The sequence below is a fragment of the Lepidothrix coronata genome, unplaced genomic scaffold (assembly GCF_001604755.1).
Source record: "Lepidothrix coronata isolate B3197 unplaced genomic scaffold, Lepidothrix_coronata-1.0 Scaffold273, whole genome shotgun sequence".
In the NCBI taxonomy this organism is placed as follows: domain Eukaryota; kingdom Metazoa; phylum Chordata; class Aves; order Passeriformes; family Pipridae; genus Lepidothrix; species Lepidothrix coronata.
Genome location: NW_016690453.1, coordinates 158,653 through 302,831, shown reverse-complemented (window position 1 = coordinate 302,831; position 144,179 = coordinate 158,653). Strand labels below are relative to the sequence as shown.

The 144,179-nt window shown below is 37.3% G+C and overlaps 1 protein-coding gene and 1 long non-coding RNA gene across 2 annotated transcripts; one reads left to right on the top strand and one right to left on the bottom strand.

Annotated features, from left to right (window-relative positions):
• Nucleotides 1-37,362: 37,362 nt before the first annotated feature.
• LOC108507913 lies at nt 37,363-50,418 on the bottom strand. Its single transcript, XR_001878291.1, has 3 exons — nt 50,316-50,418; nt 38,605-38,744; nt 37,363-37,547 (listed from the first exon to the last, which is right to left on the bottom strand). It is a non-coding gene; the product is annotated as an uncharacterized LOC108507913 (long non-coding RNA).
• Nucleotides 50,419-50,582: 164 nt separating this feature from the next.
• AHR (aryl hydrocarbon receptor) lies at nt 50,583-110,105 on the top strand. The gene is given in 12 exon segments (XM_017836275.1): nt 50,583-50,678; nt 58,265-58,452; nt 87,358-87,473; nt 90,877-90,966; nt 92,757-92,880; nt 97,104-97,234; nt 98,064-98,266; nt 100,015-100,124; nt 101,615-101,756; nt 102,556-103,822; nt 107,052-107,132; nt 107,134-110,105. Coding segments are annotated over 12 exon segments (2,607 nt in total). The 5' UTR covers nt 50,583-50,622; the 3' UTR covers nt 107,233-110,105.
• The last annotated feature ends 34,074 nt before the right edge of the window (nt 110,106-144,179 follow it).

Here is a 144,179-nt window from a genome sequence, read left to right as displayed (position 1 = left end):
CAACCCTTTTAAAATATTAAAACTGGAAATATTTAAGATGTTCATAACTGGAATACAGTGCCTTATTTTTTAAAAAATCAATTGCCTTAATATTGTGTGAGTTTTTTCCCAGGGGGCATTCCAGCACACCTTATGTTCTCTTTCAGAAATCAACCAAACAGAAGAGTTTGTCAATGAAATGTGCAAGCTGGTTCCCACTCAGATTTATTGAAGTGTAACTAGAGATAGGCAAGCTGGGTGACTTCCAACCTTCCATTTACTGGTAATATTCTACACGCACTTCAAGAATTCTTCAGCTAAGACAGGCTGTAGAGAGAGATCCATCATATACCTGTGCCACAAGATGCTCAACATATTCTACAAGAAGTTAGTACTAATAGCATTGAACAAATAGAAGCCTACACTAAACTAGGATGACAGTTTCCATGGTTATAAGATCTTCAGTATGAAAAAGTACTACGAGTTCCTGATATAAAGATTATTCAGCGTGAAATGGAAATTCCTTCCTTCCTTCCTTTGGTGCTTTCTGTAATTTTAACCTGCCCCTCCTTTGGCTTGTTCACTGGGATTCGCCTGTGCTATGAATCTTCTGATGATTTTAGTCCACAGTCCTGCTCAACATTTTCTGACAAATGACTGCAGCTGTTAACCTGTGTGTTTCTTGCAAGGGAGGATGAGAACTGTGCACACTAGCAGCACTGCTACCTGCATGGCTACAATAACATAGTATTTTTATAAATCAAACTACGAATGTCCCTTGGGAATACAGGGACATCCAGCTTCAGGGAATACATAAGTAAATGTTCACCTGCTGAGGTTACAATGGTAGAATTTTGTGGGTCTTTTACAGTTAGTCTGCTTGGATGTTGGCAAAACAATTCTCAGGTCAGTGGACCACTGTTTCAATGATTCTTCTTGTTCCCAGAGTATTAGTTATATCCTGAAGTTGTGATATTTTGGTGGTCTGTACAAGTTCCTTTAACATCCCTATCATGATCCCCAGTACCCAATGCTTCATGTTGTGACATGTCATGTTTTCAGTTTCTTTGAGTAAGATTCTTCCCTGTTTATAATCCTCTTTCTCCTGAGCCAATAACAAATATGGTAGAAAGAACTTATCAGCTGATAATGGATTCCCTACCGTGACTTTCTTTAGAAAACTGCTCAAGGTTCTGGCTGTCATGTATCACTCTGTAGTGGTCCTGGTTAGCTATACCCTGGTTTTGAACATTCTTTTTCCCTAACTGACTTATTTTTAGAAAATTTGTTTGAGCAAGACATAGCCCAAGTTAACTGTGCACAAGATGTCTGGAATGATGTACATGGAAAATGAAGATTAAATGCACAGTATAGTAATATAAAGCTTTTGAAGCATAGACAAGTAGGAGTGGGAGTAGCAGAATTGGAACTTTTAGGTACAGAGAAGTACTGGAAGGAGAGGAGGAGATAAGAACACTGTTACACTACATCAACACCACAGAGTTGTCAGCCTAACTCACAGAAATTCCTACACTTCAGAAATCATCTTATCTGCTCTACCCAGTTCTGTATACTTGTACAACTGTGGGAACTAGTGACTGACAGACGTGGTCACTGAATGCCAGAATAAACAAAAGCCCAGATATAACCCAATTCTCACATATCCTTTCTGTTGAGAGACCAGCCTTCAAGTTTTCATTTCTAACAGGGGGATACGTTAGTGTCAGATTGGACACAGGTTGCAGGAGGAGACAATATTCTTGAACGTTATATCTGGGGTCAATAATCAGCAATTACTCTATTCACAACTGATTACAAAAAAAGAAGAGCAATTAACTTTATAAAAAGACATATAAAATAGCATCAGAAATGTCTTGTTCTGCATGTTTTGCATTTGTAAATCTCTCTAAGACTGTAAAGCATTTGTTGTATTTGTCTAAAATGTTGCTAATTTCACTGCCAAGAGGCCAGAACATAATCTGTGTAAAAGTAGTTGGTGGTCTCTTTAATTTCAAACTTATTACACCCTCCTTCTGGTATTTTTTCCCATACACCTTTCTCTTCTAGTTCCTCAGAGTGTTATTTTCAGCAGCCAGAATCTTAACTATATCAGTCGGATTTAAATTGCTTGGGATAATGTACATCCTGAGAGTTGGAGGGACTTTTAAGACTCTTTCAGGCTTACCTAGAAACTTGGCACTGAGTTTTAAGGTCAGGTCCTCAGCAAAGACCTCATGAAATACATCTACTTCTTCATCTTAATTCAATGACAGACTCTTAGACTCCGTGGAAATTGTTAGCTTTTAAAGACCAGTCTGCCTTTAATTATGCCAATAAACTCTGTAGGTCTATCTGTCTATTAGGGAAAACATTGCTGGCATTGTTTTTAATACAGTGTCTTTAATTTACTTAAAGGATAGGAAAATAGAGTTAAAATCATTGTCCTCCAAGCAGTACTTGGAGGAGAATGAAAAATAAGTGCCGGGTTTGCCAGTGGCTAAGAATGGACTTTCAGCAGCCTGACACAATTTTTTACTTCTTTTTCTGCCAAAATAATGCAACAAAAAGTAGATACATAAGTGAAACACATGTTAAAAGCAACAGGACACGGGCCACATCCTGTAATTCCTACTAGTACTTAACAAGTTCATAAAACTGGGAGATGTGATCATGGAGCACTTGGATAGGAGCTCGCTGCAACGTACAGGAAGACACAGGCAGGATTTGGGGCTTCAAACTGGAGAAAAACAAGCACAAAGGGCCCACCATGAGCAAATGCATAACATAGGTCTCCAAAGAAAACAGAAAGAGGTTTGTGTCATGTCTGTTGTCACTGTGTAGTAGTTGAGGAGCCCCTGATGGCTGGACACATACTGAGTTTGAGGGAGCCTTGTTCCCCTGCCTGTACCCTAAGGGAAGATGGGGACCGTGTCCTCAGCTGCCCATCTCACTTTCCTACTGAGGGACTTTCAGGGCTGCCTTGGGGCAGACCCAGGCTGTGTTTGTGCATGTGTGGCATGGATGGGTGACCAAAGCGAGAGGAAGGGGAGGGACGGGCAGGCACTTCCCAGGAGTCCACCATCCTATTAATGAGTAGACTCCACCTCTTTCAGCATGGAGCAAGCTTTCTGCCGCCCAGCCTGCCCAGGAACCTGCCTTGCCCAGGCTTCATCCTAGAGAAATGAGCATTTGTCACTGAAGTTCATAAGGAACTGTGATCAGATGACTTACACCTACTTACAGGGCAAGAGGTAGGGTGCCCTGAGCACAATCTTTTACTCCTTGGCATTTTCATGATTTTTTTTTTTTCTGTTCAAAACTTGGTTTGTCATTAATTCAGTAATTAATTCTCAAGAGTTTATACTTTTAGTGGGGATAGAGTATGCAAATGATGTGTTGTACTAACAACACATCTTTTCTTTAATAAAAGATACAGTTACTAAAGAGAACATCTTGAAAATTGAGCCTCCTGGAAGCTTATTCTGTTTGACACTAGTAAAATACAAAAGTCCCAGTTAAAATAAAATGACAGTTGTTTATATAAGTAGATCCTAGTTACTTTAATTATTGTTTTTGGCAGGATCCTAGAAGTTTAATCTTTCTTAAATCCCACAGTAATGTCTGCTGGCTAAAGGATTTAGTTACCATGAAAAAAATATTCAGCCACTACCTAACCTAAATACAGCTATACGCTAGGGCAATATTACCCAAGATACTTTCACTTGGATGAAATGGGAAGATTGTTCTCATATACTAATTCAGTTAGAAGACTGAGGAACATGAGATACATCTAAATCTAATTTCTTTAGCATAGTAATTTTAAAAGACTTTGGGTCTTTGAAGTTAAAAGATCTTATTTATATTTCCTGATGTTGGTCAGTCACTTCAGAGCAATTTGCTCAGTCACCGTTTCTTTTGTGAAGCCAGTTTTATAAGAACAAAAAAGAATGCATTCATAATACTGATACAGGAGTGAAATAGGTCTGTCAGGTGGGAAGGAACTATCCCAGGGTGCATCAAAGAAGATTTCACTACAATTGCAGTTCCACGCCTTCAATTCGTTCTTGAAAACATCACAGAAAGCATCAGAAAGCTGCAGTGGGCTGTGATTTCTGGGGTTGCTGCCCAATGGGTGCAGTTTCCTGATGGAGAGGGTAAAGTCATTCTTTAACTAGTGCTATTCAAGCCGACTCCAACACCCGTAGTCAAAACCAGCACCAATCATGGCTAGGCTTCGCGAACGAAGATTTAGGAAGGCTCTATCCACGTTTGTTACAGTACCAATGGTCAAAGGAAAACTCCTGCTCACTTCAGTGAGATTTCTTTAAAGTTTTGACCTATTACTTTGAGAATTTATTTTCACTACAGAGGTAGCTGAAATAAGTTTTCTGTACAAGGGATGGCTTAAAGCTGTCATTTGATGTCATTTTTCTTACAGCCCTTCAGCACTATCAGGCCTTAACAATCTTTCCTATTCTCCTGGTCTTGTGATTCAATACAGACCCACTAATTTAAGAAAACTAGTGCCATGGCACTTGTGTTAGCTGGTGATAAAATTCTATTTTGTTTTTTTATAGCAACTCAAGGTGGAATAAATCTCTAATTCTAGTTCTCATAACCCAAATAAAATATTTCTTTGAGACTTTAATAAAGATTACACATGTATTTCACTTCTATATATTATTTCTATTAGAGCAATGTTTGTGTTTTGCAAAGATGATTGAAATATAAAGAGCAACTTAAGGCAGAGTTTCACCTGTTGTTAAAAAGCAATGAAATTTTACATTGGACTTAAAAACATTATATCAAAATAAATTATGAGATAAAAAAATATAAGTATTTCTGGAAAGATAGAAATCTGCCTAATGGAAAATTTCACTTCTGGCAAGTCCTTATTTTTTCAGCCGAAGGTTTCAGTTAAAAAGAATCAGCCAGATCCAGTGGTCACACTAACAGAGTATCCAATCATTCAACAGTGACTGTATGTGGCCAAGTCACATTCACAGGACAATTCTGTTATCAGTCAAAGGAGCTGGTCTGTATGCAGCTATGTTACACTGAGATCATGTATCACCAACAAACAAGCATTTAATTAGTTTAACATAAAGAAGGGGTGACATCAAGAGAAAACAAATGCCTGCAACATGTGACCCTCTGTGAACAGTAGTTTAATCCCAAAATGACTTAAACTACTGCCTTGCTATTACACTGCTGAGAATCTTTATTCTTGGAAGAGTTGTTTTTCAGATAAGGTGTAATATTCATGCACTCAGCACTAGTGATAACTGAAGATTCCTTGATAAGACATCTTTTAATAAAAAAAGTTGAAAAATAAAGAAAAGCATTATTTGAAAGCACAGCAGTGTCTATCTATAGCTGTCTTCTAGAATGAGTAGGTGTAGCACACAGACAAAAGTATACATTGTTATGTATACAATACAAGGTACATTTTACAAAAGCAGTGATTTCAGATACATTCAGGAAAATATAACTCTTGGATCAAAACGTTAAGTGGTTTATAGCTTCTGATTAGGGTTTCTTTGCATTTTTCTGTAATCTAGCATTGAGTAAAGCAGCCCATAAATATCTCCTTGTTCTAGTACATGTTTCCTTGAATTATTTTAGTGAGATCTGGCATAAGAGAGTAAAGAACTACAAAGAAAATACGTTCCACTCACAGTTCTATAACAAGAGCCCGTGTGCTCCAATGGCATTAAAGATAGTGTTGACAGTCTTTTTGGTAACATAAGGCAAAAGGATAAATGGTAGGGAGGTTAAATGAATTAATAAAACAGACTAAGCTATTTCTTTCACATTAAAAATGCTTTTTGGGCTATTGGATATAGATGTCCTGACAGCTGCAGATGTAGTCACAGCAGTATTACAAAAATAGAAATTTTTTTTCCAAAGTTCAAGACCTGAGCACTGCCTAAAAAAGAAGACATGCCTTCAAGCATTGAACTTCTGATATTTTTCTGACTTTAATGCATACCAACACTTGGAGTTCAAAGCATGGATTTAATAACCCAAGGAAAAAAAAAACACATTAATTTCAACTGTGATTACATAAGAACACACTACACAACAAAACTTTCACCTGGAAAACCCTGAAAATACCTGGCTGTTGTTTTGCTTTTCTTCTCCTTTTGGGGTGAAACTAGAGCAGGGAAAGAAAAGGGTGTTATTCAATTGTCTGAAAAATTTCTAAGTTAGCAAACATTTCTGATATATGTAAAAGCAGAGATCTGTAGTGGGTAGCAACATGAATGCCTTCAGCAACAATATTATTTAGTTCCAGGCTGCGAAAGATGGCTCTCCACCCAGCAATCCAGACAAGCTGTTTCATTTGGGCCCCAGCGGAAGTCAGAGGTGTTTTCTGACTGAGTGGCAGTCTGGAATATTGTAGGAAAGTTTTAAGGCCACCCTATGTTTCAGTGAATGCCAATTTTGCTACGATTGCACTTGTAGAGCTGCTTCCATCCAGCCTCAGTGCAGGTTGCTGGATTTGTTTTGTCTTTGCTTTCACCAGATCAGTTTTCAAGCAGACTGAATCCATGATCTAGTTCCCGCAAAAACCACATGAAGACTACAGCTGGCATGGAGAAGAGCTTCAGTCTTCCTCTCTTCAGGAGTGGTGCAGATTGTTGTTAAAGTGACAAGGCTACAGGAGGAGAATCTAAAAGTAACTGTTCCTGAAAATGAAGATTTGAGGATGCCAAGGGACCAAAGATAGACCACTTTTTCAAGAAAAAAAAGGTCAGATGAAGAACTGCTGTGTCTCACTGCAGCCACCAGGTATTTCTATCAAACAGAAAAGTTACCAAAATTTTCAGATGCTTTATCCACCTTGCCCACCAAAAAATTTAGGCATAGAGAAGTGTATTAAAATATAATTGATGGCACCTTAATGTTAATCATGCGTTTAAAATCTCTTAAACCTATGATCATTTTACAGAACTGAAACAAATGTCACATCATAGAGTTGTATATATAAATTGTCGTTAACTCAGAAAATTTTCCTTGGTCAGTCTGAAAGAAATATACTCTTTCATGTTTTTAAATTGGGCTTACAAAACTTGATGCTTTGAAAGTGGAAAAAACCCTAAGGCATTCTTTGTAGCAGTAACTGAAGGAAAGTTTCACAACAGGAATGTGTTGTTCAGCCTCCCTTCTGGGCATGACAATATTATTGAGAGAATTTGGAAGAGTGTGGTCTGTTCTCCCAAAAGTACTAGACCCAATGTTATCCTTTTTTTTTTCCATGGGTGCAAATACCTTCCTTCAGAAGAAATCAATGAGAAAAGTTTACAAGTAAACTGATGTCAAATGGAGTCCTTATCTAATGTAAGAAATGTTCTCAGGTCCTGGATCACAGTCAAATTCTCGTCTTACTGAAGTAAAAAAAAAAAATACTGTGAGCTAGTTAAAAATTTCTAGTGAGCTAGTTAAAATTTAAAATTGTGTTAAAAAACAGTTACCATCTAAAATATGCTTGACATTTGACACAAGAGGAGCTTAAAGGAAAGTGTAACATGAAGCTGGTAGAGCTTGGCTTCCAGCTCGACCACTGACCCTGCTGGCCACATTCACAGTTATAGTTAGGTTCCTTTTTCCTTATTTGGCAATATAACGGTTCTTTGAAGTCTATATTTCCTTCTTACGTTTCTCTCCAAATCACTAAAGACATGGGGCTCCCTTCTAACCTGGTCTCCACACCAAGCCATTGCTGATGTGTCACACACTCTCCTCTGGTTGTCAGCATCCACCCAGCTGAGGCCACAGGGTCCTGGACATGGCAGCAAAAGCTGGCTGAGAGCCACTGGCTCTCCATTCTTGCCACAGGTTCTTTAATCTACTCTGGGGATGGGCAAATCACCTGCTTTGCTTCAGTTTCCCGACAGGTTAAAAGAGAGTGTGCAGTAGACCATGGAAAGACAAGTCGGGGGAAGTGAGGTGTTCTGCGTCTGCATCCAGCTTCAGGCATTAGCCCTTACCCAGGCAGCTACGTACTGCAGTGAAAAAGTCAGTTAAAAAATATTTTCTGTCCCCAGATATAGACTATATTCCCTGAAAACTATAATGTGATCATCTTCTAATTCCTTCTCATGCTGCAGAGTATAACAACAAATGTTAGTTTTACAGGGAAATTTTCTTTCTTATCTATATACTCTTGCTTATTTTCTTAGTATCTGTTTTCCTATCACTTTGTTATTCATGATTATTACACCTTTTGTCTCAAGTGTATTTAAACACCAAAAAAGGTAGGAGATATTTATTTTCTCAGGTGGTAAACACTTACTGCAGAAGCAGTCTTGAAACATTTTTTTGAAATCTCTTCTTACTTATTTCTGTGTATATATAGATGCATATAAAGATATGTATATGATTACAACCTACTTTTATTCACACAATTTTGGGAAGAGAGAAACAAACACCTCTGTCTTCACTTGGCCCTCATATTTGTATTTTCATATATCTAACAGTTGCAAATATGTACAGCTTCTTATTAACATGCAAATAGATTTTATAAATACCTGTATAGTTCTGTATACTTAGTTTTCATATTACAAAAAATATTGTATAATATGATATTAAAAAGAAAACTTACATAAAATGGAATTATACTCCATTTCCATAGTTCTTGTACCACAGAATTATTCTTTCCATAGGTCCTAGGCTTTGATAGTCACCTAAGGATGTTTTAACTTTTAATTCTTGGGGAATTAGACAAACTATAAACAGAAAGTTCAAAAAATATTTTTCCAGTTCTTTTCTATTTGTTTCTGACAAGTTAAACCAAAACAGTGTAACCTTAATGAATTCCTAGAACATATTACTCATGGTTATTTTGAATCATAACAGGGTGTTTGCTTTACAATAGATTCTTGTTAAGTTCCTATCTTATTACGTCCCTGACGTTAAAGGAACACTACATAATTAGCTGGAAGAATAAGATCTAAATCTTTCTTTAGAGTTAAGAATGTCAGTGCTTTTTTGGATGAAACCCACCATGTTTAACACTGAAATGGGTTTACCAAGACTTCTGCCAAAACACATCTTAATATAAAACAAAAATTTTTGGTTTGGCAAAGAGAAATTAAAAAACTGTTAAGAAGCAGATGAATTTCTACTGAAAGTACACCACAAAGCATAGATTAACCTGGGGAGTAGGCTTTCCTCTTTTGCTAGAAGATGCAGGTTTTAATTGGAAAATATTTCTAACATTTAATGCTAATATTTATTTTTAATATTTAAATAGGAAATATTTTAATTAGAAAACTCTTCTTGTTGTCTTGAAGCAAAGATTTTGTCTTAGGTCACTCAGAATTAAAAAAGTATTGCCTTTCAGTGTAAAATTTCTAAGCCATAAGTTTGGAATGAGTGCCCTTCCTAGTAGGAAGTAGAGCTTTCTCCACCTTCCATACTATTCTTGGATTCATTCTGTGTTGATGCCAAAAGAGACAAATTTTCTGTGTGTGACGAGGAAATGTTCCCAATACATATCTATCCAGCAATTTGTAACACCCAGGCCTCAGTGAGAAAAGGATCACTGAAAGGCAAACTTCCAAAGAAACTTTGCAATACTGTGATAAGATAAATACTATGATACATAAAACACTGCTATTTAATTTTAAAAAATTGTATATTTTATTTTTTAATATTATTGTTTTATTCTTCATTAAGAAACTGCTTTTCTTCAACCTTTCATTTTCTTCTACAGTGATAGACAGAGAGCTGTCTGAGGAAGGCAAAGGAGATCACCAAGTGATTCCACAGGTATAAAGTATATGTGGGACTTTGTAAAGAATTTGGAAATATTTTCAGATAAACTGATTTAAAGTCAGAAAATATAGGACAAGTATAAAATATCTTTAGCATACCAGGACATAAAATCTTCAGCAAGTTGCTTTCTTTGGAGGTCAGTTCAAGCCTAAAAAATTTCAGTTAAATGTACTGGATGCCGCTTCAAATCCTTACCCTCAGTGCAGACATATCTGGTGACAAGAATGCCAGTCTCACTGGCAATGAATAGGGTAAGGAAAGTTTGCAGTTCATTGAAACTGTTGAAAAAGATTGATTTAATCTATTTTGAATGTAAACCACATTAAAAATACAAAAAAACCCAAACAAAAGACTAAACAAAACCCCCCAAACAAATAAACAAAGCAAAAAGCCCCTCAAACCAAAACAAACCAAGAACATTTTTACAAAACAGCAAACCACTTTCAAGTATCTCCAGTTTTAGCTTATTTCTTGTTGAGATGGTTTCAGAAGTCAAGAAAATATTTCGGTAAAAAACCATCAACCTCCTTTCACAATGCAGGATTCAGAGCGTGCTATAGTTCAAATGACATAGAACCAAATAAAAGTTTTGCAGAAGACAGTGGAAGCTGTATATCTTGTCTTTCTTTCCTGATGTGATTTCTGGCTGTCCATTGCTAGCTCTAAGCTAAGAACTTAATGATGACATAAAGAAAACCTATTTTACACAGTCATTTTTTACAAGAAATTAGAATTTAGCAGTCATAAATAGAAACAAAACAATATTGTGGCTTGACATTCTTTTGATTGTAACGATGATGTGGTAGGAAGTGGGTGACAGGTTCCCTTGGCAACAAGTAGAGGATAATGAGACACTCTGAATCACCAATGAATCATTAACAGAGTTCTGCTTCTGATTTTTGGCTTTCATTTCCAGATTCTAAAATTACAACCGTTTTAAGGTGACATATAAAGGTGAACACTTCACAGCATTCACAAGTGTGTGGTAAGGGTTAGACTGCTATTAGAATTCCTGACACCATGAAGAGAGCTTTAACAACCAGCATTTATTGTTTCTTTTGGTAAATGTCAGTTAGAGCTAAAGGGTGTCTGGATTCTTTATGGAACATCAGAGAGGATGAGGGTAGAAGCATGAACTCTTCATGGCTAGCAGCAGAACCACTAAGTTCAACAGAGTTCAGGGAGGTCTGTATTTCTCTAACAAAGTTTACAAGAACTCATGTTCTTTAATCACACACTGTACTACACATTGTACTGGAAAATGAACTACAGTAGATTTTACTATGAATAAATATACACATTTTGATAGCTAATAACAATAAAGTGGTAACCTATGCTAATTTGAGAAACTTGGAGCTCCCTCAAACTTAAGACATGATGCCACAAGTGAAAATAAGAAATAATAGGCTGTTAAAGGGAACAATAAGATTATCTACTTAGAGTATGTGTGTGTATGTGTGAGTGCATATACATGTACATGCATGGGTTCATTGTCACCAGTAGTAATGCTGAAATTATTTTAAACAGAAGTTACAAAAAGTATACCAGAGATCAGATTGTCCGTTCTGAATTGATTTTATTGCATAAATGAAAATATATACTATAAAGATACACATAGAGTTTATTCTGCATTGATTCTGAATTCCTGTGGGAGTTCAGTCTGTAGGATGTGGACCAACTGAAAGTCTAGGCTCTGGTGCCTTATCACACCAGATGGAACCGGATAGACACCGGATCTACCCTGTCAGAAACTTTACCCTGCACTTGTTTTGTCCATTCAGTACTGTGTGACAAACTGTCTTCATTGAGCAGGCAGCACCAGAAAGAGCCTGAGAAAGTTTCAGAACAGCAAGGGAAGAAATTTATCCTCCAGGTTTGCCATCTGAACATTTCTGGTTATGAATATTTACAGCAATGTTTGGATATTTATTGGCCATCTTATTGGCTGTAGTTTTGTTTTCTGTTACTAAGTGATAGCATTGAATTAACAATAATCTAATAATATAATCTACCTCTGTCTTTGTGATGGTCGAGTTAAAATAAGCAAATGATGCTCAAGAAAAAAGCATTTGGATTACCTAGGACTATGACAAAGTGGCAGTGTAATGGCTATGATGAAAATGAAGTGTGCCTTTACAGACTTACAGCATTATATGCTCTGTATTAACGCTTGCATTTCTACCAAGAAAAATTTCTTCAGAACTGAAGCACTGTGCTGCATGTTGGTCTGATTTATTTTTTTTTCATCAACTAAACTCTAATAAATGCTTTGTGAAATGTTTATCTCAGTTAAAAGAAAATTAACAAATTTGAAACTGACTGTCATCCCAGGACAGAATAAAGAGTAGGTTTAAATCAATGTGTCAGGTAGTATTATCTTTGGAACACCACCACCACTACTTTTTTTGATTTTTGAGTTTTCTGGTGCATGTTTTAAATTATAGAAGCACATTCAACTGTGAAAGATCTTGTTGGGCCATTTTCTAAGTTGAATTAAATCATAAAAGTTTGCTTCCAGCGAAAGCTTTCAAAGCAAGGACACAATGTTCTTAACTATTACTCTCTTTCTGTCTCATGAAATTGTACATACATCCTGCTAACTTGGAAAACAATGTTTTAGGGAAAATGAAAGGATTTTGATGTCTTTACTGGAGCTAAGTAGCTTCTTCTTCTATACCTGTTACATTGAATAGTGTCAATAAATCTCTCTGCAGAGGTGAAAATTGAAATACAAATCTTCCATAAATTTTTCCCAGCCATAAATATGTACTTGAATGTTGAGGCTGTAGAGTCAAAAGCACAATGTAATCCACATCATGAAAGTTCGTGGTGTTGTCAGTAGCAACTAGAAATTCTTATCATGACAATTAGTGGCCCAATTAGACCAAGGCTGACTCTGACTTGGTACAAGGGTCTTGTCCACTTTGATTTTTGTAGTATCAGACTTCAGAATAAAGCCTCCTTTACCACGTGGAAAACTGAAGCCCATAATTATTGGTAAAGGGTCAGACATCTCTGTGCTTGACGGAAGTGCAGTTGTGTTGACTCAAAGGTTGAGCAAGAAAGGCTGACTATGGTTAGCTGATGATAACTAACACTGATGCCTCATATATATCACTAGTTACTCAGCACAGCTTTATGTACGTTGTAGGTTATTCAGAGATTACTTCAATGCAGCTTCACCAGGTGGTTTTTATGGACTGCTGAGCTTAGTTCTACCAAGTGCAGGTAATTCCTCCATGTGCTACAGTTACCTAATAAACCTTCACAGAGCAGAATCCTGGTAAAAAAATTAATGCTTGTGTATGTTACAGCCTCTGTTTTTCTTTCTATCAGTAGCAGTATCCCAGATGATCCAAAGTATTTAAAGTCTAAAAACTGTTTCACATTGACTGAGTCATATTAGAAGATAGATTTAGGCTTGTCAAGAGAAAACTAGGTTAGTTGTCTCATGAAGAGATTGATTTTTCTAACATTTTTTCCTTATACCCTCAGTAGAAGAGCCAGATATCTATCTAAAATTAACAGGAGAAGATTTTATAAATTGCCTGTGCAACCAAAGAGGTAGAAAACACCTATGGTAAATGGTCTGTGTTTTACTCTCCTGGTCTCCAAATACGTGTACATCTTTCTATTGACTCTACAGGAAATGAAGGACCTGTGTTAGTGGAGCACCCTCCACTACAGGTAAGTTCACCGCAGGTAAATAAAACTATAACAAAGAAGGACTAAAATGAGACTCTGAGTTAGGAGACTGATTCCCCATAAAGATATTTACTGAAACTGCACACAGTTTGTGGGGGTGATTGGCACCATCTATCTTACCGTGTTAATAGGCCATCTGAACAAAGCTGGGGAGCCCATGGTTGCCCCAATCCATACCAAGGTAAAGTTTAACTGATTCTGCATCAGTCGTGAGAAAAATTCTGTAGTTTTGATGAACAAACCCAAACATGCATATTCAACATCTACATGTTTTCAAATATAATAAGTGCTTATACTGACATTTAAATTTCATGAGTACAAAGTTTCTGCTTTCACAGGCTGATCTGACCCCTCTCTAAACCAGACATAGTCTGTCCTTTGTGATGTTGTGCAATAATTTTTCTCAATTTTTTGGCTTCTACTTCCTTAGTTAAGGAGCAAAATAAACAGTATACCTTGGGAGTTTAGGAAGTTATTAAGAAGAGAAACTTATTCAGGGAAGGAACTTGTTTTTTCTCATAGATGCCAAACTCAGACAGAAGACATTTCTTTTTTGTCTCCCCCTGCCCCCCCGAACTACAACATACACTGTTACTATTTGATTCATATTCCTTTACAGGAATCATTACTGAGCACTGTCTTTTTGTTAATCTTGAAATAAAGTCCTGTGTGTCAATACACAGTCTTTTTCAGACAGATGCTTTTCTTTTACAGTTGCAACCTCTACAGTTCCACCTGGCCAGCTCCACCTCAGTAGTTCATCAGGTGTCACAGGTGGAGATCATTTGCTATGACTTCAAGTTATTATTCTTTCTCTTGGCAAATGAGAGAGAGCAGATAAGCTATTATTGACCCTGAGGGGAAATTGTTTTCTCTTGTACTAGCAATGAGTCAACAACATGTTATGATGGATGTGATCATCTCATTGCATGAATTTTCAGGTAACTGTATACAGTGTGAGCTTGTTTTCTGTGCATTGCCATTTTCTTATTGAGATATTGCATTCAGAGAGTCTTTCTGGGTTGAAACATACTGTGACCTATACTTTGGAGACAGAGAAACTTATCCATGGAAGAGTTTTTTTCTTCTTTCTACTTTCCTCTCAGATTGACATGCAAACTTTTAAACTAAGATCCTTCATCTGAAACCATGGGGTTATATACTTCACAGAGTGATCCTTATATGTGCATTTTGAAGCTGTTTTTATTTGTCCATTTATGATCACATGAGAGTCAGACACACAGTGTAATTACACCAGCATGTCAAAGTAATGCAGAGCAAAGAGAGAAAAGCAGCAGAGGCAATGCAGGTATTTGTAGGAGAGCCATTAGCCTGTGATATGCATAAAGCAAAGGAACTTGGTGAAATTCTGTCAATGTTATATTGAACTTGCAAGCATTTACTCTCATCTTTTAAATGCTTGATGATAGATATTGGGGGCAAAGGCTGTTCCAGATCACTCGTGTAATAAAACAAAGCAGGAGTCATCTGCCTTATCTTCTTTTTTTTTTAATTTCACTGAAGAATGAATGAAGAAAATATGTTTAGCCAACACTTTTTGAGGTATGCTTATGTTTTGAAAAGTTGTGATGTCTGACACAACTATATTTCACATACCTGCCATGGGATTTATAGCTAATAAGCATTAGTTTTCTGCAGTAAATATAGCCCTTGAACAACACTTACCATAACACACCACTGAGCCTTTGGATAACTGTAGGGCATACTGGCAGCAGTGGGACGTTAGGGTGAAAGAAGAGGGGCTGGAGAAGGAGATTTGGCTGGAAGGAGAGCTGTGGTAGCACATGGAGGGGATCCCCCAAGAAGTCACCTGTTGATTATACTGTGCAGATGTTATGTTGTCTGGAATACAAAAATTAAAAGAAATGACAGAAGAAAAAAAAAAAGAAGGAGGAGTGGCATTTCCTTCAGTGATGTGAACCAGAATAAGCAGAGTTACTTGGGCCATACTTTAATCTGTGAACAGGTCTAATGTGAACAGAATTACCTGTATTGGTTGTCTCTGGAGTGAAAGAGCACAAAGGCAAAAAAAGTCGGGCAGCAGCAGCTGGTCCCGGCCAATGCCTGCACTCAGCTGTCAGTGGGAACATCCTGGGCTTCGCCAGGAGCTTCACTGAAAGTCTCCAATTGGTTTGCATAGTGAAATGGTAAACTTTATTTTTGCTACTTTTCTCTTTACCTGTCTGTTGAGTTATACCTCAGGTTCCCTTCTGAGATATGAAAGAAAACAGAGGAATTGGAAAGATCTTTCTTGTCTGAGGGTTTTGGGGATTTGTTGGGGTGAATGATTAAGTTAAAACAATGTCACCTGTTATAGAGAGACTGCCATTGCTGACAATTTAGAAATATCTGGAAATAACTCTTTTTTTTTTTTTTAATTTCCCCTCGAGGCACTGTGTGCTTGTGTCCCCTGGATACATTTGTAAAGTTTGTTGTCTTTTGATATCAGTTCCCATTCTTTATATTTCCCCCTTGGGGAAGAAAACTTCTCTTCAAATGAAGAGTCAGTCTTAAACCAACAGAAACAAAAAGCAGGTGGACTACCTATTTTAAATAAAAGGCATTATTCTTGAAAGTAATTTGGGTTGTCTGTTTCTGTTGCTCATGTCAGGACCCATTTAATTCACTTGCAGGAATAAACTGACTTCAGTTATTTTCACACTTTGGGCTGAAATTCTATCAAAATACAAAAGTGCAGATGTGCCTACTGCAACTTGCACCTCAAACTTTGTAATAAGGTCAACAAATCACTGTGTGGATGTGTTCACCTTTCAAAAAGTAAATTTTTATCTCTTTAAGAATAAATGTTCCAAATTTGCTTCCTAAATTAGGAAGAACATAATTACAAAATAGCTAATGAAAACAAAATACACTCATAAAGTTTCCTCTTAAGGATGAGGATTGGATACTTTTATTCTGGAAGATTACAAATACTTGGTTGTAATTTCTTGATTCTTATTCCCAAGCAAAATAAAAAAAAAAAATTCTATTTTTTTGCCTTCAGTGGAAACATTCTCCTTTAATGTAAAATACAGACTATTACTTTCTCATTGCAATACTCAAAATATATTACCTGATCAATGACAGATAATAATTGTGCCACTGAGAAACACATTTTTGGGATGTTTTCTTTAGTTGAGTGTGTATAGAACTTCCTCTGTGCATGGATCTCTTGCTTCTCATAATTCTGGAGACTCTAAAGACAAATTACTTGCCTTTCATCTCTCTGTTAGAAGGGGAAAAAAGGATTACTAGAGGAAAAAAAGGCTTAGTAAGAGTTTTTGTGTAATAGAGTTGGAATGCGAGACAAAGATAGATAACTATTTTGGGAAGAAAGACTTTTTAAAAAGCAGAAATGAAAAGGAAGATGAGAAGATAACTTATGACTTCTTTTACATTTACCTTTAAACTTTCTACCTTACTTTATAAAAGTCTTTATGTTTTATTAATAAAAAGTACCATTTATTAAATGTGCATTTATTAAATGTACTAATGTTACTATTAATCTTCTAGTAGATGAACAAGTCTCAGGAAAGAATTGTAATTTTCCTGGAGAAGAAGAAAGGGAACATATTAATCTGTTTTTCTTTCTTTTGAAGTAAATTAGAGAAGTGTGAAATTATGGCATAGGATCTGGTTCCTCTTCTTCAATACAAGAAGGACTAGCCTCGTATCAGAAGTGATTAGATGAGGAATTTCACAATAAAGTAGAGCAGAATCTGCCTGAATGATACCCAAAAGAAGATCTGGGAACTTTAATTTTACTTCATTCATTTCAGGGACTGCTAGACCTTGAATATAACATTCCTAGATTAAAAGTTTTGGAATTTTCAGATCTTCTCCCCCTGCCCCCCCCCCCCCCCCCATTTTCAGCATTTCAGAAGAGTGGCTGTACTGGAGAGAACTGCTTTATCAAAGTCTTGCAGGAAAATCTGAGCAGTTTGATGCGAAGTTAAGTCTGATGGGAGTTGATGCTTCCATAGGAAGTGGGTAGCACCAGACTCTTCAAACTGGAGAGAATTAAACCTGAGGTCTTCATTGGCTCTGTCCTCACAACCAGGCTAAGTAGCAGCCTTAGTGAGGTGCTGCTCTGGTAGTTGAAACTGATTCATCTGTGCTGCTGAGAACTGAGGTGTTATGGGGTGAAAAGGAGAGCCTAGTCTAGGGGTTGAGTACCCTGTCATCGTGGGTTGACCATGGCTCGATGCCAGTTGTCCACCAAACTGCTCTATCACTCCCCTTCTCATTTGGACAGGCCAGGGAGAAAACAAGATGGAAAAAATCTTGTGGGTCAAGACAAAGGCAATTTAATAAAGCAAAAGCGAAGGTCATGCATGCAAAAGCAAAGGAAACCAAAATATTTTATTCTCTATTTCCCATCAGAAGTTGATGTCTTGCCACTTCCTGGGAAGCAGTGCTTCAGTACACATAATAGTTGTATCAGATGAAAAATATCGTAAATAACAAATCACCCATATTAGAAAGAGTGGTGATGCTGTGTGAGAACTGTTCAGCAGTAGCCAAAACACCGGTGTGTTATCAATACCCTCCTAGCTACCAATAGAAAACACAGCACTGTTAGAGCTGCTATGGGGAAAATTAACTGCTTCTCAGACAAACCGAATATGCCCACTAAAGGGCACAACTAAAATCCCATGTATGCAATTATGTTAGATCATCACTGACTAAAATCAAACCCATTCCTAGAAGCAGGAGCTACTACCCCAACCTTTTGCTGAAGCTACATCTGAAAGAAGCATATGAATTAAAACGATTTCCATTCACTATTGGATTCTCACTTGTGTTATTGGAAATCTTAAAGAAATGCTGCAAACATCTGTAAATACGTATTTAAACATGAAGGAATAGAAAAGCAGTAATTTTCTTACCAGTGTCACATGCTAAACCGTTAAGTCTTCAACGGTTAAAAGATGAGACAGTCTAATTGCTCTGTGCTTTATACTTGCCTTACCTGCTCCAAGCCTTTTTGAGAAAACACTTGCCAGAAAGCTGTGATTTGTTTGTCTCAGAACTATATTGCTAGTTACTTGTATCATTTGGTGATGTTGTCAGATTTCAGCACTTACTTATGTGACTCATCTTTACTAAAAGAAATTACCAATTCCCCTCCAAATCTACTTAAAAATCACTTGCCTGGATGATTAAGAAATGCAGTTCCACACTACCACAGGAGGAGTTTAATGCTTTCTTTGCCTCTGTCTTCAACAGAGATGACGGACCAAGGGGTCTCAGTGCCCTGAGCTGGAGGACCATGACTGCAAGAATGATCAGCTCCAAGCTGACCCTGAAATTGTGCAGGATCTGCTGCTCCAGCTGGATCCCTGCAAATCTATGGGTCCTGATGGGATTCATCCTAGAATCCTCAAAGAGCTGCGTGATGTCATCACAAAACCTCTCTCGATGTCTTTTGAGAGGTCTTGGGAATCCAGAGAGGTCCCAGCTGACTGGAAGCTGCTGAATATTGCCCCGATTTTCAAGAGGGGCAAGAAGCGGGACCTCAGAAACTTCAGGCCTGTCAGTCTCACTTCAGTGCCTGATAAAGTTATGGAGAAGATTATTCTGGGAAGTATTGAAAAACACTTGAAAGACAATGCTGTCATTGGTCACAGCCAACACCGCTTCATGAGAGAAAAGCCCTGCTTATCAAACCTGATCTTCTTTTATGACAAGGTAACCTATGTAGTTGATCAGAGGAAGCCAGTTGATGTAATCTTTTTGGATTTCAATAAAGCTTTTGATCCTGTCTCTCACAGGATCCTTCTGGACAAAATATCCAGCCTGCAGCTGGATAAACACATTATGTGGTGGGTGAGCAACTGGCTCACAGGTTGAGCACAGAGAGTAACAGTGAATAAGGTAGCATCAGGCTGGGGACCTGTCACTAGTGGGGTTCCACAGGGCTCCATTTTGGGCCCTGTGCTCTTCAACATCTTTCTAAATGACTTGGACACAGGACTAGAAGGGATACTAAGCAAGTTTGCAGGTGACACAAAACTGGGAGGACCTGTTGGCTCCTCCAGAGGCAGGGAGGCCCTGCAGAGAGGCTTCATCAAATTAGAGGACTGGGCAATCACCAACCAGATGAAGTGCCAGATTCTGCACCTGGGATGTGCCATCCCTGGAAATATGTACAGACTGGGGAATGAGATTCTGGAAAGCAGTGCCATGGAAAGGGAGCTGGTCGATGGCAAGTTGAACGTGAGTCAGCAGTGCCCTGGCAGTGAGGAGGGCCAAACGTGTCCTGGGGTCATCACACAAAGCATCACCAGCTGGGTGAGGGAGGGGATTGTCCTGCTCTGCTCTGCTCTGGTGTAGCCTCACCTTGAATATTGTGTACAGTTTTGGGCAGTGCAATATAAGAAAGATATTAAGCTTTTAGAGAGCATCCAAAGGAGGGCAGTGAAGATGGTGAAGGGTCTTGAGGGGAAGCTGTATGAGGAATGGCTGAGGTCACTTGGTTTGTTCAGCCTGGAGAAGAAGAGACTAAGGGGAGACCTCATTGCAGTTAGAACTTCCTCATGAGGGGAAGAGGAGAGGCAGACGCTGATCTGTGGTGACCAGTGACAGGACCAAAGGGAATGGTCTGAAGTTGTGCCAGAGGCAGTTTAAAAAAAGGTTCTTCACCCAGAGGGTGGTTGGGCACTGGAACAGGCTCCCCAGGGAAGTGGTCACAGCATCAAGCCTGTCAGAGTTCAAGAAGCTTTTGGATGATACTCTCAGGCACACGGTGTGAGTCTTGAGAATGATCTTGTGTAGGGTTAAGGGTTGGACTTGATCCTTATGGGTCCCTTCCAACTCCGCACATTCTGTGATTCTATTCTGTGATTCACAAATTCTCTTTCTTCAAATACCATGTCCTGAAGTTCCTTTAATGCTGTTCCCAGAAAGTGACTCATGATTCTTTATTAATTATGAAATATGTTAACTTAATGACTGCACTAAAAATGTGTTTTTCTCTTCTCACCATAGCTTGAAGGAAATATCATTGCCAAGGCATTATCTCCAACACTGATCTCGTACTAGTAGCGTACATGTAACTTTTTCATGATTGATTCTTTAAAGCCTAGCCAATTTTTTTTACCATGTTAGTGTAGACCTGATTTCATTTCTATAGACTACATGTTTAATTGCATGAATAATTGTAGACATATAAGGTTAAACATTAATTTCATTAAAAATGAGGACAAAAGTTCTCCGACTGTAGGGTGGCCAGTATTTTGTTCTGTTCATGCATAAATTTATTGCTGATATAGCACATTACCTTTTTCTTATTATTGTTTTTTGCACTGCAATAATCTGAATTATAGTATGTTGAAAGTAACCCATTTTTGTAATTTTGATGGATAGGTTATCCCAGTGTCAGGAAGTAAATGGAAATATTCCAGTGTTAGCTTCAGATACATTCTCCTGGTATCATCAAGAGCATGTTTGGAGAAAAACCTTTTGTTTTTACAGAGATGGTAAGTGGAGCAGTTCATATTCTTAGTTATGTTGTGCCCTCTGGCAAGCCTGCCAGGAGAGTGCTGTGCTTGTTTTGTGAAGAGAAACCTCCTCCACATTCCAGCTTGAGCATATCTATTGTTTTCAGACATAAACAGATGTCTTCCTTACCTAAGGGAAGCTCTTAGAAATATGGAAGTAAAACAGAAGAAACTGTTGTGAAACCACAACAGTATTTGACCTGTCTGCGTCCATTAATAATCTCAACTTTAGCTGAAGGCACAGGTCTGTTGCATTCAGTTTTATTTATTTGCTTCATTTCTGCCCTGCAGTATGGAAGAACAATAAAGAGTATTAGTATTAAATTATTTTTTTTAATTTCAGTTAGGACTTTTTTGAATACATATATGCTTATTACGTCATTTGTATTCTTTAAATGCAGGATAATTCAGAATTGCTCAACAAGATCTGGGAAAAGGGGAGTAAACATATTTCTCTTCCTTATGACAAAATGTCCTTTATTTCACAGGTCAAAATATCAAAAGTTTTCATGAGATTAAACTGTAAAACCAGAATAGAGCTTTTTCTAATATTTCTGATAGAGTGGATGAATTTTATTTGCGTGCATCTTGGCTGACTGCTAATAAAATGCATATATTTTAGATTCTTTTACACATTTTCTTTCTGTGACATGTTGATCTGTCTTTTCTAGCCTTAGATAAATGTCTGTAGGACATTCAGATGTGTTAGAGTTTAACTTCTGAGAGAGGTAAAATGATAGCCCCCAAGTACGACAGGTTTGCAACTCCTTCATGAAGACAAGGGACACCAAACTTACATAGGTACCTCACGTAGCTTCTTCTCCCCTGAGTGCTTCATCTCTCTTTTCTCTCATCACCCATCTGTGCTACAGTTACAACACAGCCTTTATGATGAAATTAAAACTACGCTAGTATTGAGTAACTACTACTAGTATTGAGAAAAAATTCTGTGTATTCAAGGACTGCAGGATAAACATATCAGCGAAGGGGAAGAAAGGGAAGTGATGAACACAATACAAGTACAAAGGAGGTGGAGAACTTTTGGAGTGAGGTACAGTTCCCTCAGCAGAGCACTGTACTGGAGCCAGCTCTAAACCTGCTGGGAAAGCTACACATCATAGGACAGCAATGGCCAATCCAGCATCTCTCCAGCAAACCATACTGAATGTGCAGAGGCAAACACAGCTGACCTGGGTTAGAGACCTCCCTGCAAGGTTATATTCATTTGCAGAACTAGCAGCTTGGATATAACAAACCTCATATAAAAGCAAAGATGCCCAGAAACTAAGATTTTTTAATTATCATTTTTTAGTCCACAGACACCAGATGGTCAGGATAGAAGCTGGTTGTGCCCCTGAGTCCTGGAGTGATGAAACTTTAGGGCTACAAGAAGAAAACAAAGAGAATCTAAAACATGGTATGGCAAAAGAGTGATGGAAGGATTCAAGAAAAGGAAATCAACTTTATATTTAATTCTTGTAAAATTTAAGTGCAAATAGCATCTCACATCCACAAAGCTCAGTGAGACATAGTTTAAAATATGAGAATAAATATAAACTATAAATACCTAGAGACAGAAGAATTTAATTGCTCTCATTCATAAGTAAGCTGTAGTCTTTAATTTGTTCATAAAGCATACAAGATTTCCAGTAGAAATTCTTAAGAATTACAGTTATCATAATAGACTGCTATCTTTGATTTTGTTATTTCTGAATGTGCATCATATTCAGATCGTGGTTTCCACACTGCTGCAGTGTGATTCATATCTTGTGGTTAAAAAGACTGACTTTTTGTTTCCAAAATTTCTGCTTTGAGAAAACATCTGCTGAAATATAGATAGGTTGTGGTCTGTGGATGAAATATATATTCTTTATAAACTCTTCTAGTAAGAACAGACTCATCACAAGACAAGTGACAACACTATTCACACAGCTGACTCGAGCTGGCACATTACCCACTAATTGCATGATCAAATATTTTTCTATTTAGAAAGAAAAGTTTTATGTGATATTTACATGTATATGATTTGCATAATTTCCAGGGTTTAGATGCCTACATTTCTCTTATTGCAGGGCAGACTATTTCTATAATTTAAAATTTTGTAATCTAAATTATTATTCCATAAAATAAAATAATTTCTACTGCACAGACTAAAGCCTCCCTACAATACCAAGAAACTCTTGTTCAACCAAGCTTTAAGAGCAGAGAGATTTTCTTATTCAGTTGCAGTTTATGAGGCTGTAATGGGAACTGTCTACCATGTTACAACAGAAGTACTCATTGACAGGAGCTCCCTATTGGTGGTGGCATCTCTCAAGATTTCCAGACCAGAACTTTTGCATCCCTACGCTTCTCCGCCCCGTTTCACAACTGAGGACGGCTCCCAGAAGGAGTAGAAAACCTTCAACCTTTCTGTTACGTGTTCCATGGCGGCTAACACATAGCCTCCTTACCTTCCTCAATACTCAATACTTGATGGCTAAGGCAATTCTGTTGGATAAGAAATGAGACCTCTTTCTCACCAAATTAGAGGTGCACCTTTTATTTCCTATCTCAAAGCAGCCCAGGCCTGCACTGTTTGCAGATCACCTAGAAGTGCGCCCATGTTACCCAGAGAGATACAGAAACAGCACTTCCTTGCTCTGTACATACAGAAAAATAAATTATTTCCTTTGCAAACAGAATTATTACTCTATTCAACACTATCTTTCTGGAGAAATAGTATTATTGTTCACACTACAGAGTGTGTATACAGATGGGCTTCCTGGAATCCCTCTGTGGCAAAGACAGTGTTGTCATTGTGTATTGTAATATGGAAGGAAACTGGAATTCCACAAAATTTTGCTGTAAAAAATTTCATAGAATCAAAGCATCATTTGGTTTGGAAAAGATCTTTAAGATCATTGAGTCCACCTGTTAACCCCACACTGACAAATCCACTACTAAGCCATGTCGGCCATGTCCCTAATAAAAGCTAATATTTTATGCGAGACAGGAAACTTGTGAGGTTTTTGAAGTTCAGGCTGCCTTAACTGGATCACTGTATTGAAATCATGAATACACTGTCGTCTAGCATTTTTTAGCAGTTAGATGAGGAAGAATTTTAAAAAGACAAAACTTGTGGCTTTCTTTTGTGTGTCACAGTATTTGATATTATCAACTGTTCTAAACGCTTCTATTATTTTCTCAGTTAAGGGCTTTGTCAGAATTTGGTTAAATCAGAAATAACTCCAGAATGTTTTTATTGTCTACTTCAGTACTAGTTTTGAGCTGCCAGAAAAAATTTGTCTAACAATTGCTATCATATAGGAAACAGGTTATATTTTACTTCTGTTTTCAGTGTATAAGGAGTACAGTACAGCCCTGACAGACCTACAGATAAAATGACCCCTTCTGTGTCTTTTTAGCTGTCATGCCAGCTGTAAAAGGTGGATGAACAGGGAAGAATGAGCTCTGTGTTCATCCACAAGAAAAGTGCAAGCACCATGTAGAGGCATGTACCACTCTCATCTGTGTTAACACCTGTTATATAGACAAAGATGAGCCTCCATCTTTCATTGTGGTCAAGACGTACTGCTGGAGTACACTAGCCCTGATAGAAATCCTGATTGCAATGGTGCTGAAGAGGGTTTTCACTCTAGCAAAGAGAAAAACAGAGAGTCATTACAAAATGCCAGTGTGACCACTTCTTACCCCCAGGTTTCTTTTGGCTGAGAAAGGTTGGACCTGATGATCCTTGAAGTCACCCTCCAACCTGGTATTCTATGATTCTACATACACATACAGTCCTTGGGGACATACATTGTTCCTCTAAATTATTGGTACTTTATTTTAATGGCACAGATATAAATAGATTGCCTGGCTATCACATGGGAGGGTATAAAGAATAATGAGTTTCTTTAAGATTATAATTTGTTCCAATGAAATCTGAGGGTTGTGACTTTGATGATAACTGCATTAGGGACTTTAACTGCATTAGGGAAAGCACCAGGTATGCAAACTGGTAATGAGGAGAGGAAAAGATTTGCTTCTCTGAAGTGGTTATAGTCTAAGAAAATCTGTCTGAGTTTTCTGGTATTATATACCTTTATTGGCTGTAGCTACTTAGGATGTTAAATAGCTACTAAGCTATGTAGTTTACTTATTTAATCGGAAGACATATACCGTTAAAGAAATGTGCTTCTTGCATAGTGAAAGTGAAAAGAAAAATGGGAAAAGCTAAACATTTTTTCAAGGACCTTTATCTTCCTGCGTAAAAAACCACAGCTAGCAGGTGCTTAACCATTTCCTAACCATCTCACCTCTAAGGGTAAAAATACCTCTCTACAGCCTTGAGCAGACAATAGTAAGATAAGCTGCCTACAGGAGATTGTGGTAGTCCCAGTCAGTAACAGTCAGTACTGTATAAATCCAGCTTTCTTCTGTGCCTTTTCCAAGTTTAAACAATACAAAAGCAAATCCATGTGAAATCCATCCTCATATTTAGGTGGCCCCCTTCAAATTCTTCATGTGATCTAGTCTGAGTGAATTCTCAGACAAAAGTAACTAGTGTGGTATCTCCTAGCACAGTTATAAATTTCCCTAACTATTCCTCAGTCACTAAGGCCAGCATTTCATTTGCTTTGTTAGGTATCCCAAGCAACTCCACCTCAGTTATCAAGAGCAGAGGGATAATGCTAAAATATTTGCAAAAGACTTCACTCTAGATAAATACATTCTCATCCAGTCAATGTACATACATGATTTCATACTCAGCCCTCTCTTTTTCCTGTTTCTTCATCCTCACACATTTAACAGAAATTTCACAGATCCTCTTCACAATCCCCCCCACCCTGAAAACCTCAGGTGCAGATGCTCTCCATGCTCCATATACCGTACAAAATATAATTGAAAATAAATTTTCCCCAGTATCATGTTAATGTTTTGCAACACAGGAAAAAATTACACTTCTTTTGCAAGAAAAGAGAAAAAAATAGGGTAGCTGAAAATAGCCCTTTACTCATATTTAAGTAAGTTTTAAAATCAACGTTACATATATATAGTACGCTCACTTGTCCATAGAAGAGCTCAACTTAATTTCTTAATTATTAAAATTAAACTGAAAACTGTTTGGAGAATATGAGAAATTAAATATGTGCTCATATATCCTGGCTGGTTCTTTAAAACACGTGAATATATATTCCCACTGCTAATAGTTAATGTAACAGATGTTTTACCTCCCCCTAGACTGATTTTTTCCTTTGGTTGCTTTCTACTACCAAAAGGTAGAGATATGTGTTATGTTTGACAAGCAGCATGATATTCAAAGATGGATGCATTCACCTGTGATCCTAAGAAAAATTATTTCATCATTGGTTACAGTTTTCCTCAGTGGTGTTGTGCCATCATTTTCTCTCATTATTTTTCTTAGGATTTCTTTCTTTTCTTACAGTTTGAAATGGAGCACTTTTGTACAGTTTGTAGGCGTATCATATATGTTTTCTTGATATTAGCCAGCACTAAAAGAATGCTTTTGATTTGAGATGCTTGAAGAAAGCAGTCATGGAGTAAAGTGGGTGTTCCCCTGTTCTCTGACATTTTAATAAGCTGAGCTAAACTTTACAATCATATATTCCTCTTACCTCAATGGGATTGCTCTTGCATGGAAGTGACCAGATGCTCTTAAGAGGGAGCCTCCCTTGGATAGGGAACTGCTGGTCTGATCAGCACAACAATGTATGCTGTCTCTATATGCAACTGTGACCTCATTCAAAGTCCTTTATGGAACTTATGTCATTGGTGACATTTTGAGAAGTCATGTTTCCTTGTTTGCCTGTCATTTTTATAAAAACCTGTCCTGGTTTCAGCCGGGATAGAGTTAATTTTCTTCCTAGTAACTGGTACTGCTGTGCTGTGCTTTTTCATTCAGTATGAGAATAACATTGATAACACACTATTTATTATTGACTTAGTTGTTGCTAAGTAGCGCTTACCCTCAGTCAAGAACTTTCAGTGTCTCATGCTCAGCCAGGGAGTAGGTGCACAAGAAGCTGGGGGGGAGCATAGCTAGGGGAGCTGTCCCAAACTGGCCAAAGGGTTCCATACCATAGAACATCAGTCCCAGTATATAAAAAGGGAAGAACTGGCTGAGAGGGGCTGATTGCTGCTCAGGAATGAGCTGGGCGTCAGTCAGCAGATGCTGTGCATCACTTATCTTCCTTGGGTTTTATTTCTCTCTCTTTTATTGTTGTCTGCCTTTCCATGACTATTATTATTATTGTTGTTGTTGTTGTTGTATTATATTCTATTTTATTTCAATTATTGAACTATTCTTATCTCAACCCACAGGTTTTGCCTTTCCATCCCCTCCCACCATGCGTGGTGAGCAAGTGACTGCATCATACCCCTTAAACCATGACAACACGACATCTAACAGTCCAGTTATTCAATTTAAAAATATTTTCTTTTTTTGTTTTTCTTTTGGTAGATATGGGACAATGGGAAAATTACTCATTAGTAGCTCTGTGTAGGTGTGTAAGCCTATAGATTAAAAATGCCAGAGGAGTACAGAAAAATAAAGTGGGAGTAGAAATTGCACTGAAGATTTTGTCAGCTTCAGAAGCAATGGATGTAGTTTCAGATCTATATTTCACTATTTAGTTGTATCAGTGAGAACTTGGTATTAGAACAAACACATGAATTCTCAGTCACATTTGAATTTCTGTCATTTTATCTGATTAACTAGTAATGTCTTGTCTATCAAGTGGTTTAATATCTCTGTGGTATAAACATCAAGAAATGGCAAACGTTTTCACTTCTGAGCTGGCATGTCTGAGTATTTAACTCTGCTAAAAATCCCAAGAGGAAGCTGTAAAGCATTACTAGGCTGCTTTGGTCTGAAATATACCCAGACAAATGCTCACTGTGCAGTGGCAGGGGGTGTACTAAAGGGAAATGGGGGGGGGGGGCGTGTTTCAGCCACCATTTTAGAGACTTTGTAGATCCTACCAAAATGCAAAATTGAAATGTCAACACCAAAAAAGAGTGCTTTGCTGCAGTACAGCAGACCCCAGTGTCAACATGGTGTCACTGAACACAAATCTGCCTTAAAACACTAATGTTTTCTGCTCACTATACATCCACTCAAGTATAATTTTTAAAGTAACAATAATGACCATCTTTCCACCCAAACATGTTTTTTTTAAAGATGGGAACTTTAGAGACAAATGCTGCTCTCTCTTGCCAAGTCTGGCAAAACTGGGAGTAATTGGAGCTATTCCTGATCCTTGGCTCCATCAAGAGGTCAAGGAAGAATACCCTTGGTACTGAGGTAGGCTTCTGGCATACGGAGTGAGGTCTGACCTTCCCCTCAGGAAACAGATGATGCCCCCAGCAGGAACACCCTGGGACGAGGGCAGGTAAACCCGGTTCTTGCGCTATGAAGGACTATGGTTGCAGAAAACCTCTCATAAACATCACATAAGAGTAGCTTCTTCTCTCTTTGAGGTGTAAACGGCTTCTTACCTTTCACTGGGGACTACAGTGCCTTTTAGCACAAACTAAACCTGACAACTTGAAAGTAGCAAAACCGCTCTGCGCTCTGAATCTTTTGACCTGGCTTTTTACACTGCAATGTCCCAAGGCAAAATTCTTTATTTCTTTGCCACTAGTAAATGTTTGCATTTCAGAGGTGTCTTGGAGGCCTTTCAACCTGTGCAGAAGCTGTGGATTTGGAGAACGCCTGAAGAAGACTGTCTCCCCACACCATTATTCTGTTTTGGCTTTTATATTTCTTGTATATGCGAAGCCACCCTCTTGTAATCTGACAAAACAGAAATTACACCTTCTCTTCTTTTCAGACAGGTGGACTTCTGAGACAAACGTTAGCACCTATCCAGTACAAACATGCAGGGGACTGTTCATGTGCTAATGCTCAGAGCCCACTGATGAGTGCAGCAAACATTTTCATGAGAAGCTGTCCAGATAAAGAAAACAAGCGATCATTTGGTTAAAAGACTAACATTAAAATCAGAGACTGAGCTGAAGAAAAGCCTAGAAGGAGAGAGGGTAGAGAACTTCCTCCTGCTAAAGGCCAAAGGATCCTTGCAGACTTGTTTGGTACGTCATAGGTACATGTGCATCACCTCTTACAGCGTGGCAGGGGAAGAAACCCCAAACAGATGTGGCCACAGGACTTAAAAAAGGGGATTGTGGACCCAGTCTCATGCCTGAGGTCAAGGGTTCTCTAACAGAGATTTAGGAGCTCACAATTATAAGCAGGTCAGGTTCTGTAAATTTTCAGTGCTTGCAGTTAGGGAAAATATAAGGTCATGTTTTCAATTTACTATTCGCTCCTGGCATTGCTGATGATACTTAAGTAATGGTTCTTAGAATAATTTAGTAATCAGGCTCAGATTTGTCTCAAGATTTCTTTTGTATTTGTATACATTTAGAGTCACCCACGACTAGGGTTTGTTAATTATAGTTTTTGAATCTGTTCTACCCAGAATTACAGAGATCCTTTTATTTAAAATAACAGTAGGAACATAATAAACAAAGAGAGGAAAATAATCAAACGTAATTGCCTTTAAGCTGATCCACATAATGCTATATTGAATACCCCAGCAAAGTAAAAAACATTTAGAAATGATTGATTACTTTATGGCAGTGAAAACCAAATGCTTCAGCTTCTTATTGGAAAGAGTAATCAAATTGCATCATGTTGCTGCCTTAATCCCATTAGGGCTTAAAGAACATTAGTTTATTCACAGCCTTCTTTCATCTAACACTAGACAGAGCCCTGTATTAAATCATTATTCAGAGTTGCTTTAATATGGTACTTCCCAGTTCCATGTTTCTCACTCACACTGGAAATGGCTCATTTTAAGAACTGACAGATTAACATTAATATTTCTAAAAAATTAAAAAGAACATTTTTTTAACTTGTCATGTAGTTAATTATGTATTAATAATCTCAGTTGTTTTCATTACTAAGAGAGACTTGGGTTTAGCTTATCTGCAGGCTAATATTTTAGAAAATGATATTTAGCTCTGTTCAGTCATATTCCTAGTTATGTCTCTTTTGTGGTTCACCCTTTTCCCAGGAGCCTCATATTTTAGCTTTTCCATATTGACATCAACATAGAATCTTCCTCAGTTCCTAGAAGACTTCTTTTAAGCTACTTGTTTCCAGTTAGTTTCAAATCTTTTCCTACAATATCTTTTCCTACAGAGGAACTATTCACCAGATGCATGAAGTACTCTTAAATTGTCTCCTTTCCTCAAAATTACTAATTTCTAAGTTTTTGACTTCATAGATGCTGATTGTGCTGTTTCCTCAAAGCAGTTATTGCTGGAAACAGTAAGGTTTCAGTGACTACTGTCACAAAACTTCCAAAAAATTTTCCTAAATAACATTCTTTCAGTATTTTCCCTCAGATATTAATTAAATGTATATGATAATGTAGATATATTCCATGGGAATTAATTTCTTTGGCTACCCTGTCAAGCCCCTTGGCATTTTATCTCAGAAGATGAAAAATGCATAAAACTGCATCACCGCTGCAAATATTTTTCCATAGCTGAGGTGTCTTGCAGCTGACATCTTGAGGGCTGTCCTAAGCATTATGAGTTGTAGAATTGAAATACATGAAGATAGAACTGCTTAGTGTAAAATGCTACACACTCTTCAGTCTAGAGGACAAACTCTACAGTGTTTGATACCAGTAGCTGCATTTGTATATACCTATTACAACACTGCCTTCAATTACATGATCATGTGCCATCTTATTCCATTGCATTCTATGTTTATTCTGATGTCTCAGGAATTAAATAAAAAAGAAGTTGTTCCCCAAACGACTGTAAATCCTAGAATTTTTACTATTTTCTTTACAGTAAGCTAAGATTTATTATATTTTTGTATGTAATAATGGTAGACATGGCAGAAGTGTGTTTGGTAGTTTACAAAACTACGTTCAAGTAGCATATTAATACTGCTTATCCATTTTCTAGGATTCATTTTTCTCCCTTATTCTTCTTTGGGCCTATCAAAAGCCTCTTTTTTCTAGCTACTTCATATCCTACAACAGATGTTTTGCTGATCCTTTTCTCAGAAAAGGAAGAGAACATAAAAGCAACTACTCCCCAGGAGCACATTCTGATCCCTTTAAGGGCTTACTTTAAGCCTCCGGTCTGAAGGATTTTGTGGGAAAGCACCTGAGGAGTGAATACTTCTGATTTGCAGGAAGCTTTCTCTTGAGAACTGATGATTACAGCAAGATGCTGGGGAGCCGGTCATCCCTCCCATTGTTCCAGTCACAGGAACAACACAGAAGGACAGAATAAATGCCAGAATATTATATTTGACAGTATTCATGTAGTAAAAAACCCACACAGAAGCCCCAGAGGTGATTTACATACACACATGTGTTGGGTGAATCATTGAATAATCCCTAAAATAAGGATCAAGGTAGAAGTTGTCAAAATTACCACTGTTCATTTTCCTTTCTGCATTTCAATTCATTTTACAGGAGATACTCTTCATGTATTAAATGTATTTAGAGTTATTATAGATATCTTATTTTTTTTTATCTGATACTATGCATTAACATGGAGTTGCATCATCTAATCTATAACCTTTCTGTTTCTAAATACTATGATCAAATAAAGTTCCTTTAGTTTATATGCTGACTATTCTGCTTTAGAGTCTAGTTTCCTCAGTGCTGATGGGACAGTTACAGCTGTTCAGTCTTCTCACTGGCAACTATATTCACTTTGAACATGGACAAGGAGAAGAGAATTTATCCTCTTCGTATTGTTTCTTATCAAAATACAGAATGTTCTTGGGTGGTGGCTAAGGAAATAATGTTTTGGGTTTTACATATTCTCAGGAATGACAGACAAGTTAAATGACATGCTAATTGAGACATTGCATCTGCTGGAGAAACTCCTGACTGTCTTCTGAAATCCATCCCCATTTAGGAGTGTAAGTCCAAATGTGGGTGTTGGGTTTTTTAATTTTTTTTTTTTTCTGAAAGGTAAATATGTATATGATCAGTATTGCTGAATGGAGGTGCTGTCTTCATCCACAGCTTTAGAAATATCTCCTGCAAAACAAAAATGTTAATAATTTAGATTCTAAAACCTAAGATAAGGATAATTAAATTCAGATTGGCCTCAGCCATTTTGTATACCAGCTTTTTTGGTGTGAGTGTTTAGGTTTGGGCCAGTAGACATATTGATGTTTTCACACTTGGATTTGAATGTGTGCAAATCCTGAGAGTGTTTGAATGGCAGGTTTGGATCTCAATCTTCAGTCTTTTCCCATATTTCTAAGTAGCATTTTTAATCATGCTGCACCAAAAAAATAAATAAATAAATAAAGAGGCCTTCTTGAACCACTGAAGCTATAGTACAAATCTTTTCAAAGTTTGGAGAAAACTATGACTATAATTTAAAATTGTATTGTTAACTTTATTTTGTACAAACCAGTCACAGATATTTGTTAAATTTCTTGTGAAACTAGTGGCCTGGAACATCTTTGTTATTCTTGTTACCATTTTTATTATATTAAAGGGAAAAGGGAAGTAAACCTGAACTGAGTGGACTTGTCAGCACTATCACTGTGTTGCTGTGTAGATTCTGTGTGAAAAAGACAAAGAAATTTTGAGAAAAAAGAAGTCTGATGAAGTTCAGGAAACACTTTACCTCACTATTCTTCCTCTTTTTATTTTTTTTTCCAAATCTTTGTTTGGTTTCCCTTGCTCTGGTAAAAATAATAGAATGAGCAAATGTATCAAGTTGAATGAAGGAAGGGCCATTTATAGTCGTGCTTTTTTTTTTTTAAATTTTCTACTCTTCCTTGTTAAGTACAGCAGTTAAGAGGACTGTCTTAAAACAGTTAGCAGCATCTGTTGGACACTACAATCTCTATATATGAAATACAGAAGTATTATGATGGCTGATAAAGTGAGGTAGGCAAAATTTTCCCTTTGAAGAAGAGGTAATTCCTCAGTATGGTGCAAACCTTTGCTTCTTTTGCCTTAATCCTCAAGAGAGCTGACACTCTTATGCAGGACGTTAGCCTTACACCCTTACACTGGCCTTACGACTATATTTTGGTTCCTGCCTTCATTCAGTATCTTCCCAAGTGTATAATGCAAAAGAGGGATTAATTTCTCTGCTACTCTGTCTGGAACAACCTTTAAGCTCAATATTTCCTCTGTACATTAGATTTAGTGTCCAGTTGTTACAACAGCAACAGAGGAGAGACAACTGGTGGCTTGTTTGGAGATGGGAAGTGGTTGAAATTGGTCGCACCACCTAGTCAACTCAAAAGGTCTCCATGGGTTTCTTCTTTTGTGAACTGTGAGAATCCAGAAGTTTTCCCCAAAATCAGAGACAGTTTGAGTCACATGTATTTTTCAAATGTCAGTTCAGCAAGTTGCATAACCTTGAAAACCATACAAATGGGTTTCACTTTTCTGCAGAATAATTCACACACACACAAACCCCTACATAATTACATCATGACACAAAATCCTGAAATGTTCAGGTCTGTTTACAACTTTGGTATTTTCTATTGTATAGGACCAAGTAAGCAGTTTTTCTGGTGGTGTTTTTTTTTGTTTGTTTGTTTGGTTGGTTGGTTGGTTTGGTTTGGGGTTTTATTGGGGGGTTTTTTTGGTGGGGTTTTTTTTTGTTTTGTTGTTTTTTGGGGGGATTTTGGTTTTGTTTGTTTGGGTTTTTTTGGTTTGTTGGTTTTCTTAAATTAAAAAAGGCAAATAGCAAATACCACAGAAGGTGAACTGTGTACCTTTATTACTAATAATACAAATAACTGTGTCTATCTAGCACAAATAGCAAATTTTTTTATTGATATTTTAAATAGGTCTGCCAGAACTGATCCTTTATAGTAGGAGAGGAGGTGGGACTCTCAATTTAAGGAAATTTAAGAAAAACTTTTACGAAAAGAAATTCAGATACAAAAGATATTGTAACTGTATCTTAATAATAGTAGCTATACTCCAAAAGAAACTGCTAACTTAATCATATGATATCAATGCAAATATTAATTCTTATAGTTAAACAAGATTTTAAAAATATATGTAAAATATCTTTCTATATTTTAAATAAAAGGTTGGTTGCTTTTTCATAGGAGATTTGTCAGTATACTCAGTAGTCACATTGGGTTTAAAAAAAGGTAAACAGACCTCCTGATACTTTGTCTTTTTTTATATCGCATACCAGCTACAGACATAGCCTTCAGCATTACGATAAAAAGTGTCTATGAGCTGTCTTCCTTCTCCCATCTCGCTCCCAGAAAGCATTATTACTCAGAAATTTTCACAGCTGGTAAGAGAGTAAGGAAATGTTTGAGTGCAATTATTTTCAAGTTGTTGATAACTTTAATTAAAATATTTCTGAAACTGCATCTGAGTGTTTAGTGTGCGTAGAGTGCAACACTCCATACTGTGCTATCTTGTGGCATCTTACAAAATAAAAAGAAATGCATCCATGATTTGTAAATACATTTTTAGTGGCTGGAAAGTTGTCTTGCACAAATAATTTTGTGTTGTCCCATGTACTGACACCTCTGAAATCTTGCTTGAAGTAGTTTATAGCTTTGTCTAAACTGGGGTAGTTGCGCACGATGGTTTATACAATGACGAATTACTCTTCGCATTTACAGGACTCTGTACAGTTGTTGGGTTTAGCACTGCTATATAAAGCATTAAGCTTATTACGCCCAAAAGAATTAAATTATGCTGAGGCAATTTGATTAGTTGTGTCCAAAGGAAGACACAATGGTAATGAGCTAAAAGCTTGAAGCGAACATAGTTAACAGCAGTACATCATAATTAAAGAAAAATATTCATGTAAGCATTTTCGTTTAATCTGTTTTCCCTTTTATTCAGTTCATTCACCATTCCTGTAAAAATGCTTTTTGACTTCCAGATGATTCAAAGTATTAAAGTTGATTGAGCTTTTTAATTTTAGTTCAATGTTTATACACACTACACGCAACCTTGTGTTCACAATCTGTATCAGAAATTCTGGATTCGTTGGATTTCTTTCAAAATGTTAAATGATAGGCATCTTAATTTAAATTTTTCTTGAAACATCCAGGTCTGTTTATGAATTGTGATACAAAAAAGACAAGAGCACCTACTCATTTCAGTATGGCAAAATTAGACCAGTCATACATGGAATCTGGTTGATATTTCATTAGCATTATTTTTACTTGAAGCAAATGGAAAACCTAGGTGCCTCATAGTGGTCTGCTAAATGCTGGAGAAGAGAGAAGACTACTGTAGTAGTAAGGCAACATTCTGGGAAAATCAACAGATTCCTGCAGAAGCAGGTCATTCAGCACCTTGCCTTCAGAAGCAGGTAGTGTGATTCAGTGATGGCAAGTGCTATCTCATGGGCAGCCTTCATAGCACAGCTATTTTCAGCAATATATAATTTGATAAGCATTTTCAACTCAGCATAATTTAGCATATTTATTCCTTCATAAGTTTTAATTCCGCTTAAGAGGAATGATCCTATCAACATAAAGAGGTCATAAGGATTGCTGCATGATCAGATTAACCTCTCTTCGACTTCATTGCCTCAAAGCTTTAGATCAGTTCTCCTTGATTTTGGAAACAATTTGTGTGCTGTTTCCAGGCTAGTCTTTCCAATTTATTGACATGATACTATGTTTATTTAATACTATCTATTGCTTTATTTTTATTAATATTTATAGGCACATTCCCACCGTGTAGCCTGATTCTATGAGGATAATATTACCTAAACACTGTATTCTAGGATTTTTCTCTCTCCTCATTTTTGTAACTTTTTTGTAACTATTTAGTTGTGCCATATATAAACATGAAATTACACTGATATTAATAATGATCTCTTTCCTTCTTCACAAACTGAGGTGAACAAGCACCTGTTAATAGCTGCTGCTTGCAACACCAGAGCCATTGGAACTTCACCTTAAGACTAAGGCTATATGGATTTGTGAGTCTTAGCTCACTCCTAGTGAAGTTGTTAAATGATTGCTAGAGTGCTTGATAGGATAGATGTGAATTTTCTATTGCCCTCTGAAGTTGCTTAAAACAACGCTAAACCCCCCTCTTTCTTGCTACCTCTGTTGATCTTGAAACACTTGACTCCTGGAGGTTCTATGGGGAGAACTGAGAGAGATGGTTGACTTTGTTTCCCTCCAGGATGAAAATATGGAATGAAAGAAAATAAGCTTGACTTAGGGTTCTGCCTAGTCAGGGTTTATCAGTACTTTCATGGTTCAGAAACTTTTATGGTTTAATAGTTATTTAAATTAGTGTTTTGTTAACTGTATGTTTGCTTGCAACATAACCACATAAGAGCAATGATTCCTTTAAAACACTTCTCTGAAAAGTCTTCTTCTGCTTTTTATTGTTTTCCACACAGTAACAGCAGCTCTTCAGAAGATTTGGTGACTGGGCCTCAATAAATTGCTCCTGGGTTTTGGTTTTGGTACTGCTATTACCTATATCATCTGTTAATTGTGTTATTTTATTTGTAATATGATACGTTAAGGAATGTAAGGTATTCCATAATTGTCAGATTTCAGGAAGGATATTCAATTTAATTCTGTTTTTTCAAGACTCAACTTCTCATGATAATTCAAATCTATGTATTAATTATTATGCAGAATATAACCTGATGCCTATTTATTTACTCTTGATAGCTTGTGGAATAAGTAACACATGGGAAATGTGTCTGAGATTCCATTAGAAATCTGAGCCTGAATTGTGCTGGAGTCATTGTGCATGGTACTGTATACACTCATGGCAAAAAGCAAATTTGTATCCATTTTGAGTAGAGCTGGATCCAAGCAGTTTAGTTATTGTATGTATGAGATCATATATTTCAGAGAATATATGTCAGCACTAATCCTGACTTTCTTTTCAGCTGACATTGAAAAAAGAATTTCAGTGCTTTTTAAAGTGTTTACTCCAAAGGTTCAAAACCTTGACCCATGCCCGAATGGAGAAATTTTCTTCTGTGAAAGAAGCTTGGAGATATGGAAATGTTCATTTTTCTAGCAAGTCTGAAACATTGCCACTTCAATTCAACCCAAATAAATAATTCTTCTGATTCTCTCCCATCTTTCTTTCTCATGTCTAGAAAAAAAGAAAGAGTCTATATTTCGGAATAAGCCTAAACTTACACACTACATCTGTAATTTTACATCATGTTTATAAATTAGAATTATTTATATCTTCTAATTTCAACCTCTGTGTTTGTTTCCTTACACAGTAAGTGTCACAGTGGGTAAAACTTCATGTAAGCATTTTCATAAGAACAATTACATTAAAAAGTACTTGTTTTCATTCCATGTAATATCAATTTCCATTTATTTAATTTAGACATATCAAACATTTTCTTGGAGAATATAGTTTAATTTCTGTAAGAAAGCAGTTAAATGGGATATTTCTACTTCTGGATTTTTTACTTGTTTTTCTCTTGTTGCTTGTTTTCCCAATGCTTTTAAAATAACCAAAGTTGTTTGTGATTTCATGAATGTGTCTGTGCAATATACAGCTGCAAAAGAAACAAAAGAGATTCTGATGAAGGGTGAGGGAGGTACTTTCAATGACTAATGTGTTTGGCTTTGTCTTTTTCACTGTCTGCTAAACAGCAAGGCATTAGATAAGAGAAAGCAATAAAGGAAGAGTTTAAAAAGCGAGATAGAAAGGTACAATAATGATGCTGGCACAAACTTCCTCTATCTCTTCAAAACTATCGAGAAAAGTGTTTGAACATTGGGTAGGTTGGGATAAGGGTGTTTGGCAGGAATACAACCTAGGTAAATCAGTAATCCTTGGAACAGGGAAATTACAAATATCAAAAATCCTTCAAATAGGTGGAAGTTTCAAAAGAAAGATGTTATCAAAAATATGCCATTGACATCTGTTCAAAAAAACCAGGCTGATTTTTTGTTTGCTTTCTTTTAAGTGGTGGGATTTGCTCACAAAGAGGATTTATTCATTTATTGCTTTTCCTAAAGGCTTTTTTATCTTGCAAAAAGTAATATAAATTACTTTGTTTTCTAAAGCCCTCTGTCAGCAGAAACACGCTGTGACAAGTTCCCTCAAGAAAAGTCCTGTAGGGTCAAATCCCAGCTGAAATTCCTTAGTGAGCCATGCTGAATATTTGCTACCTCACTGCTGGTCGGAGTGACTGGATTGCAGAATACTGACTTGAAAGGTAGAAAAGCCTGAGGATCTGTACATCTGGCAGTACAGGTGTCTGCTCATCAAACCAAAGAGCACCACTGGATGTTTTTTCCTATTCAAGGGAATCCTATTACTCCTTAGAAAAGTATGATCACTTCTTAGAAAAAGTATGATGAAATTGCAAAAGTAGTCATCATTGGTTATCTTCTGTTGATTTTATATTCAGTAATATCTCTTCCTGGATCACAGTTAGACTACCAAGCTCAAGTAGTTTGTAATTGATTCTGCAATTCCGGTACCTTGATGCACAGCACACACTGACTAACTGACTAACCTTCCTATTGATGTTTCTTCCAGTGTAAACTGGAGAATAGGAAATAAGGGAAGAGGAAGAGAGAAAACTATATAAAATTGCAGCTCACCTTATCCCAGCCAGCACCTGCATCCAGGCTCAGGGTCTAACAGCACCTGCAGTTTGGATGAACCACTAATTTTAACAGAAGCAGCATGATGCTCAGCGTTGAGTAGGACAGCCACTTCTTCTCTTGAACTGGAGTGATTCCTGGGAATGAGATAGGCTGAATATTAAGTAACACACACCGTAAACATAATTTTCTAGAAAATAATATGCTTTTTCTTCCCATGTCACCATTGCAACAGTTTCAGTTACAAAGAAGACAAGGAATAGTGTCGCTAGCTTGCTGTCCTGATTATTTTCTTGAGCACCAAGCTTGAAAAGGACTGATTTGTTTCCATCTGTGTGCCTCTGTACATCTGTTAAGCTAAATAGATTGAAGGGATTGGGAAATATTATCAGACTAAACACTGTGATTTCTGTGCTTTTTATAGATGGAAATGACCTAGCTACTCAAAAATAATGTTTTATTTCATAAAGAAGACACAGGTGAGTTATAATATGGAGTACTGTTCAAAGCTTATTCTGTAAGTTATGTTACTTTTATTAAGTATTTCAGAAAACATATATTACCTCTGCTGTTTGGATATATTCAAATACATTATCAGTGTGAAAGAAGCTCAAATAAATGAATATAATATATCAAATATTACCAATACTGGATGTTCTTATGCCATGTGAATACCACTCCATTAAAAGCTGACTGTTAATACTAGTAATTCAACAGCAAAAAAGATGTTATTTCTTTTCTCTCCCCCATAACACATCTTGGCTTAAACCAGAATCATTTATTCATTTGTGGAAAATTCGACTGTAGGTTTGCATATAACTTGATGTAAGAAATTATTGGTTTTCTGACTGTATGTAAGGCACATACAAATCATTGAATAAGAGTTTGATGCATATATATATTTATATATATATATATATATAATGCAGCTTTCACTGCTTATGGGCTGCAGCTGTAATAAACTTGGAAGGATCCTAGTAGGTGGTTCTAGCCACCACAAGCCTAAACTATCTACAGCATCATCATCACATTTAACCTCATTCATCATGCCTGTGTGAAATTCCATTGTGGTAGCAACTATTTAGCTGCTTATGGATAGAATGTACATAGATGTTGAAGGAGCAAACTCTCAGTGTCAATAACCATAACATGAATAGAATGGTACAAACATGTCTGAAATTCTTGTTATTCTTATTATTTTCGTCTTATAAAAGCAGCTCAGGTGACCCACAGCCATTATTTTAAGACAACCATATTTCCAACCAACAGGAACTGTACTATTTTAGGCCTAAAATCCTAAACTGGCAATTTTCTTTATTCTGCTCTGCCTACAATAGAAAAATTTGAGATGAAGGGCAAAAAAACCCACTGAGCTGTGTTTCTTCCATCTGTATAGCTACAAAGGGAAGGAAAACAAGGGGAAAACACACATAAGGTAATTACCAGGTTCTGCCCTGATGAAGATAACTGCCTCATTGTGTCCATTATAAATGTAGTTCAAACTTTGGCCTTAAACAATGGAGACCACAAAATACATATTTGCTACATATTGAGAATGTTATGGGAATGACATAAATATTTTGTACAAGGGTAGCAATACTTCTTGAACAAACTTTATCTAGCCATAACATTCTGGCACATGGACTGCTGAAACAATTGTTGCTGGGGAGAGGTTCTGAGAGGAAGACTAATACCCCAAAGTAAATTTGTTTTCAGGTCTCCTTTTAGAAAGGCTTTCTCTTTTCAGTTTACTGCAGAAGGACTGCATGGTGGGGGAGCTGGAGGTTTTCCTGTGTATGCCCTTCCCTGAGGGCTTCACTGTGGAAGAATTATTGTAAATTCACAAGATGCTCTGTGGAGCCAAAAGACAAAAGTAGGCTCTATGGTAACAAGATGAAGATTCTTCCTATATTGTTCCCTTTCTTTGTCCATTTTTTGGACTGGCTAATTCTAGAACGTGAGTGTAAGAGGCAACATCTATATAGGAAATTAAGATGTTGGCAATGACCCAGATACCGCAGACATACATATGCTGTTAAATTCGTAGAATTCCTTGTTTGGTTCTTTGCCACTTTAACTACCAGCATGAAAATCTCTAGAAAGTTCTTTTTAATGTTACAATATATTGATCACTAAATCCTGTGGTGACTTTCCTAAATGAATTATTACAAGATAATAGCTTCCATGGCTCTATAAGCTACTAGTGGAACTCTTTGGTTTTCTCTTTTGTTTCTTTTTATTTAATGTCTTCTTTTTGGTCACAAATTTCTCCTTAGCCATTGCCAGTTTTTCTTCAATAACCACCTCTTTTCAATAATCACCTCTTTTAGCTCTAGGCCTATTACTATTTCTGTATTTCCTCATCCATTGTGCTTATTCTCTTTCCTTTTCATCAGTTTTATCTTCCCGTTCAATTCTGGTTGCATTTCTAGGAATGTACTGTATGAATTCCACTTTTAGAAAGTAAGACTAACACATTTCTGGGACTTGGATAAATTGTCACAAGACCTTTTTTATTGTTAAACATCTTAAGATTGTATAGAGATGCTTAATTACTTCTATCAGATAAAGAATTAATAATTGCACCAAAAAATCTTGGTATTGTCTTATTATTTAACATGCACAAGACTATGCCAGATATTCTGATCTGATGGACATAGGGAACTAGATGAATAATAGACTCCATTCACTTCCTATTATTATACTATTTATATTTTTGTAGGGATAGTAGGAATGTTTACTAGGAAATAAAACAAAAAAGAAAATTTGACAGAGTTGCTGCATTTCATTCAATAAGTTAACTTCAATAACTGAAGTTATCTTCAACTGCAACTCCTGATTTTTTTAGGCTTGAGGTAGCAACAAGACCAGGAATTACTCTTCCATCTCTGGAAAGCATATCACACCGGTCTTGGGACATTTTGCAGACCACAGGCCACCCTCAGCCAAGCCTGAAGGTCAGCCGAAAGGTTCAGATAGTCCAACATGCAGCTGTTTGTCTTTCTTAACATAGATCACCTCATCCAATTTCTGTTCTTACTGTTTGGTTTCTTTTCAAATCCCACTCTACTTCAAAATATTGTAATGTGTTCCTTGAAAGGACTAGCAATCACTTTTGAAGGATCATCTATCGCACTGCCCATTACTAGAGAAACCTCATCCTTAACTTTGTAAGCTGAAAGAGCCCAGATTCAAATTTACCAAGTGTGGACTCAGGGAATTCTTATAAGAGGAATCCTGGATGAAAAATTCATGTTTGCTGGAGTTTTGCTGCCTATAGGATATCTCTTTTAGTAAGTCTTCCTTATGAAAGAAGCTGTGAACTGGCTCTAGATATATGCCCTCAGAAATAACAAGCAATATTTTATAACTCTGAAATGAGCAACTTTTTTATCTCTGGCAGATAGTCTAGATAACAGCTCCATTGACTATTCAAGGAAAATGATAAACTTCTAAAGCTTGATGATTCAATCTATTGTAGCTGCAGGGACACAGTAAGGATATTTGTGCAAAACACTGAAGAACAGTTCTGAACACTAATGTGCTGAGATTACTAGAATTGCTAAGACCACTGACATAAACAACTGGCAAAGTGGAGGTTTCAAAGCTGGTTTTTCTACTGTTTTTTATAAGATTAAAGACATACCTTAAAAATAAGCACTTCTAAAAATTAAATCTTCTATTGCAAAGAGTGTCCATGATATTTTTATCCACGCCAGTATTTTATTTGTCAGGGACATTAAAATGTTATATATATAATATAGAATACAAATTGTAAAGGAGGCAACATTCTTTAGAAGAAACAGAAGAACAGCTTTTTTTCACTGCACAGATAGTTTTCTAATTCAGTATCTTCATTATTCAGTATCTTTATTATTGTAAATAGAAAAATATTTAAAGGATATTCTGCACTGCAAAAGAACACTCTAGACATTGGTCTGTGGTTCTTCTGTATGTCTATAGCACAAAAACATTTAAGAGACAGCTTCTGCATAGCTGAGATTGTTAAAATCTTACTTTTCAGACAACACCCAAAGCTCTGGGAAGCTGATGCTACGTAGCTAGTTGTGAAAAGTAACACGCCAGTTACTATAATTAAGGAGCAAAATATTTATATTGTATGCAGGGCACCTTGATTAGAAGGTTTTTAGAAGAATCACTACAGGCAAGTGTTAAATACTACAAGTTAGTTCTGTGAGCCAGACAGAATTCAGACAACCAGAGATAATGAGACTATAAAGATGATATGTAGCTAGCAACAGTTGTGGCTTGCTTAGGGATACATGTAAACACAGTCTGGTTAGAACACTTAACAGCATAAATGTGGAAAAAATAGAAAGGATAAAGCAAACAATACATCAAATGGTTTGTGGGCAGTTTTCAATACATGCATGTTCTCTTTTAATGCTGAGAAGAAATAACATGCCATGACTACTATCTACAGAATAAAAGCATTCAAGTTTTTCCCACAGAAAAGATATCCACTCCTGCTACTCTTTCTCCAGTGTTATTGTTTTCTCTATGTAATGTGGTAGCTGTCTGGGTTCATGCTGCCTTTAATTCTTCAGAAGCAGTTCCTTCCCTATTTTCCTGCCTTAACAGAGTCACTGTCTTCTCTCCTCTCTTCACTTCCTCAGGTGTCTCAGTCAGAGTTGAAATCAAAGAAAATTAATTGTTGGAATGATGGAAAGTCGTAGTCAGTCTGGATGGGAAAATGTTAGACATCTAAATGACAAAAGCTATAAAAATTACAATTGCTCAATGAGAAACAGTCTCTAGGAGTAAGCCCTGAAGAGGTTACCCAGGGAGGCTGCAGGTTCCTTGTGACAGAAGGCTCTAAATGATGGGTAGAGCAATTAGCCATCGGGGTAACACAGGTACAGCACACCGTGCTTTCGAGAAGTATGAACTCAAGGAATGACTGCATTTTGTACCATGTCAATGAAAGTAGTTTGAATGTAACTAACACAGTCCTCATTTTTATTTCCAAGCAGGCTGTTTCCTGAGTAGGTATTAAAATCACTATGTTTGGACCCTCTTGTTTGCTTGTTTTAGTCTATTATTAATTATACATTATGTTTGTGGAAATCTCTCTGTGTAGTCATACAGATCTTGCGTTGGTTTTAGCCTTGGCCTTTGACATTTAGATATCTGTGTATCTATTTGTATTTTTGTCATATTCTCCTCTTCGTATACCTACTGGATTTGATAAGAAGTCCCACTAAAATGACAATTACAATCACAATTAATACAATACCTGTAGCTTTTCTTAGTCATGGAAAGGCTTCATTAAAATTAAAATTCATTAAAACTAGCTTTATTTATTAAAATTGGCTCAGGTTTGTTGGTACAGAAATTAAACTTTGGCATGGTAACTGCATTGTCACTTCTAATTTAGATAATTTTTTTAACTCATTAGTCTTACTTTGTGTATACCCTTTCCTCTTAATGAGAGCAGAAAGAGAATTTGCAGCCTACTGAGTTAGCCATCATAATTGTAAGCTTGTTTCAGGGCCTCTCAAACCACAGGTTTTGTTAAAATTATAAGCCAATTTAGCAACAAAGCCCTGTTAATAAATATAGTTCAGTAGTGGTTTTAAATCAGAAGTAAAATGATCAGCTCTTTATGTATTTGTTATGCATATAACAGAACAGAAGGTCTCAGTGCAGCAAGATCGTATCTTGGTGCAGCTGGATCATATGCTGCCCACATTTGCTGATTGTCATGGTGATTTATTGTTATTATCAAAACTTTCCTACTTCTGCATACTAGTAATTGTAGGCTATTTGTAACATTTATGGCCAAAAGTACTGGAAGTGTACTCTGAGGTTATATCTGTACTAGTAAATTGAAGAAGTGGAATTTTCAGGATGTTAAAACTCAGTTATTGGTAGTTTTAAAGGGTTAGAATCAACCTTTAGACACTTTGGGCATGTTTCCACATGGTTATCAGGGGCAGTTCAGGTGTTAGCACAGGCCATTGGCCATTTGCGGTTTGTGTGCAAACTTCTTAGCTTCATTTGGAATCTAAGAAAATATAACAGTCTGGATCTGATTCATTGTGTGCCAGTGAGCCTCAGTGGCAGGGAAGAATCTTGGGAACATAACCTATTTGTCAATCCTGGTGGTTTGAGTATAGAAAATATCATACAGGATATGCAGAAGCAGTATTTTTCTTTAAATAGTTTTGTAGTTGTAGACATAACTCTTTGCATATTCATGTAGCAAATATAAACTTACTCCATCAACAAGGAAGGAGAGGAGAATGAAGGAGTGGCAGTTGGTCATACAGGTATCTAACTGCTGCTGTCTTGCTTAAGAGGCTCTGCCAGGTCACCCTGACTTGCCCTTGGAAAGGGATGACTTGTCACTGATTGCTTTATGTCTCCCAGTACTTGATTGGGAGTAGATTACGTTGGATTAAAATAAAGAGCGGCTCTTTATTTTACAGGACAAAAAAGAAGCTCATTGGGAATTATAATGTAAGACTATTTTAGCTATACGATAAAGTTTACTTTTAATTCTTGGGGGAAAAAAGGGTTCCTGAATGTTTTAGGCAGGCAAGGTTCATTCAAGTTTCTTGCTATATCTGTATAGCTCTTCAGAACTTTTCAGTTTCAGATTAAAAAAGGGAGCTCTCTTGAACAGAGAGGCAATTTCTGTATAAACTTGTTCTCTTCTGCTTGTTTCTGCACATGAGAAAAAACCTGAGAATAGTAAGCAATGTACTGACTTTTATACGTACTCCATAATAATATTGTTCCTTTATTCCTATGCTTACAGGTAAAATATGCTTTTTGCTCTACATATCATAAGATCTGAGCAGAATCATGATCCTGCCTTACAGATAATGCTCACTAATTTCTCAAACTTTCCTCACATGAAAAAATCTTGAGCACAGCCTCTAAATGTGTTTTTTTGTCTCCTCAAGAATTTTTTCCTCGGCTCTGTTGGAACAATTAAGACTATAGATTTCATTGGATTAGTGCAAGTCAATGAATTTAAAATAATTAAAATACCATTATTAACAAAGACCTTTCAGCACTAACCATTATGTGAGGATTATAGTCTATTTGCCCAAATACTAATTATGCTTCATATTTTTCATCCTTTATATGGCTCTTCCACTTCTGGAAATGCTCCCCAAGCTAAATACTCAATAGAAACCGGGTGTGATTTTAAAGCACCTGCAAAGGTAGTGGGAGTGGGGAGCCAGGTGCAGGGATGGGAGAAAAGAAAAAGAATATACTGGTTCTGTCCTGTGTTGACAAAAATACAAACAGTGGGGTGGGGGAGGGGGAAGTTTCTTGTCAATCTGATTAAAACTGTACACAGTTCAATTAGTACCTTCAAATGAGGCTTCTGTACTATTAGCCCCATTGCTGAATTTCTTTTTTCTCTGTATAATTATTTCTTCTTAAGTCTTAAAAATTGGGGTAGAATTTCCCTCAATAATCCTTGTTTCTCTCAGTGATATGTTTATGTGACCTTCCCAGTCAACAAAGAATAAGTATGTAGGCAATTCACTGACTCTGATTCAACTTCCATAGAAGATTACTTCCCTGAAATGGAGCAGGAAGAGTAGCAGCTCATCTGAATTGCCATAGATATTCTCTCTTAACAGAACAAGGAAAATAACAGCTAAATCAACAGTAGTCCTGTATATCCCCAAAATCTGATATGCATAAATAACAGCTTTAAATCACAATCTTCTTTCCTTGTCTCCAGAAGCAGAAAAGGAAGCAGAAAAGAAGTCACAGATAACCAAATGAGATTTCTTCTGTGTTATTTGCACTGCAAACATCTAGAAGTCAGCACATAGAATTAAGTTGAGGGAAGTAAAATTTTGGACACAGACAGAAAGAGTAGGATAAAAGCTAGAAATGAGTCAGAGATGACCCTAAGATAACAAGCAGTGTTTATAATTCTTATAAATTCCTCCCAAATGACAAGATTTTTGTTGGTCTCATACTGACCCTGTGAAACTACAGCCCACTCAGGAATTTCTGTCCATTTAGTAAAAGTCCTCCCTCTTCCAAACAGTCCCTGCCTTGTGAAATGAGTGCAGAGCCAGGAAACAGATCTTAGGAGGGGACTTTTCAGGGCAGGAGAAGCAGAAATGGGACAGGACATGGAGTTGTGTGGAACAAAAGTGTATTGCTCATTTTGGAGTTAGGGCAGCAGGAGTGACTGCTGACAAGTAAGAGCTCTGGAAGCTTCAGAGGATAATAACCACAAAGGCTACTGGACCTCACACATGCTGGGGACAGGTAACACATTTTTCCTAAAAATCTCATCCTTGGATGGCATCATGATTCAGACTGGAAGGGAAAAAATACTGGATTTGAGCATGAGGAGAAAAGTGATTGCTATTGGTTTGACAGAATTTATTTTATGTTCTTTAGACATAGTAAAACACCTGAATAGTAGCCTAGAGAAACAATGAGAAGAGACGAGAGCTGTAAAATACACATGAAAGTGATCTGTCCACATGACATTGACCATAGTCATCCTTGGCAAGACCAAACATGTTGTTAAACCTGACAAAATATTAGTTCAGAAAAGAAAAAGTCCAACAAAAATCTTATACTGTAGCGAAGGTTCTAAGATTGCAGTTTGTGCTTGTTTTAGACTGAATATGAGGCAAGACGTCTACTGTACCCAAATTACCAAATAGAAAATACTGAGACAATGCATTAGGCAAAGAGACAGCAAGAACATCAGATGAGGACAGATTTGCAAAAGTTGTGGATAATGTGATACAGAAATTTTTAGGTAAATGTCTAAAAGGCCCCAGTGACACATAAAGACATTCTCTGTGCATTCTCTGGTTCTTTGTGCGCTGAACATCTGAAATCTCCTATTTGTTGTTAAAGGTGGCTGATCCATAGGAGTGGATTTCTAACAGCAGGCAGTGGATTGCAAATGCACAGAGGATGCAGTATCTGCCTAGCAGCATGAATTTACTTTACTCCCTATTTCCAAATCAGGGAGTTGAAGACTAACCACAGTACCTCACTGGCACCATGCAAGTCCCATGGCCCCAGAGGGGAACTGGCAGATGAAATCTATCATGGGAAGCTAAAGCCTACTGCCTTTTTCATGTAACCCCCAGTACATTTGGAGCTGGCAAATAAGACAGCATACATACAGGTGCTTTTCTGCTACCTAAGTAGCACAAAAGATCATGGAACAGTTGGGATCTTTAAGTCTAGTGAAGAATAAGAAGTCACTAGAGACTTTGTTCAATATCAAAGTGAGGAAATAAAAGACAGTGTGAAAGAAATTAAATTTAAAATTAGGAGAGGAGTCTTGAACAATGACTGTAAGCTTTCAACACAAAGATAATGTGGGTGAAGAGAAGAACGAAAGCAGAGCAGCATTTTATGTTGTATGGAGTGATCACAACACACTTGTGATGACAGAGAAAGAAACCAGTGAGCAGGGAGAGGCTAGGGCTGTAAAGAGCACTGAAAGCAACAGGGAAGTGTAGGCTGGAAGAAACTAAGTACTTGAATAGATGGATGTGTTTGGTGTGAAGAAAGTGTGTGAATTTCCAGTTTCAGCCCTAAAGTCAAAAGAAGAAAGGGACTGGAGAAAAGAAGGAAGTAAGACATGTACAGTATTGCCTGCCCGATTTTCTAGGATGCTGGTAGGATCTTGTGAAGAGAATCAAGAGCGAAGAGGAAAGGGACTGAGGAGAGATAGCAGCTAGCAAAGAGTTGGCATCCTCTGCAAAGATGTTTGGCTGGGAATGTGACTGCAAAGCATTGACCTCGTAAGGCATAAAGTCGTCTTACTATACTTTTTCAAAAGTTTTGTTTGCTGAAGACATATTTTTTCAAAATATAACTTGACGAAACCCTGGCACTTGACAAGCCTCACTAGCATCGTTAAGGCTTAGGTAGTTTTAATTTTATCTGCATATTGTGACTTCAGAGTACTTCGCCTCTGGGATAGCATCCCAGGAGACTAAAACCGAACAATTAAGCTGGTAACGAAGCGCGCGTTGAGCTGCCTAATGCCCGCTGCGAGCGCCCGCGGAAGCGCCCGGCAGGACGGGACGGCCTGTCCCGAAGAGACCCCCGAGATTCCCGGACGCCGCCCCAAGGAAAGCCGCTGTGCCTGAGGGCCAGCTTTGTACACCCCCACGTTTTTACCGTACGGTAATACCGGGGCCTCAGTTATCGCCTCCGTCAGCAGAGCGGAGGAGAAACGCTTGTCTAATCGAGGCTCCAGCAAACAGCGAGGGAAGGGGCAAGCCTCCTGCCGCTGGTGCGATGCTGACAGCCCGGCCAGACCCTGCGGACGGGCAGCCAGGCCAGCACCACGGACACTGCCCCAGCCTCCCGCCCGCTGGGCGCGGTGGCTGCAGGGGAGACCGGACCGAGGTCGGGGCCGGGGCCGAGCCCACAGCTGCGGTCGCGCTCCGGCGGCGGTGCAGGGCCGTCCCCGCGGGGCGCGGGTGCGTCGAAAGGGGAGGAAAAGGGGAGCTCCTCCCGGCTGTCGTCTCAGCCGTGACCGCGAACAGCCCGTGTTTACACAGGGCGACTCCCAGGCTCCCAAGTTTAGCGCTGAGACAAAATTTATTGCGGTTATTCCGGGCGAAGGAAGAGTTCTTACGCTTCTGCGGCGGCGGAGGCGAAAGAGACCGGAGGGAGAGAACAGGGCGGGGTGGTGGGGGGGAAGCGACGGCGGGTCAGAGCGGCACCGGGCTCTCCTCGGATGGTGTTCCTTGTCAGCAGTTCGGGAGTAACTCTTTACGATGCTGCTCCTTTCCTTTAAAACAAGTGTTTAGCCGAAAATGCCAGTGTAATAACCCAGGGATTCATCCCCTAATGAGAGATGAGCAGCGCCCTCGGTCAGCGAGCCCCGCCGGTCCTCCGGTGCTTGACGAGGGTGCAGCCTTGCCCCCAGTGACTCCCGTTCTGTCCCCAGGTGTCATGCTGTCCTTGTCCTCGGTGGAGCCCGGTGCCTTTCCGCTTCTCCTCAGCAACCCCCTATTTTGGGCGGTCGCGTGTTATTTCGGGTTTCTTTGCCGGGCGACCTGCGGCTATGACGGTGTCAGCCCCGGGGAGGTGAGGAGGGGGGAAAAAGGGGGCAGAGGAGTGGCAGACATGGGCCTCGCCGTGCCGCTGAGCTGGTGTCATTTGTCTTTCAATCTGAACTCTGTGATTTCATTTTTTTTTTGCCACGATTATTTTCTGTTATTGGGGCTACGCGACCGCTCGGGGATGACCTTCCTTCTCCCTGGAAGCGGGAGCCCCCCGCGCACCCCTCCCCGGCCACCAGAAGGTCGGGGGTTTTCCCTCTCCCCACCCCATCCCCATCCTGGAGCCCTCCCAGGTCTCCCCCCGCTGCCGCGCCGGTGCTCCCTCTCCTCGCGTGACCTTCCCAACATGGCGGCTCAGCCGCCCCCTCCTCCCTCCGCCGCGCCGCCGCCGCGAGGGGCCTCCCCGGCGAGGGGGCGGTGGCGCTGTCAGCCGGGCGGGGCGGGACCCGGCCGGGAGCGGGCGCGGGGCAGGGCCGGGCCGGGCGGGGCGGTCCCAGCGCCGCGCACACTGACAGGCGCTCGGCCAGCAGACGGCGGCCGCGCTGGGGTGCAGAGCCGGCCGCGCACCCTCCCGCCGCCGCAGAGGGAACCAGCATCGCCTCAGCGAGGAGACGCGGGGCGAGCGGCGCTGGAAAGCCCCGACCGCCCCCGTACCTGTGCCCTCCGGGGGCGGTGAGTGGGTGTAGCCGCCGCCGATCACCTGGGATCCCGCCCCGCAGCGCCTCCGCCTCCCGTCCCCGCCCGGCCGGGGAAGGCGCCACCGCCACCGCGAGCGAGCGAGTGAGCGATCGCGCTCCGAGCGGCCGCGGGCAGCAGGACCAGGGCCCGCGGGCGAAGCGAGGCGAGCGCTGCGGCGCCGGTGGGGCTCGCCCGCTCTCGGCAGCCGGGGCGAGGCGGGCGGGAGGGGCGGCGGCCCCCGGCCGGCGGTGCCCGCGGCGCGGGGCGCTACAGCCGCGGCAGGATGAACCCCAATGTCACCTACGCCAGTCGCAAGCGGCGGAAACCTGTGCAGAAAATGTAAGCGGCCCCGCGGGCGGGCGGGGGGCGAGGCGGGGAGGGTGGTGGGAGCGACGGGCTTCCCGGGGCCGCGCCGTCCTGCCGTGGAGGCCCGGCGGGGGCGGCCGGCGGCGCCGTGCGGGGCAGGGGCGCCCGGGAGAGGGATTGCCGCGGGGTGCTGGCGGGGTTGTTACTGTTTTTAAGGCTGTTCCCCCCAAAAAAAACCAAGGGAGTGCCAGGGCGCAGAGGGTCGAGGCGGGGGAAGCAGGGAGCGGTGCCGGCAGCGCGGCGCAGCCGGCTGACCTAGATTGGGAGGCATCTGAGGTGACGGCTCCGCGCGGTAGCTGCACTCGCCCCGCCGGAGCGGGTCCCGCGGGTGGTGCCGCGGTGGCTGCCCGCTCCCCCCTCACCGCTCCCGCACTGCTCAGGTGTCTCTGCGGGGAGCGAGTGGTCGGAGCCGGGAACGGCTTGGCCAGTTCCGATCGTTTAGGGCTGAACCCCCAGCTTTAACCCTCCGGTATTCCATGAGATGCGTTTATTTGCCAAAGAAACCCAAATGCTGTAGACCGGTCGAAAGAGGGGGGGGGGGGAAGTCTAGTGTATGGTGGCTTTTTGTTTGTTAATTTGTCACATTGAAACTGTGGGAACAGCTTACTATCTGAGTAATTTTCTACGATGCACCTGCTTTAGGTTTGCATCCTAGGCTTTGTATGCTCCACTAAAAGGCTGTTCTCATGACAGGGGCATTTTCAGGCTAGAGGAGATGCTTAACTTGCACTTTCGACCGAAAGTCAAGAATCTATAGGTCATAAAAAGTAGCAAAGCTAAACTACTGAGTTGCAAGAAAAATAAGGAAAGCTAAAAAAATCTTTGTGCATTTCTGCGGGGTACTTCTGTAGATGTAAAATAACTGCCAGAACTACAAAAGCATCAAAGGAGAGAATGACAAATATTTAATGAAATCCTATTGTGAATGATGTGTTTTTAGATTCACAGCAGACAACTGTCTTGGGGGGGGGAGGGAATTAGCTTGAGCACTTGCTTCTTTGTGGTTGGAATTGTTAGAATGAATGCATGTAACTCTACAAGTTAGCACAGAAAGTCTAAAAATGTATCCTTTTCTTTTTTTTTTATTCCCTTACTAGAAAATGCTTTAATTATGAAAAGAGCAGTGCTTTCTTCTTTGACCTTTCTTTTCCAAATAAAAATGTAGAGGTACCTAGATAAATTTACACTGTAGATTTGGACTTTTAAGAATGAAATCAGTGTTTTTTCATGAGGAAATGACATGTATTTGTAGGCTATTAATAGCTAAAGGCAAATAGTTCTGGTTGCGAAAGGATGAGGTGTTCTGCCTTGCCGGGTAAGATAGCTTAATGTCTGGCTTACTATTAATTTCTGGTTAGCCTTGGCTAGAGGATGTGAAACCTTGTATTTTACCATACTGTAGTGTCTACATAAGTAATCCTTTTCCCTGTATCTACTCGTTATGTAAGTTGTCTGAGCTGCTGTGATTAGTTGAACTTGAAGCCTTTTTCTTTTTTTTTTTTTTAATTACTAATAGGAACTATTTATCTGTTGAGGGACTGTGCCCTTTAGGACCAGAGGGAAAAGTTTCTTCTCAAAATAAAAGTATTCATATTGAAATAGTATGCTCACCCATAATTGAAGCGGAGGCTGATTATTAACCTACCTTGTTTGGGTTACTGGAAATTATTTTTATGCAACACGTTCATCTCGCATGTAACATTTACGTGTTTCTTTTCTTCTCAAAATGCCTATGCTCTTTGGCTGCTGCTTCTGTTAGGCCAGCCTTGCAGAACATTTCTAGTGGGTCAGAGTGCTCCAATTTCTCACATAACTAGTTACAGACCACACCTTTAGGCCAAAAAAAAGTGAGACAGGTAATAAGTTTATTTTTAACTGATTGATGGAGGGAGGTAAGATGTACTTGGTGCTGGTTAATAAAGCTTTGACACCACTGTCATTTTAATCTGTTTGAAGTTGATAATGATATTTCCTACCCTCAGTAGAATTCACAGCTCTTCAGAAAAAAAAAAAAAAAGGTGATACGTTACTGCAACTAGTATCTTTATAGAAGAGATTGTTTCTGTTGATAGTTCTAATGTTTTGTTTGCCATGTATGTAACTCTGAATGGCCCATAATAATTGGTAACCTGTGATGACAGGCAGATAGTCTTTAGAAATGGAAGAATATATTGCCATTGAAAAAAAATTAAATAGAAGAAATACTTCTTACTTCAGGTGTAAGTAACTCATGAAAGCCATGGTGGTAACTCAAAACCAGTTTAAGAAACATGCCTCCTGCAACTACCCCTTTTTATTATCTGCCATGTAAAGAACTGAACTTGAAAGGGAATCACAGGCTATTGCCTGACAGTGCCAAGTGTTGAAATGTGCTTTTTGGATTCAGTAGGGAATTACAGTATCACAGCTGAAAAAGAAAAGCAATCATGGGGGAACATAATAGGCAACTGTTCCTGCAATTCATCTTATCTTGTCATGTAAGGAAGAAAAAAAAAAAAGAGGATGCTAAACATGTGCACTCCAATTGCTTGTAATATGCTACAGAAATCACTTTCTTAATACCTTGGAGTCTTTCAATTTCCTCCCTATTTAGTGTTCGAGCCCTGCGAGTCCCCCTGGTGGTAGCAGGGCTGGGGGGGGGTTTCACTCCCCCCTGAGTCTTCGGGAGCAGTGGGTGGCCCCTGCGTTTTGCTTTGCTCTTTTTTTCAAGACTTAAATTTCTTTCATCTAGCGATCGTTAAGTGAATTAATATACTAGGATTGTAGTGGGAAGGATAAAATGCAAATTTTATGGAAGTGGGGCTTACTGCAGATAGATTTTAACATGAGGTGAAGGGTATTACATAAGTGCAGATCCAACTTGCAGTTTTTATGTCTTTCTGCTTACTAGCTCTGATTTGGTTTGTTTTTGTTTTTTTTCAATGTTTGGATAGGAATTGTTTTGTATAACTGGATAAATGTAATAGACAAAGAATGGGGTGGGGAGTTCTAAATGTTTCATACTATGCAGATGCAAAAAGCATAATGTCTTGGTTTTTAGTAGACTGAATAAAAAATTGTGATAGGATTTTGTTCTGTGTTATCTTGAATATATTTATGACATTAAGTACTTCAGAGGTTTGACTCAATCCTTAATGAGTAGTCCTAGTAATGTTAGAAAGCAGAGCAGAGGTATTTTCATTTAAAACATTGAAACAGTTTATGTGTTCTTTGAAGGCAAACAAACAAGAAGTGCCAAAACAAGCTTTCAGAAAGGAAGTTCATCAGAAAAGAAAAATAATCGTTGAAATATTCCTTTGTGTAAAGCAGTATCGGCTACAAACAGCAGTTTGCACCTTTTATTTGAAATAAATATATTATTTAACAGCAATAAACCTGTTATCATATGTAGAATAAACTTCTTATATATATTTGTCAGTCTCGGTGTAGCTGTACGTTACATGTAGACTGCTATGTAAAATTCACTGGTTTTAAGGTTTGATTTTGGTTCGTTTGGTTTTGGTCAATGTTTCTTGCAAAAGCATACCTTTTAGAAAAGAATCTGCAACAAATGGAGGTATAGGTATGTAGGTAACATGGTCAGTAGACAGGAACATAATTTTTTGTTTCTTTTTTTCAAGTAACATTGGCTTGTTATCTTAAATAATAGTGAAATATTTTAAAACTGAGTGTTAAACTTTCATTCTCGATTGGTGTTCTGGATGTCTCTATTACTCTGGTTGAGTCCTTCATGCACCAAACAGACTAAAACTCTGTTTACTACTGGAGGACAAACAGTAGCCCAGCATTGGACAAGTAGTATGCAACTGCTTGAGGTTTTTTTAGTAAAACAACTTTATCCCTTCAGCAGCCTGAATCTTTGCTGGTTTCAGTCTCTGCTGAAAGAGCCACTGGAAAGAATCTCTTCCCTCTTCAAGATTGGTTGATGACAACTTTAGTTTTTAAGAGCTTGATAGTCCATGTCTTATCTGTTGCTTCCAAAGCAATCATCGGCTGAATTTTTGGTAATCATAAATTTGGTGTGGGCAATAAGAGTAAATGCTTAGAAGTATTTTTCAGTTGCTTAAGTAAATAGAGAATTTTTTAGGATTGTAATACTTGCTTAGTGATAACTGATGCATTTCATATACCTGAACTACACTGAATTAAATCATATGCGCATTTACTCTTAAATATGAGATGAAAAATATACATAGCTGAGAAGATTAAATCCATTAGCTAGGTGACTTGTATGTTCTTTCTTATGTCCTTTTTTCCTCAGCAATAAAACTGTTCTGATGAACTTCTAATTAGTTTTTTTTAGAAGAATTATGTTTCTTTTAAATGTGTCACTGTATCTTTAGTGCTCTTCTTGCACATTCTTTTATTCTCTTGAGTTCATTTCACAGTTCAGTCTTGTTAATAAGGTATCATGCTTTTCAGTGCTTAGTTGTTTGTTTTTTTCCTTTTTTCCCCAAAGTATATGTTGTCATATCATGAAGAAAATAAACTTGTGCTTTCTTTGCATTTTCTCAAAAACTACTTTAATTTCCCTTTAAAATGATAAAATTAGCATGTAAATATTGAAACTTAATTTGGCCTTTTGATAATGATTAAGACTTGGGTACTTGTGCACTTTATAATAATTTATTGCTGTTAATGTCTGGGAAGGCACACATGATAAGCATGATGATGAAAATTTCTGATTGAGTAGGCTGTAGAAGACCAGTGAAAACAGTAGTTAGCTAGTGCTGTGGTGGCAAATTCTTTAAAATTGTTAAATTAAAAATTAAGTGTGCTTGCTTGTCTTGTAGCTGTTGGATGATAAGGGCTGTAGCTCAGTTCAGAGGTTCTGAGTGTACATGGACCTCTAGCCTTTGATTAGGGAAATCAGAAGGTAAAAGATTAAGAACTGAAAGATCAGCTTAAAATACATTACCTCCTTTAGTACTTTTTTCTTCTTTTAAATAAAACACATGCATGGATTTAATCTTAACATAGGACATAATTTGCCTTGGAGATAATTTTCTGCAGTGAAGCTAGGGCTGTCTTTAGCATCGAGGGTTTATATAAGTGGATGGAAAATGGTTTAGCTTGCTGCTTATGCCCCTGGCACTGCCGCCCTTATTCCCTTTGTCACTGAAGGATCCATTTTTATGTAATGGATTTTAGTTGGGTGACAAAGGGGAAAATTAGGGATAATCAGTGTTTGATTTGGAGGGAGAAAATATGGCAAGATTTATGCTGCAAATAGTAGTAACATAATATTCAAAAATGCTTTCAACTAGTTAAAAGTAAAAAAAGAGAAATCATTAGAAAATCAGTGTAAATTAGAAAAACAATCAACAACTGATAACCTGATGAGATGACTGCACAGTTGCACATAATTTCAACTACTTTGTCAAATTGTGAGTTTAAAGTAAACCAGAGGGCAGTTGTTAAAATAGAACACTCTGTTATTTAGTTTGAAAACTTTATGTGTGTTGAATGGTTTCTATGGAGTCCTCCACTTTTCAGGAGCAGACCAGTTTGATTTGATATTAGTTAGCCGTTCCCTGATTGTTATACAACTGATACCTGCTTAAAGTTTAGAATTTATTATTCAGACATTTATGGCAGTCTAATATGTAAAAAAAAAATTCAGAAATAACTTTTAATTTACTGCTAATTTTTGGTGATTTTGAACTTTATTTTGTTAGGGTTATATTTAAATTGTGTAATCCTGTGGCTTGTACAAGTTAGTATTCTGCCAGCATAAGAGAATATGAAGAAAGCTTTCCTAAATTATTCGAAGTTTAATATTCACTTGGGAATATGGTGAACTGACAGTGTCAAACTCTGGACTTGTGACCAAAGCACACGCATCTAACCAAATAGCTTGTCATCCATGGCCATTGATGATAAAGCTATGGTTGTTTTTCAAAGAGAAAGAATTTTCATATTTCTTGATTAATTTCTTTTTCCCACTTTTCCAATATTTTTAGGATAAAGCTCTACTAAAACTGTGTCCTAGACAATATTTACCCTGCAGCAAGTTTAACTTTATCTGAGGAGTAAGTAATTGCTGCTGCTATGTTATATTTTTGTCTATTAACAACATTTTATATTATGGCACCTTCACGTTTCCAGGCCCTACATAAGGCATGTGCCTCCTTTAATGTGCAAAAGGACAGTCATAGTGCTGGGGAGCAGGCAGCCAGACTTAAGTGCAAGTTTTTGACAAGTGACACTTGAATAAGCAATGGCTGTAAAAAGAAGGGCTTGAATTTAAACTAACAAGAAGTGTAATTGAAACATAAAGTAAAAATAAGCTAAAAATAAGAATGTCCATTCCAGCAGTACTTATTTGGCTGGAAACACAAGATGAAGTTATTTTACTGTATGGTTTACTTTAAGCAGTGGCAAAAATAACTATTGATGCTTTTGCGTTTTCTCATCGTAAAATTGATATAAGTATGACAGTTGGAAGCAGACTAAACAAAATACTGAAGAAATTAGCTGCTGAATGTCTTTATGCTCAGTACTTTTGAGTGATGAATATTGCAGAACAAACATTCCTGGAGAGGAGCACGGACTGATAACTGATGCAGATCTCATGTAGAACCTCAATACTGGAAAAGTGAGAATGAATCACTCTTTAATTAGAAAACTGTTTAATAAAGATCACAAAATCTACTATGGCTTGTGCAGATAAATTATTTTGTTTCAGTATTGGCTTGTAATGACTAATTGTAATTCAAAGGAGTAGGGGCTTAAACTTGTTCCCAGACTTCTGCGTGCGTGGGGAGGTGTGAGTATCCAAATAGCTGGAATTGAAGCTCAGGGTGGATATGAATGGAAAATAGCAAGTTTATAAAAACTTCATTATGTAATTCATAACAAGAAAAGCTTTTGAAATCATTCTTTGTAAGGTACAAAGGCACCTCTTTGTCATGCTGTACTCAAATGAAATGCCTTCATCTGAGAGGTGACTTAAAGGATGAGCTCAGTAGTGTTTGCTACAAAGATTTTACATGCAGACTAACTTTATCTCATGGGGGTTTTTTGTGCAGTTTTGGATCCTTCATTATCTAGCACGTTACTAAAACTTTTGTTATATTCAACTGAAAATAACCTAATCCAAACATTGACAAAAATTAGGGACATCTGTGAGAAATAATTATCAAAGCAAAAAAGTGTACTCTCAAATGTATTTGTACACAAATACCACTAAAAGTTACCAAATTATTTATTATAATAATTATTATTTATTATAATGCAAACATTTGGAAGAATAAGTGACTGAAAATGTAGGAAGCTTTTTATAAAAAATGCTGAATCTCAAAGATTTCAAATATTCATTGGATGTTCAAATAGACATTGTAACTCAAACTGCTTCATTTAACAGTGTGTGTGTGTTGGAGGGGAGGTTAAGCCATCTTAGGTTATTTCTTTTTTTTTTCTGATGGGAAACAAAATCACTTGGGAAAACATTTTGGTTGTTAAAGTTTGAGACAATTTGTAATCTTAGCCTTGGTGAATATTTGCCTTCGTTTTGGAGAGGAGCTTACACTTACGCTGTGTTTGTTTTATTGCCACAGAGTAAAGCCGTCCCCAGCTGAAGGAGTCAAGTCCAATCCATCCAAGAGACACAGGGACCGCTTGAATGCGGAGCTGGACCGCTTGGCTAGCCTCCTGCCTTTCCCTCAAGATGTTATCGCCAAATTGGATAAGCTGTCTGTGCTTAGGCTCAGTGTCAGTTACCTGAGAGCCAAAAGTTTTTTTGATGGTAAGTGTTGGAAATTTATTTGGTTTTGAACTGCTTGTAAAATTCAGTTTACGCTGTATGTTGATTTCAGCTGTTCAGGTACTTAAAACTGTTACATTTATTTTAATGGAATAAAATTAAATGTATTTCAAGGGAACCTCCAGTTTTGTGGATATATACAATGTAACTGTATAAAGTAAGCTTTCCAGTTTCATGAAACCAAATGTAACTACTTATATTTCACTTAGGTCACCAGGCTTTCAAAGCTTTGCGTTTGGAATTGATATTGCCTTTAATGAGTCCTCCAGTCCTTTTCATCAGACTATCAAAAATACCCAAGAGATTTCTCTTTTTCCCCTCTGAAAATTGCCTTCATAAAACTATTACTATTCAAAACATGTCATGTGAGTTCCCATCAGCTATATGTTTTGCTTAATGATACATCAAAAATAACTTTGCTTTGATATAAAGTAATTGCTACTGCCTCTTCCTATAGTTTATTGCAAAGGTGATTTGTAAAGAATAGAGACAGTCTTTCCTGGGTCCAAGCCCTGATTAATGCAGGACATGAGGCATTAAGACGACATCTAAGGTTCTCCAGTTGTGTGGGCAGGTTTTCACTGACCCCAGCCCTGACACAGGTAATACAGCAGCACTTGGAGTAGTCATCAGGCCAGAAGTGGGTGTTCTTGGCCACCTCAGAGCTGGCCAAAGAGTCCTACCCCACTCCATCACTACCTGAGCTGTTCTGTAGGGTGAGACAGGCTGGCTGGCTTCATGCCAGTTTTTACATAGGCGGAAATATTCTGATACTTTTCATTGCTGGAATAAAGCAATGAACTTTTATTGAATTAATTGTCCTTTCTTGAACCAATCAGTCAGATTTTACAATATTGTATTAAAGATTAAATTCTGTTGATCGACTGTAGCTAAGGAATCTTGATTACAATGGAGTTGATATTATAATTTTAAGCTGGTTTTTAACTAAGTTTTTTTGACATTAAAATAACCTCTGTCCTCATTAGTTTAGGATTTAGTGTTTCAGCCTTGATAACATGGATGAAAGAACTCAAGAAACCTAACTAAGATAGTTTCACTTTTTTCTGCAGGAATACAGAATTATTTTCATTTATTGTGTCAACTGGCTTCAATTTATTAATGCTCATAAATTCACATTCTGTGTTTTATTGCTTGAAGAATATATGCAAGTGTCTTGATTTCTGTGCTTGTTCAGGACAATTCTTAATATGGAATCCAGTCTAAGGCTAGAGTTGGGCAAATATTTCTGGCAGTGGTTTTTTCACATGAAAAAGTTTTCTCCCATCAAATGAGAGAAATCTTTTAGAACGTCAGTTTCATAAAAATCTTTGCAAGATATCTCAGGTAGGTTGCTTTAAAAGAAATTATTTTGCTTGTCTGTGTTCTCTGGCTGAACTAAAGTGTAGTTCTAGTCTCAATGAAATGTATTTTGTTGTGGCTTTTAAAATGGTGTTTTCTGACATAAGCCCAAGATTGCAAGGTTCTGTTTTGCTTGGGATGAAGTGATAATAACAAATCTCAATTTCTCATGCAATGGAAATGCTTTTTATTCTTCCTGCCCCTTCCCTCCAATTTGCACTTGAAGGTCCTGTAATAAAGGCGTTTAAGACTATGATTTCTGTATGGGAAAAAAAATTAAAAATCATGCCTTTAGCTGTAAAGAGACATTCAGAATTCCTTCACACCAAAATTTACATCACTTACTTGTTTTTAATTTGAACATATGGTAGCTTTCAGTCATTTAGAGTGGTGATGAATTAGATGTGCATTAGTGGCAGAGAAGTTATATTTGCATTTCAAGTTGCAGTTTAACTACTGTGGATCTGGAATTGAAGCAAACAACCTGTGTTTTTAACTTAGTTGCATAGCACTAGGTTTGTATCCATTTCAGGCAAAGGTTTGTAGCTAATGCTACCATACTGGACAACAGCTGTAGAATATAGAACATTTAATTGCAATATAATGAATTAAGGAGCAGAATTTTGATTTGTCTTGTAGGAAAGCAACAAGTGCATATACTAGGGTGCGTTACAAGAGAATATTTTTCCTTTGGACTCCGTAATATAAAAAAGCCTGGTAAATTTGAAAAGATAAAAGATCTGATGTTGCTTACCTTGTGCAAGACATTTTTAATAGTACAAAGTGAAGCGAGTTTAATTTATACCTTCAGACAGAATAGCTTCAGTAGAAGTTGTCTTAACACTTTTTTGGCAGAAACCTTTTTACTACTTCTTTTCAGGCCTTTAAACTGTAGGACTACAAATCAGGTTAGTCATTAGTTTCCATCTCAAGGTGTTTAAAGACTAACATCAATTACTTCAGTAAGAGTGACCAATTTATGACCATGACAGAGACAATAGTGAAAACTTGGTCTTTTATACTAATGTTCCTAAATAACATGGAAGCTATTTCAGTGAAATTCAGCTTCCAAAAGAAAAATTAGTGCTTTGAATGAACAAAAGATGAGAGAATGAAGAAAAAAACCCCTGAAAACCTCTAGTTTACATTTGCCCGATCAATCTATGCAGTACTTCTCAGGACGGCTTTTTTGAAGGCGTATTTTGTGTAATTGAAGATATGCGGAAAACCCTGTAGAATAAATCTGACAAATGCAAGAGTGAGCACTGATTGTCACCTTGAGTGCCTAGACTGAGCCAACTGCTCCACTTTATTAACACAGCATGCTGAAGTAAAGGGAAACGCTAAATGAATAACAGGATGCAAATGGGGGGTGTGTAAATTCCTGCGGAAAGTAAAATATAAATGCGTAATCATATGATCTTGCTTGAAAGGAAACCCAAGTTTTTTCTGTAACAATAGATATTTTTTTCAAAGAAAACACTTGCATTTTTCCAAGTTTAAATAATCTAGAGTGAATGTCTGTTTACTGAAGGCGGAAGTCTGGGGTGAAAAAAAGAACTGTTTTGTGAAAGACATTTCTAAAAGTTACATCAATTTGAATAAATGTGCCTCACTTGACACATTTTTTGTCATTACTTTAAAAGCTAAGGGGTCTGTGTATGTGTATATGCACACATATATGTGTATATATACATATATATCCCCACCAGTAAAAAAAGCATATTCCCCTGACCCTACTAATTAAAATGGTACAGAATGTTCTCCAGAGCTAAAGACAGGTGAGTGTTTCTCTAGCGTCTACTGAAATGTGGTAGACTTCTGCATGCTTGACATATTTCAGGTTGTAAGAAGTAGGTGCACGTATTTTTTTCTTCCACAACTTCAAAACATCTTCTTGTGTTGGTGATTGTATTCTGTTAAGCAGTTGCTTTTGATTGTTGTCATTTGTTAGTAAAGTTATTGTGCTGTGAAGTGACCCTTTAGATACATTAGTTTTGTGTGGTCAGGTTATTCTCAAGTCCACATGGTGTCAGAAGCCTTTCTGTATCCCCTGTCAAGCATTCAGGCATGCTTTTATATGTATGAATTTGACCTTGTACTCAAAAAGGAAGTTTCAGTAATGGCTTAAAATAATATGTCTCAAGTCTGTTTCTTTATAAAGTCTTATGTGGTGAGTCAAAGCTAAGAAGTGATTTAGGGTGGTGTTGCTTCTCGGCAGTGCAGTACTACCTGCCTGTACTCAAGTGGATTAACAGTCCTCAAAGTCAAGCAGGTTAGCTTAAATCACCGCTGGAGTGTTTATTTTGTGCATGTAAGATACTTTCTGAAAGTGGCTTAGGGGAAGCTTTTTATTTTTAAGAGACTAGGATAAATCAGTCAGGTGTCTGCTGACAATCAGTAAAGACTTTGTGTTGTCCTGGTATTATTTCAGTCCATTTTGATGCTAAGTGCCCATGCATGTGTGCATTCAGCAGTGAAAAACATAAAGTGGAATATGGGACAACAGCTCTTTGTGCAGATGCAGGTTAGTGTGAACTCAGCGTATGGAGCACAACTGGACAATCATTTAGGCATAACCTGTGTTCCCCATGCATATGAAGGGAAAAAGCCCTTTTGCTTCTAGCTTTGGTCCTTATATGATGAATAGATAATCACTTAAATACTTTACTGCAGTAAGGAAAAAAATTTATAAAGATTTTTCTTGGGGTTTTGGCGAAACAGATTAAAGGGCTAAAAGTAGAGTTTGCATGACTATTCACTTTTTTAGTGTTAGGGGCATGATTTTTCTTTTTAAAGGTAAATTGAGAATAAAGGAGAGGCTTGCAGAATCAAAAATGAAGTAGCTGTGCTATGTGTGCATATCAATACATTAGAAACAAAATTCAACATGTTGCTTGTTAATTATCCTTTCATCCATTTCACTAAGAATTCCTGTGGGTTAAAGTATGGAGTTTTTTTCCATCTTGCTTATTGGGCAGTATTCTGCATTTATAGAAGAAAGTTTCTGTTCAAAATTAGTTTACAATTAGTTTCTCATGTTGTATGCAAGTGATTCTGGCAAGCACAGCAATAACAAAATAATTTTTTTTCCCCAATAAGTTTGCATTGCCTTTTTTTACTTTGTAGTATAATTAACACACATTCTTTGGCATAGCATATCTCAAATTTGCAATGCAGCCATTGTCATCACATAAAATATATTCCTTGATAGTGTATTTTTCCTGTGCTGCCTACTGTTCTATCACTGTGTACTGGAGAAAACAGACCACATGTAGTTCCTGCTCTGCAAAGCATGGCTAAGGTGTACAAATGGGAATGACAGGCAAAGTGGGAGACAGTGTATTTATTCTGTCACGTTGAGAAGGCCAGCAACATATCTCCAAACTAGCAGATATAGATAGCCTTTTTGCCAAGTGTTAGGTGGACAATTGATTTGAATCTTATCTGAGAGCTGGAGGAAAAAAAATTGGGGGAAAAAAACCAAAACAACCCAAACAAATTAATGATGTTTCCTTCTGCACTGGCTTTGCCCCTGGCCCCAGTCCAGAGTTATTACAAAATGTGAACCTTGGAATTGTATAGTTATTTCAGTATCAGACTATCATATTATTCAAGTTATTTCCTAATCTATGCTTGTTTTGCTACTTGTGGTTTTTTGATGTGTTTTGTTGTTGTTGTTGTTGTTGGGTTTTTTGTTTGTTTGGTTGGTTTTTTTCCTCCAGACCTCCCCCACTGCCCACAGTCCCCCAAGATTCATACTGAGCATTTCTGGCTGTCTGCTACAGGCTATTTTAGCCTGTATTTTACGTAACAGAAGATAAACAGGGATTTAGGCTTTGAAGTCCTAAATTCTGATCTTCAAAAATTATGATTAAAACCATGTAGCTATGACATCATCTTAAATCTCAAAATGTGTATGTTTTCGCTATTACATGCTCATTCTTAGCTTGCTCAGAAAAATTTTATTTTTAGGAGTGCTGTGTCACTAGGCATCTGGTGCAGCTGGGGCAGCCCTGTGCCCCTAAGGATTGATGTAACTGAGATTTAATATATCCCAAACTGAACATCTAAAATTGAAAATTCTAACATGTCAATGCATTTGTCAGATAAAGAGGAGAAACCAGGTACAAATGCTAATAGTGAATGTGTTCTTTGGATTTTCTTTTCCTGTTACACTGCAGTATTTTAGCGATGGATGTTAAACATTCTTAGAAGTCCCTTTGCAAGGAAAAGAATTGAAAAGTTATCTCTTCTTCTCTCCCCTATGTGTATTATTTAATCAAAGGCATATGGAAAGTCAGTGTAGGAACCTCTTATGTTTCACAAAGCTGTTGTAAAACTTGTTGAAAACCCTGTCCCAGTATGCAGAGCATTTGTTTTTTCTCTATAGCCCTTGTTAATAGGGAGATTAGCTTTAAGCATATGGTTCTGGGTTTTTCTCTATATTCCTGACTCTCTTGTTTGCAAGATAAGAGCCTAAAATACAAACTAGCCTATTCTAACAACGTTTGTTTTGGAGTTTGGCACTGTTAGTGTTAGACATTCAGACCCAGAACAGGTAGCAAGATAAAAGCCTAGCCTCAGGAAGTGCCGCTGCTTCTCCTGCGTACTGTATTCCGAGTCTTGTAATCTTTGCTAAGATTTTTATTACTATACTGTAGCACCTAAAGATAATGAGATTTGGAGCTTTTCGGTTTTGTTTTACAAATCATTGTAACTGTTGATCCCTTCTCCAAAGACAGTTTGAGTGGAAAAGTATAATTAGAGGTAGCACCAGGCTCTCAACATCTGTCTTCCATGGACTTCATGATTCATCCATCTGAAGTTGTAGAAGTATAGTTTGCTTGGCCTTAAAAGTTATTTAAGGCTTCAGTGTGAATGCACATTAGAAATGTGTACAAATAATCTATTAATACTGGTATAGCTTTTACTGCTGTCTATGCCCTTATGACTCAGCAGTTTTCCTCCTGTGCAGGCTTTTCAGTAGGAGAAATGCCTAAGTTTTTCTTTATTGGAATACAGATAAAGTCAAACAGGAAATAAGACATGCTTGTATGATTAAGCTCTGTAGATGTTTACAGTTCTAACCAGTTATAATGCTGTTCATTTTTCCTGAGTAAACAAAAACTTCAACTCTATTAAAACAGTTTCTGTTCCATACATACTTTGATAGAGCACTGACTGCTTAAAGAATGATTGCTTTGTGAATTGTCTTGGAACTCTAGCTAGATAATTAGAAGCTAATTCTAGTTACCAGAGCTTGGTTGTTGTAATTGATTAACTTATAAATTACTTTTCTTTTTAAGAGAATCTGGAAAGGTAAAAAATTACAAATTTCAAAATACTCTTCGAAGTTTCAGATAATATATTGATAAATGTTTCCTTGGAGTTCCTGCTCCTCAGTGCAGTGATGGGCTGTCCTAATTGTATGTTAGTGATAAAACTTACCATAATTATTCTAGAAACTTAACTCTATTCTAGTTCTTACAGTTTACTTCATTTATCTGAAACTGCCTTAAGAAAATGTAGGTTTGCTGCCTGCCAGCTGTGAACATTAAAGGGGACCTACAAATAGGAATTAGTCGCCCTCAGTGATGCATGCTAAACTCTGTTTTTAATTGAACAAAGATATGCTTGGTTTTTTCCACTGAATAATTGCCTCTTGAAATTCAACCCATGTGCCTTTTGAATTGCACAGTACTGCACACTTTATGCGTGGCATTGTATAATATCTTATAAGCTGAAAGACATACATACTTGGCCCCTCAAGACAAATTCTAACTGATCACATAAAGTAGGAATTTACTGGAGTAAGTCCATGGCCTGACTGGTCAAATATTTTGGCTTCCCCATCAGACTCCATTGTCACATCTTCAGCAGTACAATTTCTATGGCCCAGCACAAGACACTAGCTTTTTGTACTGAAGTATTCAGTTGTAGTGAATTCTTTTTTCCCTCTTGGTTTCTACATCTGAGTTACAAATCAAAGGATGATGTCTTTCCTTTATTGATTATTTTTTCAATGTGCCATATTTTGCATTTTTGGAGGAAAAGATCAGGGTAGCTCTGTCTCCTCCTTGCTTATACCATTTGTTGTTTGGTGTACTTTTATCAGACAATGGTAAGAGATGTGCCTAGAGAAAACAATTCCAGTATTTCCTTCTTGTCCTCACAGCTGCTCTTAATTTTGCTTTGATATCATTACGCTCTGTATGGTCCTATATGTAGTGTCTTACCAGAGACCAGGCTGTTGATTTGATCACATTAAAGGATGTTGAAATGCTTCTGATATAATACAGCACACTGATACTGAAGGCTTTTGTTAATATGCTTTCTTGACCTGTTTAATGGGAAACTTTTTAGACAGGTGGAGCCTAATATGTATATAATTTTGTGGTTTGTAGCTGATCCTTCAGAAGGATAGCAATGCAAATATGAATTCCTGGTCCATACGCTATCGGTTGGCATAAATACTAACAAGTTATACCTAGGGATATGAAAGGAAAAAAAAGTTGCCCTTCTTCATATACCCTATCAGCATTTGAAGGTAGAACGCAAGGCTTATGGTCTTCTTCAGGAAGGGTTTGAGCCCCATAACTGTAAGAGTTATGGGGCTAGTACTGTGAATGTAGTAGCCTGTGTATTTCCAGAGTGTCCGCCTTCCCTCTACTTGTCTCGAGCTGTATTAGCTGACTGAGAGCCCTGTGCTGGAACCCTTGCAGTTAATTACCCTCAGCATTAGGAGCGTCAGCTACGCTGGATCCCTCAGTGTTTCTTGTAACATGGATTTACTACTCTGAAATGGCTACTGTCTTAGTTAAGTGAATAAGTTCTTACTTGGCTTTTATCCTGTGCGAATACCTGTCTTATTCATCTGTAGACAAATCATGCCTGACAAACAACTGCCTTTTGTGAATCGTGGCTGGGTTTGTGGACAGTGGGAGAGCAGTTAATATTGTTTTCCTCGACTTTAACAGTCTTCAGTGTTGACTCTTGTAGTTTCTGTAACACCAAGCTGGTGAGTTAGGGTATCTCCAGAGCATCCTTCCGGTTCTGTCCCAAGCAATCTTCCCTCTCTGTAGTACAGCTGAGGTCTAACTGTCCACCTCAATGGCTGACAACACACTCAGGGGCTGACGAGGTTTCTTCAAGGGACAAGGAAGGAATCATCTTCCAGACTGAGGACATGCATGTGGCTTTTAAGAGGATAAGTCCATGGGCTTTGACAGTGAAATAAGCTTGGAATAAGTCCCATATCCCAAGCAGAGAAGAGACAATCTTGGTCTTTAAAGGAAACAAGCCTCCAGAAGCCCACTCGACTCCCTTGCTATACTTCAATCATTGCAGAAAGTTTTCTGTTAAATTGCTGAAAAGTTTTGAGTTGGTATAAAAAGTACATCTCTTTTGGTGGAATGTATGTCTTTTCCCCCTCAATATAAATAAGAGATTTCTGTAGGAAAGTACGTATTCATTAATACCTTTACATAGATAACAAGGGTTGGACTTGAATGGTCTTATAAAGAAACCTGCTAAACCCGTCTCCATACCCTTTTAATACAATAGTGGCAAAACTCTACATTTCATTTTACTGGTAAAATAAACTGTCCTGTTACATACATGGAATGTAATTGACAATTTCCCTTTCTTCCAGTTAAAATTGTAGGGAAATTCCCCAGGCAAAAAAATTTTATGAAGCTGCTGTTGAGCCATCAGTTCAGTGAAGAGAAAGTTAAGGCATCGTTTCAAAAAAAGGATTTGAGTTAATTATTGAGTACGAGGTCCACGTTTGAGTGAGATGAGTTTGTCAATGAAAATGAAGGGCAAGAAAAAAACTGTGAGCTGTAAAGGGGATTTAAAAATCACTTTAGATTCCTAGGCTTTATAATAAAAACTATGATCAATGTATAAACCAGATGGAACAGTTATTTCAGAAAGATTGATTTTAGTGAAGAATTTAACCCATTTCAGAATTGGTGATTTAATTAAAAAAAAAATTAACTCTCATTTTTTACTCAGTATTGACCTGTATTTCCTACGAATCAGAAGCATAACAAGTGACTGATGATTTTTAAATGATATATAATGTCTGATTAGCTTAATGCATATAAATGTTTTTCTTTGTTCTAACATATGGAAAAAGTATGTTATAGGAAAACTCTTGTTTAGGAACCAAAGCTTCAAAAGTAGGTAACTGTGAATCTAGGCTCAACTTCCCATAGATCTTGTTCCACAAGGAAATAAATTGCTTTACTTTTTTTTTTTATTTATTTTTTTCATCGCTCAGCTCAAAAAAATTTAAAAAGATTTTTTTTCCCCTCCCTTTTTTGTGGCTAAAGCAGTATCATATCAATAGGTCTGAGGTAAGTTACAATTTACAAGCATGCATCTCTTGCTGACTCCTTCTGTAGAAGCAAGGAAAATGCATCCAGACAAGCAACTGAATGGGAAATAGAAGAAATGTCTGTGTGCTGAGATATGGTTTTGGTAATTCAGCAGGTGACTGTTGTCTCTGTGATAGTTAGGGAACAAGAGTTCATTGCCTCTGAGTCTTGAAACCACAAACAATATATGGTTTGGTATGTGGTTGTTGAGCTTCAAAGCCCAAATGAGAGTTTAGAAATTTGAACAACTGCATGTTTCCTGAGATTTACTTTTCTTTTTAAAGTACAAGATAAAAGCAAAAGTAAAGTTTTATTCCTTATCTGTGTTTCAAAAAAAGAATTTAAAAATCCTGAACTAAAATTCTGTTATCAGGTGAATAGGTACAATTGGCTAACCATAAAAACACTGCACACTAACTGCTGTTCTTCTGCATTATATATTTGTCATATGCAGTCATTCTTCAGGATTGTTTTTTCTCAACTCCAGGCTCTGCTTTAAGTTGAGCAGAACTGTCGCTGATGTATTGGAAGCTCAGAAATTGCCACCCAGCATATAGATACCATTGACCCTCTCTGACAAAGACATCATAGTTTATTGCTGGTTCTACACTTCATGGTCCTGTAACCTTCTGCCTACTTTTTGCTCTCAAAAATGGCTGCTTGCCTTTCAACTCCCATATAAATCTCATTTTGTATTCCTTTTACATTCTCTAAATCTGGGAGCCTGATGGGGATATTCTGAGCAATAAGCACACACATGCTTGTAGGCTTTAAGGGAATGAGCATTTAGTGTGTAGTGGTTGCAACTGCTTCTGACTCTTTTTTATTTTTCTTTCTTTTTTTTTTTTTCTTTTCTCTCTTTCCCACCCCCAGCTCAGGAGGGGTGGCTCCTAATGCCTACCACACACATAAAATGACTTAAAAGTGCCTTGAATAGCACAGTTTGGGAACATCTGCTTTAAGTAGTGCAACTGTTTGCGTGAACAAAGACTTGAGTCTTCCAAATGCAGTCTCTGAACTCCTGGTTTTGTAGGTTGCCGCATGTTGGCTTACTGTGGTGTTTCTAGACTGATTAATTATCATGCTGTGAAATAAGTTCAGCATCACTCAGTCACTTAAGAGAAAAAAAATAAACAACTTGGTTGTTGGTTTTTCCTTCTACTTAAGAAAACATAGCAATGTGTTAAGTACCACTTTGTGGCAACTGAGGATATGTCCCCCATTTAAGGGAGACTACTGCATAAACACTTAACATCCCACACTTAATAATGCTGCTAACTCTTTCTTTAAAAAGCAACATTAAAAAGAATAAAAACATATACAAAATTCTGAGCTCAGCTTATCTGTGTAGCAGAGCTTGAGTTTGTTTTAATCAGTGTTGTGGAAAATACGGTGGTGTATAATGTTTTTTCAACTCTTTAAAAACAGGTATTTTATTTGTTTTAAACTTTTAATGGTCTTATATGAAACACCGATCCGCTTCAACAACCAGTTCAGGGCTTGCTGAGCTGCATTTTGGGAATAGCTCAAAAGAAAGTATACTATGAACATTGAGGTAAAATTCCATACACAACCTGGTTAAACTTCAAGTTTTTGGATTATGTACATGTTTTAAAGCAGGGTATGGTATACATGTTAGGCAAATCTAGTAAAATCTAATGTCTTCATTCTGTAAAATTTTATTAAAACCAGTAAGTGTGTTACTTCAGTGTTATAACTTCAACCAAGTTTAAGAATGTCATAGCTACTGTTAATGCTCTTACAAGTGGGTGTGATACTACAGGTAAGAGTTCAATTACTCTGTAAGTAATATTTTGCTCTAAGCATGCAGCAGGCGTGTTTTTATTCATTACTTTTATTCATAATTTTTCTGTAGTTGCTAATGCAAATTTACTGTTTTGTAGTAGTAAATTTTATAGACAGCAGGGGCCATGACTTCAGGAGTGGGATTTAGCCAACAATTTATACGTTTGTCAGGGTGGGAGTAGAAAACGGCAGTAAGAGCTCAGGCATTTAACTGCTGATATTCATGCTAGTTTTCCATTTTAGTGGGTCTGGCACCAGAATACTAGATGTTAGGTGTGGCATTTTGAGTAAGTCAAAAGTCAAGAGATCTCTGTCAAGAATTTTTTTGAGGATAGACTGCTAATGTTATCGGATTTGTGTATTTGACCTGAGTTAGGAAAAGTTTAACAGAACGCTGTCAGCAGGCTTTCCCATTGCATTTAGCCTGATTTGTATATTTTGAAAACATTTTAAAACCAGCTTACATATTTAACTCACTTCAGAATTCAAGAGGCTAATGGACATTTGCTTCTCTCAAACCATATCAGAAGAAAAGGTTGCTAGACAGTTTCAGTTCTTGGTCAGTTATGATGTTTCTGTTGTTTTAACATTTTCGCATTAGTAATACAGAAAGGAACATTGATTCAGAAAATGTTTTTAGTAGAAAAGGTGGTTAATTGCCTGGACTTCAGAGTATTATGTTGTGCAAGGTGATTTCCTTCTCAGACACAACTGCTTGTTTAATTGAAAGTGCTTGCAGTAGTGGAAACAACCCTAAAAAAATAAATTATGTTTTGCAGGACAGGCCAAGTAGTTAGGTTAACCTTTGTAAACAATAAAAAGACTCAGTTTAGAAAAAAAATATTTCTGAGAGTGCGTCTGTGTGTTCAAGCAGATCACCCTTCACCAAATGGATCTCAGCTGCCTGGTTGTGAAATCTGAGTTAAGGTGTGTTCAGAATCAAAAGTTGGGGCAAAATTTCAAGAAGTGATGAATGCATGACATGGATCAGTTTAGTATTTTTGACCTTTTCATAAAATGCTTTTCCAGTAAAATATAGACTGTAAAAAAATATGAAATTGAATCCAAGACTGGATGAAAGTAGAGAACACTTACAAAATCATTAAATTCTCATCGGAGAATTAAATAAGACAGACACCTGATAAGAGAAAGCTATAAAATGTGTACACAAATGAGAAGTTTAAAAGCAAAGTTAGACTAACAAAAAGGAACATTTTACATTAAGCAATAAGGAAGCCTGAAACAAGATGAAATGGTGGAATATTGTAATAACTGTTATAAGCTATATAGGAAAAAATAAACAAGAACTGGATTACTAGTAATGTAAAAAAATTAGTGAGCCTTACACTGCCTCTTCTAACTTAAGAGAAGAAAGTATTGGAGATAATAATGACAGAAGAGGAAGTGCTTGAGCAGGCAAACTTTAAAAAAATAACATGACATTAGGCTCTACCTGTTGAGTGGAAGAACACAGGTGGAATCTTCTAAGCTTGTTTCTTCCAGGATTTGAATTCATCTGAATTACGCCAAAACAGAAGAATGTGACAAAAAGCTTGCATGAAATTGAGAAACACAACTGTGTTTGAGAGGAACCTTAGCAAGTGTTTTCATTTCATGCCTTGCAACTTCAAATTACTTTGCCAGCATTGTATGTCACCAGCAACTTCCATTCCACTCTGCAAAGGAGATGTTTCTTGTGCTACTATTTACTTATGTTTCCATTATGTTTCCATTCATCAGATCAAGTAGCAGTCGTGACGGGCAGCTCATGTTGTGAAATGCATCTCCTCTCTGAACAGTATAGCTCAAATAAGTTGCTTCATCTGTATACAAAGATATGTTTTTGGGAGGGCTACTATATTTTAGAGATTGCTACAGCATCACCTTTTCTACATACATGTCTGAAAATAAAAGTTGCTGTCTACTTTCTGAATATGATAATGGACTACATGTTTCTCAAATTGAATTTAAAGATTGCCACCTCACTTGGAGCTTCTGTATAAGAAAGTTATGTGCATAAGATAAATGGATCTAAGAGATGCAAATAATAAATTATTTTATAGAGACTGGTTATTTTTGTATGTTTATGCCATGCAACAATGAAAGTTGTAATCAGTTGTGATTTTTTTTTTTTGTTTTATGGGCTGGATGAATTGTTTGTAGCAAAAGTTTTTGCTGGTGTACTTGCAGAGTAAGTTGCTTCCAGGTTGGATGTGAAGTATTTGTCAATTGAATTTATTCTGCAAGGCTGGCAGCTATATGTTTATGTATGCATTGTGTAATACTGCTAAATGTTTGGAATGAAAGAGTAGATTTTTTTGGCTCTAGGATCTAAGGATGGAAATACCATTTGGTACATAAAAGCAGAAAGCTGTAAATTACTACAGTACTAAGTAGACTAAACACCCATTCCTTTCATAAGAAAGGAATTCCTTATAGTTTATTTATGGCAGTTATCCTTGAGGAAAGAGACAAGTATTAATAGTTTTCACAGCCTTCTATGCGTAGAGCAGGAAAACAAATCTGATATACTGTAGACACTATTTTTTAATAACTTCTTTTGTTGCTAAAAATAGAAGTAGGCTAGGAAAGTTCATAGCAATGTAACTTTTTGTCTTCCTTGGAAAGCCAAGCTGTCCTGAAGGAGGAGCACCTGACAATTTTGTCTATCTTTTGTAACAGTGAACAAGATCAGTTCCATTTCAGAGATTATGTATATGCTTTGTGCAAAACGGACCATTTCTATCGCACCTGCTATTTTATCTTTGTACATGTCAGTACCATCCTCTGCTCACACACTAGTATAGTCATTACTAGTGATATGCCGCCTTAATTTCCTTTCTGCACTTTTGAATTTTTGTGTTTAAACATACCTGAGAGACCAGTCATGCTTTTAGCAGGGTCAATTTAAAATTATTTTGCTCAGTAGATGATATACATATATACCACAAAACTGGAAACACTACAGGCTCGTTTCACTTTTCCTAAATTGGTAAAATAACATAAATCATGAGCTTTTCAAACAGCCTTGCACAGCCTAGTTGTTTTGTTTGAATATTTCTTTCCATTTTATTATTGTATTTTGCTATAAGAATGAGAGTCATTCAGCTTAATATTCATTTGGAATGCAGATATCTGAAGCTGCAGAATTAATAAACTGTATCAAAAATTTATTTGTTTGTGTGATCAAGCTCTTCTCCAACAGAGATGAAAACTGCTTAGAAATGGAAACATACTTCTATTTCCTTTTATAAATGTATGTGATTTATTAAATCCTTAAATTGTGATTTGCAGTTGTGTTACAGAAATGGTGATGTGCAAGGCAGCAATGTTGATGCATCTAAACTTTTGCCAAAAATTCTCACGTTGCTGTTCCTCCTTTAGTACTGTAAGGTTATGACAATTAGGATGGAACTGTGCCTGGAATCAATCAGTACTCGTTTGTACAAAACACTTCATAGTGGCAATATATTTGAAAAAAATATTATCAGAATACGCTGTAATTTACAACCACTAATTGAAAAAGTCTTGATAAGTTCAGAATCCTCCTGCATAAAGGGCTGGGATGCAGGAAGGAAGTGGTGTTCCTCTCAGTAACCGTCACCATCTGAATCCCACAGAGAGCTCTGTGTCATCTCGTAATCTGTCCTATATGCATCTCCCTCACTAACATGTTAAAGCTAATAATAGATTCTCATTCTGTTTTATCAAAGCTAGTCTTTAATTAGATGGATTAATTTTAGAACTAAAGCAAATGTCTTAAACATGGAGGCAAAATTTAGTTTCTATTAAAAGATTAAACAAATATGGTGAATAGCTGGAACTGGATTATTTTATATAAAATATATCTTTTCATTAATGACAGTTGTCAAAGGGATATATTTGTAAATGTTATTAATAATTCAAATGACCTAGTAAAGCAGATGGAGTGAATTGAGTGAAATTGTCAACAAAGTATTTCAAAGTATTTTTGCACTGGTTTTGCTTAAATTTTACATTGTTAAGGTGTAAATGCTTATATTTCTGTAACTATGTATCAAGGTTTTTTTCTGGTGAACATAGTAAGCAGAAACAGTTAATGTAAATCTTTTTACCTAAGAATCAATTGTACAAAGATAAGTTGATGCATATTTAAGGGGGGAGCTGCTTAACTACCAGAAGTGCTTTTGCTTTTCTTCAAGACTAAATCACAAATATTCTAAGCATATGGAACAATTTAGCAGAAAATACATAATTATCAAACAGATCTGTCTTTGCCACCTTGAACATTATTTCTTGTGGCAGGGTAAATGAAACCTCATGTTTAGATTTTATTTCATTTGATCTTCCGCTGCTTTGGCAGCAGAATACAAAAAAAATGACAGATGACACCATTAAAGTATGAATTAATTTGTGCTTACTCTAATATGAATCTTGATAAAGGCATGGCACAAACTTCTAACTGAAATTTTGAAGCAAAGTACATTTATCTTGGTAAGAATGTGAAAAATCTGTGTAACTGTAAAAACAAATTTAATATCACGCAGGTGTTCATAAGCAAATATATGCATATTATTCCATTCATTATAAATAACACTGCAATCAAATTTTGGCTCTAAGCTTGTTTCTGTTTGTTTTTTCTATGTGGAAGCCAATATCAGTGATTGCCAGTTCTCTATTGCAGTGTCCACTTTGAGGGCAGATATCCTTACTGATGTTGTAGCCTTACCTATAAAATCCACCTTTTACAACATAAGAAATATGCTGTCAAGATTAATTCAGTATGCTGCCTTTTATATGATTTCTGATTTCTTTTTATTACCTTACTAGATCTAAAGTCTTTTGGAAACTGAATTTTCTAGACAAGGTTATGCATTTCCCATGAAACATCCATGCCATAACAGAGTGGAATGGCTGTTTCAACAAGGGCTGGATCAGGAATTGACCTTGTCTTTTGTAGTCAGTGCCCCAGATGTGAACCTGCTTTCTGATTTTTAACTTTCAGACTTGAGAGAGTGGTTTTGGTTTTTTTGGGGTTTTTTTATGGTTTTTAAATTCTTTTCTGTATGGTAGATAATTTTCAACAGGAAGAATAGTTATTACCTGTAACCCCAGCTTTAAGACTTCTCCTACAGTGGAAAAGAAAGGAGTGGGAACCACCTGTAGCAGAGGAATGAATAAAACCTGGGGTTAAATCCCAATACTGTAAAAAAGAGCTATGTAATTTTCTCCAGACTTATAAAAGAATCAGTGGCTGCCAGCTGTCAGAAGAACCTGGATTTATGCCATATGGGGGGAGAGTCATGAGAAATCCAGTTTCTGCACAGTGCTTGGGGTCAGAATGAGGTAGGTGCCAAGCCATTCCTTACCATCCAGAGAGAGTTATGGCAGCTATGCATGGTGGGGCTCACAGTGGAACTTAGGAAACTGAAGTACGTATGGTATTTAGATTGTGATTATACCGGGTATAGTACCCCAAATTTCATATATCAGATCCTTCATGCGGATCTGACCTTCTGTCGTTGTTGTACAGTACTCTGGCCTATAGCCATATCCATCTCCACTGCAATTGTCCATGGTAAAACAGTATTTCCTATTATGTAACTGTTTTCAGAAGTCTGGGAGCCAGACAATAACTGGCTAAACTAAAATGTTATGAATGTTTTTCACTTCAGTAGCTACAGTTAATAAATACCGATAAAAGTATTTTTGTAAACTTGTAATTGTTCTTGTTTCAGCTTTTCTGGTGGGACTAAAATACGGTGATAGGGAGGATTTTTCATTAAGTAGGACTTAGCTGTCTTTTGTTTCTCCCTTCTGAAGATTTTGGTAGATTTTTTGAAGCAATCTTGGAGATAGTGTTGAATGGTACATTCCTGTAAAGCATGGTTACTCCATTTATTAAATTCAGTTTCAAAAAAAGAGATTTCCAGAAGATTTGAGAGAGAGATGTCATTCAGTTTGAAAAATCAAGTTAGAGTCTTATGAATATAATTATAACAGGTAGAAAGAAGACCTAGAGAGTGTATATTACAGGAGAGGACTCTGAGTTTCTCACAGTTAGCATGGCCTAATGCAGGCCAGGGATTATTATTCCTGTCTGTGAATATACCAGGTAGGTTAACACTGAGAAGGGAGAAGAGCTGTTGAAGTTAATGGGCAGTGTTGCCACAGGAGGACATAGGAATAAGCTGGACACAATAAAATGATCACTGGAAATGTGAAGATTTCTATTATCAAAATAAGCCCTACTAGAGTTTCAGGGAGGGGTTAAAGAAAAAGGAGGAACTAAACATTCTTGGGATTTAACTAAATATTTACTGTGGTGATGTGGTCCCTCTTAAGTGTAACAGGAGTTATTGTCTGAAAATGTTGCATCTTCCAGCTTAGCTTTCTAATGGCATTTCAGATGTGGTGAAGGTTGAATATACTTTAAAAAACATTTTGAAAGGAAATGGTAATTACTTCTGTACTACCTTTCAAATATCAGTTGATTTAGAAATAAGAATATATGGAATTTCTAGACAAGAAAGGAACGTATGTAAAATCAAGAGTCGGTGAAATGGGCCGTTCCTTCTATGCATCTAGCAAAGTATCATATTTTCTGTAAAGCTGTGGAATCAAGTTATGTGGAAACAGATGGAAATCCCTTTTAAATTGTGGTGATACAAGGTACTGCAACAACACATCATTGATCCCCTGTGAGCTCCATGGCTAGGTAGTGTCACAACTCTAGAAAGGTCCCTTGTGCTATCACAGTCTCAGAAAAAGTTGTATTTATAAATAGTTTAAAAACAAACAAAAATACCCCCCCACAGGAAAAAAACCCCTAAACCCTCAACACCCCCTAACTCCTCCTCTCCCCAGCCAAAAAAATTCTGCAAGTCCACACGAGTCACATAGTCACTTCTGATTTCTGAGGCAGTTTATTAAAAGTAGAATGGAAGTATTAAAAATATTAAGACAATATTATGTAACTTTTGGTTTACTAAAAAGCTCATGCTATGAAAAGAACATATAGTTTCTGTATTATTGGGAGTAGAGCTTTAACTAGAGTGATTATTTAAATACTAAGTAAAACTATATTTTAGAATCTTAAAAAAATAAAATATGTTAAAATACTTTTGAGATATTGAAAAAATGTTCTGTCTGTGAGAGCTGATAGATGACCCTGGTAATGCATTAATCAAAATAATAGCCTTTTGCTTTATGTTTACTGTGTCTGTATGTTTACTGTGTCTGTCTTCATACGTGTCCAACTCAATTAAGCAATTATGTTTCCGAAAGATGAGTAAAAGAGTTGTCCCAGTATCAGGCTTGTGTTAGTACTCATATCTAAGGTACATTTTCGTAGTTAGTATAAAATCCTCTAATATTAGAATTAATGGAATAAAATTTGTAAAACTTAAACCCATGATTTGTCTGTGGTTTTGTCAGACCACCTGTGTCAGGTTCACTTGTGGACAGACTAAAACAGGCCCTCTGTGAAATGAATCTCTATGGGGGAGAGCAAATGATAGGGGGCAGAGGTTCCTGTTTCCCCCCAAGTCCTCTTCTTCTAGTTTAGTCTATTTGCTCCAGTTTCCTTTCTTTGCAGCATTCCTTGCCTGTCTCTTTCCCTCCTCCTAGGGGTCATAATGAATAAAATATAGTTTTCCTTTGCGTCACAGTCTAACCCTTAGCAACATAAGTTATATAATGCTTGCTGTTGCTATTTCTGTTTTCTGATGCTTGATCAGAAATACAGACCTCTGTCCTGTGCGACCTCCTAAGCACAGTGTTCAGTAAAAGTGCCAGTCCAACCTTTTTTTCTGCTTTTTTGGCTCCCTGTGCAGAAATCCATTGAAATTTTTACCTTGTTTATTATATTGAGACTATAAACATTCATAGGTCTTGAATTCATAAACTTTACAGCTCAGCATAGCAAACCAAAACTGTCAGGAAAGATGATATTGAAATACTGTGCAATTGTAAGCTTTAAACTATTGGTTATCTAATATGATTTTTCAGAGGGGGCACTAAAATCTCTTCCAAACAGAGAATCTGAACTTCCAAATCTTTACTCAATTTATCCTTGCAGTGCTGCTGGAGCTGAAGTGCGCTTTTTCCAGTTTTATAGTTCAGGAATTGAAATGTATGATGCCTGTTTCATTTCTACCACATCACATAGGAAGACAATGTCAGAGCCACAAAACCATCCATCCTCTCAACTTTTAGGCATATTTTTGATAACTTCCTCCTTCAGTCCTTCAGCCTTTCAGTCTTTCTCTTTTCTGCCCGCCCACCACCTACTCTGCCCCATATATACACTGTAATGTATCTTGCAATCCTATATTTATTTGAAAAGTATAATAGTGGCTGTTACCACGTGAAAAATATACCTAAGCCATGGATGCTGCACTGTTTATTGCTTTTCTTGTTTTTGGATACATAGTTCTGCTGTCTAAAAATGCTATCATGACTAAAGCCGTGGGGAAAGACAGCTGTCACTTTTGCATACTGTTGCAGTTAAAACATCATTCTTTCAGGATATTTAACCATGAAGTTTTGATGTTTCTCCAAAATAACAGTGGAAACCCAGTATCTTGTCCAAATTCTGGCTCAGGAAGTTGCTATACATTTAGCCCATCACAAATAAACTCATTAGGTAAGATCTAATTCCTGTCCTGGTTACCTGCTGTTACCTATTCAGCTTTCCATAGGAGGGGGAGGTTAAGGTTCATTTCTTCTGATAGGCTTTCTGCTGGTATAAAAATAATGCTAGGGAAAATTAGAGATGTTTCATACAGGCTTCCCCATATTTCAGGTGCTAGAAAGAAGGCGTTTATGGTTTTCTTACTCCTGTTTGGTATTTACATGTGTAGTTATGCACTTAGCTGAACAATGGCTTGTTAGTACAACCAACTATTTAAATATATCTCCTTGTTTTATTATAAACGAGTTTTTTTGATTTAAATTGTGGCTCGTTAGACACATAATTTTACATGGTATAAAAAAGCAAGTTGCTAGCTTGCTGGTTCACCTTGTGAATTTTCAAGATATTTTAAAAAGTAGCTGATATGGGTTTGTTTCTTTTTTTCTATATATATAATTTAATAAAAAATTAAATGGCAAATTTAAATTAAAATCTTATTCTGTAAAAGATATGTATTCAAATACATACTATGTTCAAGTAGAAAATATCAAAACAGGACTAAAGGTGAATTAAAATAATGTGCTACAGTATTCCATATGGTGGTTTATCAACAGAAGTTGTACAGAAGTGTTTTGAATTTTTTCAAAGTTTTTTTTTCTGCTTCTGTTTGTAGTTGGTGTTGACAAATTTTACCAAGCAGCAAAATTAGATTCAAAAAAATGATTTTTTTTCTCCAGTGGTAGAACTGTGTGCTCATTTACTATCTCATAAATAATCTTGTGATCCAGAAATGTAATTTCTGGGAAATTTGTGGCTCCATTTGAGTCTTGGCCAGGGAAATTTTATTGAAGTTTAGGTACAAAAAAAGTTCTAATCCTGCCAAGTTTTTGTCCGTTTTATGATTTATAACTCTGAACATTGGAAATGTATCCTTGCCATAGACCTGGAAAACAAGTAAAACTGATCTGAACTCACAGACATGTCAATTTTGAAAGGGCAAGCAACAGACTTCCTTATGCCAAAAATAGCTTTTGTGCTAAAATATTTAAGCATAGTATTTGATCACAGATAAATGAAAAATAATATTTTGCACTTTGGACCTTTTTTGTATAGTAGCGGAAACCCAAGGTCATTTTAAAATTAGATGGGTTTTGTTGGGTCATTCTCAAACATCACACATTCAGAAACCATGGTACTTGGCATTGAGAAAAATGCTGTGTCCTGTTTTTATTCCTCATGTATATTCGTTATATATTGATTGCAATGAAGAGACTATTTTAGACTCCTGCAGCAGTTCAAGTAATGTGTACCACTTCTTGTGCTTTTCTCTTGTTGAGTGTAAAATATGTATGAAGACATGTCTGAAGTGTAAGTACAGCGGGGCCCTTGGGAAGTTCTGAAGCTGTACCTTGAGTAATTTCAGTCCAATGCTGACAGAACAGTTTATTTTTGGTTTGTATTTTCATCCACGGTCTGCGACATGTTAGAGTTCTTAATAATAGAAAGTTTCTTAATATTGAAAGTTCTTTATCTTGATTATACCAGAAGTATAAATGTTTCTCTGTAGTCTAGCAAACATATACAGACTTATTGTAGTAGTTGCTTTGGTGACATTCACTAAAGCTTCCTAATAGTTTCTCTCAAAACCTTTTGTATTAAGACACATTTAACCTATGGAATCATCTGCTTTAGAGATGAAAATTTCCTTTCTCTCTTCTTCTCTTGAACCTGAGCATCTTTGGGCAAATCCTACATTTCTTTCTCCTTTAAGTAAAAGTTATTGTATACTTGAACATCCTCACAGCTGGGTAGACTTGTGCTCTCTCTGCCATGTCTGATTGTGTAGCTGATGAGTTTGCATTTTACTGGGTTTGAATTTGGGTTATAAAGAAATTACTGGATGACTGGAAGTGGAGAAGTGCACATGTGCAGAAATTGCAATATGTACAGTGCGGGTCTGTGGCACCGTGGGGCTCTGTTTTGAGTCACTTGCACAAAGTCTGCACACATAGAAATTCTTGATTTCTAGACTTGTACGTTAGTAGGCAATCTATATCTGTACAGCAGTTAAGTTATTGACTCTCAACTGCCCAGAACCTGACTGCTTACTTTTTACCCTTGTTCCTTTCTCATTTTTTGATTAGTGAAAATTAATTTATTTTAATCTTACTTGTTAAAACTTATTCTGGCAAAAGTGTTGTTTCCCCTCAATCTCTTTTTTGTTTCCTTCACCAACCTACATAACCTACTAATATTTCTTTAAAATATTCACGGTGGGATAATTTATCCTCTTGTGATAGCTGCTTCATGGCAGTTTCTCTCTTGAACCATGAACGATTTCTTTGAGGCCAAATCAAGAAATACCTGTCATTTGTGGCTCAATGGTTCTTTCAGTTGCTTTCCCTAAGTATGTAGACATGTTTATATGTCTCCACATTAGCTGAAAATATGCTCATAAATCAAAGTACTGTGTCTTCTGAGGCTGAAGGTTGGTTGTTACTAGTTTTATAAGCTATTTTGGTTTTTTTTTCTGGAAAACATAGGCAGCTCCTGCCTATGTTTTATTGGTAACTTTTCTGGTTTAAAATATATTATTAGTGTTATAAGAATTAGTATGACAATAATTAATATTGTCATAATTTGGTCCATTCACTGATGCTTAAGAGGAAAAAAGGTATCCTTTGTTACTAGTCCTTTCCAAATGTACATTATCACCTTCATTTTTCTTATTTTTACAAAATCTGGTAATTCAACTTCCATGACTACTTTTGTAAGTTGTTTTCTGCCGATATTGCTCTGGACTGTGTCAGAAAAGTGATGTATTTTTTACATTTTTATTAATGTGTTTACATTTTGGAGGTTTGATAGTAATGGAATATGCATGTTCTTATACATTTCTCCATCCACATGACCCATTGTAAAGCTATCTTGAAAGTTACTCAGAATTCATAAATGAAAAATAGTAAATGGAAAATTTAAGTATGAAAAATAGAGTGAAAACTTGCCACCAATACATGTAGCATTTTATTTGTACATGCAGCCTACAGAGAAGTTCATCTTGCCTCTTTGTGTAGCATAACTAAAACTTTAGAGCTACAGGTATGATAATTCTGAATTGTATTTATTTTCTCTTGTATCTCTGAATATGAAGCAATCCTTCAGAATTTTTATTAGTGAAATGTAGAGTTTCTGCTATATAGAAATGTAGCTATTTACAAAATGTGCAGTCAATGCATCTTTTATCTTTCTAGAAAACTAATTGCATTTTTTCTTCATGTCACTTAACTTCTATAAACATTTTTACCTTTACAGTGTCAGAGATTGCAGATGCAAAATGTAGGTATATATAATATTTTTTTCCACGTAAAATTGATCTTTTGCCAGTATAAGCAGTTCATCTTATGTTAATGATTAGGCAAGAGTTTAATATTAATCTCTGTTTTCTCAGCAGTGCCCTCCTTGTCTTGTTTTGGCTGGTGAACTTCATGTTGAGGGTTAGCATTTGTTGCTGAAGTGAGTAAGACCACCTCCCTCAAGAGAACTGTTGGTTTTTTTAAAGTAATCCAGAACAGACTAGTAGAATTTATAAATCTACTGAAAAGGTTATGAAACAGTCTCAATTGGCTTTGAATGCAAACTTTGACGTGTTTGGCCAAATTGTGGAAACTGTGCCAAGATTAGGTATACAGCAGTTCTGTGAACCTTTTTAAGATTAAATTTCAGGACTGCATGACTGATGTGCTAGCAGTATACTTGTGATATTAGGCAAGTGTTATTTTAATACAGTTTTAACCTAGAAGAGATCATTCACCTAAAAGTAAAAATTATCTTGAGCCAGATTTAAAGAAATTTGTTGCATGTCAATATGATTTTAAAAGGTCTGGTTAAAACTTGCCATTTTGATTTTCCATTCTGTATACCTCTCTGCAGTGAGCTACTCTGGCTCCTCTAAAACTATTTACTATGCTTTTTCTTTGGTGAAGAAAATGTAGCAAAAAGAAAAAGTTCTAACCACAGAGTATCTTGGGATGGTTTCTGTGAAGCTTTTCAGCCAGCAGTTGCTGAAACGGTTTATATTCACCACTCTAATAACACGAGGCAGGTTTAGATGAATTTTGAGATGGAAAGTTTAATCATACATTTCTTCACTCCTCTGATAATAAGAAGAGACATTTGGTTTGCGAATGCTCAGGTTTCAATGGAGAATATTATCTCCAGACTCCACGGCTAGCACTAGCAAATGTGTTGTATTTTCTTGATTTATGTCAGAAAAACTTCTTTATTCACTCAACACAGAACACCTCCCCGCTTTTATTATTTTTTCTTATTTATTTTGTTCTTTCTGATGCTTTCAAGCAAAATGTTTGTTTGGGGTTTTTTCCAGTAGTTTCTGCATTTGAGGAAAACAGTATAATAAACTTGGTTTGGATGAGCTGAGTATTGACAGTGTCCTGATATACACTGTGATGAATACCACTCTCTTGTTCTATGGACAGACAACTGACTATTGCATAAGGCATTAGTTACATGCATGTTAGAGGCATTTTTATTAGATTTCATTTTTACTGATATGTCTTTTGAATATTTGTATAAGTATTTGTAGGTTTGTCACTTCTTTCATGAAAAGGGGAACTGGAACAGTTTTTAAATGCCTCTCTATTACTTTAAGCAATTTAGCTGTTAATATTATTCTCTTAATGTAATAGTAAAGTCGACATCTCAAATATTTGTGTGTTAAATCAGGCTTCTATATAAATGCCCATCAGAAACGTGGCTAATAGTTGCTGACATATACCTTATGCTGAATTCTCTGCATCTCCTTTATTAAGGTTGGAACAATTAGTACAGGTAGAGGCCTGCCAAAGAAATCAGTAGAGTGTATTTGCACTTGTTCTGTGACAGAGTAAGGAATCATCATTTACAAGATTCCTGCTGAAAGTGCTCTGATAGGTACAGGTGGCTGCATGGTCGTTGATTTTGCAAGCTGAAATGGGTGAAATAGTGGAGTTGGGACTTTGGAGCAGCTGGCTGTCAAGTGAGGAAGTCAGGACAAAGGCTCTCATTGAGAACCGGAGTTATAGCCTGGAAGCAAGAGGACACCGGTTGTGAGTTGAAGCTGGGGGAGGGGAGCATACCTACTAAGTATAATCCCCTAGAGATCAAGTTTTTGAAGGTGAAAAAGGCCTTTTTCATCTTGGACTAGGACCTTTCTATGAGAACAGTGTGGAGGTTAAATGAGATGGTGGATAGACTTATATTTTTAATAATTTTCCTCATATTAGATTAACTTCTGAATATCTCGGCAGATAATTCATTAAATTAATCTATCATGTATTATTAGTTGATTCAGCCTGCTGTTTATAATTCATTCATATAACTGACTGATGTTCCCTGGAAAGAAGAAAGGTTGCTTAATACCTCTTGTCCTTAGGTATTGAATATAATTTTTTTAATGAATAATTTTGCGGTTTTAAAATTAAAGATGGCTTTTGGCAGTAGATGGAACTCAGTTGCTGGAATTCTCTTTCAGACCTGAAGAAGTAGTTGTATGTCAAACTTGGGGGTTTTTTTCCCCAATACATACTGTTAGTCTAATAAAGTACACTGCATCTCCATACAAGTCTCTTATCACCTGAGTGTTACAGTTAGAAGCAGAGATAAGAAGCTGGTAAACATTGATGTCAGCATTGTTATTTAATTTATCTTTATAGATAAAATGTAAAACCGACTGTCTTTTACATTTGCTGGTTTGGGTGCTAAAGCATTTCACAACTATGAAGGAAATGTACCAGAAAATACAATGTTGTTTTATGTCTAAAAAAATCTATCAAAGGTCACTATCTAGTTTTATTGTCTTTGGGATTCAGCTTGTACTTCTAATCAGGGAAATCTAGGCAATGGAAATGATGCTTATTGCTGGACACAGGATTAAATGACAATCATTAACTTGGAAAGCAGGTGCTTACAATCCAGCCCTCCTTCTAGAATTGTGTAACAGATATATTTTGGTTTGGGTTTGTTTTTGGTTGGTTTGGTTTTTTACAGGTATGAACAACTTTGATTTATTTTTGTTGATTTAAAGTTATTAATGGGAAATTCTGAGAAGTAATTTGATTGTGAATGTATTTTAGAGTATGTATACAGATTTTTTCTATTTACTCTGTGGGAGTATTCATGTTTTAATTTCCCATGGCTGAAAATTAAGAGGGGATAGGCCAAAATGAGTTGTACTTAATTCAGAGATTCAAAGATTACAAAGTAATGAACCATTGGGATTATTTTGTCTGATGACATGAGTAACATAGACTGAGAACTACCAGAACACATGGCTCGTTTTAAGCTAGGTCATGTTGACTGTAATATTACCTTTGGATAAGTTATGCTTTTTAGATTTAGTTCTCGTTTTCATTACCTGTTACTATATCTCCAGCTGATATTTCCGAGGCCACTTCATTGTGTGCTGGGACCACGTCTGTTCAGAATTACTGCCTGGCAAGGTGACCCTACCTTACTGTGAGGTCCCTTGTTTCTAGTAGCCTTCAGTTTGACTGTATAGAACCACACATTGCTAGTGTGCATCCACATAGCCGGGGTTGTTCAGTGCCAGGGACTTGGGTGGCTTGTAACAGGTGTTAACAGGCCTGTGATTTATCTGTCAAAACAAGGTAAATTTGCATTTGTTGCCTTTTTTTTTTCAGGAGCTATAAACACCCAGTGATAGATACAGCTCTAATTTCCACTGTATCTTCCATTTTTATTAATCCAGATTGTCAGCAATTTTCCATCTGCCTCAGTTTACAACAGCTTGATTCCACCCACATTCTGATTTCTGCAAAAGGTGTAGGTTCCAATTCAGGAAAATGTTTAACTTCACGTGTACCTCTTGTACACTTAGAAAGTTAGGAGGAATATAGCCACCAGTGCATCATCTGTGTTTGAGCCTCTAGAGCTCTGTCAATTGATAGATTTTATCTATCAGATTTTATTCCATAAGACATTATAAAAGATAAAGAAACCACCTGTATATAATTATATTTGGTATTTTTCAGAATGGTAAGTGTGATAGGCATCTTTACTTGCAACTTCCACAGCTGAATGGAGCTTTTTCAATAATCATAAAATATAAATTAAAAAGATAATAAGTTTTCTTCTGCTGATTGTGGCCTTCGTTAGTGTTTAGTGAATATTCTAGGTATCCTTTTCAAATAATGCTCAGGAAAAAAAACTGGCTACATATCCCATTCACTTGAATTCAAAGTGAATTTGCAACTGCAACTCTGTGTGGTCTGTTGCAGGATTTTTTAACTATCTGGTAGGAAGAACAGCATTAAGGTTTAAATTTCAAAGCAAACCCTTAGATAAATTCTGATCTGATTATTCAGTTAATGTCATTTTAGAACACGTTTTTCATCTACACTGCCTTTGAGGGATATTTTAATGAAAACTGTCTGGCTTGAAAGTTGTTAGCTGCAGTGATAGCTTAAAAAACCTGAAAGGCATCATTATAGGTAGTGTAAAATATCATTTAGCATAGTTTAAAAGCAAGTGAACAGAAGTTCTTCAGGATTCTTGACTAAAGTTCTGAGCAGTGGAAAAATGAAAGTTTTCAGCAGGTTGAAAAATTGGTTGGAATTTAGGGTGGATATCTCATGGCTGTGAGATAAACCATGGTATTTTACAGAAGTGCAGTTGTTTTTATAAATTTCCATTGCTTTGCAGCTTAGAAATTTTGGGGTTGGGGCAGGTGGTGACCTTTAGCTTTATGCTAAAGGGTTAAGGTACAATTGCTCAAGTAATTTTAAGCTGTTTAGGCACTGCAGACCTACTCAGACTAATTTCAGATTTGAAGACTTTATTTTTTTCTCTCTTTTTTGGAACTATGTAAGGTAGGTAAATTCTGAGTTATAGGTGATCTGCTGGTAACTAATTTTACTTGATAGCATCTTGTTTATTGGAAGGATGCAGAGATGGGAAACTTGTAGCAATATAGTCTGATTCTCAATCTCTTAGTTGCTGAGTAATTTTTTTCTTTTAGTTGGATGTATTTATGACGTGAATAATGATGATTCATGGTTATAGTATTTTATCTGAAATTGGAAAGTTTGCTTAGTTGTTTAAATGGTTGAAATTTAACTATGACAGAAAAAAGAAACCCCAACCCAAATCTTTTTGTTTGAAATACCTTTCTCTGTGTTCTTTAGTGTGTAATGCACATTTAGGGTTCATGTTTCTCTCCTTCCTTTCCCTGAAGGGAGCTTTTTGTCTAGAGCAGGTTTCTGTATCTGATGAACCATAGTTTGATGTTTGAAATTAGAGAAGTGCAACTGTTTTCATACCTTAATACAGAGCTGTTGTCAGGTTATAGGAGGTTGGTGTATGAAAACAAGTGTCATTTGTTTGTCACAAGAGTGACAGACTAGAAGTGAGTCTTACAGTAAAGACAAGAAGGAAAAAAAGAGGTATAAAGTTATGAGATTTGGATTGATTTCAATAATACTGCTTCTGTAGTGAAAGTATTATAGTATAGAATGGAGAAGGATGACAAATTTGGAGGTTAGCTCTAAAGGTAAGGAAAAAGTTTGACATGGAAACAGAAGTTTTCATTAGATTGACTTTATAGGCGTCTTTTAAATACATTTTTTCTTACACAAAATAGCACATCATTACGTAAATTTCTGATGAGCCTTTCAAAGATAGCTCAACGTTTTTCTTTCTTTGTTCTAGTTGCATTAAAATCTTCTAACTCTACAAGACCAGAAAGAAATGGCATTCAGGAAAACTGTAGAACAGCAAAGTGTGGAGAAGGGATGCAGATCCTGGAAGGAGAACTCCTACTGCAGGTATTTTTTGCAATGGATATATTGTACAAAGATTTACATTAAAAAAACTATTGTATGTAACATACTGTATTCACTGATGAGATTTGAAAAGTAAGTTTTCTTATTGTGAAATCCTTTTCTCATTTTCTTTAAGGTAATATTATACAGCTCTTGCACTTTTTCTGGTAGTGATATAGAGTGGTGTTAGAATGTGGGCTCCACTTCAAGTGTTTCCAAGTAATTTATTGGAGGTTTCTTTCCCAGCTCTTTGCATCTATTGTTAATAAAGATATTAATATAAAGTAATGGTCTTCATAAGGGTCAGATAAGTTAGTAATTGACTGTAAATTTGGTGACTAATTGTCTAAAAGAAACAATTTCTCTTTAAAAGACCTCAGTGTTGCTGAAATATCTAGCTTTCTTGGTAGTTTGAAAGAACTCAGTGGTCCATAGTGTAGGTTCAGGACAAAATTTAAAAAACACCTCAACTTTCAATAACTTTCAATATTATGAACTAATAGAAAGTATTAATAAAAAAGAGTATTGGTGATTTTCTTTTTTTTTTCTTAAATTCTTTAGCCTGTTTTGATGTCCTAGAGTGTCAAAACATATGAATAATGATATAATACTAGATCCAGATTAAACTTGGGAAATTACTAATAAAAGTATTCCAATGTTCTAATTAGTTTCACAAAATAGATTTTACTGTGACCTGCAGCTTCATTTGAAAAATGCTGATAATCTGTCTTCTTCCCAGGTTTCCCACTGATGTATCTATTAGAAATGGAAAATCATTGTCAGAGCCAATTGTTTGCTTAGAGCAAAATTAATTTCAGTGTTCAAAGAGTAGAAATGAAAACAAGTTCTAAGAATCCCACAAAACAATTACTTTAAATTAATGCTAGTTGAAAATTGTTTTCTAACCAACTAAAAAACTAGGACATGTATGTAATTTTCTAACCTTAATAAAGTATAATGAAGAACAGTTATGGAATTACTGCAGGTGAACAGCTTTCTTTTTAAACAAGAATTATCTAAAAAGGTAAATTATAAGGTTTATATTGGAGGCATCTATTTTATGTGAAATATAGGGGGGGTTCTATGACTTCCAAGTGGAAGTGATATGAGGGAACTGTTTTTCAGTATGAAAATTAAATGGATAATATATTTTACTGTAAATTCTGCCCATCTTGTGAAGTAAGTAAATTAACTGAATTTTCTAAAGGAGTTTGTTTTGTAAATATTTTAAATATGTGAAAAAAACCAGAGTTATCTTAGATAATGTAAAAACTCATGAGAGATGAAAGTGGGAATTTTCTAGAAGATACTGGTAATCAGTAAGATGTAAATATTGATAAAATCCTTCCCTTAAAGTATAATTGATGAATTTGTTTGAGTTTTTTTGCAAAGGTGGTATGAATACACATCATATTGTTTGCATTTTTTTCTATTTGTTCATCAGATGTTTTCTCTTGTTTCCTAACAAACAGGAAATTGTCTTAAATTGCCAACATAGCAACTGCCTTACCAATTCAATATACTGTGGAAGTAGAGATCAAATACACAAATGTGCTTTCCTTAAAATCAAAATTATGTCCTTCACAATTTTTAAAATTATTTCCAGTTTCTTATTTTAACTACATGATCTATTAAGGTCTAAGCAAGTTTATGATAAAAAGTGCAAGGCAAATGATGACCTCTAAGAAATTTTTAGAACTTCTCACCAGTAATGAACAGTTTCGTAATTGCCTTTGTATTAGGAGTATTGAGAGCATTTTTTGGAGGCACAAGTTTTATCTTCAGTGCTCCAGAGTGCTTCCTGAGAAATTTCACTATTTCTTTAAAAATAATTATTTTTGGATTGCATTTTGCAAAAGGCTCCATCAGAACTTACCTCCCATTTATTGATATATCCGGATACATGCATTTTACAGTATTTTTGGCTTACAGAATGCATATGATTTTTTTAGTAGCAATCCTGGTTCAAGGTGAACTGTGTACCAGAGCCACAGTAAAATGTGGTTGCAATCCAGGTACAGGAGGTGTACGTAGCTTTATATGACACAGACCAGAATAACCAATTTTAACGTTTGAGACAGAGTTAGATACCGGGCAGCTTGCAGACTTTTTCTATCCAGCACTTGAGGCGAAATGCCCTGCAGAGTAGGTCAGCAGAGGACACAAGCACCTGCCATTGCGGCATTCTGCTCTCTTGAAATTACTGCAAACTTCAGCAAACCCAAGGATTCTATGTAACAAATAAAGATTTCTTGGATTGGCTATGCTATTTAATTTCAAATGATTATTAAGGCTTTTTTAGCTCATTCTTTATTAATGTAAAATTCACTAAACTTGTATAAGGAGTTTTTACAGAGCTCACAACTCTGTGAGAGTAGATTAAGATATGTCTACACATTAAATAGGAGTGGTTCACAGCATTTAAAGGCCAGTCATTTAATCAGATATTTAACCTCTATATTATTAAGTTGTTACAGTAAGATATAGCATATCCTTCACTTATTTAACATTTTCTGTGTTACAATTATTTTGCATAATAAAGTTTTTAAAAAATGTTTTGAGTATGCTGGCCAAATTTCCCTTTGAGTGCAGTTGAGGAAATTAAGTGGCACAATGTACTTAATCCAGCCCCTTGAGACAGCCTTTTGTTAAATCTTGACTGAAATCCATAGAAGTAAATCGGTACCTTTCAGATGAGCTGCCAAGTCACAAATTTACTGTTTGCTATCACAACAATTGCCATGAACCGTATTGATTGGGAGTTCAGATAAATGCCCTTTGCGTGACTTTGAGTGTGGAGCCGCCTAGTCTGCTGCTTCATGGAGGGGGAAATCTCTTCAAAAACATTGTTTACTTGCAACAGTCCACTTGTGCAGAGGTTTTCTATTTTAAGTAAGCTATAAAATGTTTTCTTGGACTATATGGGTGATCTTGATAGCTTGATTTCCTGTTCACAGAGGCCTGCCTGCACTATAAATAGAGTGGATTTTGGGACTGGGGTTGTGGCATGGCTCTTATTTGTGCTGGTGGGCAGCTGGGGGTACCAAAGGGCTGAGCCACACAAGCATTGTGAACTGTGGTTGATATTAGAAAAACTTATAGTTGTTCATACTGTTGTCCCTCATCCACAGTCAAAAGTATTTAAAAGTCATCAACAGGGTTTGGCTTCTCCCCTGAATTTTCCAAAAGAACAGTTTTATTTTTTTTTCCATTAGAGCTAGTTTTCTTCATTGTAACAGGTAGAGAGAAGCAATGAAGAATCCTTCTGTTTATGCTGTTAGATAATGATATGGTTTTGCATGCCTCACATTTTATTGGGAGAGTAGAGTATAGGCAGACTTACAGCCACAATAATTGTCTGGAATTTTGTCTGTGAAGGTGACAGATCGGTGTGTTTCCTCCCCAGGCATTAAATGGGTTTGTCTTAGTTGTTACAGCAGATGCTCTGGTTTTTTACGTCTCTTCTACCATCCAAGACTATTTGGGCTTCCAACAAGTAAGTTTATTTTTTCCTCTTTTTTTCCAGAGGTTTTGCTTACTTTCAGAGAACATCAGTGTTTGTATTTAGGGTCTGATAGTTTGTGTAATAAAAATCTCAGTTAGGTACTTTGGGTTGGATCACTTTTAAACCATATTACTTTTCTATCAGTTTACATAGCCAGGATGTCAGGCCAAGCACAACAGGAATATAATTTCCAAAGTTGAGTTAGGCAAGATAGGAAGTTTTCACACTTAATTAGTCTTCACTGTAACAACTGTTTGAAATTTATACTGTGGTGTTACCCAGTTTATGATGCTGAGTGAGACATAATTCAATGGGAAGGTAATTATTTTAATAGAAACCTTTCATGCAAAATTATTACCATATGGCTTGAGATTTTTAAGTATCAAGTGAGTAATTTTAGTATTTTTAGAATTTTAGTGTTCTCTTGGTCATGTTTATTTATTTAATTATTTCTTTCAAAACAAGCATTTTTTTTCTTTACTATTTATGGTGCAGATCACATATGGCTGACTTTAGTGGGCTTTCAAGCCAGGAACCAAACTAGTAAAGACCAAGGCATAGTAGGCAAATGTTGCCTTCGTTACAGAACTCCTGGGATTCCTTTATGTGGAGATGATAGAAGCTTAGTTATAGTTATCAGTGTGTATCTGTGGATGCTGAATGTTGATAGATTCAGTTGCTGTCTAAAAATAGGGAGAAATTCTGGTTGGTCTGCAATTTTAGATAACTATTGAACTGAGGAATGTTTGTGTAAAAGAAAGTATTTCAAACAAAACATCATTATTCCTGGGGCTACATATTCTTTCAGTGTTGGGGAATGAAAAAAGAGAAAAACTTGGGAAACAAATTGGGCATAAAATTTATATAGTAATACTAGTAAATCAAGTGCATGATATAGAAGTGAAGTCTTAAATTTACAAAAACTAGCATTTCTGGCAATTTGTTCTGGAAAATACTGATTTTTTTTTATTAAATTCATCAAAGCCAAATTTGAGTTAAACTTCTGCTTTTGCCAGTTCACCTCAATTACTTTAGATCTATGTTTTATTTTAAATATGTTCTGTTTATATAATGGTTGGGTCTTTGAAAACAGGGAACTTAACTCCTCTCAGTCGACTGAGTCTTATCTTGAATATTTTGGGTGCTTTTTTCCCCCTTAATTTCCTTCAATGACTGATCCTCAGTGTTGTACCTTTGCCATTTAGATTACATTCCTAACAACACAATTGGTGGTGATATAAGAGCTTAATAATTACATGTTTTACACATCCTTAAGGAGTGACAAAGCTTTCAGGCAAACAAATGCACTGTTCATAATCTACTTGACTTAGTTTTGGAAGCTGTTTGGTTCAGGGTCTTTAGCTTCTTTTGTATTATACTGTAGCACGTATAATGGGTCAAGTCAAGTCCTAGCTGGCAAGTACTTTATTACCAGTATGTAAAGTTAAATTACTTAAACAGAACCTAAGCATAAAAGTTCCAACCTTTCTTAGATAAAAGCAGGTAAAGAGATAGTTGACATAGTGTTATTTTTTCTTCCTTAGAAAATATATTTTATTATTGTTTCCCATGTTTGCAGTCATGGGTGTAGCTGAATTCCCTGTGCTGCTAAAAACTGTTTTGTGAAGCTCTGCCACGTGCATGTGATTGTATGTATTTATCCCTGAGGAAACTGGATTTTCCCATATCCATAGCAGTGTTGTCAACCAGACAACTTATATCATATTGTCATATAATTTTCTTATTCTTGTTCTTTCCCACCTTTTTTCATTTGTACATAGTCGGATATTATACACCAGAGTGTATTTGAATTGATTCACACAGAAGACAGACCTGAGTTTCAGCGACAGCTACATTGGGCACTGAATCCTGCCCAGTCAGCAGATTCTGGACCAAGTGTACAAGGTAAGAATGCAGCCAATTTCTGTGTTTATCTGTCTGATTAGCTGGGTTTTTTTAATTTGTGTATGTAAAAAAGTTTAGATAACTTTATGTGAAGAAAGGAAGGAATAACATCTTTTAAACTTAGTAGAATTTTATTTAGGCAACAGTAAGAATTACTGTATTTTGCACTTTAAATAAGCACTGCTATTCATAGCACAGCATCATAAAAATATTAATTATACTTTAAATTGGAAGATTTTAATTTGGAGCATAAATGACAATGTCTTACATGTCTGATCAGTCTAAGAATGTGTTAGTGATGGTGTTAATATAGGGAACAGTGCATTCCTTGCCACATAGACCAGCACTTCTCTTGGCCATAAAAGGGGTAGAGGAATAAAAGATGAAATAGATGAGCCATTAAGATCAAATAGTATGCTTGTTAGAGCATTGGGTTGTCACGTTATTGGCTGATGCTTAAGTGACCTGCTATATTGAGGAAAAAACTAAGGGGAAAGACATTGCCTATATATCGGAACAAAGATGTGTAGGTACAGATAGTTACATGTAGTACAGGAAGCATGTGCCTGCCTTATAATTACAATAACTGCTCTATTTTAATTCTCCATTTTACACAACTGCTAATGAAATATGTAGGTAAAATTCTCTGTTACTGTGACTTGATTATAGGTATTTTTTTTTAATCCGTAAGAAGTCCATAGTGTTTTTAATAAATCTACCATTCATAAAGTAAATTGATTTTGAACTCTTAGCAGTTTCATATTTAATATTTTAGAGTATGGAAAGGCCATGATTTGATAGAGAAATTAAAAACAACAAATGTTGTGATATTTGAACACAGCTCAGTATATTTCATTTTTTCATTCAGTGGTCAACATTGTTATATCATCTATGGATCTATCTAAACAGTCCTGCTGCATATGCTGCACAAGTAGTTAATAGTACAGTTTAGTATAGCAAACAGCTGCTGGCACTCAGAAACCAGATTTTTATGTCGTGACTTATTGTTTGCTTTAGAGTGAAATGGTGTTCCATAGTGCTTAAGCAAGTGCATATGAATTTATGAAAGGTTATGTTTAAAAAGTACAACACCAGGTTGAATTGACATCAGATTTGACTGAATCACTGAAAGTGCTGAGCAGGATTGCAATTGTTTGTTTCATATCTTGTGTTTCTAGTTTACTAAAAGCTACTAGTTATGCCCCATTTCTGAAAGTGTTCAAGGCCAGGTTGGATGGGGCTTTGAGCAACCTGGTCTAGTGGAATGTGTCCCTGCCCATGGCAGGGGGCTTTGATTAGGTGATTTCTAAAGTCCTTTCCAACCCAAACCATTCTGTGATTCTATGATGACTTTTGAGCCTTGGGTAGCATAAAAGGTTTGGATGTTGAGGATTTTTAAACTGAATTCAGATTTACAACAAAGGATAATGCTATGATCATGAGAGTGCTTTCCATTTTTGCTAAGTTAATTAATTTCCTTTTTCATACATTCATCTAGCATTATGTAGATATTTATAGATATACTATAATTGTTCTCAGGCTTCAGCACAGATTCCAGTCTGAGTCTGGGAACTAATACTGCTTCAGGTAGCCTGGACTGGTTATTTCTCACTCAGTACTCTCGTATACCCCTAAACCACTGGTTTCCTCAGCTATTACTGTACTTCCCAGACAATCCTCCCAGTCCTGTCTTATTCCCAGAGAAGTTTGCAAAATCCTGATTTTTCAGTCCCCAATATCTGCTTTGGGACCTTAAGTCTGGATTATCTTTTAAAGTTCACATGCTACACAACCATGTATGGTCTTGAGCTTAAAGACAAAGACTTAATGCACTGCATGTTCTGGGCATCGCTCCATGGTTTTGATGAGATCCAGTGTGAGCTTCATGAGAGATATGGGTTCTAACCCCTGCAGTGTTAACTGGTAGTTTTGTTCCAGGGATTGCAGATGCTCTGTAAGATTCTTTGCCTTCTTACAGTGAGTCACTTCACCAAGGTCCTGGCAGTAAAGCATCTCTGCCTCCTACCTGCCTGAGAAAGTGCAGCATTATTCCTTTCTCAAATGTAGGAGGCTTGGGCTTGAAGCCCATTCCCTCATGTTTCAAGTTCAATCCCTCTCGTCTCAAGAGCTGCTTCTTCCACCAAAGCTGTGCTCACTCTTGGGAACTGCCCATTTTACTATGAAAGTTGACAAACACTTCAGAGAACCCAGCTGAACCTGCTGAGCCTATAGATTTCAGCTCTGTATTTACCAGAAGAATAACACTGAGTTTCTCCTGTGGCAGAAATGCTGAAGAGCATACCAGCATACCAGGGCCAACGATGCCAGCAGAAGGACTTGCACTTCTTGTTGAGTGCTAGAGCTGCACTCAGTCAGAGTTGATATTTTTGAATTATAAGTTAGGATTTGCAAGCTGTTTCTTTGCTCTTTCTTCATAATCATTGCTTCTTCAGGGAGCATCCAACCTGTCTCAGAAGTGTTGAAAATTCTCATCAGCATTTAGGGAATTAATAAAAAAAGAAAACAAATCTGCAACAAGAGAAAGTAAGGAAGTAAATTTGCTTTGTCTGTTGAGAACCATTCATATGATGAGTGTGGGAATTTGTTATTTTATAGTATCAAAGTTAGCTGGTAGCTATCTTGGACTACAAGGATCTGAGTTTCTGGTCCTGTGGGATTAGCTCATAATGGTGGCTTTGGCCAATGCACAGTTTTGCAGATGGCTGTAATTTCAGATTATCCCTTTTTGTACACACTATAACCTAGAGCCCTCAATATGTTGAAGTTTGTTCAGAAAAAAATGACCTTGCATAGCAGTTCTTTTAAGAAAAAAAAGGTATCTCCTGATTTTATCTGAAAAGCTGGATAACTCAACACTTTTTGTTGGATTTAGATGGCCTTAAGTTGCAAGGCCTCTTGGTGAGCCATCCGCAATCTCATTTGGCTCCAGTTCTGACCCTTGAATTAATAGGAGAATAAATTGAACTGGCTTTTGGTAAGGATTTGTTTTCCTTTGGGTTTGGTTTGCCATTGTGCAAACCACTGAACCTATCTGTAAGTTTTTCCAGCTGTCCAAGAGACAAAATTATGTTCCAGAAAACATAATGTGGTGCATTATGAAGTGATATGCTCTCTCCACCTCATCTCCAACTCTGGAAGGTCAATATGGGTTCTTAAAATCTGTACTATTCTTTTGTCCATACATGACAATCAGTTCTCTCAGAGTACATGGACTATTTTTTTAAATAACAGAGTATTTAACACTCTACAATGGCATTTTAAACGGTTTTTACTTAATATTCTACATATATAAATTCCTAGGGAATTACCAGTTTGTGGGGTTTTATATTTGCTGTGAGTAGACATGCTCTGGTATTTCTGTGTATGTAGTCTCATGCAGACCATATGTATTCTATCGGAAGTTTTTGATTTACCTTCTGTTTTTACTTTATATTCCAAATGTTTAAGTCTGTTTTCTAAATGCCACTTAGCAGCAAATGCTTTTCCTGAACGGGTTAACTGTGTTGTTATCCTAGCTGACAGTCGTGATTTTTAGTATTTTTTAAAACAATCCACAAAACACAAGTACTCCAAGTACCTCTGGAGAGGTAACTAGGGTGTTTTGATCAGCAGAGCCCAGAAATATTTTCACTGTTTAGCAGAGTGCTTTTGCATCCATTAGAGAAAGTACCCACGTTTATTTATTGTGGTGGTTTCCTAAAGATGCTTATTTTTATTTATTGCTACAGCTTTCACCTGGCTGTCTGAAAAGTAACCATTTGATCTCCTGCATTTTTGAATATCCAGTTCCTATAGTTGCTACTACAGGGACCCTTTTTGCAGACTCTACTGTTATAGGATACATGGATGTGCTCTCTGCTGAGAGCTCTGCTCTCTGCAACTGATTCAGAACCTAGGTTGTTGACAAACATAATGAATAAATTAAAAACACAAACAACAAAAACCCCAAAGAAAAAATACTTAAAAATAAATTGTATGCAGTTTTCAAATACCATAGCCTGTAAAACATAATCCCATCAGAAGAACTGATAACTAATCAGTGTTGCAATCATTATAGGTTCTGAGGATGTTTCCAGTTTACATTGTTCTTGCTCTGGTCATGACCTGATGCTTTGTTTATGAGACGGAAGATTGTTTGTTATAGATAGCCTTCACTAGGTGTTCTTCTAAAAATAATCCTTATAAATAATCCTTTCCTGCAGGAGATAATGGCTTTTCACAGCCAGCAACCTATTATAACCCAGACCAACTTCCTCCAGAGAATTCTTCCTTTATGGAAAGGAATTTCATCTGCAGGTTACGATGCCTCCTGGATAATTCATCTGGGTTCCTGGTGAGTATAGAGTTACGTAAAAACTTCCACGTACGCTTAAAAGTTGAGCATCTGCATTATCCTAACAAGATGTACAGAAACTTATTTGTTAAGTCTCCAAAGATATCTGAGCTACTTGAACCAGAATGTTTCAGCTAGTGACACTGAATATGTCTCCTTCAACATGTTGTCACGACCAGGTGCAGGTTCTCTCATTTCTCATGGCTCAGTTTCCTCAGTGAAATGCAAATAAGCATCAGCTTTTGTAAAGTACTGTGTGATTTGCAGATAAAAAAGCATTACAAGATTATTTTCTGTTGGATATCTTGAGATGCACTAAGTTAGAGTAACTAACAGGACCATAGTTTTCCCTTATTATGGAAAGTCTGTGCTTGCTCTTTTTAATGTTTTTTTGGTAGTCTATTGTGTAGATTTTGGAACAAATATGTTATCATCCTCTTAGTGACAAATAGAATTGTTTGCCATTGCAAAATGAAATATATACATCTGCAAGATAAATGTTGTTATAATTATATGGATGTATAATGCCATGTTTTTTAGAATATTAGAAGCCCCAGTTGACACTTGCTGTTACATGTTTGGAGATTTTTTTACAGAACAACCTTTCATTAATTCCTTTTTGTGTTGATTAGTAGATCTTGAAGTGTCACACTCAGGAGTGTAACAACAGTATTCTATACTTGCTAGGTAACTTTTATGTGTGCCATGCTACAAAGTTTGAATCTGATGAACTTAGAAAAAATAAAAATATATATTTTATTTCATAACAGAAATATCTTACTCCTAAATATCTCCAGTGTATAACAGTTACTTTTTTCTTTGTCCTAAGGCTATGAACTTTCAAGGACGGTTAAAGTTTCTCCATGGACAAAACAAGAAAGGGAAGGATGGTGCTACTTTGTCTCCTCAGCTTGCTCTGTTTGCAGTAGCAACTCCTCTTCAGCCACCATCCATCCTTGAGATACGAACCAAAAACTTCATCTTCAGAACTAAACACAAACTGGATTTCACACCTACTGGCTGTGATGCAAAGTAGGTGTAAATTATTCTGCATAATAGTCTAATATTTTGCTGATGAGATAGGTTTCATGTATGTATTTGAAATATAAAGCAGGCTACTCTTTCAGTATATATGCTGATTCAGTGATGATTGCTTAGAAACTGTTATGGTTTTTCTCTTCAGCCCTCTTAGTAAGTAAACAGAAATGGGATTGTCATAGTCTACTTCCTTGAAATGGCCTACTGCTTTCTGACTTTCAGTTGTTTAAAAAACAGAACAGCACCACTGACTCCCTCAAAAAAAAAACAAACAAAAACCAAAAAAACTCAAACCCACCAAGACAAAGCAAAAAGCAAAGAAGGCACAAACCCAACCCAAAATAAAAAGCCCAAAAGGTAGAATACTACTGAGTTAAGAAAAGTTTCATATTTAAATCTGGTTTGAAATTTGGTTTTAGAACAGATAGAAAAAGTGTTTCATTTTATTCTACATGCATATTTTCTCATTCAGTTCAAATAGATGTAAAATACAATGGAAATGTCATTTTCTTCAAAATAAACAAATTAAGTCCTTTTTTATATTACTACTTTTACCCATTTCCAAACCATTCTTTTCCCTATGTGAGATTTGGAAACACTAGTGCATTACTAGATCAAAATAATGTAACTTTGCATCAACATGGCAAGAAGCCCATTAAGATGCTTCTTTATCAAAATAAAAGCCTCTGGCCTCCTTCCTTCCTTCATTCTCCTTTCCCTCCTATTTTTGACTGATAATGCTTTCAGATGAATTTTCAGTGGAATCTCATATGGATTTCTATTCCTACTTGTAGAATAGAATCAAATTACTCAGTATTCTGTCTACTGTGAGACCAAAATGTTTTACTTGACTTCTGTAAACTGATACAAGTAAAAGTTAGCAAAATGTTAACACAGGCATCTCTTTCTTCTGATTGTTTTTCATTCACTTGAAACCTTCAATTTTTGTAACAGTTTTTACTCTTACATATATTGTTCCCCATCCCTACTTTTTTCTTTTTTTACCATCCTGTCTTTGACTCTCCATTTCCTTGTTTCAAGTCCTGTTTAAGTCTCTTTTTGACTATTTTATCATGTATCTCATAGAGATCACATGAATGCTGTTAAGTTTTTCATCTCTCCGACCTCTAGTAAAGTACTCTAATTTTAGCTACCAGGGTCAAACATGGCTCTTGACAGTACTCCTCTGAGGTGTATCTTGTTTAAATGCAAATGCAAGGGTCCTAAATCAGTAAATAGCAAAGGGGATATAGTTATGAGATACACCCTGTTTTGAACTTTAAGCTACTAAAAATACTGAGTTAGACAAGAAGATTTAGATAGCTAAAGTTAAACCCCTACTTAATTCTACATGCAAGCGCCTACAGGTAAATGCTATGAAATAGGGCTAAGAAAACAGTGTCTTTCATTGTAACAAATGGGAGCTGCCTGCTAGAAGTGAATGTGTTCAAAAGTATGGAATTGAGAGTCCAGATGTAGGCATCCACATTTTTTTTTATGATCTAACAGCTTTTGAAACCATTCCTAGTCATTGAAGGCAAGCTGGTAGACTAGTTAAGATTTTATGATTTGTTAACTGTATTTTTTATTACAGCTGCCCTGCTTCTGCATACAATTGATATTGCAACAAAGTATAGTTAGCACTTGTGTCTGAAATGTTCTAGCCATAATTAACTTGCTTGGCATTTATTCTGTGACTTGGTTCATCAGCAGTGTTGCAATTTTTTGTTTTTAACTTCCAGAGGAAAAATTGTCCTGGGATACACTGAAGCAGAGCTGTGTATGAGAGGAACAGGATACCAGTTTATTCATGCAGCTGATATGCTTTATTGTGCTGAAAATCATATTCGAAGTAAGTTTTGTTCCCCAAGAAAGGCTGAGAAATCGAAGTATGGAGTATTTTCTCAGTATGAATGTAATATGAAGTACTGTTTAAAGAAAAAGTTAACAAAAAGAACACTGTTTATTTCGTGTAATCTTTCCCTCCCTATAAAAACTTATAGTGGTTGAAGAAATATTTACTATTCCTATCTAGACCCTTGTAGGATATATATTCCAATCTCTGTCACATCTTGCTCTTCTCACTTCCTTCTCTGCTCAACCCAACTTCTGCTATTTCAACAACTTCCTTTGGGCAAGGAGACTATTTCAAAGATAGCTTTCCTGTTAGCAAGTTAAATGAAGCATTTTCTTTTGACACTGGTATAAGATTTTTACCAGAAATTAATCTGTAATTTAACATGCTAGTATCCTACCCATTTCTGGTTTTGATTCTTGACAGCTTAATTTGCTTTAACTAACGTTTTATGGAGAGAAGTATGATGTTTTAAGCTAAGGAAATAGGTATCAACTATCTAATCTATAACTATTTAGTGGACTTTGGTTTTACTTTTTTGCTGGTTGTAGCGTATTTGTCTTTGGAATTTACAGTCATCTTCAGGACATTTTTGTGCTTCTTCTTTTCTACTGACTTCTCTTGAAAGTGTTTTTTTCTTTTGTTCCCTTATATAAAGTTAAATAGCTCCTTCAGTATGTTAGTTCTCAGCCTTTATTAAGCACATTTTCTGTTTTGGGTATAGCTCAGTCACTGTTGCCTGTCAGTGGTTTTGTTTCTTTCATAAAGAATAAGGAAGAAATGGTTCCAGAATAGAATGGGATGAAACTTCAGAATGAATGGTTTGAAATTTTGTCTTAAAACTGGTTTTGCTCCACTTAGGATGCTAAGATTAAAAAAAGAGGTCTTGTATCCAAGATTATTTTTGGTTAGGATTCTTAAGCTTCTAATACTTTTTATTTAATTTTTCTATCTAGAAATACTTTTTTTTCAACAATATACAATGAAAATGTAATATGTTTATCAAGCATTGTTAGTGAGGTGGTAGTGTGAGTGAAAAATAGATTTTGAAGTACCTCTGCATTAACCAGTCAAAATGTGAAAGTACTGGATTCAGAACGAATGTGTTTTCTAACTGCTTAAGTAATAGTCACTTTTTGGAAACAGGAGAGTCTTAGGCTTTTGTCACTTACAAGTTCTAATATTTATTCATTTGTGTTATTGAAGAAATAAAGGATGAAGCTCAATACAGAATGCTGCCAGTCTGTAGTGGATATCCTACAATTGCTTGCACTTTAGACTTTTATTTTACCAGTAAATTAGACCTCTTAAAGTGATCAGTCATCCTGTTTCACTGGAAATGCATTAGTGCCCCACAGAATTGGGTGATTGAGGACATGAGATTTGTAAAATTGCTACATAGATGGGATTGCTTTTATGACTGTCATAGAGATTTTCGTGGTTTTGTTTGCTGGACAGTAAACAGTATGCTTACTCTTTAACTCTAGTGATGAAGACAGGTGAGAGTGGAATGACTGTATTTAGGCTTCTAACCAAAGAAAATCGATGGGCCTGGGTACAGGCAAATGCTCGTCTTGTCTACAAAAATGGAAGACCAGATTACATCATTGCCACGCAAAGACCTCTTACGTAAGTCATTACTGCATGAAGTAGTATACTTCAAAAACTGAAACCTTTTGAAACTGTTTATATTCAGAAAGGATTTCTTTGTTTTTAATAAACACCCTTTAGATTCTGAATTCCAAAAAGAAAACCTTTAAATTTGCTAACAAACACTTAAAAAAATTCTGATATTTCAGTACTTATGTGGCATAGTTGTTTTTGAGTAAAACTTTAGACATTGATTTCATGTAGAGAGTAAGGGCAGTGGTACAAGGACAAAGTTATTCCATCCACCCTATTTTTAGTTCGGTATCTTCATTAGCAAAAACTGAGAAATCCAACTGCAGCTGGATTTCACCAACAAATAATATAAAGAAATTCAGTCCTTTATGGTGTTGAACTGACTTCTAATTAATATAGAATTCAGCATTTTCATACAGGTTAAATAATTTTGCTAAGGAGTCTGTAAAAATGGAGAAAAAGAGATACTTCAAGTATTCATTTACTTGCTACACCAGGAAAAGCGTAATGCATGGAACAAAGCCCATTTATTTTTATTTCAGCCCATAATGCACAGAAAATGGTGTATGCTATCTAGATTTAATTAGAAATGTAATATGTAAATGTGGTATTACAGTTATAAGCTCCTTATTTCATAATCTGCCTGTTGGTTTAACTCAGGCAAGTTGAGCTGGAATAGGCAGGAATTTGAAAAATGCCTACAAATAGAATAGTTCAGGTTTTTTATATTAATTCCGGAGGACAAAAAGATTACGGTAACTGTTTAGTAGTGCAGTATTATAGCACATATCTGATTTATTTTCAGAGATGAAGAAGGGGCAGAACATCTACGGAAGCGTAACATGAAGTTGCCCTTCATGTTTGCCACTGGTGAGGCTGTGTTATATGAGGTATCTTTCCCTATGTCAAGCCTTATGGATCCCTCTCAGACGAAGAGTAAAAGCACAGCGGGAAAAGGAGCCAAAGCAACGCTACACAATGATTCTGTTGATCCAAACTCCCTCCTCGGTGTCATGTTAAGGCAAGATGAGTCTGTTTATCTGTGCCCTCCAGCATCACATAAACTTTCCTTTGAGCGGAACTTCTTTGCGGACAGTAGGGATGAACTGGGCGGTGTTGTTAGCAGTGGTTGGACAGATAATCTCCTACCTGCTGGAAGTCACAACATTCTCAAACGGGAGCTGATGGAGTGTTCCCAGGACAGTACTGTTGAACTTCCTGAAGACAGTGCAGCACTCTTTCAGGATAACAAAACCAGTGATTTGTACAGCATAATGAAAAATCTGGGTATTGACTTTGAAGATCTAAAGTGTATTCAGCAGGATGAGGAGTTCTTTAAAACTGAATTATCTGATGTGGATGACATTGGGGACATCAACATAACTGATGAAATCCTGACTTATGTTCAGGATTCCTTAAATAAATCTGACTTTTTATATTCAGAGTGTAACCAGCAGCAGCCATTGGTCCAGAATGAAGGCTGCTTGGTACAGCAAGACTTAGATCCACATCAACTTCATCAGCACCAGAAACAGCTCGTGGAGCAGCAGCAACAACAGCAACAACAGCAGCAGCTCTGTCAAAAGATGAAACATATGCAAGTCAATGGGATGTTCACAAATTGGAGCTCTGGCATCAGCATGCCTCTTGGCTGCTCTCAGCAGCAGCAGCCCCAGCAATACATGTTCCCTGGCATGCATGCCACTGCATCTGAGTTCTCTTACAAATCAGAAGTGAACACTTCTCCTTATGAGTGTAGGCAAGAGTTTATTCCTTATAAGCAACCCACAGTAATGATGCCACAGCTTTCTAATTTTGCTCAAATGGATTTCCCTGCATCAGCTTTTGACAGATCGACCTATTCTGCTTCTTCCAACTTTGAGGATTTTCTCAGTTGTTTGCAGCAAGTCCCTGAAAATCTTGAGTGTGGGATAAACTCTGAGTCGGTTATGCTAACTCCTCAAACTTGCTATGCAGGCGCTGTTTCTATGTACCAGGCACAGCCCAGCTGCGTGGATCAAATGCAATATGATCCTATAATGACAAATCAACAACAAACATTGGTGAACAAGGTATGGTAAACAGCCTTGCTGCATTGCTTGCATTTTGAATTGAGTTTATATTGTTTTGGGTGGCTAAGAGGGTGCAGAGTTTGTCATGAATGAATTGCTGAGTTTGAGACAGATGGTTTAGCAGTGTGTGAATGTCTTTGCTTTATTTGTTCATTATATTGGAGAGTTGCATTTGGTCAAGTTTATATGTATGTGTATCTGCAGCCTGATAGCTCTCGTTGGCCATATTAATCAAGAGTGAGTGAACTGGTCTGTTGTACCTACCAGTAATTTTCCTGGTAGGAACAAAACAAAAGTAGATTGATCAAAAGCTTGGAATTTGTTTATACACCTTTTTTAGAGGAGTGGACTGATGTCAGTAATATTGCTTGGCACACTGATTTTCATTAAATATGTTGTAAGTATGAAAAAAAAATCTTGTTTTTAAAGTGTTAGTATTCTCTAGCTACTCAGGTTCCTCAATGATTTTAGGATTACTGAAAGTATTAGATTATAATATAGGAATGGCATGAAATATGAACTATTGTACTCCTGCACACAATATTACTGCAAAAAAAAAATTATATATTGCTCTCAGTGAAAGTCAACTAGTTCCTCAAGCTGCTGTCTGAATTATCTGCTGAAGACAAGAGAGTAGGAAAAAGTTATATTTGCAATAAGTTAGACCTTTTTCACAAAGGAGAATGCACAATAAAAGCTTTAGAAGAGAGCACCCTGGCAGTAGCACACACTACAGTTTTAAATACAGTACTTCATAGGTAAAATTAACTTGAAAATAAAAAAATAATTACAAATTCCTGATACTGAATAACCTTTGTTGAAGTACTTTCAATTGTACCATTTATTTCTGTTAATGCTGCTCAAGTACAGAGCTACAATTCTTTGTTTTTCCTTCCTCAATGAGTTAATGTTCTGAAGTACTGATCCTGCAAATGCTTATGCACATGCATAAGCATTTACAGAATTAAAGTATTAATTGGCATTTAACCTGTGCAAGGCAAAGGTGAGGAATGCAATTAGAACATATCCAGGTTTTTGATATGCTTAATACAAGTACAAAACATACCCTTTGAAAACTGCTTCGCTACTGGAAAAAAAAATAATTGCAGAATTGCAGAAATTTACCTAAAATACAGAATAGTTCAGCAAGATGAATAGCTTCTCCCTGAGTGCCCAAGGGCTGAAATAGCGTGAAGTGACTTTGACGAACTGCAGTGTGTGAACTTGAGCACTGCATGGCTGTATGTTGCCTGGCTGTATCAGTGTTATTAGTCTTTCGTAGTGCTTGATAATAGGATTGCAGAGCAGTTCCAGGGTCATCCAAGTTTGCCTGTATAACGACAAAGAATTGCTCTTTTCACAAAAGCTATACCGGTGTGATACATCAGTTTTGAACAAGTGCATTCACAATTCCATTTCTCATTTCTTTATTTTTAATATTTGGTTTCAATTACATTCATTTTGCAGATTATTTTGTTGTTACACTACCTTAATCATGACCCCTTTTTGTTATTTTCTTCCTTACATTTTCTTCACATCTACCTGTAAAAAGTTTAATGACTAAGACAGCACCTCTGAAAAAGATATTGTCTATTGCTTCATATTTACAAGAATGCTGTGCTGCAATAACAATATTGCATTTAGTTTGTTGTTGTAAAAAATGAACAAAGGCCACTTTGTGAAAAATTATCTTTATTTAAGTTGTCCAGAGGCAAATTCAGCCCTTTTTGTTAGGGTATTCCTGTGCTTTGTGGGGCTGCGTAGCACTGCATAAGCAGAAGCCTCATGCGACTAAGCAGATAGGATACTGCTGTCTGAGCCTATGTTCACACAGCCAAACCAAAGTAGGACAGTCTTTGTGGCTGGATTTAGCACACTGACATCCCTGTCAGGGGTTAGAGTCTAGAGAGAGGACAGATGTTGCTGCACAAGCCATGATTGCTATCCTTTCCTCAGACTTCTAACTCCCATTGATTTCTACATGAAAAGACTAGAGGATTAGAAAGGCAGAAGGGTCTGTTGTGGTCATCTGCCTTCTGCCTAACTTGTAATTGTGGTAGGATCATATCCAATGTAGTCTAAAATCATTTTCAGTGATGGATGTGGACAGAAAGGCCTAGTTTGGCTGCTTGTTTGGGGTCAGTATTCCTTTATTAAGCAGTACTAGTACTTCTTAAGTACTAGATTCTGTGTCAAGAATGTTCTTAAAAATTTAAATGAGCATGGTCATCTTGTTGAAGAATATTGAAGTAATCTGCTTCTGTCAAAAGTAATCCTAAGGTATGCTGTCGTAGCTGTCTTTAAAAGTATGTCAACCTTGATTAAAAACTTAATTCACATGGCTATAGTCTTGTTGTTAAAAACTTAGCAGAACTGTGCACAGTTAGTCACATTTCAATGCTTATGTTGAAGGAAAAAAAGAACCAAACCCCAGCATATTTTGATAGATGAATGAATGAATGAATCTGTAAGACATGTTTTCGAGGACAAATCTTGAATGAATGAGTACTTAAGATATAAGCTACTCTTGAAGAGATGATGGAAATGTTTAAAATACTTTGTTGTATTTTCTTTGCATTTGTCTTTTACTGAAGGGAGTATTTTGTAGATAAAGTGACTTTTCCATAGCATGACAGGAAGCATTACATCAGTTGATTAAAATAATCCTATGAACAATTATGTTAAAACTGATGAAAGCCATTCATTGCTCTTACTTGGCGTTGTCAATATGAAGACCCTTTGTCAAAAAAACCCGCCCTGCGGTAGTTCAGCCAGTGGATTGAACGCAGTGCACTTCAGCTTACCAATAGGACTGCATGTGCATTCCTGGAAGAGCTGTAAAATCTGGATGCCATTGCAGACATGGAAAGATGTAAATAGGTTCCTTTTAAAACGTAACAGCTGAATGTGACAGTTAGGAGTGCTCAGTCAGACTGTACTTGCTAGAAATGGAAACTATATTATGCTTTAGATAATAGAACTGGTTTTTTACTTAGCCAGAAGTAGGGCTTCTGCTGACTTCAGCATGGGTAAGTTTTCATGATGATTCAGTCCCTGCTTTAATGCAAACTAACTTCTCATTTATCATTAAAAAGAAAAAGTTTTACAGCTAATCAATGTATTTTAAGATTATTTCATCCAGTATGGGTCTCTAGGAGGATTTTTAAATACTTATAAATAAATTGGTTTCCCACACTAACCATTTATATTCTCTTTTTTCTCCTGCCAGTTCCCAAACAGTTTCAATGGAGGAAACGTAAATGAATCATATCCCTCTCAGTTAGATGTGATCAGTAATGCACAGACTGCCACACATCTTCAACCTCATCATCATCCGAAAGAACCCAGATCCTTCTCAGATTTGGCATCTAGTGGATTTATGTGATTCAGATCTAGAGCTCCATCTGTGATTTTGTCTGGGCGTCAGGCTGCTCTGAGGAAAAGCTTGATAAGTCTCTCTTTGAGCATCAGACTTTAACAGCTAAATTACATTTGGAGAATACGAGGTTGGTTGCACTATATACTGGTGGATATGTAATCTAAGACCTGGGTTTTTAGTGTGACAGGTGGAATTAAACTTCTGACTAAAAGTATGCATGTGCTGTTTTCCATCAGATTGACTGTGTCATTGCAGTATGGATTACATATGTACTACACAGTATGTCATGCTATACAACATAAGATAAGGCAAATGGTTTTGTTGTTTAGAAAATAATTGGGCACTTTACAAATAGCATCGATGGCACAAGGAAGATGATTTCACACGTGGATTATTTCCAAACTTTATTTTTTAAAATCTATTAAAAAGCTCTAAATTCATAAGAGTCAAAAGCACTTCATTTTAATGCATACTAAGCTCTTTAATCACTTATTTTGTATTTAAATCCTTTTGTTTTAAGTCTCCATTTCTAGCACTTTAATAGAAGGCTTAATACAAGGATATGATATGCAACTTCAGGTTTTCTATGAAACAGACCCCTTGCATTCCTCCTTTTCATGTCAACCTTAAGTGCCTCACAATTTAGCTACCTTGTTTCTGATGGGAGCTTATTTTAGCAAAACTCACTATAAATGTCATCCGTAGTCTGTGAACTTTTAGCTAACATCTACAGTGCTACTGGCTGTATCTTTTTTCTTTCCCTCTAACGATAATTTGTTTAGAGAGTGACTTAACTCTTTATCTGTGGATTTGTTACACTATTATCAGGAGTTGTTGATGTTCTGAATTTAGTTCAGCTAAAGAGTTTGGGTTTATTCTATACTGCTTTTCTGCTTTCTTCAGGTAATACAGGGTATATTAAAAAAGCAGATTTTGCTGAGGGGGAGGAGCAGATCCTCAGGATTAGTTTTAGATTATTAATGCTGAAAAACATGTGCCTTATCTTGTGTTAAAACGCTCATAATGTTCTTTAGAAATAATACAAGGCTGCTCTATGCAAATATTTTCATTAAAACGGATATTGAAAAGGATTACATTTTCAATGTTACTAGTGGGGAAAGAGTCAGTTTTGGTTTAAACTTTATCTCTGGCAAATTGCACTGCAAGAGGTTATTCTTTTTTGTGTATGTTGATCCATTTGAAAAACTTTGTCCAAAATATGAAATTGGGGAAAGAAAAGTCATTAGAGAAATTCTCCTTCTAATATGTTTTATTTTCAGGAAAGAAAAAACCTAAACACATCCACTAAACATTCTGAGGTTTCGTTTTGCTTTTATCTGAGAGGATTGTTAAATTGCTGACACCAATGTTTGGTGCAAAATAATAGTCTACATAAAAAATACAGAAGTGTGTATATGTTCAAAATATTTCATACTCTTGTGTGTTGTATAGTTCATATATAATAAAATGTCTTTGTAAAATATTTTAAACAGTTAATTTTAAAGTGTTACATCACCATATGTTAAGAACAATTGTATTACATTTGTTATATGTAATATAAAATGGCAATTTAGCCAGTTTGTTTTAAACAGGCAAAAGTAAGTTGACTCTCTCCAGACAGTTGTTAATATTGTTTAATAAAGGACAATCACATAAAACTGGAATTCTTTCATAGCTGAAACATGCTCCTTTGAAGAAGAGCATATTTTCTTCCATTCTGTGTGATATGATATGCTAGGCCAAACTTCTAACTCAGTTACAAATGTTCAGATTAATAACTTCAGCAGTTCTTTTAAGTAAAATTACCATATATGAAAGGGACATTAAGGAAGCAATTACTATTCAGGAAAAACCCGTAAAGACATTGTGGGTTGTATTACGAGGTTGCTTTTTTCTTTTAAAGTTTCAGAATTTGTTTTCAGCACAAATTACATCAGTAACAGATTTACTTAGTATCATTTGAATTAATTTTTGATTCTGTAATTTTTTTTTATTGAAGGTCTTGTTTTAAGCCAATATCTGAAACGTCTTCCATATCTAGCTAGTGTATCATGTTGGCATTTGAACTTGAAAATTAGAATAATGCTGTAAAACTGGAAGGTTCAAAGGGATAATGTATGTTTTCCATCTTACAAAACCAGTATATATCCTGTTTGTGAATTTAGTTAAACCAAATACATGTTGTCCTATCACTAAGTGCCAAGGATGCAGTACTAAAACTGTGCTGCTCTACTTAATGTAAACAAATTAGTTGTTTATATGCATATCAGCGTATTTTGTGCATTATCTTAAGCGTAAAACGTTGACTGTATTAGTGCACTCTTGATCTGCACCAAACTGTACCTACAGTGCACAGGTGTTTCTGAATTGGATCTCTATTAGCCCTTCAGGTCTGCTTTAAGTAAGATTATAACCCAGTGTTAGTCAGTATTACTGTCCATTTTTGTACAAGTTTTCTTACCTTGTTTTTCTTTCCAGTTCTTATCTCTCCTTTGCTATGCCTGCACATACCATGCAATACACCTCTCGCATTAACGTATGGTTCTGTAGCGCTCTTGCTCATCTCCACTGAAGTTTGTAAGACATAATACATGGTAATAAAATAATCACTTGAATGTAGCTGAAATGTATGTTCTTTTACTGCAAAAATGTTTGATTTCAGCAGTATACAACAAAAGTACATTATCATACTGTTACTACTATCTTTTGAGAGCTTGTCATCTAATAGTTTACAAAACTTGTTATTTACGTCACTGTGGACTTTGCACTTCTCTGAATATTAGATGCAAATACAATGTATATAATTTAGAGTGGTGAACAAATGTGTATTTGTCCATGGAATTAGTATTTTATACTTGCATGAAAATGAGTTTATAAATAAAGTTTGTAAATAGTAAGCCACAATTAGTAGTTGGAAGGCTCTTATATTCATTGCTTAGTCACAGTAAATTCACAGTTGAACAGTTTTGAGGTAGGAATGATTTCTGCATAGATGCTGCTAGAAAGAAGCATGTTCTCTTTTGTGATCTGTAGCTGGCGATTAGTAACCTATTCACTGTTTACTGCCGGTTCATAAATAGTGACTTTAAGTTAAGGAAACAATTCTTTTTGTTTCTTTCTATTTACTAATATTGCTGTTTTCTGTGTGCTACGTTGTCTTTGCATGATAACCTTTTAAAATCAAGTGTAATGCTGAAGCAAATGTTTCACTGTAACCCCCCATGCGGTTTACCAAATTTAATGAGAAGATGAATTTAATTGGTTTCAACTACACTATTGTCTTGTAATGCGTTGACACGTCTTATCCAGAATCCGTGCTAGGCTGTGAACTCTGTATGTCAGTCCTGTGGCTTACTGTTCTTGCATAGTACAAAAAGACATACCAAGATACTGGACTAATTCAACAAGACTTCAAATCTATTAAGTAACATCTGGAAATAATCAAGCAATAATATAAGCAACACTGGTCATACTTTTTTTGTAGTCTGTTGCATTTGTTAAAAGTTTCAAGACACACATCAGCCTATTCCCAGAAGCATAGGACCTCACTGTCCAGTTTTGTTTGAAGGAGAGAGATGCTTTCTTCTGGAGAAATCCATTTTCTTTATGATTAATGAAGCTTGGTTCTATTTCTAATTCAACATGGAAGTTAACGACCATGGTGGTCCCTAACTTGCAGTAGGCCACTGCATCAAAAGCTCAGTGATGTTGGTAGAGTCAGGCAGTTTGTTGGTAGAAGTCATCAATTACTCAAGGCTCTGTCAGAGGGAAGCTTTCCCAAATAGTTCTTTTGAGCTATTTGAAAAGATTTTGAAGCTTTGGAAAACTTTTGAAGATTTTCCTCATGAGCAACTATTTTTTCCACTCACACACTTAATCTGAGAGCTGCTTTATTTTCAGGTGATTTTGTTCATCTGAGAACTAGCTTAGTAAGTTAGGTTAAAGGTTTTGTCTGGAGTAAGAGCCTGATTCCACTTTTAATATTTTTATTCTTTCATTGATGAATTTGACAAATTATCTTCCTACCTTTTTTCCTCTCTGCCTAAGCATCCTTCTCTATAGCTGACACTTGTAGTCCTAAATAAGTAATAATAGACCAAAACAGTTTTAGGCATCTAGAATAAATGTTGACATCTAAAACTAATACTGAAATTCCACCCACTGTACACTTTACAAAATCTGAACATGTAATAAGTTCTAGCATGGGGCACTGTTTGTTTTCCCCTATTTCATTTTCCTTCTTTCCAGGGACCAATACTCACTTTGATTACTTACCAGAGAATCTGAGCCAGCTCTATAGAGAAACACCCATTCTTCCACTTTAGCAAACTCTTGACGTTTGTCTTCCTGACAGGTAAAGAAGAACCATAATAGTAAGCCATCAACAACTGTGTATGTGAAATCAAAAATGTGATCAGTCAATGGGATAATGGAGTTTCTTCTCCATAACCTGACCTTTCTATCCAATGTCCAGCAGACAAGGTTATTAGCATTAAATAAAGCTATATACACTTTAGTTTCCAAAGCAGAGAGTCTTTGAGAAAGAGTTCCTCGACCCTAAATATTTTTATGATTTATACCAAAGCCAACAGGCTCTTATCTTCTCTTGAATCCAGCCTGGATATAAATAAAATTGTGAACAACATTCAGGAATTAATAACTTCAGCAGATATTTTAACACTGTTTTGAAGGTTATGTATGATCATAATTGCCTGGATGTGCCCAGGGCAGTCTGTGACCCAGCAATTAGACACTTGTTCAGCTCTTCATCAGCATCTTTTTTATTCTCTAGAGGGTAAATGTAATCCATTTTGGATGGAGGTTTAAATGTAAAAGCCCACAAATGAAACAAAACAGCATGACTTTCATACTTGGTTTTACATCTGCAGTAGATGAAGAATCTCTGCAGCTGAAATATGCTATAAATGGCCTTATCAGAGAGTTTATTCCTTTTGATTTTTAGCTGTCCATGCTGCTATATAGGTTTTTAAAGCACATATTTTCCAAGTTCTCATCAACATTAAAATCATAGGTGTCTCTGAGACCTTTTTCTACAAAACTGCAAGTTGCACTTCCAAGTTATAAATAGAACTGTGGAGTAAGAGCAGAATGACTTTCTACTTGTAGAGCTTCAAATACAATGCCAAGAGCTGGTAGGAGTTCACAGTAGTGCCAATCATTAAATAAAACAGTTCTTTGCTTGCAGAAGTCCCTAAAGTTACTGGACAAAATGGTATAGCATTTGTGAGTCCATGGTGTGTGGTGGTAGCATTGCTGCATAACATGCACATGCATTCACACAAAGCAGCCTGTGATCATGAAGACACATGATAAGTGCCAAAGAATGTTCTAATTATACTGGCATCTAATCAAACCTTAAAAGGATAATAAGAGGCTGTGATGCCTCATTCAGTATAAAGAAGGATCTGCGTTCAACTTCAGACCTAGACTTTTTGTCAGTATGTAAACTTTTATGTACTTAGCTTTATGGCTCAAATTTATTTTCAGTCCCTCAATAGTTCTTAACAAAATAAGTAAAAGGAAATTCTCAGGCATTAAAAAAATTGCTAACTTTGTATTCAAATTTTAATATTACAAAGTCAAATAAAAATCACAGGATCTTCTGACCAAGAATATTATTGTTAAGCAGAAAAAAATGTGGAAATGATCAGTTTAAAGAATGTAGATAAACCTCATCAGCATGTTTCTGAACTCTTGCGTCTCCCCTCAAATACAGCTGTATGAAGTCACACTCATCGAGTTTGTTTCATTCCCTCCTTGTTTTGCAGACATCTAAAACCAGCATTTAAAATCTTTCTTGCTACACATGAAAAAGATACAGATTTTCTGACTCAGCTGTGACTTCAAAACTTAGGAAAGTTCAAAGTGCTTTGAAGTCAGCATGCCCATTGCTCTCTAATGCTAGAATCTGGACAAAAGTGAAACATGTGGCAAAAGATCCAGAGTTGAGTGGATGTACCATTGGAACATTTTTCATTGCTTTTATTTATTTTTGGAACTAAGATATTTGTATATTAATGGAAACACTTGCCTACGCGCTCTCAGGGGTCCTATAAACCTTACACAGAACTTGCTCCAATAGATAATAGTACAAGAAGATCAATTTAAGCTTAAGGTTTAGATATTACCAATATTGTTTGTAGCCTCTGCTGCTTCTGAATGAGCACAACTGTGTAGCTTCTGCAGAAGGGCCATAATATGAAAGTCTCTTCAAATCACTTTGGCAGATTGCTCCCAGATGGTAAAGGCGGATGAGTTTAGCCTATGGGAGTCTGTAGAGCAGGAACAGTTGCTTCATGGCTGGAGCAGTTGCCCGTTTTGTCAGGGAACAAGGTAGCTAGACTCCTGCCGCTACGCTGCACAGTAGCTGAAGTCACTAATAGGATATGCAAAGGACAAATATGGCTCGGAATTGCTGCCAAGGCTCTTAACTCCTGTACAGACAGTGCAGGGAGATCTAGAGTGCTAAGTAATGCTCACACCACAGGGCCCAGAGCCAACTGTAAGCTCCTAGACCAGACTTGTCTGACTGGTGACTCCCTTTTATGCAATAGCCTTGTGGTTCTAGTACAAGCTTTCTACCAGGGCTTGACTGGCATCAGGAAGGACTGCATTCAAATGTGGAGCATCACAACAAACACACCAGTTAAGCTTCCACCCAGGAACTTAGAATAACAGATCTGAATTGATGTTCAAAATGAGCCACTTGCAAACACAGACCACTTAACGTTGTTATTTAAGGGTGGGGGGAAGAAAGAAAATTCCAACAAGTTAGGTAAACAGGATGATTTACAACACCTAATGCCTAAAGCAAATACCAAACTATTTTAGAATCAGTTTTCTTCTAATGTGACAACTGCTGGGTCAGTTCTTGTCTACTTTGAAATATCATTAAAGTAGCAGCCCTCAATTGATAAAATCTGTTGGGTAACAGGACCTAATCTGAACAGTTGCTAAGTTGCTTATCTGCTTTTTGTAGCTTTGCCACACTTCTTTGCTACTGTTCTTTGCAACTTCTCACTGGCCTCTGTTCCTTGCTTTGATGTCTGTTCTCTTTACCATGGCAGAGAGTGAGTGGTTCCTGCTATAGCAACTCAGAGCACTGAGAGTAACACAGACACCTAACATATATATTTATATGTGTTAGCTTAAACAGCTTTTCCTACTTTGCAGCATAAAGGGAATTTTTGAATAATACTTCTTTATTAAGCTTTAGAGGAGAGGTTGATTTGTTTGGTTTTTTTTAGACCTTGACCGTCTGTCTAACAGCAGAGTTGGCAAGTAGAATACCTGTCTTGGGACTGCCCCTTGTCATCACTGTTCCTCCTCTGCCCCCTCCATGCTGGGAAAAGGGACCTTGCCCCTGTGCCAAACTCAAAGCAATAGTTCAGCTCTCGCTTTGCCAATTGCTTCTGAGTAATGTCTTCTCTCAAGTAAACTTTCTCAACTTTTTGGCCTGTCAGTCTCTGAGTCAATTCTTCTGCCGAGGAAGAACCAAACCACTGCCAGCAGGGAGAGGTAGGTAGCAATTCTCTGGCTAAGATAAACGTACCCAGCCAGGTGTTACAACCCACTCGTATTCACTCGTCATTCTCCACGTTAGAGGAATAGAACTTGTACATACTTCTCCCACCCCTTAAGTCTTTGAAACCTTTTATAACTTCCTAGTTGTAAACCAGAATTTGAGAAACACTTCTTTAGAAATTGCATGCAACAAACAATGAAGGAATCTCCTTCCATCCCTCAGAAGCCAGTACTTGACCTCTCATTTACCAGACTATATTTTTAGTGGTATAATTTCAGATACAATTATCTACACTCAGCTTCTTAAATCATGCATGAAATGCTTTTCCAGGGCCACATTAACAACTAGCTGCTCAGCTCGCTGGAATTAGAAACCAGATATGTTGTTTTATTTACAATATAAAATCAGACTGTGGTTTTGGTGTGGATTGCTATAATAAAGAGGAAAGGTCCCTTTGGTGTTCTTTAATTTATGACACACTGTAAAATATCCAGGCACATTTTGCCTAGTAGCAGAAGGAGAAAATATAGTAACTCTTGGCTGGAGATTAAAAAAGTCTCACCCACCATGAATGTATTTTGAGATCCTGCCCCTTTTGGAGCAAATCAGCTACTTATCTGCTTCTGGGATCATACTCATTTGTAACCACAGTGCAGGCTCTGTGCCTTTTTTTTTGTTAGTCTGCCTAAACAAAATCATTCACATCAGATGAATGTCAGTACAGTGCCATTAAGATCACATTAAAGAAGTCTTTAGGCTAACATTGTCGGTCTTGCAGGATAAATTGCATCCTGTTCTGATTTTTCTGATTCATAATGTTTCAAATCCTGTTTTTAGGCACACTAGAAACTAAAAATAGTCAAGTGCTTTGAATTATATCTATATTGCGCTCTTTACCCTGCTCGTATAAAGTCTTGTCATTGGTCTTCTAAGCATTTTCTGGGGAGCAGCATAAACAAGCTATGACCTATGGTTTTCTACAGCTTGTGATCAGAGTGTTTAATCACTGCTTATCAGCAAGGAACCTTCAAAGTGGCTATTTCACAGCAGAGCATTTAGTAGAAGTACATCACCTGGCTAACTTTATTCAACTGATTTATTCAAATCAGTAAACAGAAACATTACTAGTGAGTCACAGAATGATGCAAAGACCTCTTACATCATCTCTCACTGACAGAACGGGATTCCTTGTTGTTGTATAAAAGCTTCATCTGTCTGACTAGGACAACTGTGGTACCTCCTATTGACTCAAGAGCCCAGCAGGCCTGTATTAGCTCTCCCTTGGGAGAAAGATTTCCCTTCATTCATCCTGTCTTTTTCTGCTCTTCATTGCTTCCCTCTAGTCTCTTTTTGTAGTTATCTCAAGATACTGCCTTCCAGACAGCCACACAACAAAATATTTCTTGAGTATTACCCTTAGTCAATTTGAACAATATGTATTCAGGGACTGGTATTTCCATACACCATGCTATAAAATAATTGGTATGAAGAGACAAGTAAAAAGAAGTAGACTGATCCAGCAGAAGTGACAGGTGACAAGATACTATTTTTTTTCTTGACAGGATAATTCTTCAATAAAAATCCCCAAGCCTTCCCCTTGTAACATTTTTATTATTGTGTTTCCAAAAGACTTTTGTTTCAGCAAGCTGGGGGTTTTTTTGAGGGAGAAGGAGTGGTGGTTTTTTGTTTGTTTGTTTTTCTGAAAGCGAATATAGTCTGCTATGTCAGTGCTGGACAAAGAGACATTAGTTGAATTGACTGTTCATCATATTAGAGACATACACACATGGGAAAATCTCTTACCTCCTTCTTTATATGAAGAAATTCCTTATGCATGCCAAATTTTTATTGGTTTGGTTTTGCTGAATATTATGTTGCAAACTCATGTCAAGTGCATATCCAGTGTCTCTTTCTCCATCACTAAGAATTCCTTTTTTTTCTTCATACTTTGAAAGAGGTGACAGTCTGCAATTCCAAAACAATCAAGATAAAAAGGTGAGGGAGATCTGTTCTGACAGAAGAGGATGCAGCAGGGAGCTGTTAGATAACATCGTGAAAGAAAGATAAAACACAATATTAAGGAAGCTTGGGGAGTAATAAGACATCTAGTAATGGTCTCTTGGGAGGTAGTTAGAAATGCCATTGTGTAGGACACTCGGACCTAGACTAAACTAGCTTGTACTCTGGGAACAAATTGTATGACTTAATGGGTTTCTCCCATCTTTAATTCATGATTCTGCTTAGTCCATGACTGGGGCCTTTCATTCTATGGAAAAACCATGTGTGCACAGCCCAAGAGTGGGTGCTTGCTTCTGTGCTTTTAAAAGGCTCATAGATTCCTACCAAATTGCCTTTGCTTTGTGGTTTCATGTATTTTTGAAAATCATACAAAACCTTTGGAAATTACTCACACAAACATTTCAAAATTCATCCAGAATAATTGGAAAGAGAAGGTGTTTACTCCCTAGTTGACAACCTGTGTGTGTCATGTCTCAGCCTGCAGAAGGTGTTCTCAGCTATCATCAAAATGCTCTATAGCAGCTGAACATACATCTTCCTTTGCTTATGATATTATTTTACCTCGTGGAACTTGACAAACTGCAGCATAAGTTATCTGAGATTCTTCACAAAAATTGCATGTAAATCCTATATTTGCCAGTTCTCAGTATTTCAGACAATGTTTGCGGAACCCTTTTGGCCTATAGGAAAAAAAAGCAAACAAAAAGATAAGTATAGATTTACCCACTGACATTCTGTGTTCCACTCTATCCCTGCCAGTGTCTGTGCCGTTGACTGTTCTTCCTCACCTGGAGGCCCAGTCACAGTGGATTTGGTTCAGTCTGCAAAGTAAGAAAATTACCTTGTTTAAAGCTGACAGGTGAGTTTAGAAGTGGCCTACCTTATTTAGGAAGTATATGCCTCAGGAAAGAGATCATTTCTGCCTGCCCACGTAGAAAAATACAGAACATATTTGTGAAAATAACTGTACTGTCCACATACACCTAAAACAATTCTGGCAGTCTCTGGCATTGAATGTCACCTCTGGGTCTTCTAACTTTGTTCCCCTCCCAGCAGTAATGGTTACTGCCTCTGAAGATGGAGATGATTGTCATTCACTCAAAACAGAGAAAAGCTCTTATGTTCATTTAAAAAATGAATATATATACCTTGGAAAACACTGACTGTGGTAATTTCTTAACCTTATTTTTCTGATCTGTGCTACAACTGTTTCAGCATCAAAGAAGGGAAGATAGAAACTGATGATAATAGAACAAAACCAGGGCTCTTTCCACATTTCAGTCCTGTCACTCCTTGGCAGATGTTTTTCATAAATGATGATATACTATTTAAAGAGGTTGAGGCAATAGAAAAAAATGTGTTTTATTTTCTAAACACCTTTGGAAGATTATCTTTTCTACAGGTGGAGAAATCAGCTTTTGTGTTGTTCCTAATTTCTGGTTTTTTTCCTCAGCCACTCAGCTTTTCCTCAGCATCTGTGTAGTTTTAAAGAATGTAGTCTCTGCCCTTCACTGAGAAACTGAACCCTTTGCAATCTACTGACACAGCAATTAGCAATCTCCTGACACACTCTTACTGGTATGCATATTTTCTTTCTCGCTCAGCAATAATGTCATCATCCATTTTGCTCTTAAGTCTGAGGAATGAAAAGTGACTATTTGAAATACTTCACTGTTGCAAAGGGAAAGGACCTGTTACCAGATGTAATGCTAGACATACCTTTCTTCTGTATTTTACAGAATATCAAGAGCATGACTTAAGGTATAAGCTGTTTAATTACTTAGGGTGTACATAGCTACTGGTTACACAAATAAATCTTGAAATTCTGAACTCATAAATTCAGTCTCCTACTCACATTGATGAATGATGCATTGGAAGATATTCAGGTACCTAAACACAGGCATCTAGTGCCATTTTAGCTATAGGCTATACAATGTATGTACATTAGCAATTTCCCAACCTTTTACAGCAGCAGTTGGTAGGCCAGGAGAGATTGGTGCCTATTCCATGTATATGAATCACTGCCACATTGTGGCATCTACACATTGTTGAGGAGTATTAGGAAAAAAATTATTAAATAATTAATCTCTTTTACATTCTGACATGATCAACATGTGGATTTGTTTACGATGTTGATAGGCAATCAGTTTGAGTTAAGTACCCTCTCACAGACATGAAAATCAGGAGGGCAAAACTGAATTTAATAACATCTTTTTAATCCACCTCCAGGTCACAGTTGTTTTGTGTTCATAATTGGTCTATGTTGTACTGATAAATTTTTTTTTAAAATTTGAAAGAGATAATTGTATCACCAAGGCATCTGGAATGCAGAAGCAACTGACATTTTTACATGCAAAAAATTGACAATCTCATCTCCCTGAAGAAAACATAGCACTTATGTCCAAATAACCACCTGGTAGCACATCAGTTCTGGCCTCTGGTGCTCAGCCTTCAATATAAAACCATTCTATCAATTATCCAACATATTCAACTAGGGTGCACCCCACTTCTAAGTGTTCTGGGAGCAAAAGGCCTTTGGAATCATCCATTTGTTGCTGCTAGTGACATCTTACCTATTTCCCTCTCTGTGACAGGGAATAAAAAAGTTGACCAGAAAGCTTTTACAGTGCAGAGTGTAGGCTGTCTGCCAGTACCAGTGGGTGTTACAGCAATTGGTCCAGGCTGCCTTAGGCAAGCACAAAAGCCAGATAAAGTGAGCCCAGCACTTCACCTCTGCTGAAACTGCTGGCACTCAGCTTAGTTTTCTGTGCTAACTCTTTTTTCTCCAGGTCTCTGCCCTGGTAAGGAGGAAGAACATTTCTGAAAAGATATTGTTGAAGCAAAGTCTTTCAAAGCTCCTTGTGATTCCTCAGGCATATCCTTTGCATGTTTCTGGGTAGCATCAGCTAGCTGGAACACAGCTGGATATTTTTCATAGATGATGCATCCACTTCTCCAATAGGAGCTCTGCCATAACTGCTTCACTCTTATCTCCTATTTCTTGTTCTGAGTAATCTTTCAGTTTGCAGATGAGGTAATTGGCTAAAGACAAGTTTGCTGACCAGGCCAAAAAATTCTCTGGACAATGCCTCACAGTTCTACAAACTGGCTGATCTGTGACTGAAAAAATTCAGACAACTCACCTGGGACATGTGCACAATGTAAGCCCTCATATTAGCTGTTGCAAGTGATTAAATTGTTCAGACTATCTATCCAGGAGAAGACTTTACTCTAAATAAAGTTAAAATATGAGCAAAGAGATTCCAGGAAGTTTACTGAAAATCTGCATCTCCCCTATAAAGTCAATAAGTCTGATAACTCCTATCATTCACCAAGATCTGGGCTCATAGGGGAATCAGGCAGTTTTATATACATATATATATATATGTATATATGTATAAACACACAGGAACCAAATTCCCACTGAAATCAGCTTGTTAGAATAGATGTAGTAAGAATCACAAATAACCCCCCCCCAAAAGATTGTATTTTATAGAGTTCTAATCTTTAGAAAACCCTCTTATCACTTCTGCCTATAAATATTCTCCTTTTATAGATTTCCTCCTGGCCAAATGTCTTGTTGTCAATAAAAGGTATTTTATTTTCAAAATACATGCAATTTACTTGATGCTTTAAATTGCCTTTTAAAAAGTTTGGCTTCAAAGAAGTGCAAAACAATTATCCCACACCCATGAATTGAATAGTAACTTCACTTTCTCTGAAAAGCAGTGGTACAACATTTTTCTTTGGCTTTATGCCAAATGCAGGAGCATTCATTAGGGTTTTACTGCCCTTTTTTTTTTTTTTTTTTTTTTAAGCACTGTCTGATTTACCTGAAATACCAACATGGTCTTTATCAGAAAGGTCATTTACTTAAGGGGTTTTCTTCATACAACACATTTTGCTTGGGGATGACTGTCCTTTGAAGTCATACAGCCACTGACCACTTGTACCAGACTCCGAACATTACAGATATGTTCTGACATCTGGGTCCCGACAGATGTCAGGTAAGGTCGGGTCATCAGACTCCTTTGTGTTTAGTGTAAAGACAACATAATATTTTGCTTTATCCCCTTGACCCACTTAGCAGTCCTTTCCCATTGCTTTGACTAGTTTTGTTAAAGCCCTCTCTCCTATTTGAACCTATGTTTATCATGATTTAATTGGATTCTGCTGTATGCTGAGACCCACTGAATTACATTGAAGAAGAAAAGAATATCTACAATGCCACGCCACACAAAAGTGATTTCATTTAGTTTCATAGTCTTCTTTTAGGTACCAAAAAGGGAACTTGAATGTATGGTCACTTCCTCTGCCTACTGCAGTGAAAGAAGTGTGCTTCGTCCACACACGTGAAAAATGAAGGCTTAGGGTATAACATGATCATTTATGGGCTCCTTTCAACTTGAGATACTCTATGATTCGATGATCTCCTGTATCAGAATCGTTTTCAGTCCCAGGTTAAAATAAAATGTAAAGTAAGAAATGTAAACGTAAACTAGTTTGGGGTTCTCTTACCTACATTTCTTGTTTTGCTAGGCATTTCCTGTTTTTTCTGTCTTCACAAATATGTCAAAATAGGTTCAAAGAAATGTAGCTTATTTGATGTACTCACAGAAGAGCTCAGGTATTCTCTCTCCTGACAGAGTCAGGCGCAATCATAGAACCTGCTAGAGATGGACCTTTCTGGTTTGAGCAGGGAGAATCAGTGGACTCCCATGCAAAAGATTACCTATTTTCCTTTTATTGCATTTGCAGCAGCAGATTCCATTCCAAAGTGTGCTGTTCACTTTCTCTCATAAGTATGGCTAGCTCTTGATGGAAATGGGGAATCTGCATTCCTGGTTGCTTACTTGTGAAGCACTGTCATGTAGTGGGGCTCACTCAAAACACAGGAGATTATTCCAGTGATAAAATGTAACTACTCTATAGATCCCCATGTAGACGTGAGGCCCTTTAATTAAAGCTGAGTAAAAAGTGTTTTCATATTCCATGTATGCAGACCTCAGCATGTGAGACCATTTTACTGAGCATTTGAAACTTCTTTTGACTTACAGACTCATGGATGAATCAGAACGATCAGCGCCAGCTAGTCTGCATGGCCATTACTTAGTGCTGTCTTGACTCATACAATTGAAAAAGAAGTGCAATAGTAACAACAGCAGACTGAAAGGGTGGGGAGTAGCATCAGTCTAATTTTAGAATCTACATGTGAGCTTAATGCCCATACTTCAGTTGTTATTGTCTGCAAAGATCTTGACGTACAGTAAAGTGAAGTCTGGAGAGTGATTCAGATACTGGAGTCTGGTCTAGTGTAAACAGAAAGGCTCTCCAATATCAGTTGAGAAGAACTCCTAGGTCACCAGAGCTAGACCTTCAGTGTTAAAGGAATATGGTCATACCATCCCACACACAGTTATCAAGCACCATTGAATTTTTCTGATGGCTAGGACAAATTTTCTAATCACTCACCTAATTGTGGTTGGTCAATGATTATTTATCCTCCAAAGCAGGGGAATCATACAGTGACAGAACAATAGGATTTAAGGGCTTGCTCCTCACATCATGCAGTCACTTAAGTCCAGTTCAGTATTGTTTCGGCTGCTACTGAAAGAGCATAATAACCATGTATGTCACCCTATGCTGTAGATAATGTCTGCACAATTATATAGCTTGTGTAACATTATGCTCATCGTCACATCTATGCTGCTTTTCCAAAAGTTCCAGATAGTCAGATTTGCTTCTGTGTCCAAACAGATTACTGCCTTCTTTTGCAAAACCCTTGCAAGCCTTGCAAGCACTGTGCTTTTGTGTTTGTTTTGGGTATTTTATTTTGTTCTGAAAGTCCTATTCCAGAAAGCAACCTGACAACTTTTTCTAAACCCAGCTATTTGTAAAGTCTAGAAATTTTTTCTGCCTTAATCTATTCTTGGAAATCTGAAGTTCCCTAATTTTTTTCCTTAGTGTTTAAGTAATAACTTTCTTCTAAAAAAAAAATAAAACAAAAACACAGGACACATCCTGCATTTTTCATGTTGCAGAAGATCAATATCTCTTCTGAATATAATACAGTATCTCTAAAGCAGGAACAAAGTGAAGGTTTCGAATGAATTTTTTTCAGTGACAGCTGAAGATAGCCAACCATCAAAATGGACAATAAAATAAATGAAAGATGATCAATATCATTCTGAATCATGCTTTCAAAGTGCATTTTTGCAGTTATTCTATTTCATTCTTGTTGTGTTTTCATACCTTGAAATATTATACCAGTTGTTATATTCTTAAAGAAGTTATTTGAAGAATGGTTCACAGTCCATTTATTGTTATACTGTACAGAGATGTGATGAAATCAATGTACTCTGCACCACAGGCATAATGTAAAGCAGATGGTTTTTCCTCAAGCAACGAGTACATTAAAATCAAAACTATAATACAATGTATATAGTGCTTCTAGATTAAAGCTCTTGCATGCCAGATTTGTAGCTTTGATTCTTTCTGATTTTAGCGCTTAGTAGGATTTATCCCAGTGATTCTGCCCTTGGGCCAAAGTGAATCAGCTTTTATCTAGGATGATCATATATTGGCTAAGCCTTGTAGCTTTTCTTTTAATAAACATGTAACTTTAACCTACCATTACATGTGCATAAAACATTACAATTGAAGCTTGCACACAACACTATAGCCAAACCAGAATCCATTAGAGTTCAAAATGTGGTTCATTTGCAGCAAGAACACTTCTAATGTGTGTCCTTTTAATTTCTTTGATTTCCTTCTAGTCAGCTTTCTTATAATCAGCTTCATGCTTGCCCAAGGTTAGGCTTATTTGTGAGCACCATAGAAAAGCATCTTCATGCTCCTGCCTTCAGAGTGAAAAGTCTTCATCAAGTTACAGTTTTTTACTAGGAAGTGACATTGTCATGTGTGCAAAGTGACTCCATGGTTTTCTTGGTAGCATGAGCAGCAACTTTCAAGAAATGTTTATGTATCTGGCTTATTTTCTTAAACCTCTTTGTTTTTCAAGACTTTCAGGGTTTTTTTCATACTCTAAAAGATTAAATATCTTGAATCTGGAGTTATTTTTATTCTTTCCCAGCTCTCCAAAAATACATTTTGAACTTTGAAAATAGTCAAGTAGATTCTCTTGTCCAACATATCCTTTTACCATTGTTCAAGAGCAAAAGCAAAAATCTGTAACTAAGGTTCCTGCCTGTCATACTTGCAAGATACATACATATCAAGTACAGAGTTAACTTCATAGGCTCCCATCTCTTTCGTCATCAGTGCACATGCTGTGATAGGGACATAAAAGCAAGAGGGCAAGTTGCCAGTCTGCTCTAGAACATTTTGATTTTCTCAGTACATGGGAAAATCCTGCAGGGTCATATTCAGGCTGAATTTGGAGGGCAGAGGGTCACAAGCAGTCCTTGCCACCAGTGATGTTTTCAGTGATTCTTTGAAAGTATTCTAAGGTCTCTGGGAATACAGGCTGGTTTCGATTGGGAAGATATTTACAGAATCTGAAGCTAGAAGAGAATAAATGAGTATCAGGCATGCAGTTCAGAAATTTAACTGATTAGTTGCAGGATAATTAGCAAAAAATTCCCTCTCACCCCAAATTTATTTTACATGCCCATCTGCCTAGACTGCTCAAAGAAGCAGGATGAGCCTAACCTGAGCTGTCTCTGTGGCATTAACTAAGTGCTCTGGTTTCACAAATTTAGCTCATTAATTCAGCTATTGCCTGAGCAGTCCCACAGAGAAGCTCTCAGTAGGAGGAATAACATCTAGATAGAGCTGAGTGATTCAAGATCTTATGAAAAAATTATTTCAGTCAGTCTACCATGTTGAAAGCTATATTTTACTCAGACAGGAGTCCTGAGCCTGTTTGCACAGTGATGTGTGCTGTTCCTGCCCTCCCATCAGCCAGCCTTCTCTTTGCCTCCAGTTTTGTAGATATGCTTAGATTCACTACAGGGCATCATTTCCAAAACTGGAACAACAGCTCCTCATCGAGACTACCTCAAGCACTGTGCAAAAGAGAAATACTATAATTCACACAAACAAATTAGAGGGATTTTCCCTCCTGCCTTTTTCTCCTACATGCAAAGCAGAGGTCTACTTATCATTTCCCATAAGTCTGGCAGCTCTGAGGTTGGTATTGACTAGAAGCAAGATTATTTACACTAATAAAGAAAGAAGGCAAGTCCTTCTTTCTAAATTTAATGCAGACTTTTTCCTTACTCGTTCAAATTCAGAAACAAGCAATATAAGGTTCTCACTGAGTGTTAATATAACTCTCTTACAAAAGACAAACCAGCAAGAATAGTGCAGAAGGTGCAGCTAAAGCAGAGTCTTCCTACGCTCTGCAGTTTGACATTCATATCATGCATCATGTGACTTAGAGTATATTTCCTGCAGCCTCTAAAGACGCTTAGCAGGTCTGTAGCAGGTCTCAACGTGTCAAATAAAAAAGTGTAATTATTTGAAATAATTTGTATATTTTACATGTTAATTTAGCATGTGTGACTTTAGTACTGTTTGTCCTTCAGACATTCCCACAGCAAGCTTTCCCAACCTGTCCTCCAGCGGAATATTCTTAGGGGTGAGATGTAAATGCACAGTCCTGAACGCTGAACTCCTGCTAGTGTGCTGAGATAGCCCACAAAGCCCCTGACAACAGGGGTTTTACCAGGTTTACTGGTACATGGAACTGAAACTGCATCTTCATTTCACCAAGAAAACAAACTTCAGAAGATCTTTATTCAGGACAATAAAAATTTCTGGTTACTACTGACCTGGTCTGCTTCCAGACAGTTAGAGAAAGATGAAAGATGCTTTCTTGCAGTACTTATCTACTGAAACCTTTCAGTCTTTTCTAGCTCTGGATTGAAATATGACCAGTTTTAATCACCATATTGTTAGAACTTGTTCACTCTGCCACAGTTAATGCAATGAGAATGCATCTGCACAGCAAATTGTTTGATCATTATTTCATTTTAAATGGGGGATATAAAATTACTGCAGTGCAGAAACTCCCATTTTTTTAATTGAAGAACTCGTTCTTCCTGAGGTTAACCATGACTCTCCCATATTTTGCCAACATTTTCTTCTCCAGCTGTAACAGTGGTGTTTTCTGTGACTGCTAGGAATTCTACTAATCTACACTGAGCATTTGGCTTCAAAGGAGTAATAACAAGTAGGATAAATCACTGATATCTGCCTTCATTAATGAATCTAGTACTGTTTTAGCTAGAAAAGAATTGTCTTTCTAATGTGTGGAGTTCACTTCTTCACAGAAAGAAGATTTCTCTTTTTTCTTTTTTAAATTTTAGAATCTCAGGTGAAATGTGGGATTATCTTTTCTTATAATATTGTGGGCTTTTTTTGTGCCATGTACAGTTTGTTTCCAAACAATTCAGAAATATGACTTTTGGACAAAACTATCTGTTTAGTTCAAAGCTATACTATATAATAAATTTTTTTTTCTACTTTTGAAAATTTCAACAGCTACTGAAATTAATTTAATCATCCTTCCCACAAAAGAAAAAAATCACAACAAAGATAGATACCAAGTACAGCTTTCAATATGAGAAGGAAAAAAATAACGTAAAATGTGTTTTTTACAGAGGTTACATTTGAGAATATTGTCTGTAAGTGGTAAGCATGTTCCTTTTCTCATTTGTACTGATGTAAACCAAAGGTAATCACTGTGTAAACAAGGATATTCTAGAGAGGAATAAGGTTCAAGTGATATTAGCCAATTTTACGTTAACATATATATATCTATATATATGCATATAAATATATTTATAGAGTGCTGTCATTTTGCTGAAAAATGTTCATGGAAGTAATTTTCATTTTATCCCACCACACAGGCAGTGTAATGATTCTGTAGGAGTTTCATTTGGAAATATGCTGTGGTTTAGTGCTAAGTTCACTTACTTTTTTTTAAATTTGCTTTTCATTTTTTTAACTATGTAGTTAAACATGTATTTGAATTACAGCACGGTTTAGTTATGGTGGCTTCTATATTCAGGGAAAACAAGGATAAATAAAGCTCAAAATAAAATAAAACCATATGCCAAGTATGAACGCTTTGAACCTTTGCAACAACAGAGGAAGTGAAATGTGAATTCTTTCCTGTGAAAACATTTGGGGAAATTATGAAATCTGGGAACTGGCTGGATTCTGCACCCTGTTTGTTTACCAGAGCAAACACATAATTGAACCAGGTTATGCAATGCACTGTCCTGTGTTACCTGTGGGCCCCTTGACAGAGAAGACTTTCAGGAAGGGAAACAGTAAAGGAAAAAAAAATCAAAAAAATCTACAATTCCCACATAAAATCAGCCCTTTCTTCTGGAAACCAATGCTCCATAGCTTTGGTGAAGAGCAGCTGTTTTTGCTGGGCTGGGCGATCACAGAGGGATCCTGACTGTGATCCTGACTGGCAGCCTTAGAGAAAACTGGGAGACAATTGGGGAATAATCTGAGGCAGACCAGCCACATGCATGATTCCTGGCCAGAGCCAAGAAAGGCCCTGGGGAGGAAGACAGGGAATAAAACTGGGTTTGTACAAGGTGCTCACAGGGTGGACTGTGACCTGCCAGTGTGGGACCAGACCTGCAAGTCAGAAGAGGAGGTCAGTTTTAGGGGTCAGATGAAGGGATGGAGTCAACAAGAGGGGAAATACAGGAAAATAAGCAGACAGAGAAGCAAAGACTCATCCAGTGCACAGCTGCCACGGAAGCCTGCCACATAAACACTAGAGACACTTTCCTTTTTCACTGCAGTTCCCCAGTGCCAGGGTTCACATCTCAGCACATCACCAGAAAGGGCCCGTCTCTGACAGGGCTGAGCAGCTGGGAGCTAAAGAAACAGGCATTCCTCTGCTTAAATCCCTGACGGGCCATGGTCGGAGAGGTATTTGCAAAGCATGCTGAACACACTCGTGACTGCCACATCCTTTAAACTTTGCCACAGAGGAGGGGCCCCTTGGCAGTGCTCACTTGCTCACTGGTGGGGCTAAAGCACTTGCCCAGGCTGCAGAAAAACACTTCTGTTTCCCCAGTAGCTATCTTCAGGATCTGGGAAACCAACCTAGACCTACACTTGTCTTTCCTAGTTAGGCCAGCAGGGAAACTATGGTCCCCGGAAGAGGTGTTGGAAATAAATTTACGTCCAGTTCATAGGAGTATCTGAGCCCTACCTGGGCCAGTATGTGGTACAGATCTGGGGGAATCACATGTCTGTACCATGCTGGAGACACGGAGAAGGACAGTCTTGTGCAAGAGGTGAACCAGCCTGACAGCATGTCCTGCAGGTACTGCTGCAAGGTCATCTTCTCTGCAGTCTGCCGGCTGTGCTGGCTCCCAGTGCCTGGTGTCTACTGGACCTCACGCACAGCCAGGGACCCCCGGTGCAGATATCAGGGTGCTGGTAGATAGATTAGCATAAAAAAAATGGAGACCTTCAGTAAGTCAGAACATAGTTGTCTTGGCAGGGGCAGACCTTGGCAGCAAAGGTAAAGGTGTGGTTGTTGTGCCCTGCTTGCTCTTCTGTCCCATGCAAGCCAATTTCTACTGCTATGTATTTTTGCCATAAAAGCACCAAATAAATCTGACTGGCACTTTACATGATGTTGATTTATAGCTTCAGCTTCTAAGATTAATTTCCTCTTTTATCTCTTCTTTATTGATTTTACTTCCCTCAGTGGCATGCCATAAATGAGAGCATCCTAATATTTATTACAGCCACATATCTTTGTTATACATCAATGCATGGCTATGGTAACAGAAGGCAATAACAAAGGAATAGTGTGAGAATAACCACTGTGTGTACAGTCACTGAGATTGCTGCTTGATTAATCCACTGCGCAGGCTCGAAGGGTTAATGACCTTTCCCAAATCTTCGCTCGCGAAGACTGGCCATTATATATATTATTATATATGTTACTAAGTATGTGCTTTACTTAACCACATATAAAATTCAGTCTGTATTCCCCACATGCTGTCATCTTTAAAAACCTCTATCCTCAGGTTGAGTCCTTAAGCTCTGAATTTCTGTACATGCCTCCATCGCACTCAGACCAGGTTTTCCTTCATGGCCAGACTCCTCTCCATGTACTGTGTGCCTGCAGATGTGGCTCCAGGCATACCCGGAGCCTGTAATCTGGGGTGCCTGCCCCAGCGTGCTTGGGGTTGAGTGCTGCCAGGCACAGCCAGGCAAGCTGCCTGCAAGACACGGCTGTGGTGGGAGGAGGCTGGCACCTGGTCACCGCTCAGCCCCTGCTAACTCTCATGACTACCTTGGAGGCAGTATTTTTCCACTAGAAAAATATTTCCCCACTTCCTCTCCACTCACACATTGGACTATGCAAAATGGAGCCCATTCTCTTTGACGAGAGTTTTAATAAGTTAGTAATTTATTTCCTTATTCTTTTGCCAGTCTTTCTGTCCTGAGACAAAAGTGAACAAAGAACTTTTTTATCCCCTTTAAAAGCTGTCAATTGTTTCATGCTCAAGCTACTGTTCCACTGATAGTGACAAATAAGTGAGAGGAAAAAAGGACAAAAAAGACACTTAAGATGGACTTAAACAGCAGTTTGTCATTTTATTTGTAAAAGGGAGGAAACACAGAAATCTGTGAAACATTTCTCAAACTAAGTTTATGTATCCCAAGTCAGGAATTACCACTGTGACCATGCTGGGAAATTAAGAGTTCTGGCCCATGGAGACCTGTCAGTGTTTGCATCTCTGCTATAACCCTTGGACAGAAATATCTTATTTTTTTCACCTAATAATTAATCCTTGAAATCTCAACACACTTGGGTTCATTTTGAACAAAATAGGCAAGGAGTCTCCACCTCACCACCCAGCACAGTGAGTGCAAGATAAATCCCGATTTAATGACATGAGAATAATTACAGTACAACTGTAAGAGCTGAAAGTACTGATGAGAACAACCATATACAATCCAACGACACTGTAGTGGTAGCCTCAGGCAACCTTCCAGGTCTCCAGGAAAAGCAGGACTGTGGTACAACTGTGATGGCCCCAGCATCCCTCTGTGGAAAGCTACTCGACAGCCTTCCCAACTGCAAGTAAAGGTAAAGCACCACCTCCATCCTGATACTACTCCTCATATCTCTCTGTATATTCTGAAAACATAACCTAAGCCATAGACACCGTGATCCTTTCTAAGTACTGTTCTGTTGTTTATGTTGTAATCCCACAGAATCAGCACCCACCACACACTCCTGACATCATTTCCCCTCAAATTCCTTTGCTCTGTTCACCTCTCTCTCCGTTTACTAGTTCTGTATGTCTTGGCATCAGACAGTACACTCAACAAAGAAAAGATTGTGGAATTTCATTCTTTTTTATTTATTTAATAAATCTCAGGAAAAGATATCTTTTTATAGGTTGGAAACCTTCTTTAAGGAAAGGTAAGATGAATAGACTTAGTTAGCAAGTAAGAAATCAAAACCTTTTACAATAATCCATAAAGCAACAGCTCCTGGGGTGGTATAATACATTGTTATTACATTTATTGTGGCATAATACATACATCTTTTAATATCACAGGAGTAACTCAAATTAAACCAGCTGAGAGTCCACCTACACCTTTTAAGGGGCTTTAAAAAGGTCCATAAGAGTCTAAGTGCAAGAAATGTCTGTAATCCATTGAAAAAAAACCCAAAATACAGTGAAAGTATTTCACTGGGAAGTTTCTCACTGCCTGTGAGAAACTCTCTACACGTTCTGCAAACAGCTTCCAAACCGCAATATCTTAGCAGCTTTCATTTTCCAAAACAAAAAGCAATAAACTATATAATGCACTGTTACACTGCCAAAATACTTTTTACCATTATGGTTAGATAAGCACAAATACATCCAAAATGAATAAGGTTTGGGACTTCTTCTGTGTGTATATATGCTTTAGAACAATGATATTCATTTTTGTCTTATTCAAGGAGAATTGCTAACACTATAGTACACTACAGTTTTGGGTTTACAGCCAAAAACTTAGTCCACTGTATTCCACCTAAACTAGTTCTGTTTTGGCCATTAGGTTTTGTTTTGTGGGGTTATTTTTCACCTCAGGAAACATAATAGGACTATCCAGGTTCTCATTTGAGGCGTGTCTAAGATTTATTACTTGTTTTTAAAGTAAATGGAAAGAGAGAGGTGTCAGTTTAATTTGAAGCATAATCTGAAGTGAGAGTGTGTATGTTATCCAATTTGAGTTTTGCCAAGAGTGATCTAAATATGTGTCTAAAACACTGGTGATGCCTGTTCGTTCTTTCAGTCAGTAACACAGACCAGACCAGATCATAAGATGCTACCGCTAGCAGATCTTTGTCGTCTGAATCAGAACTCCCAGTTAACGCTCTGTGATTCTTAGTTGCAGATAGAAAGATTTCATTTTTATGGGAGACCTTGGGCTGAATAATCCCGTAAATTTACATATGACATCCTATTGAACCTCACCAGTAAAATCAATGCAAAAAGCAATGCATTGCACAGCTCGTCCATCTCAAAAATTTTTGTACTATGCAGCAGTGGGAAGACTCATTTCACACTCCTGCCTCCCATCACCAAATTTATTCTCCCATGGAAGTAGTTTTTCCTCTTTACTTCAGATCACTGTATTTGATTGAAATGTTGCCTGACCTTGAACTTCCCCAAGCAATTGCTCTTCTTGGATACCCAGAATTCATGGGAACAGTTGAAAAAGCTATCTAGTACTTTTAATCTTGTTAATTCATGTGCACTGCTAGCAGTCACCAAGTTCCAAGTTGACACCTAGTTGACCTTACAGCTCTCACTGCTCTGGCCAGCACAGTTGAGGAGAATGGTGTTTTAGAGCTGCGAATGGTACCACAAACTGGTGTGCAGAATGCTGTTGCAGACAGTAAGACAGTACTATACAAGATAGAAACATCACACATTGATTTTCTAAAACTGTCTAAAATTGACATTAAGAAACATATTTATTTTTTTATATACCCAAAATACAGGATTGCCCAGTGGCATGTTTTTAACTAAAAGCAACACTTTTAGGGGAAGCTCAAGGATTGAAAAAGAGTATTCAATGAAAAAGGAAAATTGAAGGCCTTTCTGTTACATACTCCCTCAGGTTTAAGCTACTATTTTTCTTATTTCTGTCTCATCCAAGGTTTTGTTGAGGCAGTTCTTGGTGGATGGGAGGAACATCATTAACATGTTCTAATAGCTGACACCATTACACCATTACTGAGGTGGCAGAAGCTGATGTGCACCATTACCTTGAGTTTTTGTCTTCTCAGATATCCTTGTTCTGCTCATATCCACGATCTATTAAGACAGCAAGGAAACAAGGAGCTTTTCCCTGGCACAAATTATTTCTTTGCACTGCCATGCCTGGAATTTTTGTTAATGGGTTGTGGCTGGAGATTCCAGTGCTGGAGACAGTGCTACGTATGGGTCATGTACTTCTCATGTTCCTGCTTATAACAGAGCTCTCTGGTCAAAACTTAGCTAATAGTCAGTAAACATTTCTGTAAGGAGGGAAATCTAAAAAAACATCTTTAGTCATAATATAAACAAGATTTAGGAGCTTTAGGTGTCTACATTCCACTGGAAGCTGGATCTTTAATTCCTCTAAGTTCTTCAAAAATCTTAGGCTTTGTTTGTGCAATAATCAACATCATTGCTGTCCTTCAAAAATTTGCAACTAACAAAGCCATTTAATTCTGGAATAAGCTCTCAATAACGCGAACAACAACACTAGGAAACCTGATCAAATTTAAATCTAGGCCATGTTATAAATTGACAAATTATCTTTAATTTTTTATCAGAATATGGCTCTTGGATTTCTTAGAAATTGAATCCAGTTATTAGCAGTAAGCTCTAATTTCCCAAGAAAATTATCTGAGTTTAAAAGCCAAAATGTTGGTTTTCAAGAACAAGCAAAATATGGTTCCAATAAATTTTGTGTTCTTTTGAATTGCTTGATCTCAGACTTGGTATTGCAAGTCCTAGAAATAACTACACATTTGAAGCTCTTTCTTCAACTATTAAAGCATGGGAAAATTCAAAGTACACTTATACATTTGTATTTATTTAATCTGTTTTCTTAAAAACAATAAATGGTATTTATGGGCTCAAAAAGACCAGTAAACATTGGGTACCTACATTAAAGTGCTGTAAATTAATGTGTTATGAATTCCTAATGTAGATTAAAAAAGTGCAAATATTGACATTTACCAGCTGGACAAGTTGAAACCTTACCTTCCTTTATTTTACAGTAAAACCTGTAAGCATACGCTCACAATGTGGAGTCTGAAGGAGTATTTCAGGAAGTGACAATTGACACAGTTTAACAATCAAGTACATTTGTTCCAGGCAAGCCCATAAGTTCCTTGGGAAAACGCCTGGCAAAATGTCCAAAACTAGTTACCTATTTAATTTAGAATGGAATTCTGAATGTTGTGTAATCAAAATATTTGTAGCCCTGTGCTCAGTCACAGGGTTTTGGTGTGTCACACCTTTCTCACGGTCTACCTACCATGTGTCAAATGTGAATCGATGTGACAAACTGTCTTTCTATAGATGTGGCAGAATTTCTCATATCTTTGGCAGACTGAGCAGATTTTGTTATTCTGAAACTGCTGATGTGAGAGAAATGATATGAGTGTAAAGAATGGAGAATTGTTGCCATAAAGAAATGAGGAAATTAAGGAAAAAACCCTGTTGTTTGTACAAGCTTCCATGTGATGACACTTCAAAGACAAACAACAAAAGTGTTAGTGATCAAGGCAGGTTTAATATTGCCTTTTCTGGTCTGGAAGATGGTGAAGCTGATCTATTGAACAGGTTTGACCCCCTGAACATGGAAGAGAATTCCAAATTTCTAAATGGTTTACCACAGATAATTATGACTCCACAGAGACTCCACCATCTCTACTGCATAGTGAACACTATACTATATACAGATAAAATCAAATAGGCATAAAGATCTCAAAACCAATGCAAACAAATATAGACAGCATATGCTTGTTCCTAAGTTTATCCTAAGGCTCCAGATGACAAAAACATTGAAACATTTGTTTCAAAACAATTAAAATTACCATGAATTCTGCTCAAGCATCAACCTGCACCATGTTTCTATTAGAAAGCAGAACAAAGTCAGGGAGAGGTCACAGTCACTGCTTATTTATTTACTTGTACATTTTCGGAGGTAAGGAGGAGGATGGGAAAGAGTTTGTGAAAAAAAAAACGTAGCAAACAATCATATACAGACTTTGGAGAGAAGGGGCAACTAACTTGCCATTAAAAGGAAGAGGGGATGGGTTTAGAGAAGGATTGTAAAGATACCAGGGGCAAGAAGAATTTTGAAGTTCCTGAAATTTATGTGATTTCCTGTTTGAGTTCTGTCTCTTCCCATTGATTGCTAGCAGTTTTCTGCTTTTAGCTACAATTTGTTCCTCTTCACATCTGGTACAGTCTAACTCTTGAAGCTAAAGTGTCGATGTTTTTAACCTTTCTGATGGATCAGAACTGAATATCTGCTGCATCCCACCTAAATGAGTTAGACTTCAGAGATCCCACAGGCTCTCGTGTAGTGCATCTGGGGCGAGAAGATGAACAGATGTGCAGCAGATAGATAACAAGGAAGAGTTTGTTGCATAGATCAAAGTACTTATAAGTGGCAGCACTAACTCTAAATTATTATGACCCTTTGGTATGAAAGAGGGAGGCTTTAACAAGTGTTTGAGGCATCGTTTTGTAAAGAGTTTAAGCGTGTGTTTAACTTACAATGCTGAAGTCACATTTGAATCAGTAAGATTTAAGTGTATTTCTTCGCATATGCATTGCCTGTTGTGTTGAGAATATTTTGCAAACACTTATGTTTCTGTGCTAATAGAAAGGCTAGCAGAAGAGAAAGTATATATATATATATACATATATATACATATATATATGTATATAGAGAGTATATATAGAGTATAGTTTCATGTTTGAAATTCGCTTTTGTGGACAGAGACATCAAACATATAACCAAGAATAGCTATAAGAACCCATGATAAAACTTCGTGCAAATGGAAATGAAACATGATTTCTCATAAATACTGTGCTTTTGGAAAAGGTCTTTGTACTGTGTGAGAAGTGCCACATGCCAGTTTTATATTTCTACAAACCTTTATTTCCTAGAGGCAGTCATTGACTGAAGGTCTATAGAGAAGTTTTTTCCATACCTTCAGGTCGATGAAATATTTTCCTTGTGGAAACTTCTGGGCACCATACTGTCTTCAGAAAAATCTCTTAAAAATTATTTTCCACTTGGTGGCAAATACATCATGAAGGCTCCGTGACCAGCTGACAGTGATCCTGCTGATGCTGAAGAGGAACAGCTGGGCAATACACAGATAATCTGACCCCAGTTTAAATAAGCATGTTGCAGATAGGCATTCCTGTGCAAAAGAAACATAGACCATCCATATCACTTAGGCTCGAGGTGATGTGGGCCTGATGCATCTCCAACCTCCCCACTTCTGTCTACTTCCCATCCAAAGTCCCCCTTACTCAAACACTTTCAGTTGTACACCATCTCTAAACTTGTTACTCTATACCCCTGTGACACAACCTTACTTGTCTGTGTCCTATCACAATCTTCAAACACCTCTTGAGATGCAAAACAGTGCAAATAAGCTCAAAAGCTGTTTCCATAGGCAGGCTATAACAGACAAACGTACTAGGAGGAAGACTGGATGAGACAGACTAAATAATCCTGGAGGACTCAAACACATGGGACCTATGCAGCCATTTAAACTGCTTGAGCTTTAGCCCAGCTTTGTGTCAGCATTTCAGTTTTCTCACAGAACAGATGCTTGGTTTATATTGTATCTTCCATATTGTGTCAATATCGAGCATTTCACAATTAACTTCGTCCATTACAAATAAACCCTGACAGAATTCAGTGCATGGGAGACAGATGTAAATGAACAGCATTGCTTTGTCCAGCTGTATCTGGCTGAACCTCAGAAGCTGTCCATGTAAAAGACAAACCCCTCACATCTTGTGAGCTGTGTGTGTGTGTGTGTGTGTGTGTGTGTGTGCACGCGCTGCAGAGGCCTGAGCTAGAATAGCAATCATGCTAAATAGCAATCATGCTAAATGAGGAAGGAGAGAGCCTGTGACGGAGCAGCTGCTGCAACTCAGCACAGCTTCATTTAGCTTTTCCCCCTCCCACAGCAAGTGATAAATCTACCCTGCTAAAGAGGAGTTCAAACCATGAAGATATTCTCCACAGAAGAGGATTATAAAGCCCTGTGATGAACATGGAATGAAATTAAATATAGCCTGTGAAATGGGTGTGCTTTTTTTAGTCTGCTCTGGGAGGTTTCATGAAGGAGATTTTGCCTCTCAAAGCAGTAAGTGCAATCTCTCATGGATAGATCCCAAGTTGTCTGCTGTGTGACAAATGTTCAAAATAAATATGGCTGCCTTGTCTGGAGTCTTTTTTTGTGGTGTTGGGGCAATGGGAGCGTGTGTTTGCATGTGAGTATGTATATAGGAAAAGGAGGGCTCAGCCAGTCGATCAGATTTCATTAGGTTTCTGAGTGCCAGCTTTAGGCTAGTGGTTTTGGAATATTGCTTGGGAGCATTTCAAGTATTTCCAGCTTTGAAAAGTGAGTTGTTGTAATTTCTAATTAAAAGAGAGGAAAAAAAGGCCCCTTTGTCAGTTAATAAATAATGGTCATTGACACTTCAGTTCAAAAAAACAGGAAACTCTGGAGCTTTCCTTTTTCCCATCTCAGCTAAGGGCTCTTGGCAAGAGGCAGTGTCCCCAGCAGAGGACCACCTGCAGCTCAGGAGCAGCCAAGTTCTCAAGCTCAGATAGAGGAATCTTTTACATGACCATGATGTCCACTTCCACTCCAGGCCATCTTGAGACCAGATGCATTAAGATACAGAAGTGGAGGGTGCCAGATTTATAGAATAAAACACCTTCTTTTAGCATTACTCAGTCTGTGGGATCCCTGGTTGCTTATTTTATCCCTCATAACACTAGAAAAGAATATGGATCCTGCCAAGTTTAGTAGTTTCATGTAAAGCACTGGCAAATAACCTTAGATGGTAAATTCTCTGGGAGCTCTCTTATGTCTGCAAAGTACCATGAACACTCCTGCTGAAGTATACATACATATATACCTCTAACATCATCTCAAGGTTAGGGAGAAGATATACTTAAAATTCCTTCTTGCCTCATTCATGTGACTTTTTCCACCATATTGTGAATCATGCTATCCATTCCCTGATGCCAATAAGAAGGATGAATTTTCAAGTATGCCTAAGCTCAGAATTCCTTACTTTGTGATGACATTGTTAGTATGGGTACATTTTTAAGGGTGTCTTCCACAACCTTATTCCCAAAAGTGAGGCAGCTATGTAAGATCCAAAGGTTGCTGAGGACTGTTGAGTCAAGAGAGATAAATTGGTCCATGCATTTTCTTATCTCTCTCTGGTACCTACAGAAGAAGCCTAGGCAATCAGCTTATACACAGCAATTGTTACTTGCATGCCTAAAGTCATATGAGATGAATCCAGCTCCTCCCTCTAAGTCACCATGGAGAATTCTTACCCTTGCCTAATAACATCAAAATTATTTCATGTAGCCATTTTAGTATCTTCAGACAGTTTTGAAAACTGTAACACCTTCATATCTCCTCCAGATACATGGAGTTTGAGATCATACATACTTGACACTGCTCAACTGAAACTACAGATACAACTCATCCTTGGATTAATCAAGGGAATAGGAAGTTGATAGGACTTGGTATCTGTTATGTTAGGACTTGTATCTGCTGTGATAGTGCTATACACTGTCCTAGAACTCACTATATGTAGGTATCTGGAAGTTTTATGTGTAGAGATCTGCAGATGAAATAAACGAAATAAACAAAATAAATGAAATTAAAACCTAGCAGCAAAAGTAATCGTAGCTAGAGAACACCACACTTGTTGCTTTTTCTGTGACTCATGTGAATATAAGGATGACCAGGGACAGCTAAGCTGAACCTTGTACCTCAATATGAAAAAGCAGGGTTCGTAAAAATTCTTCTGGCCTTTCAGAAACTTTTCTTCTCTATTCTGTTGCTGTATTCTGATTCAAAAATTTTTGGAAGGGTCCCTTCATAGAAGTTTTACATGACATCAGCTTTTCCTGTGACCAGCTCAAAAAACAACTATAAGAGGTATATATGGAAACAATAAAAACCTACTGTTTTTATGGAAGTGTAATGCCATCCAAATAAAATCCACCATCTATGGAAACTTTCATTAAAAACATAACTCTGAAAGGCTCAGTAGCAATAATTCAACAAAAAGAACCCTTGTTTTCTAATGTAAGTGAGAGTCCTGTAATGTCAGGGTTATCTCAGAAAAAAAAAGAGCTATTCACAAACACATCACAGAGAAGTCTGAATATGAAGATAATGAAGGGCAGATGTTATCTTAGGGAAGATGCCGAGCTTAAGATTTTTTACAATGAATGTATCATATGCCATAGCAGAGATATATAGTTTTTTCATTGTATTTAGTAATATGCCTGTATTTTACAGGGGGACACAGAACTCCTTGGGCAAGAACAAGCTCTACATCAGCTGCTGACAATGTGATAAATTGTCCCTACCCTTTTTTCTCTGTCTGAACACCTTTCAGTTCCCTGTACCCAATCCTCTGCCAGTCCCAGAGAATATATGTAGAGTTAGGAGATGGGACAGCAATTCTTTTTGATTGGTTGACGAGGGAAGAAAGGAGGTTTCAGAGTTCTCTGAGGAATACAGACAGAATTTAGTCCCAGCTCTAAAGGGTTACAAATGCCAGTGGAAGAGGTTCTGATAACTCCTAGGAGAGATGAAAAGTAGTTTTACCAGAGCCATGCACACCTGGTGTCTGTTCATTGTGGTTAAACTACTATTTTGTATCTTAAATACATGGAAAATTGAGCTCAGTTTATCAGAATTATCTTAGTGTATGTACAAAAATATGATTGTTAAATGGCCGAGAGAAATCACAGAATAACCTATAAATAATTAGATGACTTTTGCAAAATATACTTATTTTTAAGGTGATGAGTTAATATTAATTCAATAAAGGGGCAATAGCATAAATGGTAAACTTTTATCATGGGTAAGGTTTTGGCTATAAAGCAAGAATAAGTAGTCAGCTTTCCACATGGAAAGTGATTATTAATGTCTGTTTTTATTGAGCTGAAAAAAACCAACAGAGTGTAAAAAAGTAGATGTCTCAGAGTAATTTAAATTTAACGTAATCCTGAAACTGTCAAGGTGAGGATCAAAGATGGTTTGCGTTCATTTTAGATTACTAACTTGTTTATTTTTTCTGATGTTTTTAATTATGTTAATAAAGCAAAAATTTTTGGTTTACTTACTTGAGTAATAGAATTTGCACTATAGGTGAAGAATTAGTTTGGGTCTTATAAACCATTATCTTTGGTGCTTTTCAGTGTCCAGTCCTGCTAAAAACACAGCTGCTACATATAATCTACTGACATTATTTTTTTTTATATATACTGATGGGGAACCCTGTGAAAATGTCTTTAAAACATTTAGCAGGGGTTTAGATAACAAAGTTGCAGAGCACGGCTATCATGGAAGCACTCACTGCTTACGTGATAAGTACACAGGGTTTGATAGGTAATACTTTGTACCTACTGTAATCGCTTGTTCTTGCAGATTGCAGAGTAATCCAGAAAGAATTCTATAGTCACCCTACATTAACAAAAAACAGGAGAGGTTGCAGTATGTACATTCCTTCTCTGATAACGGAGGCATAACAAAAAATTAAGTAGGTGTGCCACAGACCTGTTTATTTCCCACAGTACACACTGGTCGTTTCAAAGCAAAGACATCAGACATAGTAATGTGGAGAGCAGCCCTGGAGTAGCAAGTACAGCAAGTTTGGACAGGTACAGATAATGGCTAAACATTCTTACTGCATTTCAGGTGCACTCACTAAAAGCTGAATGTTGACACTACCCAGTCCTTTTCAAGGCTATTACAGAATAGAGCTGGAATATATTATGGCCTGAACAAGACATTTTAATTCTAGTAGTTTTGAGGGGTGGGGGTAGGTGTGTGTTTTATCTGTATTTTCTTTAACATATGTTCATTTATCAGTTCATTTGTTTAATTTGTGTGTGGTACTTTATCAAACACTAATCTTTTTTGCATAAATAATTTCTCTTAGTTCTTATTATATAAGCAAATTCTTACACTTGTCTTTGGAAGAGAAACAGGATTTATTTAAGGAAAATTAATCATTGTTAGCTTTATTCACTGTTGTTGTACATTTATCAACTTTAAATGTTCCAAGATGGATTCTCAGAAAGATTAGGTGTAACCTGCTATCGATTCTTAATTTATTAATTAGAAAATGTAAGTTGCATGTATCTCTAGGCAATAGCCTTCCTATGACATATTTACAGATCATAAAGCAAACATAGAGGAGGAAGCAAAATATAAAAGCCTGGGCAATATAAGCACACATGAAATCCCACCAGCAACTCAGCTGTGAAAAATAATTCAATTAATTGCATGTGTTCAATTTATTCCATCTCACAAAATTTTTATACTTTGGAGAATGACTGACAATTGTATTCAAACTAAAAAGCATCCTCACTCGTATTTTGCATGATATACATGCAAAACAGAACATTCATGGGCACTGGCAGCGGCTGTGCTTGCAGCTGTGCCATGAACAGCATGCTACCTTTGCCAGCCCTCATTTTGCTTGTGACCACCATAAAAGATGCAAGACACACTGCCATAACTGATGCATCAGCAAATTATTTTAGGAATAACTTAGCTGCACTGGTTCAAGCAAACTGCTGGCTTTCTGCTGTGCTATGGTGAGATTCCCTGGGGCAAGACATATTTCTCTCACTCTTCAAATAACGGGAATGAGAAATAGCAAATGGAGCAGAGACATCCTGACAGAGTTTATCTGGGGTGAGTTGAAGGTTTGGCTTTTTGTATGGCTTAGAAGACCACAGTTTCTTATGGGAATGTGAAGGGATGGTGGAACAGGAGAGGAAAATATGAATAACAATTTTGAGGAATCCAAACTATTTTCCTTAGATTTATCAAGTGCAAGAAGTTCTGGAAGTCTCACTGCACTCCATTTCTTAAAATAAGGCCTTCTAAAATGAAAATATTGCAAGTGTCCCAACCCGATACTGGTTAACCATAACATTGCTAACTATTACCTCATACCTCAAATCTTGGCCAAGGGTTTCTATTTGCACAGGAAAAGGCTGGCAGGATCCATAGTCTTTGCTTCAGGCAAAGCCTCTCAGGTTGTTCTCCATGTTTTTCATCTTTCTAAATGCAGTCTTTTTATAAGGTTCCCTGATTTCATTCTTTCCATATGTTTTCTACTTGGCTTTTGCATGATTGCCCAAATTTGCAGGGCTGAGTTCTGCCCCAAGTGCTGTCAGAGACAGGGGTGGGCTGTGCTCCACCTGCTGCCACCCCCTGACCTTGGGCTTCCATCACTTTCCCCCTCCAGGTGCTCCACCCCACCAAGGAGGCAGTGTCACCCTTGCTGTCCCTGCAGCCTCCAAAGAGTCCTTAGAGTCATCACCCTCCCTCCCCGTCTGGCCGGAGCACATATGGGGAACTGAGTCCAGTTGCATGAATGGGCAATTCTCAGCAGCCAAATCAGTGCCAGGCAACTGACAAAGTGCATTTAAATATCTGAAGCCAGGAGGCTCAGAAAAGACAGCCAGATGCATGTGAGGCAACTTAAGCTGGCCAACAGGAAATTCCCAGACAAGAGCAGGATTTAGCTCTCTTTTAAAAGGTAGTTCATCTGCAGATTCTTGAGTAGAGGGACAGAGGATTCTGTTAATATATACTTCACAGCTACAAATCAATTCCAGAATTAGAGTAAATGCAAAAGTGATGTTAAAAAAAGCCAAAAGAGGAAGGCTGTCATCCCAGCTGAATTCAAAGCAGTGAATCTTAATGTTCAAGTCCTCCTTGCATCTGATTTAGAGCAAGACCTTGAAACAAAATTGCTCTCCTCCCAAGAGAGCTCCCTTACTCTTAGAATAAGCTGAGCAAAGTCTGTGTTTGTTTAGGGTGATCCACTTTACACACATTAGTAGCTGTATGAGCAGAGATTGTGATCTAAATATAGTAAATTTCACACTCTGTCCAAGCTCAATGAATATTTAAGTATTTTTACACAGTAGGACAAGAGAGACTGAGAGGATATCAGAACTGAAATCTCTGTATTTGCTTTGCAGTGGTCAGAGAACCTAGGTTTAAATTCTACACACAGATCAGGCAGAGGAAAGACCTGCAGCTGGATATCCCATCCTGCCTTAGCCCTCCCAACATTGATTTCCCAGTGATGAATGACAGGGGAAGACATGGGCTTTATAATCAGTGTGTTTTGCTTGAAAAGCATCAAATAGGGTCCTAAAAGAAGTTGAGAGGGAAGGCGTACTAAGATATTTCTGCAACATGCTAGAGCTTAGTCAAGAGTTACACACATTTTATGATGTCAGGATTTAGGCAGAAATATGCAAGAATTTAGGCCATGGAGATTGTAAGTGTCAAAGGCAAGTCAGGAAGGAGTACAAATTGAATGGACAGAAGGGTAAATTTAATCAATCCCTCCAAACTTTCCTAGCCTGAATATGTAGCAGAAGAAAGATGTCTTGACTTAGAGTCACGTGCTCTAGTGAGAAATTAACACTGACATGAAAGTCTATTTAACCTATGGGAAGAACTCTTGTGCTTTTCAGGGAAGAGAAAAATTATCAGCAGGTGTATAGAAAATCAGATCTGCTCATTTGAATTATTTGCTGCTGTGTGTTAAAATTATACACACACAGATTATCCAAAAAGCCACAATTTTAAAAGCCAGATCCTTCAGAATTTAGGAAGTAGTAGACTTAAAGGTTGTTTGTGAAAATAATCCAACTGTTTTGTACATATGCACTGAGGTAGGATCCCAGACCACCCTCGCCTTGTCCTATGCTCAGCATGGATGCAGTATCCCTAATAAGTAGGTATATAAATCTTAGTTTTCACTATGTGGTTTCCAGCCATTTTTGCTGTGAACTGTTTAAATGCTAGTCAAGACAGCATTGATGTTTTCCCCCTTTTTTTCCTGTGTTCCTCAGGACTGTAGTGCCTGTGTGGGATAGTATCTCTATATTTCCCAGCTCAGTGGAAGCGGGAGCACACAGCAGGCTCTGTGCCTCTAAGTCTCAACTGACAGGACACTGGGGGACCTGGACTTCTTCAGCAGAGCTGTTTCACCACTGTCCTGTATACTTACCAAGTCAGCAGGTCTTGGAGGCAATTAAATTTGTTAGTTAAGATCCCTATTGACATAAATACATGGAGGGGAGGAGGGTTTAAATTACTCTTTCGCATGATTCATTTGGCAGGTTTAATAACTTCAGCACAGCCCAGTAATTTTCTAGCTTGCTTATTTTTCAAGACATAACTTTGACACAATAACTCCATGCAGCATTACAGGCTGGGGGCAGAGCAACTGGAAAGAAGCCCAGTGGAGAACATCTGAGGGTACTGGTCAACAGCTGGCTGAACACGAGCCAACAGTGTGCCCAGGTGGCCAAGAAGGCCAACGTCTTCCTGTCCTGTATTAGAAAAAGTATGGTCAGCACGACCAGGGAAGTGATTCTTCCCCTGTACTCAGCATTGGTGAGGCCACACCTCGAGTACTGTGTACAGTTCTGGGCTCCTCAGTTCAGGAAGGATACTGAGGTGTTGGAGGAGATCCAAAGAACAGCAATGAAGCTGATGAAGGGGTCTTATGAGGAGAGGTTGAGGGAAGTGGGTTTGTTTAGCGTGGAGAAGAGGAGGCTCAGGGGTGACCTTATCACTGTCTACAACTACCTGAAAGGAGGTTGTAGCCAGGTGGGGGCTGGCCTCTTCTCCCAGGCAACCAGTGACAGGACGAGAGGACATAATTTTAAGCTGCGCCAGGGAGGTTTAGGTTGGACATTAGGAAGAAATTCTTCACAGAAAGGGTGATTAGACATTGAAATGGTCTGCCTAGGGAGGTGGAGTCACTGTCCCTGGAAGCGTTTTAGGAAAGACTGAACGTGGCTTTCAGTGCCATAGTCTAGTTGGCATGGTGGCGTTCAGTCTTAAGTTGGACTTGATGATCTCAGAGGTCTTTTCAAACCTATTTGATTCTGTGACATAACAGGTTCACAATGATACCTTCCTTTAGCTATTAGAGGATCCTTGTGGGACAATTTTCAACACTAAGATCCCTCAAAGGGAGTGGTCTCCGCATCATCCCATGGATAATAATGATTTTACAGTTGAGTCTTCTGTGGTGCTGCCAACAGCAATG